Raw genomic sequence first — 140,730 nt, 5'->3', positions numbered from 1 at the left:
CTGGTACTGAAGTTACCAGTAGTTCTGCTTTTCAGAAAATGTGATGTATATTAATGGTATAATATAATTAGTATTATGTAATGTATGAGTGTGAATTCAGCTGGATGCCAAGCGACTAAGCATATTTTCTTCCTAGGAAAATAGGCAAAAACATTTGAAACCTTGCCCACACTTAAAGAAATAGAAAATGGGAGAAACAGGAAAATATGTCCCAGGAAATAAATAAGGATGAATGAACGACAGCTGGTGCGTAGGTGTGAGCAGACAGACCAATCACACTTCATCATTCATCAAGTCGGTGCAAAATATCTGCAATTGCTTCAGAAGGCCAGTGAGAATGTCGGAGCTGAAGCCGAGGCTTCCTACTTCATCTTCCACGCCAGCAGACGCACTCAGGCTGACTTAGGAATCGCCGTTGTCATGGTGCCGTTACTCGATTCCAGGCGTCCAACACATTGGACGAGAAAATGCGATGCGAATGGGCTTGTGGGATTGGCATGAGCGCGTGACTGACCAGAAAACTCAAACTCCTTCGGACTGCAGTTAAAAAAGTATTATGTTGTGGGGGGGGTGGGGGGAGGAGGAGGTGCTTCATGAAGGGAAGGATTATTATGATCACCAGCTGATCAGAATAGAAGCCAATGGGCACATTCCATGTGGCCACCGTGAACGGCGCGTCTCCACATCTAGGGGGCGCTCATCAGTCACAACGGAAGACCGCGACTTCATTTTTAAAGATGGACTCTTTTGCCATTTGACTTATGTACCTTAAAGATGGTTAGTATAACAGCTAATAATGCATTACTGTAAGTACTACTATACTTGAGGTAGACTTATTTAATGGACGCGATATCTCCTTCAGGCTAGTGAGCCCCTGAGAATTGATTATACATATTATACGAATGACATTATGGATTTGAATCGCACCTCAGACTCTGACTCGAGGCATTTTGTGGGCGACCCGTCTTCGTTAACGTGGATGGGGGGGAGAAGGGGGAGGGGGCAGGACAGAAAGGGCATCGGTCCTCCTGGGTCCCTCTGATCAGACCCAGCGCCGCGAGTCCATCCTGAGAAAATTACCCTCACCGGAGCCACGGAGCCGATCACTGCCCAGAAGCCTTTCCTTTGACCCACTGTGAATTTACCGGAACGCGGTAAAACCTTTTCCTACTGTCGGCTCCATTTGTTCTTCGTTGTCCTGCAACTCTAATCCTGTATATCATTGCTTTTCTCACTTAGATATATACAAGATGCATTTTCTAGTTACGTATTTGTATTATGTAGATAATATGGCCCAACCAGCAGACAGACATTATTACGCCTGGCTGCAGGTGGAGATGACATCATCATACACTTCTGCAATTGCACAGAGAGGCAATCTGCTGACTCCTGTCTGCCTGCGGAGTGCGTGATGACCTCAGAGGTGATGATCATGTGCACCTCTGCATCTCCTTATGTTCCTTCAGGCCCATCACCAGTCACCACCAGGGCCGCCCCACCCTTGCTAACCCCATACATGTCCCCATGTTAAACAACACTATGCAATCAAGCAAATCAAACCCCCCTCCCCCCCACGTCTCACCACATATTTGGTCCATTAATTTATTTAATTACAACACACTCATTAGGCCATATGGTGCTTGAAATGGAATATAGCAAATGCATGAGAAGATAAGCCTGCAAATGCATATTACATTCATCTTGTCTAAGGCCTGAAACCCTGTCAATAACCCCAGTATGCGGCTCTTCCTGGTCCTACTGGTTTTACTTCCACAATATTACATTGTGAACGTCGCCCTTTCATTTAGTGCAAGCTTTTACACCGGAACACTTTGGGCAGGGATTCGTACCGGATGCGGTAGCTAACTTTCCGCTCTGTCCATATGGAAAGGGCCAAGCGATGCCCGAAATAAGAAGCCAAAAATGGAAGAGATGCTATTGCTATGGCATTTCTGTAAGCTTGTAGGGTGTTGGATTGAAATTCCATCCCTGCCCCCTTCTGCAGAGTTTTTCTGAGCTGGCCTGGTGCTGCGTGAATTATGGGATGCTCTCAGCTCTTCCCCTATAATTGACAACGATTAAACGATTGTACTTCTGATCTGTGGGATTCAGCAAACTTTTTTCCAGTCGTGGGGAATAAAACGGCAAGAATTTTGAAAGAGAAAAATATGGGATCTGCAAGGTGTTTTTATGTAAATGTATATTTAAGTATATTTTAGTAGAGTTCAGAACCATGGATAGCACAATGAAATTCAATAATTATAACGACACCGTCCGCTTCAGCTCAACTCAGTTTTTTATATAGGGCTTTTCACTGTACATTGGTGTGTTCTGATATATTCCTACATCATTAATACAGAATAATTCAAAAACAAAGAAAAGGTAAGATAACGAAATGAAAGAGTAGGTCAGATGTCAAAGGAGGAGAGGAACCAAAAACGTCTGGGGTTCCAAGGTCAACCAGCTACAGTTAAGCTAAACTTAAGTAATAGGTCACTAGCCACGATTTAAAGACTGAGACCGATTCGGTATCCCGAAAATGATCTCGTGCTGTTATTTGTCTGTTGAAGTGTTTGTTGTTCCTAAGAGTAGCATCCAAAGAACAAATGATAATTCTTAACTTTAACCCGTATGCTATTTTCGGTCATTTTCTCATATTAAGCCGCTCTTTAGCCTCTTCAAAACACACGGCAGCATGGACAATTGGGATAATAAGCAGGGGGGTGTTTAAAAAAAATAGTAAAAGACAACAAAAGCAGAGGTTTTGTTTTTCATCTGCCACACGGTGGAGCACAGTCACAGCAAACTTTTCGCGTGTGTTCAGTTCACAAACTGTGGAAAACCTGGACAACTTCACGCAATACCCAGTGACTGTTAAATACTGATGTCTGACACCCTTAGAAGCAGAAAGTAACCAGTCCGTCGGGCTTGATTGATTGCAATACCGCACCCATTCCCTGCAAAAAGCACGCTCTGATTTTAAGACATTGCAAAAAATAAATCTCGGCAATCGGTTTTCTGGTGCCAGAAACAATTTGCCATGACGGCACATAACGTGAGTCTTGGCAGCTGCTCCGGTGCTGCTGATGCGTCGTGCGCCAGTGGCACCGATGCGCACCTGGAAAGCAGTTAACCCTGAGCGCCACCGGACACCTGACCGTCGCAATCTGCCTGGACTTCATTGGGACCTTCGGCTTCCTTAACAACTTTCTCGTCCTGGTCCTCTTCTGCCGCTATAGAGTGCTGCGGTCGCCGATCTCCTGGTGTGCGTTGTGGGGATGCCGTGCCAGCACGCAGGGACGGCGGCTCAGGGGAGAGTTTGGGTGTGTATGGTGCCGCTTCGCCAATCCCCTCTTAGGTGAGTTTGTATGGCAGAACATCAGTTATTCTCTTAATTAATCGGGCGTCCGATTTTATCTTTTTGATGGATATTAATCGAAATACATAGCTTTTTGTGAAGTTAATATCCCGCTCCTTTGTTGGGGACTGATAGCAACTCTGCATCTATAATGCGCTGCTCCGTTTTCAATTCGTATTGTAGTGCTATGTTATGCGTATTGTGTGCAACATCATCTATTATTAGTGAATTTTTCACTTTAATGTTTGTGTATTTTATATGTACGGAATTTGGACCTCATTTAGGGATCAAAACATAGTTTAAAATAGTACCTTCTGTTTTGAAATAATTGTATTATAATCGATAATACCAAAGGTAAACATACCGAATACATCATGCGGGCGTATCTGCTCACCGTATCGACCTGACTTTTGTTATTAAGAGAATATACACACTTGTCCATTTAGAAATCATAAATAAGACTTACGTAATACCTCCACACTGACACACTGTACAAGTCATCTGATCGTGTCGATGAGGTTGGTGACTTTTCGATAGTCTGTACGTCGCAATGCAGGGATTTCGGTGCTGTGGGGATAATTTGAATATTGGGGCATTGTCTCTCATATTTGTGTTTCATAACCTTCCAGAAGTAAGTGAGCTGGTGATACCTAGACGGACAGAAGATACTTAAATGCAATATATCTCCGTCTGTCAATAATATGGAAAGAAAAACTTAAGGAATTCCGTTTCAACAGAAATGGAAAAATCAATATTGATAATAAATTAGTATTTAGTCATTGTGATGTGTATATTACCTGCCTTCCAACAGTCCTCGATGATTGTGGAACGTGGTCATTTGTTGTGCATATTTTAGTTCGTTGGCATGTAGCGTCTGTTTAGTTAATTAGCGCAAACGACGCCACCTACGTGTCTGCAGTGACACATGTGAGACGGGCGCGGAAACCACCTGCTCTCGATCGCTCTGTGTTACATTTAGTTGCTTCGCTGATGGTTTAATCTAAAGGGAAAACAATTCAACATATTCACCCGTTTTGCAATTTAAGTTTCCTCAGTGCTACAGCAACTTTGTTCATTTGGTCGCTAACAAGTTCACGTCTTTATCTGTGTTGCCAGTCCGAATCGAAGGCAAACTGATCCTCATTCAGTTTCTGTGTTGTTTAATTTTTTAACTAGCAGCATGTAATTTTTAAAATGCTTTAAATGAGCAATAATTGGAAGGGGGAAAATGAAATATGAAAAAAACGGATCATTTTCACAACTGCAAGAATCCATCTTCGCGAGAGTTGCAAAGGACAGCAGCTGATTCTTAAAAAAAAAAAAAAAAAAAGCAATGTGGAGATTCTGCAGATGCGGCTTTCGATTTGTTTTTATTTTTATTGGTTTTAATTATCACTACTCAGATTTACCCTTTTACCCAGTTAAAGCTTGCTGTGTGGGACCATAGGTGGCTGAACTCACACCCCTAACTGTGACTAACTTAAGTTCTTGATTATGGCCCGGCAGGTAATAAATGATTTTGGCTACAGTACAATCAGGCCGCCATATGCGATGCCGCGTTGGTCAGTACCAATAAGCTATTCTCTTAGGGGGGCACCCACAGAACTCCATGCTACCTTCCTACAGAGCAGCCCTAGTCCGAAGCCTCTTTTTACTGATTTCAGGTCAGTTCTATTTTATGATATATAGTTCTCTATCCACATTGTTGTCTAAAAGTATTTCAAGTAATCTTTTATGTCAGTCTGAGGGCTGATCGAGCCTCTGTTTTTTGGTTCTTGAGTCGACTCCCCCTACAATGTGCCTTAACTGGTTCTGACTTATTAATAAACAAATGATTTAATAGTCTGATTTTAGAAGAGACATAAAGTGCATGGGCGTGTTAGTCGGCTTAGTAAGTTCAGCATGAAATTACAAACTCTTCCTCTCCTCAGATTTAAACCGGCACCCAGAACTGTCGATTAACAACAAAAGAAAGCGTTGTGCTGTTTTTTGTAATGAAAGTGGTGCTAGAATATTTCACAGTTAGACAAACTAAAAAAAAGCCTGGCAACCGACTATTTCCTGGTTTTCATTTCCATCTTATCACTGCCAGGATAACCTGAATCCTATATAGACCAATTCTCTCCAATTACACCTTAAATTAAACGAACTCCGCATATGAGCACATGCACTCTGCCACCATCTGTTTATTGGCTTTTTAAAGTCATTTAATGCCACTCGGCCCCTTTAAAAGTTGTTTTCCGTAAATGTACGACTAAGCGGGATGAAATGATTTGTTAGAAGCACAGAGCTTCTTTGTTCAGAGTCCTAAAAGCGGTTCATCCGAAAGCATGCCCTTATCACCAAGGGTCTTGTTTAGTCGGAGATTGCCAGAATTCAATACCGTTTGGTCCTTGGCCAGCAAGAAAAGGGACAGATTGAAAACTCCGAGCCCTTCCGGAAAGATCTCCTGGGAACAAAGGGCTGCAGTTATAATTTGGCAATGTTTACAGTCGGCTTTTAATATTCCGCAAGGGCTCCTTGCGGAAAGCGAGTCCCGTCACTGACTCCTTAACGGAAAGCGCCTTAGGACCGCTCGGCTGTGACGCTTTGAAGATTGTCCGCACCTTCCACTCTGGATGAGGTCGGTGATCTATAGGATCCCTTATTCCAAGAGCGATCTCAGAGTTTAAATAGGGCTAAAGCCTAATCATTCCGAGGTACCGCGACTGTCAGATTGCTTTGAGCTCACATTTAAGTTAGATGACCGAGGCACCTTTAAAAATACAGTAATCAGTTCTGTGGGCAGAGATGCCTTGTTCCAGATTCTTGTATAGATGTTCTGTTGCATGTCAAGGGAGAGCAGCGGTTTGTCACCCAACGTTTCAGCCGGGAAAGGCTTACTTAATACCCAAAGTGACATAATTAGCATTCATCCGCTGAGAACAGATCACAGATCACAGAGGTGAAAAGGCTGTGTCTGTCCCTGTAGTTTTGCTAGCCTATGTCCACTTAAAGAAGTTCCAATTAACTGTTGGCATTCAGTCCCCGTTGATCCACATTTGCTTACATCCGGGGGCGGAGCCGAGGGATGACCAGCGGTGGCCAATCACACCACACATCACAATAATAAAAAGGAAATATGCATAATTTTATTTTTTAAGTGGAACCATAGAATAGATACAGTGCGGTAACTGGCACCTGCAGCCATCCCAGTTTACAGTTTCTGCTGACGCCACTGTCCCCGTCACTGGGAGGACACTGAACTTGGTCTGCTGGTGCCCAGGAATGCTTGGGGGCTGCCTTCGTGAGACACTTTCCCCACCCACTCCTGTGTTTTGCCTGGTTGTGTATGTACTCCACCCAGAGAGCGCTTTGAACTTCATTACTTGTGATTGATTTGGCAACTTCATCATCAGCCTTCATTCTGCAGTGGGTGGACGATCATATCCAGAAAGGTCCGTTGTGTGTGTGAGTTTCTGCCTCAACTCCCTAATTAGATTACTAATTAGAGGACTGATTGGCTGAAGAGTCCTCGCACCTGGGTTTGAACAGCTGACCCCCAAAAACCTGCATACACACCAGCCCTTTGCGGATAAGACTGGCCACCCCTGCCCTACAGGCTCAGGCGAATAACCTGTGTTGCAGTGTTCAGTTACCTGCTACGCATTTTACATGACACTGTTCCCAAGTTGGCCTCAAGGTGGTGCTAATGTTGAGCGACTCGTCCCACTGGCATTGCGTCCTGCATCTCCCTGGCTGTGCTTTCCTACGAGCGCTGTTGCACCTTGACCAGCCCCGCAGAGGCCGACCCCACCAACTACCGCCAGATCGGCCTGGGGATCGTCCTTTCCTGGCCGTCATCCTGGCATGGATGCTGCCCCCTTCTGTATGGCTGGAGTGCGTACGGCCTTCAGGGCCCGGGGACCATGTGCTCTGTAAGCATGAACAGTGTCTCCCACATCGTTAGCCTCTTCGTGTGCATGCGGTCAAGCAGGTAGGTCTGAAAACAAGCCGATTGTAAAGAAAAAGAACACAGAGGGTCAATGAACATAACATTGTGGACGAAATGAGTCTTAAGTCGCACTGCTAGAACTGCACCCATAAGACTCGTGGCAATGGGTCACAAATGTGCATATAATTCCTTACACAAACTCCACACGTGCACACACAGGGCTGGATCTACCTTAGGGACCCTGAGGCAAAATTTCACTTGGGAGGCCCCCCTGCAAAGAAAACTAATCATTTCACTTCCTCTGTAATACAGTTATTTTGAGGGTCCTCAGTAACTGCCTATAGCTAGAGGCGGCCATATTTCTGCCTGCATGTAAAGATTTTAATCTCATGCATGTCCTTTATGACTTTTAACTTCATGTAATTATAAATCATAAGTATGAATATCCAATACTGTGCAAAAGTCTTGAACCGTCAAAGAAAATATTTAATGCTATTTTTCTCAGTAGTAAGTGTATATTTGCTCCGAAAAAAACCCAATTTAACATTAGAACATATGCAAATTAAAAGGGACATAATAAAAACTAACAAGAATTTCTACCCGTTCTCCAAAACGTTCCCGATATAGGTGTAGATGAACACTGCTACAGTTCCCAAGCCTCTCCTCAGGGGTGCCTCAGCCATTCCATTATATTCATTAAATTTCACCACCAACTCATTTAATTCATTTATTGAATTAGTTAGGAAAAATCAGTGAGATATTGATTAGCCATACGAGATGCGTTAGTGGTCAAGTAAAAAAATACATGGGTCTGTGTGTGTGTATGTATATATATCTACACACACACACGTACTTTGCCTGGGCGTCCTTGCGCTAACCGGACCCATGCCAGCTGCCTAGTTACCCTCTGCCAGCCCTAGCTGTACACATGAGAGGTTAAGAAACACTGCAGAAGTATTTGTTCTTTCTTACCATGGTCACCACGCCATAATATTTTCTGCCTAAAAGAACAGGCTAAATCATGTGTCTTGCTCGTACCTGGGGACAAGATGATCTCCGAGCTCCCCCGCCCCCCCCATCTCCCCTCCACCCCCATACACATTTCCCTACTGTGCACAGGCCACTGACCAGCTATCATGCACACACAACGTATGTTCTATTTGCAGACGGCAATTGAGGTCCCACTAAAAGGGCTGAACAAACCATTCGTCGCATTATAGGGAGGGAATTATTTTCGATCGTTGTGTGAAGGAAAATCAGGAAGATAAAAAAATAATGTGATCTTATGTGATTTCCAAATACTGTATAAAGTTTTCACAAATATGTATTTTGACTAGATTATTTAAAGATTAGAAGCCCCTTTTAGGCCCCCCCTGACCCAGGGCCTGGGGACAACTGACCCAGTCCCCCCCCCCCCCCCCCCCCCCCCCACATCAGTGGTTCTTCCTCGGCTTTACGACCGTAATCAAAGGTGTGTAGCGCTCTGTCTCCTAGATTCACAAATTGCCCTCTTTTCTTTACTGAATTGCACAGATTAAGAAAATAAATCGACACAGATCTTCAAACATAAATAGATCACGCAGCGTTGCGTGGCTGGGAGGGGGGGTCCTGTTCATGTTCCTTCCTCCCTCATTTATGGAACCGTGTCTCGGGGTAGATGCATCAAATGGACCAGCCCCCACGAGCCGTACCAAAGGTGCATACAAGATGGCTCAACACATTATCGACAAGCTCACGTTATTATAACTGTGATAAGCCTGAGCTAACACAGGCTAACAGAGGCCTATCTTAGGGGATATGAACTGGTCATTCATCATTTGGTTCATTCGTTACTGGTTTAACCTCCATGTTCCCAATCTATAGTTGGCATCTTGTTGTATCAGGTTTACCGAAAGTGTATTCAGTCCCGTTTGTGTCCAGTGGGTACTAGTGAGCGACCAGGTCCTGGGAGACTGCGAGTGGATTAAAAGCCTGCTGTTAAACTACAAACGTTTAGGGAAATATCTCACCTAGTTGTAGTACCAGTTCTTTGGGGTTTGGTGGAACGCTTTTCGTATGACCAGTGACATTGCTGGTGCTGGTTTAACTGGTCTGTTTGGCAAAGAAGCCATTACTTAATGAAATCCAGGTTAGTGCTCTGGTTTCCTCTGATTTTCATCTATTAAAACTGAGCCCTGAGAGCAGCTTGAGCGTCTGCACCTTTTCCCCGGTGCTGCTGTGTCAGCGGCATGCTAATGCTAATTTAGCGACGACTGGTGAGCATCTGCCCACCTGATCCAGGGCCCCTTCTGCATTCAGGATTAGGTGCTGCAGTCAGGGGCTGAGTGGCTGAGATACTTCTCCTCCAACTCGCATCGCATTTTACTTATTTATAGAGCTGAATATACAGCAAGCCCCCCCCCCCCAGTACTCAGGAGGGTGCATATGTGTCCCTCTTTCCCGCAGTGGGAAGCAGAACCGGAGTGGGTGAGGGATGCAGATGGTCTGTTTCAAGCACACTTTTTGCTGTGTAAGCACAAACGGCAGGCTCCAGCTGACCCCTAGACGTCCCACATCAGGCTGGCTGTCAGGGATAAAGTCGAGCGTTGCCTCAAACTTTATGGCAAATTCAAGAATGGAACGCCGAGCGTGACGTTAAACTCTCATGCTGCGGTATGTAGTTGCAGAGCCATATCCGGACTTCGTAATGAGGAAAGAAGTGGAGATAACGAACGGATAGATAATGAACGGACAGAAACAAACGGACAGATAATGAACTGAGGACCCCATAGGTAGAGTTTCGTGGCTTATTGGTCACACAAAATTGCTCCGCTTCCTCCCATGATTCTCTGTTCCTTGTGATGGTACAATGGTCCAACTACTGTCACAGACCCTGCCAGTCAGAGAGGGACCTGCACAGACTTCAAAATGTTGTAAAGCAAGCAGTATAACTAGTGTCTCTCACAATGGTGGGATAATTGAATCGGTAAAGGTTAAATTTCTTAGAAAAATGTGCTACCAGATAATCAATAGCCAGTGCGTCTTCCTGTAAGAAGACAACACCTGCACCAGTTGCACCAGCATGCACTGCTAATATTAAATGGCGAACAAAGTTAGGAGTAGTAAATACGGGGGGATCCACTTTCATACTCCCAAGAGCCTACGGACGCTCAGGGAACCAGGTACAACATGCAAAGAGAAGTAGATCGGTTCAAGAAAAAAACCATTATGGCAAAACTCCTGGAATCCACCCCCGATAATATCCTGCCACTTCCCAGAAGCGTCAAAGTTCACATTTCGTGGAGGGCGCCGGAAAATCTCGATTAGCCCGTTCTTTGGCATCCACTGGACAGACTATATTTCGGCCAACTTTCTTCCTTAAAATAGCTATCTGTGGCGTTTCCAAATTCACACTTTGCCATATTCAAGGTCACAATACAAACCACAGCACTCAGTCAAATAAGCAACGCAATTATTAATCCCACACAGAACCAGACTCATCAACCCTTGAAAAGTCCCCGGGGCGTTTTCTTGCCGAACGGAATGATCGTATACTCTTAGAAAGCATCCGGAGTGGTGAGAGCTGAAATCTCTGATACTCAACTGGTCAAGGGCGTCTGCCAGTAGCCTTTTAATAAATGTAATTATCTAAGATACTTGGCTGAACCCAATGTATCAACATCGTCGTCAATTCTAAGCCGAAGGAATTAATCAGAGCTGGAACCTGCATTAACTTTTGTAGCATATTTTTTGTTTAAGTTTTATTCTTCCCTTGGACTTGGAAGGACACCGCAGTGCCCCTGTCAGGAGGGTGTGCTGTGGTGTTTGCTGGACAGCCTGCTGACATCCTCAGGAGGGTTTAAGCCTGATCAGGAACAGAAGCCAGGTCATGTGTGATGGAGCCAAATCCAGGGCTGCCTTCCGTTCCCCTGATTCCGCTGCAATTGCTCGCTCTTCAATTATTTGTTGTGCTAGGGGCTGACAGCCTTCTTGGGAAGGATGAGTCAGATATGCCTCCCTGTCTGTGCCGAGCCTTTGTACCTCTTGGTATTCCCAGTTTTTTTATAGAGTCAACAGACTAAATAACATGTTTATTGTTCCGTGCAAAAATACATCGCAATTTCGACACTTAATCCCGGGGCTTTTTATTTATTTACAGAAAAAATATCCATCCAGAAACAGGCAGATCTCATCTGAGAAGAAATAATGACTTATGACAGGCCAACACCCAGCACAGAGTGAGAAATCCATAACCTGCTGTTGAATTTCTCGGTGGACCTGTTAAGGATTCACCTTCCACTGAAACATCACCCAAACAAAGAGACGACGAAAAGAACGGACCTTGTGGAGGTTGTGTCTCTGAGGAACATGTGCTGGAAGTGAGATAATCAACCCCCCCAGCAAAGAGTGCAGCTCCTTCTTCTTCCTTTGTCTTTCTGTTACTCCCCCCACCACACTCCCACCCCCAACATCAAGGTGGACAGCATGACCGCAGCCTTGAGTCGAAAGCGCCGGCAGCAGATTCTCCTGATGATGGTCGTCATGGTGATCTGCGATCTCCCCTGCTGGATGCCCTACAGCGTGGTGGCACCCTTGGCCGCCCCGGGCCCATCACCCCCGAGCTAAACCTCAGCCATCAACCCCGTCATCTATATCTTCATGCACAAGCAGGTGGGTGGGCCTGTGCAGGGGATTGTGGGAATGCCCATGTGTGCTGCCCATTTCTGTTCCGATGACATACCCAGGGAGAACGCTATGCTTTATGGGTACCACAGAAATGCAGTATGTAGGATTGTTTCCAGCAACGACAACAAAACAGCAAGTGAAGGAATGTCTCCTGGAACAACGGCGTCATATTCCTGTACAATTCCTCCCAACGGGAATCTGAAATTCAAAGCACACTGAAGCTGTTCTTGTAATTAAAAAACTGAATATTCACGAAGGAAAAAGTTCCCGAATGATTGGTGTGTCAATTTAGAATAGAAAACACCAGGAAATAAGGACACGTAACTGTGCCCTAAGACTCTAAGGCCGTAAGACGTCACTAGAAAAAAGGCTAACAGAGACCCAACTTATTTTAGTTTGAAGCAGTACTGAAGATCCTGCTGTTTCATCAATCTTCTCTAATCATGTTGCCGGAGCATCAGATTCTCAGCAAATCTTATGCTCAGATGTAATTGAGTCATTTATTATTTTTATTTCATAATATTTATGGACCAGAGTAAATGGGATTTGTGGGTTTTCCTCGCTGGGACATTAAGGATGAGGATAAGGGATGCCAGGCTTCGTCGGAAGTCCATAACGGCAGACGGGTCTTCGCAGGCAAGGTCAGCTCACGCATTTGGCCTGGAGCCTGACACACTGAGTTCCAGCCCAGCAGGGTGGGGGCTGTACGGAGACCCCCATCTCCCGGCCGCGGGGTGCTCTCCGGCAGCAGTACATCACTGGTCCAGTTTACCCAAAGTCTCTGAGCGGTTTTTTCTTCGTTTTCCATCAAGCAATGAGGCGTGTTGGCCAACTTCTCCATTCCAGCGGAAAACAGATCCAGGATTTCGCGAGGAGTGTCCCCTGCCAAATGGGGGGGGCCTTTTCCTGTATGTCACTTTCAGTCTTCAATTCCTCCCAGCCCATACTAATGGAGACTGTGAGTTGAGGCGAGTTGAAGACTAGAATTGCTGTACAGATACATGTTTCGTCGGCTCGTCCACCAGCGGGGCTTGAGAAGAAGGCAAAAGTGGGCGTGGCCCCAGCTGGTGAGTATGCCCCTCCCCCACAGCCACGGCTTACTGTCCGAGCGCCACATTGACAGCTCCGCCTCCACACCAGTGTACCATTTAATCATGTTAAATTTAACGTCTCTCCCCCATCTCTATATGTGTTAAGCAGACAGGGTGTGAAAACCCAACTGATGTTCCTTTGTCTTTATCTTATTCATATATAATTTCCTCTTATATGACAATTCAATGTTTTTTTTTTTCATTCATACACAGAATGCCCTACTGCTGTGGTTTAAAGCAACACAATAATAGTTGTGGTTGTGCAAGCAGTAAATTATGTTTCGATTTAGCAAAGGAACGAAGTGTTTGTGTCTCAGAGGAGTGTGCAGGACCGCGTAACAAATGCACCCGTAACAAATGCGTCCATTTCTGTGTACAGCATGTATTCAGCCCCTTGGAGTTTAGTGAATACGGTTCTCGTGCACAGTGACAGATCGATCAGGAACCACCCTGTCCACCCATGAAACTACTCTCTGTCCATAATGCATAAAACCTCACAGGGGTTTTTAAGGTGTCTGTGAGCTCCGCCGAGAATTTAATCTCAGACTGATATAACTGTCACCTTCCGAACAGGAGATATACACTCTCAGCGTTGGAAATATATTATAAACGGTTGTGCTTCCTGCAGAAGGCTTTGGCCAGATATGTTTAGTTTCATTCAGTGACATTTAAGAAAAATACATTTTAATATGCTCACTTTACTGTTGCATGTTTCCCTATAAATAAATAAAATATACAGTATATAATATGTACAGGCAGTCCCCGGGTTAAAAACGTCTGACTTATGGACTACTTGTACTTACTATAACTATACTCACACTACATAGACCACTTTTACACATTTACACATATTAAGTGTATTATAAAAAATATTCTGGTTTAATATAATGCTCAGTAATCGCAAATGCACACACTACTTTGTTACAGCTCAAGGTACTATACAGGACCGCATGTAGTAATAAATAAATTGTATTGTATCGTATTATTATTAAGATTATTTATGTATTATTATGTATAATGTGCATATTATTATTTTTCTGACTAATCTACAAGTTCAAATGAAAGACAGACTTAGGCAACAGATCTCGCCGTAACCCGGTTGCTGCTTGTATAATGGTGTGGCCAGTGAATGTAGTTTTAAATGTAATGGTTGTATAACCACTTATTATGTGCTGGAAAGGAGGGAACGGATGCTCATCGGTGTCCCTGTAAGCGGACTTTGTGCGCGACGTATCCGCTAGGAATCACCGCCGCACAATGACCACTTCAGACACCCGCATCGCTCTCGGTGTTTTTCCGCAGCGTTCATCTCTCGCGACGCCGCCAGCGTCCCTGCTTCTCTCTCATTATGCTCTCGCCCACTTATCCGTCTTCCTCCACGCAGCTGAACGTTTGCTACGCTTCACACGGCCTTGCATGTTCCACTCATTTTGCTCCATCGATCGGCTAAGCTGGTGTCCTTCCGGGGCTGAGCGACACTTCGTTTTGTCTGGTCACTGGCTGGATGTCATTTTATTTAAAAGTGACCTCAGTGGGCCCAGTATGTATTTAAGCCATTGTCAGCTTTGTGTCAATAGCACAATAAGTTACACACTGGTTCATCAAGAAGAAGAAGAGCAATTTTATGTGTGTGTGTGTGTGTGTGTGTGTGTGTGTGTGTGTTTGCGTGTGTAGACTTCAGCTTTAGCTAGGTGTTAACGGAAGCACAGGAAGTATATTGTGGTTGAATTATTGTGGAGAGACCCTCACAGGTGAGCAGCGGAACATGAGTGGATGGTTGTTACATGGAGAACTTTAGCTGAGAACGCTCGGCAAATGCGGGTCCCCAGTAGCCGGTGGTAAGCTTTCACAAGTAACGTTATTAAAATAACCCCAACCCTAACCCTACGAACCCCACCCTTTGGATGAGATCAGCCTTAACTCCCAAGGAACACATACCACAGCAACTTTGCATGACTTTCCATGAAGAAATGTAGTTGACTATGAGTATACGTGCACAGCTGGAAGTATACTAAGTACACTACGTTTTCTCAAGGGGAGCAGGAATGCATCTTCGCAGCGTCGTCGTTGTTTTGGAGATAAACTCACGACGATGCCCACTGGGGCCCCCGTAGATTCCCACGTTGCCAGCCTGCACTCGGGTGATGCTGGCTACTTGTTAAATGCCACAATGAATGGGGCTGATGTTCAGTGATCCCAATATACGACTCAACGGCAGCCCCCAAAAAAGCCCCCCACCACATCCCTGCTGACTCGCCACATCCCTGCTGAATCGCCACATCCCTGCTGACTCGCCACATCCCTGCTGAATTGCCACATCCCTGCTGACTCGCCACATCCCTGCTGAATTGCCACATCCCTGCTGACTCGCCACATCCCTGCTGAATCGCCACATCCCTGCTGACTCGCCACATCCCTGCTGAATCGCCACATCCCTGCTGACTCGCCACATCCCTGCTGAATCGCCACATCCCTGCTGACTCGCCACATCCCTGCTGAATCACCACATCCCTGCTGACTCGCCACATCCCTGCTGACTCGCCACATCCCTCCTGAATCGCCACATCCCTGCCTTTTGCCCTTGCTGAAATTCCACTCCATTCTAATTTTATTAGACATCCATCGGAAGAAATTTAAATCTTTAATTTGAAAGAACGCAATGTGTGGTTATGCTACGTGATGCTGGGAACAGAGAGCCGGCTTCATGCGCCTTTCTTTACAGATCTGCCGTCTCCCAAAATGGGTCAAAAACAGAGAGCACACCCCCAACAATTTGATTATAAAAACACTTATTAACTAAATGAAAGCGGAGTGGGGGAGCTAAGGCAAAACGATTACTCTCCCCGACAACCAACATTACCGTTGAATTGTTGAGATGTCCTGCTGTTGTTTGCTGTTCACTTGTGTTGTACTTATTCAGGAGCCAATTTTCTGAGCTCCTTGCATCATTCTGTTACTGGCCATGTGTGGCAGTGGAAAGATGCTCGGTTTGGGGCTGAGCCGGTTTCGGAGAGGAGGACACCCAGCTGAGATGCCTCTGTCGGTTCCTGCAGGCTTCCTGTGAACATCCTGCAGCTAAATTAATTTCCCTGCATGGAGCCTTTAAGCTGTTGTGGGTCTGTCAAGACAGGGAACCAGTTTCAGCATAATAATAATAATAATAATAATTTATAATACATTTTATTTAAAAGGCGCCTTTCTAGCACCCAAGGACAATAAAGCATAGAGCAGTAAAATACAGAGAATATAGACTAAAACAAGTTTCATGAAAATAATTGTAATAATAATAAAAATTAAATAAATAGAAAATTAGAGAGAAAATACTAATTTGAAAAGATGGGTTTTGAGGGCAGATTTAAAAAATGTAAGTGAGTTGATGTTTCTGATGTCTGGTGGGAGTGAGTTTCAGGGCCGTGGGGCAGAGTGACTGAAGGCTCTGTACCCCGTGGTGGTGAGACGGACAGAGGGAACAGCGAAGTGAATAGAGGATGATGATGTGAGGGTGCGGGAGGGGCAGCGATGTGAAGGAGATCATGCAGGTACGGAGGTGCCAGGCTGGGAATGGCTTTGAACGTTAACAGATGGGTTTTCAATTCAATACGAGACTTGACCTTGAAACTTGTTGTAATTTGCGATGGGTTTTTTGGGGAAGACCTAGGAGGGGGGGGAATTACAATAATCGAGCCGATAGGTAACGAGACTATGAAGAAGAATAGCAGCAGCCTGGGGGGTGAGGGAGGGGCGAAGACGGTTGATATTACGGAGATGGAAATATGCAGACCGGGTGATATTATTAATATGGGACTGAAAGGAGAGGGTGCTATGGAAGATGGCACCCAGACTCATCCTGTGGAGAAGGGAAAACGGAGCAGTTATAAATAACAAGGGAAAAACTGCTGATTTTGGATAATGTTGTTTTAGTGCCAATGAGGAGTATCTCAGTTTTATCACTGTTTAGTTTAAGAAAATCTCAAGAGAACCAAGATTTTATTTCAGCCCTACAACCGGTAAGGCAGGAGGGAGGAAGATTGGAAGTGGGCTTACAAGTGAGGTGTCATCTGCATAACAGTGAAAATTAATATTGTATTGACGGAAGATATCGCCAAGCGGAAGAAGATCAATAATGAAGAGGAGGGGGGCCCAGAGCTTGTCCCTGAGGCTTTTCGGTTTAAGTCCAGCCACTTTAACGCGAATAACAATCACCTTGCTGTTTTGTACTGCTTTTGACAGCACAGTTCCACTCGAGGTGAGAATGGGGGATGCTTCAGATGCCATAAAAAGTCATTTGAGTAAATCTCTGCTCTGAGACCGGTTGGTAGATGTCAGGCCAATTTCAGCATCCCATCTGCTGTGTGAGCTTGGATTTCATGTGAACAGGCTCATTTGTATTTAATAATTTAGCAGATGCTTTAAGGCAGGCAGTACCTGGAGCTCTTGGGGGTTACGGGCGCTGCTACGGGCCAGGGGATTTGATCTAGGGAGTTTCTGATCACAGGCACAGTCCCTCAAGCCACTGAGCCACGCATCAGCCCATTGTCAAGGTCCCAGCCAGGGAGAAAAGCTTTGTTCAGGGTCTAAAAGTATTTTTCAAACTTTCAGGGTGAGTGTCAGAGTTTTGCTTATGAATGTGTTTTAAAGGTCTGCTCGTTCTCTCATGGGATGGTGAATGCAGGTGCATAGGGGGTGAGATCTATAGATGTTTCCGGAGTCTGCTGATGTGCGACACCGGCAGCTCCAGGAGCTCCTCCGAAGGCCTGGGGAGGTCTAGTCCATGGCGCCTTACAGGGGATAAGCGGCCGAAAATAAAATGGGGGAAATCCTGGGAGGAAAGCTAAGGCCTGTTTTACTTGGGGGGGAGGGAGGGGAGGGCAGAGGGGCAACCGTCTGTGATGTCATCAAGTACAGTAGACATTTTATTGGATTCTGATCTGAAGGTAGTGCAATAGACCACTAGCTTCATTGGGGAAAGAAGATTATTTCTTGGTGATTTTTGTGACCCTGACTGTAATAAGCAGTTCGAAGATAGATAGATAGATAGATAGATAGATAGATAGATAGATAGATAGATAGATAGATAGATAGATAGATAGATAGATAGATAGATAGATAAAATATTCAGCAGTTGGATTCATATCTTAAGGGTCAATGCAAATCATCCATTTGAAGGTTTGCTGTCAACAGGTCTATTGCAAAGACTGGAATCGCACATCCCAGACATATGCAGTGATCTGCAATGATGCAGTAGCCTGAGCAACATGTGCAGACTCGGTTGGATGCCAATTTTTGTGCTATAACAGCCATGCTGGTGATCTGCAGTCATGTCAATATTCTAAATGCATGGAAATGGAAATCTGAGTGACCCATGAGACACGTAGGTAAATTTTAGGTCAGAACAACATCCAATTGTACTACATGGGCAGGGGGTTTCTTGCAATCAGCACTGTCACATAGCTGCCCATTTGAGCTTTATAAGAAGTCATCTGATGAAGTAGGGGGCGCCTGGGGGGAGCATGGGGATTTGCATTTAATTGAAGGGTTGGCTCTTCATTTCCACAAACATTTCCTTTGTCGGTACGCCTGAAGTTACTTAGAACCAATTTTACTGAAACTGCCGGAGATCTGTTTACATATAGCGAGTGTCTTTTGCAGTTTGGCGGAGAGGACTTGAATGCAATACTAATGTATCGTAAGTAGCAACATTTGAAGATTCACATTCCCAAATAGACAAGGATGCCATCAATCATGTGCAGACGCTGAAGTCAATCGCAGATGGCAGTGAACTGATTTTAAATGAATATGAGAGGCAACGTAACCACTGCAGCTCCTGTAAAAACGAATACCAAATGTTTTAGAGCATCTGTCTGAGGAAATTACCTTCTTGAAATATGAGTGTCTTTACAGTGGATGCCATACTGCCACAGTCCTTATCGTTCAAGCTAGTAGTTTTAGTCAAATTAGTTATTACTCACCAGCTGTCGTTTCATGCAGTATGTAATGTTTGTTGAGTGACATCACACAATGACATTATACTGAAGTAATAATTTACATTTTGGAACCTGGCGATGTATTTAACGTGGTCTCCGGGTAAACACATAGGGGACGTAATGTAGACCACGTGTGTCACTGTAAGATGTGCGTTTGGTGCGTTTGCTCTCGCATGAAATGGTGGGAAGGGCAGATGACGGAGAAATGTGTCATGTTTGTGTTGAGTCTAGGCAGCAAAAAATATCTAGAGCCCTCATAATCCTGATTATTCATGCTGCATCAACGCGAAAACCCATCTGCAGTCTTGCTAAGGGCCACGGCTCCTTTACAGATGGTATGACTGACAGGAGTATCATGCATCTATTACCAAGGGCACAGATGCGTGCAATATCTCACAACATAATATTGAATGTTTTGATCCATTTAAGAACAACAGATGTGTTCTCCCATTTGAATGAATCTTCATCTCTCCCTTAGCTGTGTCGGAATTGTCCTCTTTTACACGTTCCTCTTGACTTCTGCTTGCACAGGAACTTACTACAACAAGAATATCTGGTTTTAAATGTTGAGCTAATCATGTACTGTACTGTTATTATGCCTATCAAAGTGTGTCAGCTTCGCCATTTCAGAACCTCTGCTAAAATCATCCTAGTATTTGCAGAGACCGTCCAGTGCAGCCATGTATTTTTTGACTTGGCCACTAGCACACCTCATACAGCCTGTCAATCAGTCACTGACTTTTTAAACCAATATATTTAATTATTTAATTTAGCTGTTGGTGAAATTTAACAAAATCGTGGAACGGCTGAGGTGCCCCTGAGGAGAAGTTTGGGAACTGAAGTGGCATTCATCTAACCATCCAACTAGACATCAGTAACTTTTTAGAAAACAGAAGAGATTATTACTAGTTTTCATTGTGTTACTCTTAAATTTCACATGTTCTAATGTTAAAATGTGTTTTTTGTTCTAAGCCGAAAATACACTTGCTACCCAGATAAACAGCTTTAAACATTTCTTTGGACTGCCTAAGACACTGCACAGTACTGTAGTTCTACCAGGTGATGATTAAAGATTTCTCCTCAGGCTGGCGGCATGTTTCATGTTTGCTGGAGACCCTACCAGAATATCTCAGGAGAAGCCATGCTGATCAGAATGGCTAAACCAACCAGACCCAGGGTGAAGTGTCATGCTCCTACTGCGCCTGAGGTGAAGCCTGGCTGATGTTGGACACAGGAAATGTCAAAGTCTGTCGTATTGTGCAAATGACCCATTTAATCCAAACACAAGCTTTTTTTTTTTTAATCAGGCATTTTTCTGGGCAGCTCCCAGGCAGGACCCCAGTGCCACCAGAGCACATAAAGTTCCATCACAGCTCGCACTGGTGCTGCTGGCAGAGACTGCTGAGAGAAAGGATATGCAGCGAGGGCAGGGGTGAATCACTGACGGTTCTGCTTACCCAAAAAAAGATGGACCATTGGGATTTAACGCAACCTCACTTGCTGCCTGAAGGTTTGCTCTGTGGATTTACTGAAGGAGAGTGAATCCATTTCACTGACGAAATAGACTTCTGGGGATTTGCATCTCTCTTCTCTCCCGGAAGTGTGTCACTCGGTCACTGCCTCTTGCGGTGTGGCGAGACAGACCATCCATCCAGCCCGATTACGCTCCAAACTAGCAGCTCTTTGACATCCTTGGCATCCTCTCTTGGTCACACTCAAGCACGTTGTTTTTTCCACCATTAAAACACATCGCTGGTGTGTTTGGTGATCACATGTGACCAGACGGCCTCTTGGCTCTCAGTCTATTCCCATGTAAATCTTCTTAGCCCCCTTTGCCGAACTTTAATTGCAATTATGAAGGCACAGCTAATGTAAAGCATTACGGCATGCTCTCTCGGTGATGTTTGAGTGCCATCCCCCCCACCAGTATCAAGACACACATATTAACTGGCATCACTAAACTGGCCACAGAGTGTGTGCATGTGCCCTGTAATGGAAGAGCATCCTGCTTATTCCAATACAAATATAATCTCTGTGACAGATTTATTTCCACATTGGAAGTGGTCCTGCCTTAAGCAGCAAATCCTTTTTTTCGCTTATAGAAGATTATTATAGAATAAAATCCCATTTCCAGCGGCCTCAGGCTTGGTTTATAACCTCATTCCCATGTACACCTTGTCTGTAACAGGTTAGCACTGTTGCCAAAAACAATTACTGAGAAAATTTTATTGTCAAAAGAGGAAACTCCTTTTCAGCTGTGCATGGCCTCCAGATTATAGGTCGGGCTTTGAGATAAGTTAATCCTTGCATTCTTTATTCTAATCATAATTGTCACAGAATTGCCTTTATTGATTAAGATTCTGCACAACAAGGAACAAGGTTGCCTTCTTTGCACGTCGGGCCTTTATGCATTCAGCGCGTTGCCATTTGGATTTTGAAATGCACCTCCTGGATCATTATTGGAATAAATCCCTTTTGATTTTGTCTTTCTCCTTGGGTTTAATACCCACATTAAACCCTCTAGTAACAACAGTGTACTGAAGTGGAACCTGGGTTTCACACATAGAACTCTTGAATTGTATAGCTCTTGAAAACTCTGGCAATGAGTCTTTTTGCATCACCTGTCTGAGAAGTTCTGGAAGCTGTCATAACGTTCGTTTTCTACTGCGGTCCAAAAAGGCTCATCACTGCTATTCCGCGAAGCAGCAGTACATGGTAACAGATTGCAGTAATATATTTAGATGCGACACAAATTCCTCATCCAGAAAACTATATAGCTGTACTTGACAATTTTATTATAGAGGAAACAACAATGTACTTATGTTGACAAATGCTGCCCCCTTCTGGATACAATCTATTACTAGAGTGTACTCAAGTACAATGCATCAATTGTGATCCTGGTTTTCAGTCCTGGTTTTGCCTAATCCAGGTATTCCTATAAATCACAGTTAATCTCCTCAAGTGGACATACACTTTGTTCAGTGACACAAAATATATATTTTTTCATGTTTAAGTACTGAATTCATTTATTTAAACACTATTTCAACATTATATACAGTACTACCAATACTAATAATTTTGTCTACTCGTGTTAAGCCTGCTATAAACAAGATCATAATATTGTTAAAATAACAGCTGTGAATTAGTATGCAGGTTTTTGCCGCAGTTTCCTAATTAGATTACTAATTAGAGGGCTGATTGGCTGAAGAGTCCTCACACCTGGGTTTGAACAGCTGACCTAAAGGTTATCCCAAAAACCTGCATACACACCGGCCCTTTGCGGATAATTACTATCGTTGACCGAAGCACATCTCCGTTGTACTATATCCATCCATCCATCCATCCATCTATCTATCTATCTATCTATCTATCATCCAACTGCTCATCTTGGTCAGATTAATGGGACTGTTGTGTTTTTGAGATCATTTAATCTGAGGCGAAGTCTTTGAACTGATTACTTTTGAGCTCAACCTGAAAAGTGGTCTGTGATCTTTGCACGGCGCATTAGTAGATGGATGCATTTGAATTTAGCTCTTCATCTGTCTATGGACAGCTGTATTCCTTAAAGTCGGGTAAAGGGGGGGGGGGTTTAAAAAAATTAGATGAGAATAGGCTGAAAGGACTTCGATGGCTCTGAATAGCCGAATGACAGAGGGACACGGCGGAACTGCAACTGTATTTCAGCAGGGATAAATATAGAACGAAAGACAGTCGGGGAATTAAGTTACGCGTGAACCGCAAGGACAGACACACATGGTGTCAGGCTGCCACGGGTGACAGACCGCTCCTCTCGTCCACCGGTCCAAGAGCACCTTTCAACCCAAGACAAAGGTCCAACAAAGGTAAGAAGCCCGCTGCCTCCTCTCCACCTTCTGGCATGTTCCACCCCAAGTTCAACGTAATGTCTGACACATTTATCGGGAATATTCTGGAGTGAGGATGAACGTAAAAGCAGGTGGGAGTTTGCTGACAGACAGCATCCAATTAAATTGAAATCTTGGTGCTGAGAAGAGCAGCTACTCAGTGCCTGTTCATGATGTTGTATCTGCGAATGCGTTCGCCGCTCAGTTTCTCTGTAGTGGCTTTTCAACCATTTTTTTCACAGGCAATCAGATTTTCCTGTACTCACAAAAATGGGTATTATGCCAGCAGAGAAGCTCGCCGACTCTGGGCATAATCTGTGCGACGCTTCCCAGGGTTATCCCATGTCCTCGATATTAAATTGCCTCGTTGGATCATTTCATTCACGTCCTGTATTAAAATAAGCTATGGATAACTTTAATGACAATACTGCATTTCATTTCCCTTACAAATAAATGCGCAGTTTAGTATTGTTTTCGGGTGCCAGTCTACTGAATTTCAGCCCAAGTATGAATGAATGCAGATATGAAACTAAGATAAAAACGTTTTCATACATTGACATTTAAACTCTTATGAGCCTGTTGCATTAAACAGCTTCTCAGATTTGTCAGAGTTATAAATACACGATGAATCACTCTTATAGACTATGGCAGTTTCTCCACATCCCCATCCCAGGACTCACTTGCATGTGTCATAAATCTGAACTGATAATTAATGCCGTAATTCAAGTTATCAATATTGATAAATTACCACATAACTCAAATGTAATCCGTGTCCTGTGCTTCCTGAGGTAAATGCTGGATAGAAGATGGATGGATAGAACCATAATTTAAATTACTAAAACTTTTGTAACTTCTAAAACTTCTTTTTGGTTTAACAACAGCAATGCCATAATTCATGTGTGGGCAATCTTATCCAGTAAGGGCTGTTGTGTGAGTTTCCTAATTAGATTACTAATTAGAGGGCTGATTGGCTGAAGAGTTGAAGAGTTAGGTTGAACAGCTGACCTAAAGGTTATCCCGAAAACCTGCACACACACCGGCCCTTTGCGGATAATTACTGAAACCAAAGTGACAGATGAAATGATGACATCTAATAAGGTGGGAATTTCCCATGAAGATCCCAGTGTTCCCTGTCAGTATAGAAAATAACAACAAGCCCAAATCAGCCTGCATCTGTTTAGCCACTTGATGTATCTGGTTTAATCTAGATATAATCAGAGGTGGATAGTTCAGGTCCAGGAAGTACGAATCCAGGCCAAGATTTTTGTGACTTATACTCAGCAGGTTGGCCAAATCAACAACTTGGTCTGGATTTGTACTTTCTGGACCTGAACTATCCACCTCTGGATATAATCTGGAAGGATGGAGTACGGATGCACAGCAGGTCTTTTATGTGATACTGAAAACATCCATTTACTCTGCGGTCAGGGATCATGGCACGCATCTTGTGGGCTCTGGTCTTCAGCCTGCTGCTGGTCGGGAGATGGGGCCCCGCCTTGGCAGAGGAGGAGCCCGAGGAGGTCGGGGAGCCTGAGGCACCTGTAGCAGATAACAGGCAACCTTGTGCCCAGTGGATGGGCGGAGTGCCAGGCACGCCTGGGCACAGCGGGCACCCGGGAAGAGATGGCAGGGATGGGCATGATGGTGCCAATGGTGACAAAGGAGATACAGGTAAGGGATATGAATGCCAGATGGACATTTATTACCCTGCGATGGACAAAAATAAGCCTAACCTTCATATGTGCCATAGGTGAGCCTGGAGAGAAGGGCGAGCCAGGTGAGAAAGGCGCCGATGGGCCCATGGGGCTTCGTGGCTTTCCGGGCATCCCAGGGATGAAGGGTGAACGTGGGGAGAGTGCCCTCATCTACCGCTCGGCCTTCAGCGTGGGCCTCACCGGCCCTGTGCCCGCCGCCAACGTGCCCATCCGCTTCACCAAGTTCTTCCACAACGAGCAGCGGCACTACGACGATGTCAGCGGCAAGTTCCGCTGCGTCCTGCCCGGCGCCTACTTCTTCACGTACCACCTGACGGTCTACCCCAGGGACGCCAGAGTCAGCCTCTACAAGAACGACAAGACCATCATGTTCACCTACGACCAGTTCCAGGAGAACGACACGGACCAGGCCTCCGGCTCCATAGTGCTTCACTTGGATGTCGGCGACGAGGTCTGGCTGCAGGTCTACGGGGAAGAGGAGTTCACCGGGATCTATGCCGACAACACCAACGACTCCACCTTCTCGGGGTTCCTGCTCTACCCTGACATCCCAGTGGCAGATCGACGGCGTTAAACTGAAGGCGGTGCTTTGTGGGTGCCTGGGTAAGAAGGTTTTTTATCGGCCATTGGTATATATTTGGATATGACCCACGGGCACAGATGTGGGCCCTTGCAGAATTGCATCTATTGCACCTCACAAAAAAAGTGCCTTATATAACTGTCATATATTTAAGTGCCTATTTATACAAAAGAAGCGTGTAGCCTGTTTTATATCATTGATTTTTTTCATGGGAAAAAATTCTTTGAATTACCGCTGAACTAGCTGCATGCGTGGTTTGGCTTGTTGCATATTATAAATTCTTGTGACTGCTTCCAAGGCCATAGTGTATCTAAATGTATAACTTAGTGTCTTTTCCCCACTAACATGATGCCTTAGTGCCAGGAAAAAAAATTGCTAGTGGTGGTACGATTGCTTCATTCATAATCATACTCAAAGAATTAATCGACTGATGATACTTACCTGACTGTGAATCTTTCATGTACCTTGAACGTTTTATGTTTCAAAATGAATATAATAAACAATTTTATCACTGTCCCCCAGCATCATGAATAACTGAAATGAACTATATAAAATGTCCGGCTGCACAGTTCCTGTTTTAGCAATTAGTATTAAACTTATGTATCTTGAAAAATAGATGTATTTGCAAAGCATCATATTTGCAGCCAGTGTGACAAAGCAATGAAATTCCTTCATCATCCAGACCAGATGCCGTTATCCGGCACTGGCCTGACCGCGTGAGCCCGTGGCCTCTGGCACCAACGAGACACTGCTTCTCCATCTCCCCCTGACCACGTGCGCCCGCGACCTCCCGCGCCAACGAGACACTACATCTCCATCTCCCTCAACTGCATGCGCCTGCGGCCTCCCCTGCTAACGTGACACTGCTTATCCATCTCCTGAACCTCACCCAGCCCACCAGCTGCTGCCCTCATCTCCTTTATTTATAGCAAATTCCCAGTTGTCATCATCATTAAACGAAGATATAAGCCCTGGTGCTAAACCATATTCTCTCACTCCCACTGTGGTCACGTGACATACAGATGATGTCAGGAGCTTCTGCTTGCGCAGTTGACCCAGTGAACTTGTATTTTTCTAAATTCTGTATCCCGGCTTTGATAAGCGTGCCAGGGTATCTATTTGGAGTACGCCCGAAATAGGAATGGATGTAACGTAATCCCCTATGCGCCGCGATGATGGGATGCAGGAAGGTCACACCCTGGGCTCAGTGCTGGTCTCCATGTGGCACAACACGTTTCCACACCATCTGACATGGCCCCCCCAGGGCTGGTACGGAAATCCCGAGCTTGGAAAAGGGGTATCTGTCATCGCCACTCGACTAAGACTAAGAACTTCCTATGCCTGCATCTTTGGATTTATTGAGTCTAGGATTACAGTTAGTGAAACACAGCCATGGATGTCACAAAATTACAAGAATGTCTGACTGCGACCTGCGGCAAAGTGCGGTCGGACGTCCAACCCGGCTACCAAACGTCGCCTCACGAGCCTGTCAGTCACACTCTTTATTCAGAAAGCACTGAATGTTTGATTTATGCCAGTATATGGACAGTACCACAGTAGCATTGTTCGCTAGCTAATATCATGCCTCCATTAACCTGGAAACCAATACGAAGCCGGCAGAGCAGACCTTTGAGTGGGTATCAGCAAATTCATTACCTAGTTATAGCTTGGTAGTTAGTTCACTAGACAGTTAGCTACTGATGGAAACGTGTCACTAGCAGCAAAACAGCTACATACAACCACACGTATCCTACAGTAGAATCTTTGTGTTTTGAGAGGCATTAGTGCGTCTAGCAGAATCCCTGTCAACAAAATAACAAATTGGAATTGTACTAGGATACACACTAAAGATGTTTTTCTTAAGTTAGCTGGGTTGGATGTGGAATGAGGAGGAGCTGCAAACCCGCCTTCCCACGGGTAGCAGCGAGAGGGTTCTTGAAAGTTACCGAGCGCCATTGCAGTTTCCAATGTATAAGGTAGATGGCAGCAAATAAAAGATTTAAAAGGCAGTGAATAACATTACAATGCAGTTCATCCATCCACCCATTTTCTGTAACTGCTCATACAGTGAGGTTAAATTTAATATTGTCTTATAAAGAGTTTATTAAATTATATCAAATCTAAACATTATTCTTATACATTAAAACTATTTATAGTAACACACCCACCTCACACAATTTTTATTTTCTAGTATGTATAATTACCAAAATTCATATTTAATTAATCCAGAAATGATTATATTCTCTTACCATCTAACATCTTTACCTGTTTTAAGTGGTTGTTCTTGCTAAGTATGGTTTAGCAAACAATTGGTTTTAATACCTAAAACGGATGGATTACAATGTTTTGTGTTTTTTTTATTCGTATTTGTTTATTTTTGTTTCATGTAAGTACCTTACATGTTTGGGGTAGAATATGGGCCATTGTTGTGCTTTTTCTGGCATAATGGATGAGGGATAAGCTTGGACTATACATTGTCATCCCTTTACGAACAATTAAGTGTGATAGTTGTTTTACATCATAAAAGTGATAATTCAATTCATCCTTAGATAAAAACAAAGCAATTCAAAAGCAGATTTTTCTTTTTAATTGTATTAGGAATCAAATAACAGAAAAAATATACATGCTATATTGACAAAAGTACTGGGACATACCTCGCAATCATTGATTTCAGGTGTTTCATTCAGACCCATTGCCACAGGTGTATAAAAGATGGGTTAATAGATGTGGTTTCCATACAATAGCTGCGAATAACGATTTGCAGATTCTTACATAACCTATATGTCCCTCACTGGCTGCATCTCCAGCGACTTTTATATCTTTTATATCTAATGTATTGATTTTCGTGTTGGTGGCTTCCGTTGACTAACAGCGGATTTATTTGTGGCGTATCTGTAACTCTGCTACTGGGAGTTATCGCGACTTGGGGGGAAAAATAAATATGTATAGGAGTTCGCAGGTCGGCACAAATCCACTGGCTTCCTAAGCTGTGAGAGACGGACAGGATTTACGAGAAGACGTCTGTAATTACCAGATCCTCTCATATGCTTGCACATGTACACGGGGAAAGGTGATCATTAGCGCCGGAACTTTAAAGCTGCGCTGCGGGCTCCCAGTGGCGCGAGCTGTCCTTATGGCCGAAGGCGGCAGATAAATCGTACCAGTGGTGCTCGCTCTTTTTTTCTAACTACGCGTTCCAGTAGTTTACTGGTGGCATTTTTTTACATTTACAAGATTTTTTTAAACCTGCATTCTGATTATTATCTTTGGGAGGGACGGAATATTTTTTGGGGGGGGTGAGTCTCCGCAATGGTTCCACATGTGTGGAGTTTGCATGTCGTCGTGGGGTTTCCCCCAGGTACGCCGTTTTCCCCTCACAGTCCAAAATATGCTGAGGACTCGAGTTGCCAAATTGCCCGTTGGTACACATGTGTGAGCGACTGGTGTGTCTGTGTGCCCTGTGATGGGTTGGTGCCCCATCCTGGGTCATTCCCTCCATTGCACCCATTGGCTCCAGACCCCCCCATGACCCTGAATAGGATACGTGGTTACAGGAAAGGGGTGGATATTATCTTTGGTAATATTGCTTGAGTCACGCATTTTCCGTTAATGCGGAAATATAATCCCCATAACATATATTTACATGTATTTGTTCTGACCGACATTTTCTATATTTGTGCACATTTGCACAAATGCATCCCTTACGATTATTTCCGTTTTGGACGTTCTTTAAGTACCAAACCATCCGCTTTTGCTCTATGTGCGTGTGCCTCTGAAATGCCCACAACTTTATTCTTTTTGCGAGGTTATGTGCTTCCGGTGTTTTTTAAACAGCTCAGTGTCGAGATAAGTGTAAATCTGCTTCGGCTTGCTAGTTTGCAGTTGCGCGTGTGTATGCACGGCGTATGTTTAGTTAGCCTGCACTCTGCATATACATACAGGCACAAGTATACAGGCTCTTCCTGTGTATACAGTGCAGTGCTGTACTCGCGTTTGTGTGTGTGGTACAGGCTGTTCCCCTATGTGGAGAGCACTCCATGCTGCCTGCTCCATTTCAGCCTGGTCTGCTCAAGTTTCCCCCCAGGAAGGGGGGGGGGGGGGGGTCAGTCTTTCCTGAGCTGACAGACAGACCTTTAACCGGGAGCAAAAATGTCTTGTATAAAGAACCTAGACTTTTCATTTTTATCTAGCTAGCTTATCCAAAGACATGTTTCATTAGGGTTAAAGATTAGAACCTTCTGGAAGAGTGCGACTGCAGACTTTACACTCCATGTTGCGTTGATCCAGTGACCCATGAGCCGCTTGGGACGAGTTCAGATGCTGGGATGCTTTTCTGTTATCTCAGTCTTTGGTATGTGTGTGTCTTCATTGGTACAGCATGATTGTTTATGCTGAATAAATCAAATGTGTCCAATTTATCCTGCCTTCAAAAAAATGCACCTAGTGCTTTTGGACTCTGTTAACAGCACTCTGGTCCAGGAGGAGGACAAGGCGAAGTAGCGGTGGTCCGCTGACTCTCGAAAGCAGCCTTAGGAACTGCGTTTCACTGCGTACAGCTCAGCTCGCGGCAGGCCGGCAGTGCTGCGGATGCTGGAATGATCTGGACATTCTTTATAAATAGGCAGGAAAATGATTTCTCTCTCTACCGTTCTTTATTTTGAACATTAAAAGGGAAAATTTATCACATTTCAAACTGACACATGATTTTCAGGACAAAGATGGATAAGGGATCGATTTTAAGACAACAATCATGGAATTAATACCCGACACTCGGAGAGGTAAAGATAACAGAAGTTAGAAAAAATAAGCTGATTGAACCCAATTTACGTGTGTCAACCCATTGTATTTAAAACACTAAAATTATTATGGGATTAATAAATGGTAAAATTTCAGGGCAATGTAAAGATTTCACGCAGACATCTGACACATTTTGTGTCAGTGCCTACAAAGGCGTAATGAGGGAATTCAGGGAAACATTGCTTCAATCATTGTATGCATGTGGAGTCACACAGAAGGTCACTTATTTCCCCTGATGTCTTGTTCCTGGTACATTAATGAAAGCATGGAGACCTACATCTGGTGTTACTGGTGAGCGTTCTCCTTCAGGAACCCTTTGAAGGATTGGGCGAGGTGCTGCTCTGAGTAGGGTTCCCCGTGTCCACCCTGGAATGGGTCATCGTTTTGGGCTTCCTGCTTGCCTTCCCCGTGGTCAGGTTCATCCTTCTGCATGGCTTTACTGTCAGATCTGGGCTGGTACCGGCGCAGGCGACAGTTGTAGTCATACTCGGGGTCGCAGTCGGGGTGAGGCTCGATCACGTCCCCGGCGGATCTGGCGCCTGCGAAGAGGCTGGCGGGCTGGGGCGGCTTCCTGCAGTTCGGGTCGTAGGGGTGGCAGCCAGGTTCGGCGCCCAACGGGTAGCACTCCTTGTCGTAGAGCAGGTAGCAATCATAGCCCTCCTTCGTCTTCCCCCTGATGCCCAGCCGGTTCCATGGCTGCTGAAGCTGGCCCATCCAGCCGAGGGCCGAAGGGGCGGTGAGAAGACAGTATGGATCGTACTGAGGGTCACAGGCCATACTGGAGGCGGGGCCTCCATCCCCAGGGTTCCTGGCCGGCTGGGATGGAGGTGGGAAGCAGAAAGGGTCGCGGTCAGGATCGCACGTTGGGTACATGTGGTACAACCCAGACGGCGACTGAGTGTAGGACAGGAATGGACTGGCGACTGGTGTGTAGCCATAGGCGGCACGCAGGTGGTAATGCAGACACTCGACGTCGGAGGGATTGCAGATACGCAGCAGCTCTTCCTGCTGCTGGGCAGTGAGGTAGGGGTGGAGGACCGGAGAGGAGTAGTAGCCGGCAGGAGCTTTGGCAGACAGCGGGAACGCAGGCATGTAGAGCGGCAGTGCCGACTTGGCTCCGCCTGCCAGCTCCGGGTTTGCAGCCTTTGGGGCTGAGCCGCCGAACATGCAGTAAGGATCGAGATACGGGTTACATGCCGCTAACGGAGCCACCCAGGGCATCACCATCTGGGCAGTGGGTTTGCTGGTTTGCTCCCGGATGCAGTCGGGGTCGTCCGATTCGGAGCAGGCTCTGTAGATCGCCCTCAAGTGCTGCAGGTAGTGGCCGAAAGAGTGACCCCCGTCCAAACGGTGCTGGTTCTGCAGGTAGAGCTGGTAAAGGCGGTCAAAATCCTGCACCTGGGAGGGAGAAGGATGTAGCATGAGATGAACAATACGTAGCACCAATGGGGCTTGAAAATGACCCACCAGCAGAGGTGGAGATTTCAGGTCCAGAGAGTAGGAATCCCATACCAAGATTTTGTTTCAACCAACTATTTGAGTATTCTATGACTGTGACTCTTTATACTCAGCTGGTTGGTTGAAACAAAATCTTGGTCTGGATTTCTACTCTGGACCTGAAATCTTCTCCTCTGTCCACGAGGACATCATGGGGAAAACGCAGATCAACAAATCTTGATCGTCTGAAGCTCCCATATTCTATACGCTTAGTAAACAAGATGTACTCGAGAGCTATTGCAGTTACAGTCTGGACGGAGGTGGACTCACTCCCTGTTGATTCCCGGTATCCATGAAGAATTTGTACCAAGTCCAGAAGTCTGGGCTGTTGGCGCTCCTCCTGCTGCGAAGGGGATTCCCTGACACAGCTGTCCTGGAGGCCTGAGCCTCACTGGCTGCATCTCCAGCTAAGAGCCGCAGGAGAAAAATCTGCATGTACTTGAAAGTCCTGCACTGGTTCATTGCAACAGGTTAGAAAGTATCGCCTTGCAGCGACAGAGTTTCATAGCCCGAAGGCCAGGAAACGGGCCATATTTACCATCTCCATCCCTCAGATGCTTCCCGACCGGACCAGCCCAGAGGGTCTCTACAAAGACACCAATAAATCGTGGGGGGAGGGGGGTCACAGTTATCAGTAACCATATACCATATGTTTTAAGATGAGGAAAATCCCTTACCTGGCTAATTGCGTCCTACAGCAAATTAATCTTCAAGCACTACATTAAAAAGCTTTGAACATGCAGGGTTGTATGTGTATATATATGGTGACCTGCTGGGGGGGACCCATAAAAGTACAAAGCGTGGGCAAGACGCCAAACAGCAGGCTTATTTCCTGCTTTTCTAGAAAAGCAGGAGCTTAAACCTAGAAGTTTATGGTATGACGGAAAGAGAAGCTGAAAATAATAGTTTCCATGGTAACGATAGTGGCAAAAGTGCCTTAGTTTGTAACGGAGAACAATAGTTCCAAAGAGTGTCTTTACTGTTAATAGTTACATGTGCTCTGTCAAGGCTTGTGGCTGCTTCTCAGTTATTTTTTTACTTTAAAACGGCGAAAACAAAATGTGATGATCATTCTCCATTATTTGTGCTGATTATATTTAACTAGAATGTTTTGAAGAAATTTCCATTTACAAATCAGCCAGTAAATTGTTTGAACAGTGGTTTTGCTTAAGAAGGTGGGAGAGACAGCCATCGCAGCTGCTGTATAATCATCTATTGCTACATGAATTACTTGCTTGTATTGTTCAGATCCTTCAGTTACATATTTGTTCAGAGATTCTTCGACTGCAAATGATTGTTTTCACCTGGTAACAGGGAGGTAGCCAGCAGCACTCCGGTGATGACGGTCAGTCTTGATTTTGCCATTTTCAACTTTCCTGCTTCCTGCGACAATAAAAAATTAAAATAACTAGAGATTTGACAAATGAATAGGCATGGATGCTCTGCAGGACAGCGAGTCGGCTAACCTGGAGAAGAGCGTCAGGCGCTTTCCTTTCAGCACCAAGCGTGCTGTGAGGCAGCAAGCCCTGTCTCTCTGTCACGACACACGCTGTCAACATCAGCTAACAGTCTGGCATCCACAGTTGTTATGAGACACGACAAACGCTTAACCGCAGGAATAAGTTCTAAACCTTGAATCGAAGTTTTCTGTTTCAGTCGACATCTGATTGTATATGGGGAACATGTGCGGTTTAATTTTAAAAATCTTATGCTTTATTGTTTGAATTGACAAAGAAAACAAATATCCTTTCTTCATAGCCTCCACGTCTTTCACCACATCTAACTTCTGCAATTTTTGTGATTATCTGGGAAATGATTTTTTTTTTTTTTGTACTGAACTGTACTGTGTATCTTGTTGTTGGATGACTATTGAAAAAATTAGAAATAGTTTTTTTTTTTTTTTTTTACTTAAATTCAAACCAATAAATGAAGGGAAATATCTGTCTTTGGACTTTTCCCATGCATTTAACTTTTTGTAAGCAACATAGAACTTGCATCGCAGCAAAAGACAAGCATTAAATACTACACTTACCTCTGCTGGAGACTAAGTTGGAACAGTTGAACTCAAGCTGGGCAGGGAGTGTGGTGGGTCCCATCAACTTGGCCCATCTACTGAGCCTACTGAGTAGTGACTTTGGAGGCCAGCATTTTAAACAGCAGCTTGATCATTAAACACAAAAGGTGTATCACATGGTAGAAGCGCTGGGATTGGCTTTTGTGCAGCCAGCAGCCTGACCAATGGGGGTTCAGGCATTTAGGAAGCTATACCTCTGACTGGAAGAATGGTGTGGACGTCATGGGAGTGCGTGGGATGGGGAAATCATAAAAGTGGTCATTAAAAGGTGATAAATCACGTGCCACGTTTGACACGGAGCTGGAAGCATAGTGCCACATAAGCAGTTTAATGTCAGAAGCCCCAGGAGGGACATGATTGGCCTGGCTGGCGTGTGTAAACATGGATACTCCACCAAAATGGCTCTTGGGCAAGTTCTGACAAAATCACCCCTGTAACACCGATGGCAGTAATTCAGCAAGGACGCGTCCTCAAGGTTCTGATGTACTTCATTCTACAGCCACACCAACTGTGGATAAACCCAAATAAAAACTATTTCGTCACCTATGTGTGACAATGAACCGTCACGGTTTACCGTTCTTCACTTTGCCAACTGTACCATCGGATACACAATTACCTAAAACCATTTATCAAACTGATGGTGGATCTGTGGAGTTGTGTCCAGTTGTTTAAGGACATGCTAAACCTCATCTGAGAAAGTTTATTTACGTTGCTACAAACAACGCTTGACGTATTTCTGATCCGATGAGCTGAAGCTCTGCTGTTTGCCGCCCATCTTCCAGGTTGACTGCTTCTCCAGTGTTTCGGAAGGTGGAGACTCATCCTTAAAACAACTTTTGTGGCTGGTTGCCAAGATCTCACATCAATTGACGTGTCTGCCATCCCGTTTCTTATGTAGAAAAATCATTTCAGTGGGGATGTACAAATCATGCATCAGTGTCTGTGGTACGATTAGGATGAAACATTTATTTGTGACTCTATATTCTATTAATATCCTTATTAAAAAGATGCCGTATGTCGGCATTTATTAATCATTATCACTGAGGATATTATTACACTCAAAATAGATCAGGAACAGGTGTTCTGAATCCCAGAGCAAACCTACAATCTTGGCTAGAAGCAGCTTTAGACACGAACATGACCCAGTGCCATAATTTTAACACAGAGCGCACTGCCAAATGTTTGGCATTCTAAGAATCCGGGAACATCTGGCACCAGCTGGAAACCTTTACAGAATTTATTAACAACGCGAAACGGTTTGCCCAACTCAACGAAGTCCATTTCTACAGCATACAGTCACATCCTATAAAGGAGACTCCGCATGGATAACAAGGAGAGAATCACTGGATGTCATCGTCATCAAAAAGGTCTTCGAAATCTGTAGGGTGGAGTAAAAACACAAATTAATAGTTAGAGAGGCAGCAATGCCAACGGCTGAACTGCCCACCCAGCATTTCCAACATGGCTCTTGACCGAACATCCAGCATCATAGTGATCATGAGCTGTATACTGTTACAGGCAAAATCCATTAGCAATCCTGTTTGCCGCCTCTCCACCTCCTGCATGACCCTCATGGAAAAGCAGCCATTTGCTGGTACAACATATGTTTTCAAGTGTGGGCTTGAGGGGAATGGATGCAGCAGCCTGAAGCAGGGAGTCGCACTGGGCTGCAGTCTAACCAGGCCCCATAAAACAGCATGCAGTCCTGGCTACAGTTCCTCCTGCATTATAATAGCTTGTTACTTTATACTGTAAAAAACATTACACGTGTTTTGGGGGTTCACCCCCTGGGGCTAGGGAGAGGCACTGCTGTGGAAAAATATATATTATATATATAAATCTATAGCTAGTGCCATCTTAGATATACACCTCAAAAATGTAGATTCCTGGCTGGATGAGAATATGATTGTAACAAGCATAAGACGGTCAAAGATCTTTAATTTTATTCATTATGCATGATACTCTCGACTAGATGAAACATAAAACTAGCAGAGCAAAACGGTGCAGAAATGCAAATAGAATTGGAATAACTGAGTTTAGTAACACTGCAGTTCTGAGAGACCCCAAAACACTGTAACCACGCTGTCTAACGTCGCGCGGAATGTTCGGACAAACGTAATCAAAGGGCTTCATTCCGTCTGGGTGCTGAGAAGATTTTAAATGAAAACGACTGCAGGAAAAACAGAATTTGTTTGCCTCTAGCTGCTCTAACAGCGCCAGCGGTCAGCTGAGAGTCTCTTAGACTTAGTTAGAAATGTCTTTTGAATTCAAAGGGTTTTTTTGACCCTAAAAACCTTGCTTTGACAAGGTGAGGTGAAGGAGGTGGTAGAATCTCAGTGGGAACAGCTGTAAAAAAGAAAATTGGAAAAACTTTCTAATGGACAAAACAAACCCAATATGAAAAATTCTATTTTCTTTTCCCATGCATGCATGTCCAGGCACTCTGGAGAATCTGGATTTATATATATATATAACTTTTTTTTACTCTTTCACTATGTAAATATTTTAATTGTATGGTGGCATATCCACCGCCAGTGACAAAGGTTCCAGTTGGATGTTATGAAAAATGTATATAATAGAAACAGCAATAAACGGTGTTACGTTTGTTATTCTTTCGCATTGTAGTTATAAGTTTAAATACCTATTTGTTTACGAACTTTATATTCTTATCCGAGGAACATTTTTTCCCTAAAAGGTTTTAATAAGAGTTGGCATTAAAAAAAGCTAAGTACAACAGTACTAAAGGTAATTGTAAATGTCTCCTTAATGAATATATAGTACAGCAGATTAACTCTATATAAAACCCACCGTTAAAGAAGTCCGCGTGAACCGCTTTCTCGTTGGCGGCTAAATCCATTAGCAATCCTGTACTCCCCCCTGCCTGTGAAACAGAAAAGCTTTGGCTTTAAACTGGAAAATGACAAGAAACGTAAAATCCGCCCATTCCTTTACAATCGCACCCGTACTAAGTACAGTAACTGACAGAAGTGAGCATTACGGACACCAACGCCGTAACCTCAACATAAACACAATTAACAAGGTTCGTAGGCAGCTATAACATTATACCTCAATCGATGACTTTCAGGTGTGATTAATTCGTTATAAAAATCCCACTCATATACGTATATTTGACCAGTAGTTAGCTACCTACGCCAAATCGCGGCAGACATGCAATTATTCCAGAAAAACACAACAGGGTTCCGAAACTTTTTACATTAACGTTTCAAGCAATGTAAGACCTCGTCGAGATCCACGTAAGGTCCGGCGCCTTCGGGAAACATCTCGTCCACTGCGGGCTTCATCACGGTGGAGTTTGACTGATCCTTAAGCGGCATAAGTAAACGCACAATCTAAACTCAGACAACTAGCGATCGGCCACGATCCGCACTTCCGGGTGGTGGTGCTACATGAAAATATATCCGACACCGCCACAAAGCGGAACTAACATTATTCTGGTTATTATAGAAGTAAAATGGATAGTTTTCATGTGTTGTGCATCAGAGTTCTCTTTGCTAATGAAACGTTATATATAATCACAATACAAGCATAATTTGGCAATATTATGGACAAACGACACGGAAAATGCTTGAATTATTTTGAAGTTTATTCTTGGCGAGGACACATACTAAATTACGTTACTCGATTTGCAATAACTGCTTAAAATTAATACAGGATTATATTTAATTCAGGCTCATTTCTAGCACCATGCACATCAACTAATAGCTAGGGGTTTCTTTTCTGTGAAGTAATGTTAACGTTGGCATCTGGAGAGATTCATTTCATGTTATCTTTTCTAATGTTCGTGCCCTTCGCGAACTCCGTAGCCGAGGGTATCTCCAAAATGCTGGTGGGCGAAGAAAGCCCTCGCCATCTCATTTATGCGGTTGTAGTCCCCCAGGCTGCGAAAATGCTCCACGTATCTCCAGAAGTCGGTGGTGGAATACGGCCAGTAGGGCACCGCGGCGGGCTCCTCATATGGAACTGTGTGAAAAGGCAGAACAGAGCCACTTCATAGTGTAGCATGGTTACACATGGCTATTATTATTGTTGCTAAGAATCTCATACGCATGGTTCTCTTAACCTGAGAAAATGGAAAAGAGGACTTATAAATGCACAGGAAAAGCTCAAGGCATATTATTTCTGTTGCTGGTGACGTCTTTAATGACATTAGGTTTACGTAAGAAGATTACATCTTCAGTATTTTATACTCATGTTAAAACATAAATTTAACTGTTAAATTATGTAACTCAAACTTTTTTTAAATACCATTGTTGTGTTGTATGTATAACCATGCAAATTTTGTATATATCTTTTATCACACTGTTTATGGTCATTTTCCTTTAGAATGATTATATTTACCATCCTCTGGAATCACTCTGGCACCTGCGAAAAACAGGAAAGGAATCTTAAAAATGTAGCCCTTACAAAGGACTGATTCAGAGGGAGAGGAAGTACCGCCCATCAGACTCCCTGAAATGAATTAAAAAATATTAACTAATAAATGTCTCGACTAGACCAATCTGTATTAAGTCTTAAAGTGATATTTAAAAGATAAACCGTGTTCTAAGTGTAATTATCTGATTTCCGGATAAAAAACAAACCGCTATTGAATCATTATGTGTAAAAGCAAATAAAGAAATTATATATATTATATACATTATAGCAGAAAAAATTCAAAATATTTCTCAAACATGTATATAATTACACACATCTACACTGCATGGTCTAAATCTAAACAAATGTCATAGAAAAAGATTGGTGACTTACTGCCAAACTGACTGAGAGAGAAACAGATGAAAAATATCCCCCAAAAGCAAACACACTTCATCCTAAAAGTGACAAAAAGAAACATGCACATACATGCAGATATGAACCAGGCGTGTTGCAGCTGACAAAATGGTTTTTAAAGAGAGTAACTGCATAGGGTGGAGTTACCTGTCCTACTGCCTTCTGGTGGTGAGTCCAGTCTCAGTCTGAGCTGAATGAACTCTACTGTGTCAGAGCCGAAGTTTAAACTGGACCCAAAGTGACAGACAGAACCAGAGCTGTTTCACTTCACACACCCCCACCCCGATTCCACAGACAGATGTTTTAATAAATTAACCTTCATGCCAAAGTTTGACATGGCGTTAAACTTAAATCAGATGGTGTCGTGGCAAAAAAAATCTGAGCCCGCACAAAATATCAAAAAACACCACATGACCTTCCCCTTCATCTGAGAGAAATCGAAACAACCAAATGAGCGAAGGAATGTGAGAACATACAAGACGCCGATATAAAATTGTTTTTTACTTTAATGCTATTTCAGGTGGCAAATATTTGCATACAGCACTTAGAGGCATTAAGTGCACAGACATGATGCAAAATGCAAATACAGGACATGTAGTTCAAATAAACAAATTTCACATATTATACATGAAGACTTAATGAAAATATATGAAGACTTTGTTTAAAAAGATGTGAAAGAATCTGTGTATAAATAAAACCGAAAGCAAACAACTACAGATAGCAGCACATCATCTGTACACAGGAGCAGAAGTCAGCAGAGACAGAATATGGAAGAAGTGAGTGGTTCAGTGTTGGTATAATAGTTAGAGAGCACTGCATATTATCACTGTACCTTTCCATCTAGGATACAGAATATGTAATGGGGTAAACCAGAGTGGAATAAGACAGCTGTCACTCAAGGTTACAGAGCCCCAAATGATTAACCTTATCTGCCTACCTAACAAAGACAAAAAGCATTAACAATCAATATGATACTGATGGAAAAGTGCAAAACCAAGTTTTGAATCAATCCTCACAACAATGACCATGTCTTTGGGAAGCCTGATGATCCAGAGAGGAGACGGAACATTCTAGAGGAATGCTGTTTGTATGGATGCCAGGGGTCATAAAACCATCCGGTGACCCCCAGCCTTGTGCCCCATGCTATCTGGAGTTAACATACCCAGTACAGGGGCATGGGCGGGGGGGTAAGTAGTAGGAAGATGGATGGTCCTCGTCTTCCTCTCCTGTAGATCAGCCCTGGAGTTCTACTGCAGGAGATGCTAAGAGACCTTCATCTCTACTTGGCTCAGCTGGACCTGCAGAGAACATTTACACAAACCAAACATTCTCAGTAAACATAAATAAGGTATATTCAAGTAAATAATTGGTAAATTATAAATTTGTTGTTTTAGTTCTATGCAATAATTACCTATATTTTTGTTGTTGTCTGGTCCTTCCCTTCCTCCATATTTCTATGCAGATCACAGCTCCAGTAAGAACTACTACTGATATTACTGCAAACAGGATCATGGTCCATCTGCGACCTGTGATAATAAAATGGGTATGAATGTGACTAAGACCTTCTGACTGAAACTGTAACAGAGCATATTTGTATGAAGGAAAAAGGGATTTTGGCACCAATTGGTATATTTTTGTTGTCTTTTTTCACCATCTCAGAAGAATATTCATATGGTGAAGCTCTCAGGAAAGGGATTTAAATAAATAAAATTTTAGGTTCCACTTCTGAAGGACTGTCTTTCACTATAGACTATTAAATAAAGACACACTCTGGAACATACATTTAGACGTTACCTGCTGGCTGTGTGGAGCATAATTTCAGCTCCAAAGGGTCACTGGTCTCATTGCTGAATTCGTTCTGAGCCGTACATGTATAATATAAGGAGCTCGGTGCATCAGACTGGGGTATTTCAACAACAGGCCCAAGATGCACCAAGCAGCTCTCTCCACAAGGGGGCGCAGTTTTCCAAACGTACTCTACATTGGTCCCTTTATTGCTATTGCAGGCCAGAGTGACGTTGCTGCCCAGACACTCAGTAGTGATACTGGGTTTAGAAACTGGCTCTGTAGTGAGAGAAACAGATACAGACAGAGGCCATTATTACTTCATCACACCCTTGCGTTGGAGAGGGTGCCCAGCTTCAGGTACCTGCGTGTCCATATCACAGAGGCCCTGACACGGGCAGTGCTCACCAGTGCCACTGTCACAAAAGCACATCAAACTTAGGATGCGAAAGAAGTTCAGACTGGGTCTCAAGATATTCAAAGTACCATCAAACCCAGCCTGTTTGGGAACATCAGTCTAATTTGGGAGCCACACCAGGCCTGGCAGAGGAGCCCTGTGTAGGGTATGTAATCCCTAACCTGAGCTGACCTGCAGGAGGCGGTGCAGGGACAAAGCCAAGAGAATAATCAAAGATCCAACCCACCCCAACAGCACCCTTGTTACGTCTAGGTTTTGATTCGCCCAGGAAAGCTATTGTAAAGGATGAATAATTTCAAAAATGTCCAAACTAATCTTTACGGCTCTCTCTCAGAAGGTGTATGTCATATAGGTTCCAAACGAATCCGGATAAGTGCGGACTGCATGAAGGTAAAGCAAAGATTACAGGAAAAAGGTGCAGATTGGGCCTAAAGCGACACCAAAGGAAAGAACAGAACAACCAAAACACGCCGATTGCTTTGCTTTTAAAATCTTTCCTACTCCTTAAGAAATACGAAAAAAACACACAACACCTAACTACCCTATGCTTAGAAAACATAACTTACAAGAAGTGGGTGTCCGCCTGTAACGAAGCTAACAAACTACATACTGCATGATCGAGAAAAACAAATGGAAAAGATTGACTCACAAATGAGTAAAACGAAACAGTAAATGAGCGAAAAAGACTAAACGAGCCAGAGCCAGTGGAAAAAGTAATTCATCTGGAGACGCTGCAAGTGGAAACTTTAAATTCTTGAGTGGTGGGAGTTTTAGAAGCGGCGTCTCAAATCAACGAACACGCCGACGTTCACACCACCACGTTAACAAGTAAGCGGGGCGAGCAGCTCTCTTCCCCAATAAGCTCTAAATTGTCCAACTGGAGGCGTAGTTGATGAGCGTCATCTCGAGGTCCGACTTAAACCTACATAAAGCAAGAGAGGAAAAAAAAAACACTTTCCAACGCACGTAAAAACCCTGCTCTCTCTGCTGCAGACAGGGATGTACTAAGACTGACTTCTAGTATAAAAGCATTTTACCACACACATGTACGGTATCTATGTAAGTGGCATATAAAACATGACACTTGGTGAGGCTTGAAATTTGATTGTACATACTCACCAAAAACCTGTATACGAAACCTTCTGTATCGCCCCCTTTTTCCAGTAAGATAATCTACATATAGATCATAAAATCCTGAGTCTGAAAGCTGTAAGTTATCCAGCTGTACCAGGTTTTCCAGAATCTTCACTCTTCCCTCGTAGTTTACATTTATAAATGGGGACGACTGAAAGATCCATGTAACAATCAGCACAGTGGAGTTAAACTTCAACTCAACCCTGTAGCTTTGGTTCCCCCCAGTTGTGAAGGGAAACTGGAAGCTCCCTCCCACTGTAACGCTGGTGATGGAAGGAGCAGATTCTGTCGGCTGTCCCTGGCTTCCCCAGCACAGGTACACTGCAGGACAGACAGGTCAGTTACTCACACCCTGAGTCTGAAGGTGCTGAGAACATAAAGATCTGAAACATCTTCCAATGACACATCATAAGATTTAATAGTGAAATAACAGTACAATGACAAAATCTTAATATAAAGTTAATATTAATATAAAGTTACCTAACAGTAGAAGGCAGCTCTTTGCTCTAGTAATCCATGCCGATACACTGAGGTCTGGATTCTCATCTCTCATTTTGGGGGAGAGAAAAGAGCTACAACAAAGAACAATAAAAGAAGACCATTGTTTACATCTGTCAGGTACGCGGTTGGACGGGCAAGCAGGAAGCGGGGAATGACGAGGCAGGCAGGCAGGCAGGATCTTCGGGGTTTATTAAAGGGACCGGAAAGACAGGGCAGATGGCGACAAACTAACATTAGTGACAAGTCTGGGGAAGACGGACTCGGACGCGTACTAAATACACAAGGCAAGCCGAAAATAACAGGAAACAGCTGGGCATGATCAGGGAAGCACGCCTGGATGATCAGGGTACATAAGAACGTCAATACAGTGATTTTACTCCAGAAAAACAAGCATGTAGAAACTAGGTCTGTAACGAACTTTCGGTAATTCACGTATCACGCTTAAAATTCAACCATATTCAGTCGCATTGTTCAATTATAATTAACCTATTCATTATACTGGATTCACAAATTTTGCTTAAACTTAGTCCGTGTTTTCTACCAAATAAGGGAGACCGGGAATGGTTGTAACACTTTTTGCTTTACCACCTATAACTCACAAAATTTTTGAGCTAGAGCTTTTAAACTTTTATACAAAATACCCACATTTGTTTGCTACAAACGGCACTAAATCAAATCTCTGCAAGAATATCACAGACCTTGTGAGTTCATGACAAATACATGGTGTTCCTTTGTTACAACCTACCCCACCACCGGGGTAGGTTGTAACACATGCTGGGGTGAGTTGTAACAGTTAGACAAAAGAAGCAAAAACATTGACCACACCATGCTGTATGCTTCAAAAAGAGGTTTTATTGAAATAAAAGAACAAGACCACAGAACAATGTCTTTCTCTCTGTGACTGACCATAACTCAAATCCACTTTTAGTTTGACTCAGGTGCTGTGTGTGTTTTATGTTATATACTACTGCCAGTTGATATGCAAACTTTTTGACCTAAAAGAATTTGGAATAGAAAACCTGAGTACATAGACACAAAAAATGTTTCCAATTGTCTGATACCTACGCTAGTATTCAGTTCTACTCTGGCCTCCAATGGCTAACCTGTCATATGCTTACCTCACGTGGAGTCAGTCCATAATACAGGTCTGCTGCCTGAGTCAAATAGCCAGCCAGCACCTTCTCCTGCACCTCAGAGAAAACTTTGTTGCTACTGCGGTAACCTACACTTGGAAGATCACTGGACCCCTGGTCTCTCAGCTTCTGAAGTGATTTGCAGTATCTGCTCAATGTTACATGCAGTGGCGGACTGGGACAATAATTCAGGCCGGGAATTTGACTCCACTCCCAGGCCACTTCTGCTGCTGCAGTCACATTTACCAATAACTTTCACTACATCAATCACACGTTCCAAGACCTGCCTTCTCTTTCTAACCTGGTCTCGATGGACAGACATTTGATGGATCAGTCAGAAGGGTATGGATATCTGCTTTGTTGACTCTAAGAAAAAAGGCTTCAGCACTTTCTCTATGGATACTGCTACTCTCATGTTCCTGTACTCTCTGATGGGCATGTTTCCAGGCCTGCATACCTCCTTTGACAAATGCACTGTCACTGCCTAAAGGTTTTGCAAATGCAAGACATACTGAGCAGAATAGGGAGTGATTACTTTCATTGTATGTCAGCCATTTTCTGTTCGTGCCATCTTTTGAATGGAATACATCAGAAATGGCTCTTTCAGATGTTTGAATTGGGTGATACTTAAAAAAAAATCTAAATCTTTAGACTGTGGACGGGCAAAATAATCAAAAGAGATATCAAGGCTTTCACTGTCTCCTTCACCTTTCCCTGAATCATTCTCTCTCTCACTCTGCACATCTAGTTGCTCTGCAATATGAAATAAGCGGGTTCAATAATCTGTATTTATAATTGTGCAGCCATCAGTTGTATGTCCCCAAAATCACAGTCCTACTACTGATCTTATAAATCATAAAAAGCACATGTTGTTTAAAAAGTATAGCCTGCTGCCTGCATGTTTAGTTTTGCTTATCTTAAACTTTACCTGAAGGTTCCTGCTCTGACTCAAACGCTGAACTGTCCACCACCTCTAGCTCAACAGCAGGAGCATTTGCAACACTAGTGCTACTGCTGCTTCCTTCGTCACCTTTTCAAAATAAATAAATAAACAAACAAACAAACATTGTAGGCTACCTATTGTAGACTACAAATGAAAAATCAAAATAACTAATACTGTATTCTTTTCCATTCCATCTACTTGATTTATTATTTAAAACAATTTGACCCACTAACACTATTCTGTCTACTTTTTATTCATTTTTATTTATTATATAAAAAATATGCTACATGTAGACGAAACGAAACTTGACACAGCACAGCAGCACTTACATATTGTTGCTCGTTTGTTGGTTTAATTTTATCTATTGTGATTATCTAAGTGATTTGGATGAAAGTGTTCGTCTGCCAAATTATTATAAATATAATGTAAATGTAATCTTGACCGACCTGTTCCCTTACTGGCGAACATTGCTGGGTTTTTGCAGCAGCTTGCTGCGTCTGCGGCCAGGGCTTTTTTCCTTTTTACACGCTCCCTCTCTGCTCCTCCTCTGCGTTTACGCTCCATTTTTTGAACGATTTAGTCATTTACTCTCTCTCTGGATATAGGCAGATATTAGGCAGTGCGTCGCTGGCGTTGGGTCATGTGGGAGTGTAATTTTCCCTCCGCCATTGCCTGATTCGTAGATTGAGAGATCCGTCAATTAATTCGTAGTTGCACACCAGCCTATCACATGCCAGGCTGATCGTCTGCACAGCGGCAGCCGGCAGGCCAGAACGACCGTCAGGCCACCGGGAAATGTCCCGGTGCTCCCGATTGTCAGTCCGCCCCTGACTGAAATCACTTGTGACCTCATGTTACAGTCTGTTTGTTGCTGCATCTTTTCTAGGTTCCATGCTCCAGGGATCTAGTCCCAGGTTTTATGCACTTAGTCAGTCACCTGTTTTGTTTGTTTTGGCCTGGGTCACTCCTGAAGCTCACATTGGTGTTTCTGTATTAAGTGTTAAATAATACAATTTAACTTTTCCCATACCTGATAACGTCTCAGCCCTAGGCTGGGGCGTAACACCCACCAGTAAAGTGCCACCGAAGATGAGTCTCATTGATTCTGCAAAGTGCGACCTTTCTCCCTTTGTTTTTTTAGTTACCCGAGTGTCACTACGAGGCTGCGGTTAGTTTCTTTTTCGCAGCTACCATGGAATGAATAATGTTTAAGCTGCAACACGTATATAATTCATACATGTATTTCACAAATCGCCCAGAAATTAGTTTAAACGTTCTACTCATACGTTTGTATTTTGAAAAAGCCTTAAGTTATAAACAGTGAAAACGCGAAGACTCCCATCCAACAGAAGTTGCGAATAAAAAGCGAACATCAGCCTCCCGAAACTAGACTTCAGTAGGATTAAATAAATATAGGTGCTATGGAGTTAATATCGTGTTCTTAGTGAAATGAAGTGCTGTAAACATTTATGGAGCCTTCGGTTTGGCATACACAGTGCACTGTACAGTATTCGATTGACTATTTGCAGACACATGACGGGACGCTGCTTTTGAACAAAGCGTCTTTTAAATACATTAATGTAACAGGCAACAATGTAATAATCACTTTAACTCTGCTCTCCACGATCGATGAATTGAATGCGATTCTGATTTAGAAATATCCATTCAAACTACTTCATCAGAAAGACAGTCAAGCATGCATATCGTACTACTAGTTAGGCCGCTAATACTCTCTAATATCCATACCATAATTAATATTAAGTTGTCCGGTACGCTAAATACATAAGGGACTAGCAAAAAATCTATATAATGCTCCATACATAAATCAGAGTATTCATATCACTTACTTGTGCTGTGTTTCATAGAATCCAAATCCACATTTTATGAATAAACTTCCTTATATTCGTATGCTCGCGCTTATGTGTGTGATTGGTTGTAACCCGCATGTCTGTCCTGCCACATTCCACTGTGGGGTTTCCAGAGGTCCGTAACTGCAGGAAGGCGGGATTTGACATTCAACCCGCCCCTTTCGTAAGGCCAAAGCCACGCCCATGTGTAATACTTGCCGAAACGAAGATGTGTTCCCTCTAAAAGGCAAACGTTTTCTATGGATTTCATTTTTATCAAGAATTTTGGCAGCAATTTCACACATCTTTGTTGTCTTTTTTCACCATCTCAGAAGAATATTCATATGGTGAAGCTCTCAGGAAAGGGATTCAAATAAATAAAATCTTAGGTTCCACTTCTGGAACTTAGGCTCCACAAGGGGGCGCAGCTTCCCAGACGTATTCCACATTGGTCCCCTGACTGCTATTGCAGGCTAGAGTGACGTTGCTGCCTAGACACTCAGCAGTGATACTGGGTTTAGAAACTGGCTCTGCAGTGAGAGAAAAGAATACAGGCAAAGGTTATTTTTACTCCATCACACCCTTGCATTGGAGAGGCTGCCCAGCTTCAGGTACCTGCGTGTCCATATCACAGAGGCCCTGATACGGGCTGTGCTCACCAGTGCCACTGTCACAAAAGCACATCAACCTTAGGATGCGAAAGAGGTTCAGACTGGGTATCAAGATATTCAAAGTACCATCAAAACCAGCCTGTTTGGGAACATCAGCCTGATTCGAGGGCCACACCAGGCCTGACAGAGGAGTCCTGTGTAGGGTATGTAATACCTAACCTGCAGAAGGCGGTGCAGGGACAAAACCAAGAGAATTATCAAAGATCCAACCCACCCCAACAGCACCCTTGTTACATCTAGGTTTTGATTCGCCCAGGAAAGCTATTGTAAAGAATGAATAATTTCAAAAATGTCCAAACTAATCTTTACGGCTCTCTCTCAGAAGGTGTATGTCATATATGTTCCAAACGAATCCGGATAAGTGCGGACTGCATGAAGGTAAAGCAAAGATTACAGGAAAAAGGTGCAGATTGGGCCTAAAGCGACACCAAAGGAAAGAACAGAACAACCAAAACACGCCGATTGCTTTGCTTTTAAAATCTTTCCTACTCCTTAAGAAATACGAAAAACACACAACACCTAACTACCCTATGCTTAGGAAACATAACTTACAAGAAGTGGGTGTCCGCCTGTAACGAAGCTAACAAACTACATACTGCATGATCGAGAAAAACAAATGGAAAAGATTGACTCACAAACGAGTAAAACGAAACGGTAAATGAGCGAAAAAGACTAAACGTATCAGAGCCAGTGGAAAAAGTAATTCATCTGGAGACGCTGCAATTGGAAACTTTAAATTCTTGAGTGGTGGCAGTTTTCAAATCAACGAACACGCCGACGTTCACACCACCACGTTAACAAGTAAGCGGGGCGAGCAGCTCTCTTCCCCGATAAGCTCTAAATTGTCCAGCTGGAGGCGTAGTTGATGAGCGTCATCTCGAGGTCCGACTTAAACCTACATAAAGCAAGAGAGGAAAAAAAAAACACTTTCCAACGCACGTAAAAACCCTGCTCTCTCTGCTGCAGACAGGGATGTACTAAGACTGACTTCTAGTATAAAAGCATTTCACCACACACATGTACGGTATCTATGTAAGTGGCATATAAAATGTGACACTTAGTGAAGCTTGAAATTTGATTGTACATACTCACCAAGTAGTTTACATTTATAAATGGGGATGACTGAAAGATCCTTGTAACAATCAGCACCATGGAGTTAAATTTCAACTCAACCCTGTAGCTTTGGTTCCCCCCAGGTGTGAAGGAAAACTGGAAGCTCCCTCCCACTGTAACGCTGGTGATGGAAGGAGCAGATTCTGTCGGCTGTCCCTGGCTTCCCCAGCACAGGTACACTGCAGGACAGACAGGTCAGTTACTCACACCCTGAGTCTGAAGGTGCTGAGAACATAAAGATCTGAAACATCTTCCAATGACACATCGTAATATTTAATAGTGAAATAACAATACAATGACAAAATCTTAATATAAAGTTAATATTAATATAAAGTTACCTAACAGTAGAAGGCAGCACTTTGCTCTAGTAATCCATGCCGATACACTGAGGTCTGGATTCTCATCTCTCATTTTGGGGGAGAGAAAAGAGCTACAACAAAAAACATTAAAGAAGACCATTGTTAAATCTGTCAGGTACGGGGTTGGACGGGCAAGCAGGAAGCGGGGAATGACGAGGCAGGCAGGCAGGCAGGCAGGCAGGATCTTCGGGGTTTATTAAAGGGACCGGGAAGACAGGGCAGACGGCGACAAACTAACATTAGTGACAAGTCTGGGGAAGACGGACTCAGACGCGTACTAAATACACAAGGCAAGCCGAAAATAACAGGCATGATCAGGGAAGCACGCGTGGATGATCAGGGTGCATGAGAACATCAATACAGCGATTTTACTCCAGAAAAACAAGCATGTGAAACTAGGTCTGTAACGAACTTTCGGTAATTCACGTATCACGCTTAAAATTCAACCATATTCAGTCGCATTGTTCAATTATAATTATAATTTACCTATTCATTATACTGGATTCACAAATTTTGCTTAAACTTAGTCCGTGTTTTCTGCCAAATATACGAAACCGAAAGTAAACTTTGTCAGTCATTTTAATTTAATTCATGTATTACGAAATTACTGTTATAGGTAATAATTAAACCTGATAATTTGTCATTTCTTAAACAGATTAATCATGTTTTTGTCATGGTTTATTTAAATGAACATCTGAAGATCATTAACTAGTTCGGTCCAGATTGCTGTACGAGAAACCTGTTAATTCTATCATTGTGTTCAGTAATAGGACTTCAGCACATATTATTTGGATGCCTGATATTATGCTTTTGTACCACAGATGTAATTTTTACCAGCCTTGTTTTATTTTTCAGCAGCTATTATTATAGCAAACTCTTGTTGCAGAGCTAACTTGTACAGATCACTAGTTTTATGTTTTCCGATTATCACCATCAGTTGTTCAAAAACGGTAACTCTTCAAGAGGCATTTCTCCCGTCAAACAAATGTGTTGACATAGAACGCACCATTATTTGAACTTTAATTGCCAGATTTAAAATAAATTAAATATGAAGGCAAATAACATTATTCGGAACTTCTTATACTTTGGGACTAGACCAACTTGATCAACCGTATATAAATAATACACTCATGATGCACAACAGTCGTCTCTAAACCTACGAAAAACCTTTGCAAAACGCCCCTGCTAAGTACACATCCAAAGTACGGAAATATTTGGGGGTTTCTGCAAAAGATCAGTTCCATGTTGTTTGTAAAACGTGTCTTAAGTTTAAATATAGTACAGGAACTGCAAACTTTAGACTAAAACTGAAGAACTTTAATCATGATGAAGACATCAGCAGTGAACTAATGCGGCTGTAAACTGTTGATAAGTGACATTTATGAACTATCAATGAATTGAATGCGATTCTGATTTTGAAATATCCATTCAACCTATTTCGTCAGAAGCACAGTCAAGCATGCATATCATACTATTAGTATTAATATTCGGTACGCTAAATATACAAGGGACTAGCAAAAAACCTATATAACGCTCCATACATAAATGCAAGTATTCATACCATTTACTTGTGCTGCGTTTCATGGAATCCCACGTTTTATGAACATACTACTTTACGTTATTGGAATAAATCCGTTTATGTGTGCTTGGTTGGAGTTTGCGCTTTTTGTCCCGTCTTGTTCCAGTTTCTGGAGAAGCGTCTGCTAGTGCCCTCCCGCTCCCGGTCTCTGTTACTCCTGCTCGTTCCGCTGAATTTCTGACTGTTACCGGTCGCTCCCGCAGTATTCCACAAGAGGGCAGACGCAGTACTTTATTATTTGCATGATGAAGTAAGTTCCTGTGCACTGAATGTGTTATTTCAGTAGAACAAGAACAGAATAAATAAAAACACATTCAACAAAAATCTCTCAGCTGTGAAGCGCAAATACACATGTAAACTGAGGCCAAAAACTAATCAGATGTGAAAATATCTGCGCAGTTATTAAACAATAAAGAAATCTAAAAAACAAATGTGCAAATATCATACTATTATGAACAAGAGCAGCTTAAAAACAGAAGAAAACCCTGAGACACATTTCAAAGAAATACGTTCAAACTTGCTGAACATCATAACTTTAATACAATGACTCAGAACAAACACGAATATATCACACAAAATAAAGGTTAAATGAAACTGAGACGTGATACTTAAAATTGTGCAGAAAAAGCATGTTGCTGAGAGACTGGTCTCAGGCGTCTTTCTCTAAGATGCACCCACAGACATTAAATGCCCTCCCCAATGACGCACCGGATGCAGGTACACTCAGAACAAACCGGGAATGAAAGCGTTGACAGCGCAGGAAAGCGTTCTTTGTGAAATTTCCACCACAGAAGCACTTCGTCCGGGTCTGGATTGTCCGAGAGTCGGGCGCTGAGGTATTCGGCTATTTCTTCATCAACAGGCTTCGGTTCTGGTGGCGCTGCATCGTCTGCTGTGGCTGCGACCAGGTCAAAGCGCATGTTCTGGATGAGTTCTTTTGCCGTTTTCGATGAAATTTGGAATTTAAAATTTATAAACAACTTTAAATGACTTTTGTAGTTTTGACTTGATGTTTTAAAAATGTAATGATTGTTTGATTTTATATAATTTATTATTTTATTTATTTGCGCTTTTATCCATTGTTTTTATTTCTGCTTTAACTTATCTTGCAATCACGATTGTTATCAGCTGTTTCTTGTTATTCACATTGAGTCCTGTGTATTTCAGTCCGCGTTCGAGGACGTTTCTCCAGTCCTGTCAGAGAAGTTTTCACCATGTTTATGTGGTTTGCCTGCAATAAACCCCTCGTTCTGGATTTCCGTCTGTCTGACCCGGATTCCCCGCTCCCAGCTCGCTCGCCCTGCGCGCGCTCATTACGCGCGCCATCTCTCGACATTATAAAAACTGAGGCTGCAAACGTTTTTTGTCATTTGCGTCATCCTCAAAACTTTTGGCCACGGCTATACACGTCAACGTCTTTGGTTTGTGGTTTTCTTCAGTAATGACGAGGTCGAACATAAATCAGTGCATTTCTATAGTTTCCTGTACAGATGATGATTCTGCATTTTAAGCTTTAATTTTTTTTACCTTGTTTAAAGATCTATGTATTTATGACTAAACATGAAACACTGAATCATGTAACAGCATTTTTATATCACAGATGTTCACTACCGAACTACGAAGCAGTCACAAACATATGAATGTGCATTTATTTCTTCTTTAAACAGTTTAATGAAATTGGTTATGTGCTTTGATTAACAGGGTAATGATGGCGTTAGATAAAGTGGAGACCTGCTGTGACCCAAACTACTCTAAGGTCATTGGGGCCCAGTGTTATTACAGCATGCAGGTTTCGGAAGTCATGTTAATTCACACTCATTTGTTAATATTGGCGATTCTTTCTTGAGAGAGATCACCATGTGTTGATGGTTGAGGTGTTTTCTATAACATGAATTTCATATGTAGAAAGCAGGTCTACCGAACCACTGTCACGACCCTGAGCTAACAGAAAGCATCATAACCACTTAACTTTCCACTTCACCCGAGAAAAGGTCTTCAGATCTACCCACTGAGCTGAGGAATGTGAGAGAATTCAACACTTACTTCAGGTGCAGTATCACAGATTACCGATTTGACAAAAATTGATATAAATTTTTTTTTAATTACAAAATCGTATAAAAACAAATAAAAAATTAACATATAAACATAAAAAATCCCGCATGACGTCACATGAACTTTAAGCTGGACAATGAGGCAGTCAGCGTATGATATGGAGAAACTGAATGGACCAAGACTGGTAAAGCAGTTAGATACACCTGTTCAAGTGATATATGGAACAAATAATGGGATAAATGTGGAAAAAAAATAAGATGGCTGTGACTCGATGACGGTGGAAGAAACAGCCGTCAACATGTCAATGATCCCTCAGCCACAGCAGAAAGGCGTCTGAAGGTGCGTAAAGGACCGATAACGGAGTGTAAAGATGAGAAAACGCTGAAATGTATGGAAGTAGCACCAATATTCTGCTGTAGTGATGATGGGGAAGACTTAGTGTTCATATGCTGGCACCTTTGAACGTTGGTGTTAGAGAAGAATTTGAATACAGTGGGACTTTGTTACACAAACTTAATTAGTTCCTGAAGGCTGGTCGAGTTGTGATTTGGTCGAGTTCCAAGTCGCAATTCCCCATAAGGAATAATGTAAATTAATTTAATCTTTTCCAGATCCACAAACAATTGCCTCTTTAACCTTATCTGCCTACCTAACCAATGATAAAAAGCATTAGCAATCAATATAAAACTGATGGAAAAGTGGAAAACCAAGTTTTAAATCAATCTTCACAACAATGACCATGTCTTTGGGAAGCCTGGTGATCCACAGAGGAGACAGAACATTCTGGAGGAATGCTGTGTGTATGGATGCCAGGGGTCATAAAACCATCTGGTGACCCCCACCCTTGTGCCCCATGCTATCTGGGGTTAACATACCCAGTACAGGAGCATAGGGGGGGTAAGTAGTAGGAAGATGGATGGTCCTCGTCTTCCTCTCCTGTAGATCAGCCCTGGAGTTCTACTGCAGGAGATGCTAAGAGACCTTCATCTCTACTTGGCTCAGCTGGACCTGCAGAGAACATTTACACAAACCAAACAAATATTCTCAGTAAACTTATAAACAGGGTATATTAAAGAAAATGATTGGTAAATTATAAATTTGTTGTTTTAATTCTATGTAATAATTACCTATATTTTGATGTTGTCTGGTTCTTCCCTTCCTCCATATTACTATGGAGATCACAGCTCCAGTAAGAACTACTACTGATATTACTGCACACAGGATCATGGTCCATCTGTGACCTGTGATAATGAAATGGGTATGAATGTGACTAAGACCTTCTGACTGAAACTGTAACAGAGCATATTTGTATGAAGGAAAAATTTTCCTCCTCCTTGGAAGAGTTCTGTGTGTGAATTAGTTTCCTTCAATTGTCTGGTGACACTCAACATTATGATTTATTTTAAAATCAGCTTCATGCTTCACTTATGTCCAGAAATGAACAGTGTTCCCTCTAAAAGGCACAAGTATTCTACGGCTTTCACTTTAATCAAAAAAGGATTTTGGCACGAATTGGTATATTTTTGTTGTTTTTTTCACCATCTCAGAAGAATATTCAAATGGTGAAGCTCTCAGGAAAGGGAATTAAATAAATAAAATCGTAGTTTCCACTTCTGGGCTGTCTTTCACTATAGACTATTAAATAAAGACACACTCTGGAACAAACATTTAGATGTTACCTCCTGGCTGTGTGAAGCATAATTTCAGCTCCAAAGGGTCACTGGTCTCATTGCTGAACTCGTTCTGAGCCGTACATGTATAATATAAGGAGCTCGGTGCATCAGACTGGGCTATTTCAACAACAGGACCAAGATGCACTAAGCAGCTCTGTCCACAAGGGGGGGCAGTTTCCCAGACGTACTCTACATTGGTCCCCTGACTGCTATTGCAGGCCAGAGTGACGTTGCTGCCCAGACAATCAGCAGTGATACTGGGTTTAGAAACTGGCTCTGTAGTGAGAGAAACAGATACAGACAAAGGCCATTATTACTCCATCACACCCTTGCACTGGAGAGGGTCCCCAGCCTCAGATACCAAATAATTTAAGATCCAACCCACCCCAACAGCACCCTGTTCTCTCTGCTGTGGACAGGGATGTACAAAGACTAACACTGAGTGACAGACTTAGACCAAGAACTTTTCCTGATATAAACTGTAAACACAGAAAATACAGTCACTGTTTGTCTTTTTCCTTTTGAGCACAATCCAGGAAGAAGCATTTCACTACATACATGTACGGTGTCTGTATACAGCGCCCTCCACAATTATTGGCATCCCCTTGTAAAGCTTTGTGAAAAGGATTAGAAAAAAATCTACCTTTCAGTGAAGTAGCTTCATCTCACACTGAAAAAAATTTGAAAAATCCAACCTTTCTCTGAAATAAATTTATTCAAAGAAAAAACAAATCCTTCATTAAGAAATAATTATTTTTAATAAAAACACATGTGCCACAATTATTGGCACCCCAGCTTTTAATACTTTGTACAACCTTCCTTTGCCAGTAAAACAGCACTGAGTCTCCTATAACATTTTACAAGGTTGGAGAATACAGAGCAGGGCATCTGAGACCATTCCTCTTTGCTGAATCTCTCCAGATCACCCTGGGTCCCCAGCCCTCTCTTGTACACTCTCCTCTTCAACTCATCCCACAGGGTTTCAGTGGGGTTCAGGTCAGGGGACTGAGATGGCCATGGCAGAAGCTTGATTCTGTGATCAGCTAACTATTTTTGTGTTGATTTGGACATGTGCTTAGGATCAGTGTCCTGCTGGAAGACCCAGTATTGACCCAGGATGGCCCAGTTTTAGTTTCCTGGCACAGGCAGCAAAATTTTCATTTAAAATATTTCATGAAGTCCATAATGCCATGTACCATAACAAGGTTTCCAGGGCCTTTGTAGGAAAAAGTCTCACATCTCAGAACCTCCACCATATTTTAGTTGGGATGTTCTTTTTCCTACAGCCATCTTTCTTTTTACACCAAACCTACCTTGAATGTTTATTACCAAAAAGCTCCACTTTTTTGTTTCATCAGACTATTGAATTTTGGTTCCAGTCAAAGTTGTAATAGTCTTTCGCAAACTCCAGCTGTTTACGTTTGTGGTTAGCTGACAAAAAAAACTTTTTTTTCTGGCATACTATGCAAATAATCTGTTAAAATGAACAGTGGCGTCTGACGTGTTTTTTCGGAGACGTGGTAACCCCGAGATTTTACTTTGTCTTGTAATTCACCACCAGAGATCCTTGGGGATTTCTTGCCTCTCACAATCTTCAACACTGTATGTGGGTGGAAAATAAACTTGGCTCCTCTTCCAGGCAGGTTTGGAAAAGTTCCAGTTGTCCATTTTGTATTATTTCCCTGATAGTAGAAATGGGCATTTCCAGGCGAGTAGATATTTTTTCATACCCATTCCATGACTTATGAAGGTCAGCACACTTCTCCCTCATTTGGTCTGTGTTCTCTTTTCTTTGCCATGTTGATGGGTGACTAAGGGAATTTGGCCTCTATGTCACGTCATGTGTGTATCCCAGTTAATCTGGAAGTCATGGATGACAGCTTGAAGGTTCCTTTTCACTCCAATCAACTCAAAGATGTACAATTTACAGGGGAAACATGCTTCAGTTACATTGTGTTCACTGTAATTTCCAGGGCTGCCAATAATCGTGGCAGATGCCTTTTTGCTAAAAATAATTATTTCTTAATGAAGGATTTGTTTTTTCTTTGAATAAATTTATTTCAAAGAAAGGTTGGATTTTTCACATTTTTTTCCAGTGTGAGATGAAGCTACTTCACTGAAAGGTAGATTTTTTTCTAACACTTTCTACAAATCTTTACAAGGGGTGCCGATAATTGTGGAGGGCGCTGTAAGTGGCAAATAAAACATGACACTTGGTGAAGCTTGAAACTTGATTGTACATACTCACCAAAAACCTGTATACGAAATCTTCTGCATTGCCCGTTTTTTCCTGTAAGATAATCTACATATAGATCATAAAAACCTGAATCTGAAAGCTGTAAGTTATCCAGCTGTATCAGGTTTTCCAGAATCTTCACTCTTCCCTCGTAGTTTACATTTATGAATGGGGGCGACAGAAAGATCCATGTAGCAATCAGCACAGTGGAGTTAAACTTCAACTCAACCCTGTAGCTTTGCTTCCCATCAGGTGTGAAGGGAAACTGGAAGTTCCCTCCCACTGTAACGCTGGTGATGTAAGGAGCAGATTCTGTCGGTTGTCCCTGGCTTCCCCAGCACAGGTACACTGCAGGACAGACAGGTCAGTTACTCACACCCTGAGTCTGAAGGTGCTGAGAACATAAAGATCTGAAACATCTTCCAATGACACATCGTAAGATTTAATAGAGAAATAACAGTACAATGACAAAATCTTAATATAAAGTTAATATTAATATAAAGTTACCTAATAGTAGAAGGCAGCTGTTTGCTCTAGTAATCCATGCTGATACACTGAGGTCTGGATTCTCATCTCTCATTTTTGGGGGTAGAGAAAAGAGCTACAACAAAGAACATTTAGAAGAACATTGTTTACATCAATACAGCGATTTTATTCCAGAATAATAAGGGTGTGAAACTAGATCTGTAACGAACATCCGAACTTTCGGTGATTCACATATTACGCTTAAAATATGAGCATATTCAGTCGAAGTGTTCAATTATAATTTATATTCATTATACAGGATTTACAAATTTTGCTTAAACTTAGTCTGTGTTTTCTGCCAAATATATAAATGTATGAAACCTGTCAAACAAATGCATTGACATAGAACACGTCATTATTTGAACTTTAATTGCCAGATCTTACATAAAGTAAATATGAAGGCAAATAACATTATTTGGAACTTGCTATATTTTGGGACTAGACCAACTGTTTATAAATAATACACTCATGATGCACAATTGTCGTCTGTAAACCTACGAAAAACCTTTGCGTAACGTCCCTGCTAAGTACACATCCAAAGGACGGAAATATTTGGGAGTTTCTGCAAAAGATCAGTTCCATGTTTGCAAAACGTGCCTTAAGAAGTTTAAATATAGTGCAGGAACCGCTAACTTTAGACTAAAACCGAAGAACTTTAATCATGATGAAGACATCAGCAGTGAACTAATGCAGCTGTAAACTGTTGATATGACATTTATGAAGTGAAACACTGAAGAAAAACGACATTTAGTAATCTGTTATCGGAATAGTTGGTAATTCTGAATTTCCAAATAATAGAGACGCATTACATACAAGTTTTTACAATTTTATAATTTTAACGTATTTTTAATTATTCCAAAACGTAAAGAATAGTACAAACATTTGTATGGGTAGCTTTGTCCAAACATTTGACTGATATCGTATATTTGTTTAAGATTTGTACTTGAGTAGTAACTGAGTGACTAAATCACTTGTGCCCACATGCTACAGTCTGTTTGTTGCTGCATCTTTTCTAGGTTCCATGCTCCAGGAATCCAGTCCCAGGTTTTATGCACTTAGTCAGTCACCTGTTTCGTTTGTTTTGGCCTGGGTCACTCCTGAAGCTCACACTGGTGTTTCTGTATTAAGTGTTAAATACACTTTGCTGAACTTCCGAGCTTTGCCGTTTTGGTTATATGCGTCCCCTTATTTGCTTTCGTCCCTTTTCCCCCTTTCCCATACCTGATAACGTCTCAGCCTTAGACTGGGGCGTAACACCCACCAGTAAAGTGCCACCGAAGATGAGTCTCATTGATCCTGCAAAGTACGACCTTTCTCCCTTTGTTCTTTGAGTTACCCGAGGTTCACTACGAGGCTGCGGTTAGTTTCTTATTCGTAGCTACCACAGAATGAATAAAATGTTTAAGCTGCAACGCGTACTTTTTCCATACATGTATTTCACAACTCACTCCGAAATTACATTTTAAACCTTCTACTCATACGTTTGTATTTTGAAAATAATTCTTAACTGTGCAGCACGTGCCGCCTACGGAAGCTGAGGATAAGAAGCGAAAGTCAGACTCCAGTCTCACCTCCCGCCCGAAACGAGGCTTCAGTTGGATGAAATAAATATAGGTGCTGCAGAATTATTACCATTTTCTTAACTTCTGCTTCCCGTGTCACCCGCACGTGCAATTCGGGTAAACAGGTTTGGAACAAAGCGTCTGCTAAATATATTAATGTACCATGCTATAATGTAATAATCACTTATTTTAACTCCAAGATCAATGAATTGAATGCGATTCCGATTTAGAAATATCCATTCAAACTACTTCATCAGAAGCACAGTCAGCCATGCATATCATACTACTAGTTCGGCCGCAAATACTCTCTTATATTCATACCATAATTAATATTAAATTGTCCGGTACGCTAAATACATAAGGGACTAGCAAAAAATCTATATAACGCTCCATACTGTACATAAATGAGAGCATTCATGCCACTTACTTATGCTGAGTTTCATAGAATCCAAATCCACATTTTATGAATAAACTTCCCTATATTCGAATGCCCACGCTTATGTGTGTGATCGGTTGTAATTCGCGTGTCTGTCCTGCCACATTCCACTGGCAGGATTCCAGAGAGGTGTGTAACTGTAGTCTGGCGGGAACTGATATCCCACCAACCAACCCGGCCAACATCCAACCCGCCCCTTTCGTAACGCCAAAGCCACGCCCATGTGTAATGCTCGCCGAAACGAAGAATTATAGCGCACGTTATGTCAGTAAGTTAAAAATCTTTAGTTTGTATCCCACTATAATTCCAGAGCTTTTTGTCATTTTGTTCTCAGTGTTTCTGCTAGATAAACTGCTCACTCACAGTTTTGCCTAAGAACACAGCTATGAATAAAGAATGGAACCAAAACATCCTCTGAAAGCAACTTCTCCCAACCATCCAAGAGCAGTTTGGTGACACAATGCCCTTTCCAGCGTGGTGGAGCAGCATGTGTTAGGGCAAAAGTGATAATTAAGTGGCTTGGGGAACAAAAAGAAGTTCTTTACCTAGTTATAGTTTGGTAGGCCTAGTTAGTTGCCTAGACGGTCAGTTAACTGATAGAAACGTATGACTAGCAATAAAACTACATACACCCACACATGAGCCGGAGTAGAATATTTATCTATTTATTGAGGAGCACCAGCAGCTTCTCACTGACGTTGTTCTTCCTCAGCACTCTCAGGAAATGCAGACGCTGCTGTGCTTTCTTGATGGCAGCTGTGGTGTTTTCAGTCGAGGAGAGGTCAGGAGACTGAGGTGCGCAGGAAGGTAATGGTGTGGACCCTCTCCACGCAGTCGCGCTTGATGTGGAGGGGAAGTGATTCACCTGTTTCACCTGTTTCCTTCCGGAAGGTGCTACAGGGCCGTTAGGACCAAGACCAATAAAATCCTTTTTTGAAAAAAATTAAATCCGTAGAATACCTGTGCATTTTAGAGGGAACACTGTTCTTTTCTGCACATAAGTGAAACATAAAACTGATTTTAAAATACGGATATCATAATGTTGGGTGTCATTCGACAATTGAAGGAAACTAATTCACACACTAATTCACACACTAATTCACTCTTCCAAGGAAAAAGAGAATTTTTCCTTCACACAAATGTGTTGCAGTTTCAGTCAGAAGGTCTTAGTCACATTCATACCGATTTTGTTATCACAGGTCGCAGAAGGACCATGATCCTGTTTGCAGTAATATCAGTAGTAGTTCTTACTGGAGCTGTGAGCTGCATAGAAATATGGAGGAAGGGAAGAACCAGACAACAAAAAAATATGGGTCATCATTGCATAGAACTAATAGAGAACAAATCATTGATTTATTTTACCAATCATTTACTTTAATATACCTTGTTTATAAGTTTACCCACTTCAGACAGCAACATATATATATATATATCCATCCATCCATTTTCCAAACCGCTTATCCTATTGGGTTGCGGGGGGTCCGGAGCCTATCCCGGAATCAATGGGCACGAGGCAGGGAACAACCCAGGATGGGGGGCCAGCCCATCGCAGGGCACACTCACACACCATTCACTCACACATGCACACCTACGGGCAATTCAGCAACTCCAATTAGCCTCAGCATGTTTTTTGGACTGTGGGGGGAAACCGGAGTACCCGGAGGAAACCCCACGACGACACGGGGAGAACATGCAAACTCCGCACACATGTGACCCAGGCGGAGACTCGAACCCGCGTCCCAGCGGTGTGAGGCGACAGTGCTAACCACTGCACCACCATGCCGCCCCCATAAGCATCATAGGATATGCTTATGTATAACGTGTACTCATGTATAAGGTGTATGCTTACATATAATGTATGCTTATGCATAAGGTATATGCTTATGTACAAGGTGTGCTTACGTATAAGGTATATGCTTATGTATAACGTGTACTCATGTATAAGGTGTATGCTTACATATAATGTATACTTATGTATAAGATATATGTTTACGTATAAGGTGTATTTATGTATAAGGTATATGCTTATGTACAAGGTGTGCTTATGTATAAGGTGTATTTATGTATAAGGCATATGCTTATGTACAAGGTGTGCTTGCTTCTCAAGGGGATTTATACAGCCTGGGGAAATATCCTTCAGCAAAATCCATTTCCTATTACAAACCTGTCTGAGAAAATTTTGACAAAAGAATTAACTAAAATTAAATTAAAATTAATCCTGAGTTCCACTGACTAAATCTTAACTAAAACAAAACAAAAAAAGTCAAAAATGTGATTTTAATCCACCTATAATTTTCAGTAAGTAATTAATTCTTGCTAAAATTAACACTGGTTATGAGGTTCATTAACACATTGTTTTAACCCAGGCTTTTTCAATCAAGTAGACATTTAGAAAGAATAGAATCTTCATTCCCACGCAGGCGAGGTCAGGGGAAAGTTTACTGATCCCATGGGGAGATTCTAGTATAAGTCGAACTTTCTACATAATGACTAAATTACAGCCTGCATATGTTTTCTTTTAAAACAAAGATAAAAAAGGCATTTTATTTGAACTGTTTATTTTATTCACCAAAGAACTGTTAGCTTTACCACCTGCAGCCGTGCCTGGTTTGCACGACGTGCCTGAGACCTCCTTCCGGAGGTTTCCACATGGGCGGTGCAAGCTCTCCTGCAGCATTGACCACATTGACCACATTAACTATCTATCTGCGCCAGCTTTGTCTTTGTCTGTAGGGTCTAAATTCACAGCCGTTCAAAGCACGTGTCACTGAAAGTTTGTTCACTCGAGATGTTAAACCATGTTTTCTCAGAAAAGCAGTTTTTATTTTAAAAATGCAGCAACAAAACTGTGCAGCTTTAATTCTGTAGGTCAATAATGCATCATGGAAACCCGTGAAAGCTAAACCACTGCTTCTGTTCAGGTCATAATAAGCTGAATCTAGCAGGTATCATTTATCCCAGTGTGTTAAGATGCTCTGATTCCATTGTCCATTTTAGCCGTGGTTCATATGTTGTGCCTAACTGAGATATGTTGTCTTCTGTACTGTGAACGGCTGTTTTACATAAGACATGTGCAGGGGTGAATTCAGTCACCTCCAGAGATCAATTATCTTTAAACTGCATTTGAGGAAAATCGCAACTCCTGTATGTACACAGGTTCTATTGTAGGGGCTGGTGACAGGAATTCATCTGTAACTGGGGCTGGTGACAGGAATTCATCTGTAACTGTGACTGGTGACAGGAATCCATCTGTAACTGTGACTGATGACAGGAATCCATCTGTAACTGGCTCCGGTGTATCTGCTGGGGATAATTGGTTAAAGTATATTTTTAGAAAAGCCTGTTGAATAAGATAATTGATATTTAGCAGACATTTTTATACAAAGTCACTGAGAAAACAAGATCAGACAGTCCCTGACACAAATGGGGGGTTAAGGATCTTGCTCAGAAGCCCAATGGGGAAATCACTCTACTGATCCTGGGATTTTGAACCAACAACCTTCTGATCACAAGCACAGTATGGGATTCCCATTTGTGCCAAAACATGTTAAAAGCACATTGTCAAAGTTGACTGAATGTTTAACAAAACATTTGTCTGTGTCTTCAACTTTGAAATGTTGTACTTCAGCTGTGACAAAACTATTATGGCAATGAGGTTATTTATGCTGATTGATCACCTGACTAAACATTTGTTTGTATCAGTTCAGCTTTACACTGTACTGTCGTTTGAGCACTCCCTGTTGTTTGACTGTTGTGTTGCATGTCAACACGTCGTCATTATGTGTCATTCTCCTCGACGTTTGACTTTAATAACATGTATTATTCACCCTGTCATTGACATACCAAGTACAACTGGACTGCAGCATGATTGGTGCATTGGAGAAGAATACAGCAGGACAACATGCAGAACAACACGGAGAACAATACAGCAGGACAACATGCAGAACAACACGGAGAACAATACAGCAGGACAACATGCAGAACAATACGGAGAACAATACAGAGAACAATACAGCAGAACAACATGCAGAACAACACGGAGAACAATACAGCAGGACAACATGCAGAACAACACAAACAACACAGAGAACAATACAGCAGGACAACATGCAGAACAACACAAACAACACGGAGAACAATACATCAAGACGAAATTCATGACAACACATCAGGACAGGACCATGGAGGATGGCAGATCATGTTGCTGTGTTCAGTTTAAAGTTGAAAACACACAGACAAATGTTCAGCCGACATGGACAGTGTGCATATTGACATATTTTGGGCAGAAATGGAACCCCAAAGCGCAGTGTCACTACCTGCTGAGCCACACAGCATCCCTGCATTAGTGCTGATATTTACCTATATTTGATCCTCTTCTTCTCCTCCTCTGTATGTAGATCACAGCTCCAGCGAGAAGCAATGTTGGTATTACAATCAATAGGGCTACGATCCAGTTAAAACCTGTCATAAAGAATAATAAATGTGACTTCAGTACTTCTCACTGAAGCAGTAACGCTCAAACTATGTATTTGGTTTGACACATTGTCTTACTTTTAGTTGATATGGTTGCAGTCAATGCATTAATTTTTCATGTATGTTTGTATTCTGCTCTATTTAATCACATTTTAACATTTCATTGTCTCACATTTTCAATCATATCACTAGATTTTTGTTTTCCAGACAATCACTCCAATGTCTTTTCCATTTCAGATAAATATTCATGCTATAATGTTCTCCGGAAAAGATTTCAATTAATAATACATACTATTCTCCACTTCATAAGGACAATCTTTTACTGTCCATTATTATATACATGCACACACTGGGACTTTGGTTTATACATCACCTGCTGGCTCTATGGGGCATAAATTCAGCTCCAAAGGGTCACTGGTCTCATTGCTGACCGCATTCCAAGCCGTACATGTATAGTATAAGGAGCTCGATGTATTAGAGAAGGCTATCTCTACGACAGGACCAAGATGCAGTAAGCAGCTCTCTCCACAAGGGGGCGCACTTTCCCAGACGTACTCCACATTGGACCCCTGCTTGCTATTGCAGGTCAGGGTGACGTTGCTGCCCAGACACTCAGTAGTGATACTGGGTTTAGAGACTGGCTCTGTAGTGAGAGAAAAGAATACAGACAAAGGGTATTATATACGCTCATTATTAAATGACGTACAACTTGTGTTACAATATAGTTACAGTATAGTATTTGAGGTGTAGCAATATCATATCACAGTTTAGAAAGATTAAATGAACTGGAAAATGTTGAGGTTTACCAGCCATGAAAGGAATCAAAACTGAAGAAAAGATAAATGCATCACAATGATCGCAACAACATTACAGCTTAGATATGCATGCCTTTAGCACTGATTTATAAGAAATAAGTGAAGCTAAATGTGTATGCAAAAGAATGCAACAATAATCTATACCTCCATTGCTGCCTGCATTATGATCATAACTCACATCCCCCTTTGTACTGTGCACACTCACCAGAAACCTGAAGGATGAACCTTCCTGATTGACTTGTTGATTGTGTAAGGTAACCTATATCCAGACGATAAAAACCTGAGTCTGAAAGCTGTAAGTTATCCAGCTGTATCAGGTTTTCCAGAATCTTCACTCTTCCCTCATAGTTTACATTTATAAATGGGGGCGACTGAAAGATCCATGTAACAATCAGCACAGTGGAGTTAAATTTCAAGTCAGCCCTGTAGCTTTGGTTCCCCCCAGTTGTGAAGGGAAACTGGAAGTTCCCTCCCACTGGAACGTTAGTGATGGAAGGAGCAGATTCTGTCGGCTGTGCCTGGCTTCCCCAGCACAGGTACACTGCAGGACAGACAGGTCAGTTACTCACACCCTGAGTCTGAAGGTCTGTGCACAGATTAATGCCATCTTACCTTCACCCCCTAATCCAATAATAAACCACGTCACCTTTTTGTTTTACCATCTAATGTATGTAATGTAATTGAGAAAATAATTCAGTGTTTAAAATAAACTAAACTCCTCAAGTGAAAATGTAGATGTTACGTGTTATTTTTTCAGATTAGGCAGCATAACGTAAAAAAACCTTAATGCAAATTTACAATTTACCTATTAGTAGAAGATGTGGATTTTTAGTTCTCATCTTTTGTGGACAAAACAATACAGTCCAATATCACCTATATAAATACATAAATAAGCAAGAGCATCATAAGAAAATGAAGGTGCATAATGGATAACTTTTATATAGCAGTGATATTTAAATTGATAATATTTTTCTTTAAGTGACGGTCAGTCAGGCTCAGTCGGCGATACTGTTATCTCACCTTCGCTCCGGGAGTCGCGAGTTTCCTCTGATGTTTGATTGAAGACAAGCGGTTCGTGAAATTGTCGTTTTGAATTGTATTGTTATGAAAACTGCATGAGGAATATACAATTCATTTTAAATTAATCTCACTCCGTACTCCTATTAATATTGACGTGTCAGTCACATTCCGTTAATTTTCGGCCTTATGTCGTTATTTGTACTAGATAAATGGCCCTGATCCAGGGTCGTAGAAACGGGATGGACGGGGGAGGTACCTCCCAACATTTAATTTGGTCCAATAAGTAAACCTTTGTACTGTATTTAAATTATAAAGTTGTGCCCCCCCCCCCCCACCACCACCTTGGGAATAGCTTCAACAGCCCCATGCAGGTAAATTGGTCCGTACGGCTCTGTGTGAGAATATCACTGACGCGTGTGTTTGCTTACCAGGGGCGATAGTCTTGCAGGTGAATAAAGTGTGAACTTGGTTATTCACAGCTGCCAAAAACCCAACGTTTGAAACTTTTGCTTGATTGACAAGCGCATATTTCAACCTCTACTTGAGGACGTACAACGGCGAAGCAATAAAAGAAGAGAAACATGCACTTTAAGTTTGCGATTGTTCCGCGACTGTTGGTTACTTTCGGTTTGAATCGAAGCTGGAGACAGAAGGACTTGTGGAAAACGTTCACTGAAATAAAACCTAAATGAAATCAACTGAATGAAAGTGAAGTGTACGGTCTTGCTGGACATATCAAATGTTGTTTAATACTCGTCCTGGGCCATAACCATGCGTGTTAAAAGCAGGTAACCGGAGAAAAATAGAACTATCATATCGATTATAATTGTTAAATCCGTTTGCTCAAGCAGTCTATTCAAAGCAGACCAGGACCATTCGTAACATTGCGATTTTTGCTGAAAACAAATGTAAAAAAAAAAAATTAAAATCACATGCCAAGTTCGTTGAACCCCACATCATAATGTAAATATGAAGTTAGGAGGGACGCGGCTATGAAAAATAATTGTAGACCTACTTATAATTAATAATATGTTTTTATGTATTATCTTTTTATATCATATTAACACCGGATAAGTCTATTTGTTCTTGTTTTGTACAATTTATGTAACTATTTTTCCATTTGCGTTTTGTTTACCCTGTAGCGTAAATCTCTTGTTGGCGGTGAATGACCATGATGAGTTACCTGTAATTATTTTTTATTTATATTTATAACATTCTTTGTGTGGGCCCATTTATATTTTCACCGTATTAATATGTAAAATACTTCGTGATTTGGAGATGCAAGTTTGTGAAGCGGTTTACGATGCTCATGTCTTGTTTCTTGCTAATACGGTGCAATTTAAACCAAAGTTTACGTGCCGCACAGTACCAACATTATCGCATTTCTGTCGCAGTCCTATTGTAGCCGTTTTTATTATTTGTTTTCCAAATTTCCTAGTTCCACTCCACGGCTTGCTAGACTACCCCAGAATGTCCATACTTCATAAAGTCACTCAACATTTAGGTCTTGTATTGCAAACCTGCTTACAATTTCCTCCATAAATCGTTTTCGCATCTTTTACATTTACGCGAATTAAAAAATATTCTTCTATTAGCCCTAGCATTCTCACGTTGTGTAGCCAGGTATTTCAACAAACATCTACCGTAGTGAAATGATATAGCATCCAAAATCTAAAAATCCTTATATTTATTAAATGTTACAAACGTGGTATTGGAAATGTCGTCTTTTGGCTGTATATCAAATGGCATTTAAATGTTTATCGTTTGTTAAATACTAAACAAAGGATTAAAAATACTAACCTTCACTTTGAACAGCTCCCAGATCGTTTGCGCGGATTTCTGCCTACTCTTCTTGATTTACGCCAATGCTTATGATGATGCTGCTACAACTCATCATAGACCTAAGTTGTTACAAAGTTGTTAAAAACTTACATTTCTTAAGAATGCGCCGACTCATTTGCACCGCGTAAGGTGGGACTTTAAACCCCACATAACATGTGTAGCAGTCTTAGGCAAGATGTCATGGTAAGTGTATCTTCTGGCAATCTATCCTTTGAATGACTGTGCATAGCTAAGGTGAGCATGCTTTGGTTTTCAAAAAAGGGGACACTGGGGGCGGGAAGGTACGGGGGGACAACCACAGTGGGGGGAGTTCGCACGCGCCTGGAGGGGTTCAAACACGGGGTATCAGTGTTATGTAGAAAGTTGGCAAATGCCCCCAAAACTATGTTAATGAACTTAAATACATAACAAGACTAAAAACGAATGTCTCAATAGCCGGTATGGCCCAGTCCATCGATATAACTATATGCTTATTTCATGTTCTTTACAAATAAAATTTAAAAAATAGTTTAAGCTTTTACTAATCCTTGTGAAACATTGTTTCTTTTTATGGCCATAGAAAAAAAATAAAATACCTTGTCATGAAAAGTCCACTATTTCGCTAGACTTCCTGAAGTCTTTCTGATGTCCCTGACGATTGAATCTTTCCCAGCAATCATTGGTTGCCCATAAAATAGGCAGGAGACATAGCCTATGATTGATATCGTGTGGTCAGTACTGATCCAAGCCGATGTGGAGCCCTAGGCGAGCATCACCGCCGACGACCCCCGTTCGAGTCAAAGAGAAACTGGCTGGCAAGTTGGCGCCCCCTCAGAAGTTGGCGCCCCCCTCATAAGTTGGCGCCCCCTCAGAAGTTGGCGCCCTAGGTGGCCGCCTATGTCGCCTATAGGATTGAGCAGAGGCCCCTTCAGTGACTGAACTGACATGTGATTCCTTTCCTTTTATTCACTGGCTTTGCATCAGTGGACTCGGAATCAGGGAAGGTCTTTTTTATCAAGGCAAACGTGCCATCTACACGTCTGTGGCTATTCTGAGGCACAGCGGAGTGATTCGTCACTCCACAGAACACAAAACGTAAATCACCAATAATTCCACTTAAACACGGTCAAAGCTCATGTGGGACCCAATAGACAAGTTTTACTGCCGGTGCCCCCCCCCCCCCCCCCCCCCCCATACAACAGCAACAACAACATATGTGACCCATCACCACGAAATGAGTCTTATGGGTGTATTTCTACCAGTGCAACTTCAGACTCATTTCGTGGTGACGGGTCACATTTGTAGTTGTATAGCGATGTTTACACTGGGCCCAAAATGACAGACAGAACCAGAGCTATTTTATTTCATTACCCCCCAAATCGGTTCCACGCAGACAGGTTTATATTAGATTTACTTTACAAAGGGCAGCTTAACTTAAATGCATTTCCTGACAGGAGTACATTCATACCTCAGTGTATTGACTGAGCCTCCACCTGTATTACCAACTCATTACGTTTGTGGTTTACTTCATAATAAGAAAAGTATGACTTCGATGAATACATTACTATAGTTTCCTGTAAAGAAGATAACAATTTTGCATTTAAGGTTTTTTTTTTTTTTTTAAAGTTTGTTCACTAATCTGAATATTTATATAGGAACACTGCAGTTTGTGTGAAACTCTGCTGAATTGTTATGTTATAGTAGGGTTTGCCTCAGTCGCCCAATAATCACAAAACCATTAGAAAATCCATGGATGTTACATTAGCCAGTTCAATGAGGTTCTTCTTGCGCTTTGATTAACAGGGTAATGATGGCGTTAGATAAAGTGGAGACCTGCTGTAACCCAAACTACTCTAAGGTCATTGGGGCCCAGTGTTATTACAGCATGCAGGTTTCAGGTCTGCACAAAGGGAACGGAAACCATTGTAACTTAGACTCTTACGGCTTTTTGTTAATGCTGGTGATGGTTGCTTCTAAGGAGAAGATGATGCGTAGATGGTTGTGGTGTTTTTGTAGCTTGAACTTCACATGCGGAAAGCAGGTCTACAGAACCACTGTCGACCTTGACCCCACAAAAAGCATCGAATGTGCGACCACATAACTTTCCACTTCATCTGCGATAATGTATTCAAAACAACCCAGAGCAATGTGTGAACATGCAAGACTTGCGGACTTAATTGGTGGCATTTCAGGTGGCAGTTGTCTGCATGCAGCTGTAAGGTGCAAGTGCACAGGTGCAACGTGCTCATACAGTGCATGTGCTCCAACTAAACAAATTTCAGGGGGTATTATAAATGGTGATTGGATCAACATAAAGACATATTGAACACATGAAGGAAATTATTTTAAAATGTGTTCTGTTGCAGGAGATGCTGGCCTAGCTGGACCTGCAGAGAACATTTACACAAACCAAACATTCTCAGTAAACTTAAAGTAAATAAATGTTTGATTTGTTCTGTTTTAGTTCTATGTAATAATTGCCCATATTTAGTTGTCTGGTCCTTCTCTTCCTCCATCTTTGTATGCAGATCAAAGCTAAAGTAAAAAGTACTATTGATATTACTGCACACAGGGTTATAGTCCATGTACGACCTGTGATGATAAAATGGGTATGAATGTGACCAAGACCTCCTGACTGAAACTGTAACACTGAGCACATATTTCCTTGAAGGAAACGCTGGACATGTTTTCTTACTCTTTGAGTACTTATGTGTGAATCAGGTTCCCCCACTTATGGGATGACACTGTTGCACTTTTCAAGCACCACTATACTTTAGATATTTTAAATCACCCATTTTATGTTTATTACCTGCCCAGAGAAAAAAATAGATAACCTGCGTTTTTCTTAAAGGTCTATGTGGCAGTTTAGTCTTAAGGCCTGTCTTGCACTGTCTACTATGAAATAAAAACAAACGTAGATATATTTATATAGATCTGACCTGGGCATAACCTCACCTCCAAAGGGTCACTGGCGTCATTGCTGACCTCATTCCAAGTTGTACTTGTATAATAAAATCTAAAGACAACAGGATAACAGAAGCAGCTGATTTCATGAGGGGGGGCACCTTAGAAGAAAATAGCCCCTGATAGCTCCGGAAGTCGCCTGTGAGGATTCAGCACCTCCATGACACGTGACTCTGGCAACCCTCACAATATTTTGTTTAATTTTCATTTGTCTGTTAAACGCCACTGTGAGCTGATTCTCATAAAAGCTCCACTGCATACATTTGTACTCACACATGCTACCATATATATATATATAAGCTGTTATATATATAAGCTCTGTATGTGGCTTGTGATGCGTATGACTGTGTATGCCTGTGTATGACTGTGTATGACTGTGCATGCCTGTGTATGCCTGTGTATGACTGTGTATGACTGTGTATGCCTGTGTATGCCGGTCCTGCATTTCATGTGGTCTTCACACATCACAATGCACTGTAGAACGTTGCTTGCAAATACAGCAGCGACTTTTTTTCCGACACTTTATTGATGATCTTCATGACACACAGACACACATGTAGGTGAGACCAAGCTTGTCAGCGAAGGGCAGCCGCCTGCAGCAGCGCCCACAGAGCTGGGGGTTAAGGACCGAGCTCAAGGGGCTACAATCCATTCTGCAGAAGTCGGGCTCGAACCGGCGGCCGTCCGGACACAGAGCTTTAACCCACTGAGCCACACTGTCCCCGATGTGATTGTAATTGTGTTATTTTTCCACTTCATTTTAAATTATTATTTTAAAATTTTCTATGCATCTTGCACCAAGGAGGTTTTAGGTTAAAGGTCACAAGAATGGTGCAGTGAACAACTTTTATAACACATGCTTGTTAAACAAGTAGACATTCAAAAATGTAGTAGAACAGAATAATATCCCTTTTGTCACATGACCAATATCAGGGGAAAGTTTTGTTCGTACGGCTACTACAGAAAGTGACAAAAGAGGATAAAATAAAGAAACAGGATATAAATTCTACATTACAGAGAATAAACGCAAATACATACAACATCGGACATCTGCATTTTAAATGTGATACAGACACACAATACAGCACAGCACACAATGAGAAACCGGTCTCTAGCTTTTCTAAAACATTAGGTTAAGATCATTTTTTGACCCCAGGGAAGATTCGAATACAATTCAAACATTATAAATAAGGACAAATTTACAACCTGCAAATATTTTCATGTAACACAGGTATAAAAAGGCTTTTGATTTCAACTTCTTATATTCACAAAGGCACTGTTACCTTTACCACCTGCAGCCGTGCCTGGTTTGCACAGCGTGCCTGAGACCTCCTTCCGGAGGTTTCCACGTGGGCGATGCAAGCTCTCCTGCAGCATTGGCCACATTGACCATCTATCTGTGCAGCTTAACACATTGCAGCAGCTTTGCCTTTGCCTGTAGGGTCTAAATTCACAGCCGTTCCAAGCACGTGTCACTGAAACATACAGCTCAGCCCACAGTTTGTTCTTTGAAATGTTAAACCACCTTTTCTCAGAAAGGTCATTTTTATTTTTAAGCTCAGCACGACAGAGACAGAACTGCAGCTTTAATGCTGTAGATCTATAGTGTGTCGTGGAATAACATGACTGTAAATATATACAATATATATATATTAATACTCTATATTTAGGCCATAAAAATCTTTATATACTAACTGTTTCTAGATGTGTTAAGATGATCTGATTCCAGTTTTCTTTATAGCCTTGGTTTGTATGTGTGTCCAGCTGAAATATGTCACAGTTTTCTGTACTATTAATTGCTGTTTTACATACGACGTGCAGGAGTGAAGTCAGTCGCCCCCAGAGACAAACTGTCTATAAACTGCACATGAGGAAACTCGCCCCTCCTGTATGTACATGGGGGCTGGTGACAGAAATCCATCCTCTGCTGTATTTGCTGGGGATTATTGCACAAATGATAAGTTTCAGGTGAATTTTTAATTAATTAAGTCTGCAGAATAAGATTAAATAAGAATTTATTAGGGTTATTGATGATATTTACCTATATTTGATCCTCTTTTGCTTTTCTGTATGTAGATCACAGCTCCAGTGAGATATAATGCAGGTGTTACCATCCATAGGGCTACGATCCAGTTAAAACCTGTCATAAAGAGTAATAAATGTGACTTCAGTCCTTCTAACTGAAACCATAACAATGCGTAATCAGACTATGTATTTGGTTTGACACATTGTCTTATTTTTTGTTCATGTATGTTTATATTCTACTCTATTTAATCACATTTTAACATTTAATTGTGTCACATTTTCAATCATATCACTAGATTTTTGTTTTCCAGACAAACACTCCAATGTCTTTTCCATTTCAGATAAATATTCATACTATAATGTTCTCTGGAAAATATTTCAATTAATAATACATACTATTCTCCACTTCATAAGGACAATCTTTTACTGTCCATTATTACATAAATGCTCACACTGGGACTTTGGTTTATACATCACCTGCTGGCTCTATGGGGCATAAATTCAGCTCCAAAGGGTCACTGGTCTCATTGCTGACCGCATTCCAAGCCGTACATGTATAGTATAAGGAGCTCGATGTATTAGAGAAGGCTATCACTACGACAGGACCAAGATGCAGTAAGCAGCTCTCTCCACAAGGGGGCGCACTTTCCCAGACGTACTCTACATTGGTCCCCTGCTTGCTATTGCAGGTCAGGGTGACGTTGCTGCCCAGACACTCAGTAGTGATACTGGGTTTAGACACTGGCTCTGTTGTGAAAGAAAAGTATACAGACAAAGGCTATTATTTACGCCCATTATTAAATGAGGTACAACTTGTGTTGCAATATAGCTACAGTATAGTATTTGAGGTGTAGCAATATCATATCACAGTTTAGAAAGATTAAATGAACTGGAAAATGTTGAGGTTTACCAGCCATGAAAGGAATCAAAACTGAAGAAAAGATAAATGCATCACAATGATTGCAACAACATTACAGCTTAGATATGCATGCCTTTAGCACTGATTTATAAGAAATAAGTGAAGCTAAATGTGTATGCAAAAGAATGCAACAATAATCTATACCTCCATTGCTGCCTGCATTATGATCATAACTCACATCCCCCTTTGTACTGTGCACACTCACCAGAAACCTGAAGGATGAACCTTCCTGATTGACTTGTTGATTGTGTAAGGTAACCTATATCCAGACGATAAAAACCTGAGTCTGAAAGCTGTAAGTTATCCAGCTGTATCAGGTTTTCCAGAATCTTCACTCTTCCCTCGTAGTTTACATTTATAAATGGGGGCGACTGAAAGATCCATGTAACAATCAGCACAGTGGAGTTAAAGCTCAACTCAACCCTGTAGCTTTGGTTCCCACCAGTTGTGAAGGGAAACTGGAAGCTCCCCCCCACTGTAACGCTGGTGATGGAAGGAGCAGATTCTGTCGGCTGTCCCTGGCTTCCCCAGCACAGGTACACTGCAGGACAGACAGGTCAGTTACTCACACCCTGAGTCTGAAGAAGGTCTGTGTACAGATTAATGCCATCTTACATTCACCCCCTAATCCAATAATATTCACATTTTTGTAGTATTTTTTATTTTATTTTACCATTTAGGTCTATACATGTAATATAGACCTAAATGAGAAGATAATTCAATGTTTAAAATAAACTATACATTATACGTTATTGTTTTCAAATGATAAACAATAATAAAAAACTTTTTAATGTAAAAGTACGATTAATTACCTATGAGTAGAAGACGTGGATTTTCAGTTCTCATCTTTTGTGGATAAATGAATACAGTAAAGAACAATATCACCTATATGATTACATGAATATGCAGAAACATCATAAGCAAAATATTCATTAAAGTGCATAATGAATAACTTCCGTATAACAGTGCTGATACTTTGGTCTCAGTGACGGTCAGTCGGTCTCAGTCGGCGGTACTGATTTATCTCACCTTCGCTCCGTGAGTCGCGGGTTTCCTCTGATGTCTGATTGAAGACAAGCGGTTCGTGAAATTGTCGTTTTGAATTGTATTGTTATGAAAACTGCATGAGGAATACACAATTCATTTTTAATTAATCCCACTCTGTACTCCTGTTAATATGGACGTGTCAGTCACATTCCGTTAATTTTCGACTTTACGCCTATCTTATTCGTACTTTATATACAGCATAAAACTTTTTTTTGTCAGTGAAGGACCAAAATGAGCAGGACAGGAATTTTACCCGTAATTTTTTTTATCTATATTCAGCTGCATTCCTGATGTATTTCTATTTTAATATTTGAAATACATCGTGCTGGAAGAGCAAATTTGGAGATGCAAGTTTGCGAAGCGGTTTACGATGCTGACGATGTGCGTCTTGCTCCATTACTCCAATAAAGCGCCATTGAAACGAACGTTTCCTTGTGCGTTAACAACATTACCTTTTGTATTTACCATTGTTTAATTTCATAGTTTCACCGCAATAGCCTACATTCATAGACCTTGTTAGATGCATCCAGAGCTCCCACCGAAGTACTTCACGAAATCAGTCAACATTTATTTTAAATATGCTTAGAATGTAAGTGCTATAGGCCTAATGTAGTTTTATCAGTTTTACATTTAGGTTGAGGCACATTTAAATACCCTTCCAATATCATTCTCACAATGTTAGGCAACTACGGAAGTGAAATAAAAATCCTTGAATTTATTAAATGATATAAAATTTGGTAGTCCAAATGTCATCTTTTGATCAAAAATACTAACCTTCACTTTGAACAGCTCTCAGATCGTTTGCGCTGGATTTCTGAATGCTCTCGAATCTTCGTGTGTTGGTATCAGTCGTCAGAATGCTGCCTACGCTACTGATCATATACCTGCGTTTCAAAAAAAGAATGAAAAATCTACCGTCATTAAGAATGACGCAACACTTTTGCGCCACATAAGGTGGGACTTAAAACCGCACGTAACAGGCCTATCTGCGCGGGTCTGCTCCTGGGTGGGGGTTCAAATGGAACAACAAAAGTTGACGAATGTCCCCAAAAGTATGTTAATGAACTTTAATACATAAGGAGACTGATAACAAATACCTCAATAGCCAAATATTATTTTCAATATCACTCCTTCATCATGATCAAAATGAGTTACACTCTTACTACTTTTTTAATTAGTTTGTTTCATGGCCATAGAATAAAATGATAGGTTAAAAAAAATCAATATAGACACTTTTCAGTCCCTTTAGATCGAATCTTTCTGAACAATCATTGATTGCTTATAAAAAAGGCATGAAAGTCTTTGCAAGACATCTGTTGGATATTGTGTGAACATAGAGGCTCCTTCAATGGCAGGACAGACACAGGTGCTAACAATCGCTTCTGTCTTAATACGAGCTCTTCAATATGTTCTGGATGTCTCGGAATCATCGGAACGCTTTTTTAATCAAGGTAGATGTGAAATCTATAAAACTGTAGCTGTTGTGATGCTTAGTGGCGCAAAAAAATGCAAACATTCTGCGAGAAGCTGTGGTAGCATCTTGTTTTACCAGAGGCCTGTATCACGAAGCTGGATTTTTATGTCAGCCAGATAACTTGTCAGATTTAAGGCATTCTGCATTAAATGTATAGGTGAACTAAGATAAAATCTATTTCATGTTTTATACCATTAATCCAACAACTTATCTACCTAACCAACAAATCTCACTCTGTCACACAGGCCCATGGTCTGATAAAGTAATGTAGCTGACAGTCTCCATCAGCTGCAGTTATGAGTTTTGTTGAACTTATGTAGGCTTGTATTAGCACTACAAATGAATAATTTGCGGCCGGCAAAGGCAACACCAACCGCGTCTTTCAAAGAATGCAGCCACTGAATTGGGTCCCAGCGATCGTAAGCAGAGCCAGTCAACTCTACAGGCGACATACACAGCCGCCTATGGCATCATTTAACTGATGGGGTGCCGACTCAGCAAACTGTGAAACTGGACAGTGGAATTTGTCGGAAGGAAGGAACCGCCGACGGTGAAGCTTGACGGCTAAGCAGGTCATGCAGGCTTTATCCCACGGATACAGATCTAACCAAAATCAAGGGGATCTTTTCTGTAAATTATCTGTGAATTCACATCTGCATTTGTGCATTTTTATGCCGAATTGGTGTACGGGCGCTACGGTTATCATACAAGTTGCATGGTCCGGCTCAGATCATGTTTCCTTAGAGCAGAATCTGGAGGTGGCAACCGAAAGGGGGTGGTCAAAGATGACATTTTGTCGGGGGAGGGGGGCAGAATTTCTAGCTAAGTCCTCGGCAGATTGTAATGGAAAAATGAAACTAAACATGATTTTTAATAAACACGAGATGAACAAGACATTATATCTAAATGTTGTGTAACTTATATGTGAATTTAACTTAAATATGATCTGTTTTATTTTGTGCAGAAAGAGTTGGGTGACAACCTTAGCTTTTCCTCTTAGGATGCCTGCCCATTTCACTATGCTCCGCCCGCCCCCCCAAAAAAAATAAAAAAAATAAATATATATATATATAACCATGCGATAAAGTCCAGTAAAATCATTACACAGTTAAAAAAACAAAACACGTTAATCAGTAAGGTATTCATCTTTGGCAAAGGTATTTTAATTCACAGAATCCACGTCACAGCCCTGCTGATGGGTTAAGATCATCTTGCTGACGTCGATGTTATTGTTAGTGAAAAGGTCTTTGGCTCTCAGGACGATGTCCGCCGGCAACGAGCGCGTGCGGCCCAGGATCCAGGCGAAGTCCACGTGGAAGAGGCTCAAGATGTCAGTGCAGGAGTAAACTACCGCCGACTGCTCGTAGTCCGTAGACAGCACCCAGTACGGGGTATAAGGTATTACTGCGCCACAGAAGAATGAGAAATAGACGGAGTGCCATCTTAGGTAAATTTATCCAAGCAAAAAAATTGTTATTGTTGTGTTGTGTTATAGATCATAATGAGCAATGTATGTAAAAACGTCATGAATACAAAATATACATAACGAAAAATGGAACCTAAGCACGAGCTTACACTTACAGTAAGAGAAGGTGATTCCCATCTTCGCTGGCTCCTTGATGTCCTGAACCACCGCTGTCCCTTCGATCGTTCTGAATTCTCCCTTTCTGGGACAGAAATGCTAGCTCAGAATCAGTAGTACAAAGACACCTTCATACATGTACTGAACTGTATTTACTGGAGTCCGAATGTCTGTACGGATCTGACACAGCGCGGGTCGTTAGAAACAGATCCTTAGTGTATCGACAACTCACAGTATTTCCGAGTTAAATACTTTTATGCTCCCATCGTCTCTTATTGAATAATTCGCCTCGATGCACTGTCCTTTTTCAAACTGCGCCGGCAGCTTAGCGATTTCGTACCACTTCCCAAGATACTGTGAAATAAAATAAACAGGCAATCAAGAAAAACATAAGAACTGTAGCACAACTAATAAGATGTTGAGTCCTGACAAGCAGGAACTGTACCTTTTGCAGGTTGAATTTCGGCTGAACTGGTGGATCCGGGCAGCCTCCCCAGTGAGCTATCTGGGCGCTGATCATAGTCAAAAGCAGTGGGAGGACGAGGGCAAAACCCGCTTTCATTTCCACCTAAAAGCATCCAGAAAGAGGTGTCGTCAAAGCCCGTGGGCAAACGGACAGCATGTAACAGAACAACAGAATTTCGTAAAACAATCTACCGCTATAGCCGCGATTACACTGCAACGCAGAACCACGACACTGGCTTGACAATGCGGTACCGGATCGTGAGCGCCTCGCGTTCTGGGAAAGATGCTTGCTGCGTGTTTCCAACGACTTGTACGACGGTTTTATAAGAGTCAATGGTTTTTAAGGTTAGGGTCTCCAAGACGCACATGAATGAGAGCCATTGTCAGGCCACCGGTGGTTATTCCTAACATAAAGCGAACTATTTAAGAAATTGGTGTCATGAGGGACATTTCCAGATACATGTGACTAAAAAATGTGTCTGTCCTTTGCAGGACAGTTAAAAATGATCGCTTTAGATTCTTACTCAGCCAATTCTTCGGGATTATTCTACTGCTTTTACGTTTGATTAAAATGCTTGTCGTGGTTTGATGGTTTTATCTCTTGCTGAAAGTAATTTTATAGTTCTTTAGGCTGTCTTCCAAGCAATTAGTTTGTGGCTTTCCACACCAAAAATGTATTTTCTTTTATTTTATGCCATGAAGGTTTACCATGACTTTTAGAAGATCGTATCCCCCCCCCCCCCCCCCCCCGTGAGGCACCAGTTCCTCCGAACGCTGTTTTTCTTTATGGTATCAATAGATGGCGCAATAAACTAATACCTTTTCAAATCATTTTATCTCGTTTGGGTGGGGGGTGGGAGGGAACACCCTGGACGGGATGCCCATTTATGAAAGGCAGGAACACTCCCCCGTTTTTTGCATTCGCAAAAACAAAAAAAAAACGGTTACTTTTGCTATTTGGTTTTTATTTTTAATTCTTTCGGCCTCTGAAAAACGTAGATCCTGCATGGAGGGTTAGGGTTGAGGTATCCCCTGAGCCCACACAACAATGGATTACATCACATTCTGTGATTATGCTATTAATAGCCCCTGTTTTATTCCGAATTAGACTGTGGGGGAAGAAAGAAAGGTATGTTGCTGGTGCGTTATAACTTCCAACCTCCCACTCCGAGGTTGCATTAAACCCTCCACTCTGGGGTGGAATGTATCGTTCATAAGATTAAAGATTAAAATCGACTGTACATGAAATTTATTTGGTAACACCCATACAATGAAGTCTGAAAACACTTTCTCTGTGCCTCTGCCGCTGGTTACTTTTGACATTAAGTTTTCTCAACGGTGAGTATTCGGTGCCGGTACATTCAAGCCACCTAAAGGTTAGAGATGCAGGCTACCGCGAACGCGTCGTAAATAACGTTACCGCATGAATGACGACTGTTCGTTAAATGATAAGAAAAGCTAAACGAGCGGTGGAAACACGTAGGCTGCGTATCGCCAACACCACGCATTTATGTGTCAAGTATTGTATCTGTTAACTTTATTTTTAAGCAGAACGTTTAACGTGTTATTTTCTGCGGTTGTACGAGATCACAGATACGAAAAAGTGTAATAGAGACTAATAAGCACGTTCTGATTAATTTTGCGAAGAACCCTCAACGCAAATCCACCGAACAGTAAAGAACGGACTTTAATCAACTTCTGTAATTACGTTTAAGAGTGATTAGGTGGCCAGATTACGAGATCCAGCCTGGGAGTTTTGCCAAGACACTCGAATTAATGTTACTTCTCGCGATAAGTGACTTGGGATCCGTAATGCCCAATTGTGTTGGCATCCAGTTTAACGTCAATGAACAATATCTCGTGCAAAAGTAGCCTATTTGATGCCAACTATTAGGTGCAGTGCTTGGCATCTCACCCACTTATTTCAAGCAAATGTTTATTTTTATGGTTTGGTCAGTTGTTTACTATAGAATTCTATTCCTCCATCTTCTGTAATCTTCATCCATTTTCTGTAAGTGTTTCAATCACGGTTGTGGGGGTCCAGAGTCTAATGTGGAGGCTATGGGTGCAAGGCAGGGAACAGCCCAGGCAGCGACGCCAGCCCATCGCAGGGCACACATGATTCATACCAAGCACACCTACGGGCAAACTGGTAACTCCAGTTACCCTCTGCGTGTTTTTGGACTGTGGGGGGAAACCGGAGTACCCAGAGGAATCCCCACGATAACACTGGGAGAACATGCAAACCCCACACATGGCATCAATGCAGAGACTCGAACCCCGGTCCCAGAGGCAACAGTGCTAACCACTGTGCCGCACCAGAATAGAACTCTAAGCGAATGTATATTTTCATGTACTGGTCAATTGCTTGCCACCTCAAATAAGCAAAATCTATACCATCCAAACAGGAAATTAAATATAATCGTATATCCAGTAAACACATGCTTACTACTGTGTTTTTCCTCATCATTCAGGTGGAAAATGGCATCCTTTCAGCGTTGATCATTTCACACACAGGCTAATTCTGTAGGTTAACAGGTGAATATATTTGTACAGGTGAGGCTGGGGGAGAGACAGTCAGTGCATTATAAATGAAACAGAGTTTTGTGTGAGCTCACACCGAGGCCCCTTTGATGTATGCTTTGCTTTGATTGATGTGGACAAGTGTGGTCGCCACACTATCAGATATCTTGTTTTGTCAGCATACTTGTGGCCAGTAACAGGAAATGACCCCCCTCCCCTACCAACATCCAATTCTCCAAATAATAAAGAACCGATAAAAAACTACCTAGTTGCTCACTTTATGCTGGACTCATGCTCCGAATATCCATCCATCCATTTTCCAAACCGCTTATCCTACTGGGTCGCGGGGGGTCCGGAGCCTATCCCGGAAGCAATGGGCACGAGGCAGGGAACAACCCAGGATGGGGGGGCCAGCCCATCGCAGGGCACACTCACACACCAGTCACTCACACACGCACACCTACGGGCAATTTAGTGACTCCAATTAGCCTCAGCATGTTTTTGGACTGTGGGGGGAAACCGGAGTACCTGAAGGAAACCCCACGACGACATGGGGAGAACATGCAAACTCCACACACACGTGACCCAGGCGGGTCCCAGAGGTGTGAGGCGACAGTGCTAACCACTGCACCACCATGCCGGCCCTAATATCCACAGTGTAAAAAATCTGCTTTGTTCTGCACAGCAGGCCGTGAGCGCCTGGTTAGCACAAACTGTCGGATTAGGAATTCTGAGAAGATGATCCTGCCCACACGTCCAGGAGGATTTCTAACGGACCTCTCGGCAGCCGGGTTTCTGAGCTACAGCCGACCGAAGGCCCTGGCCACGCGAGCGGCAGGAAAATAAGAGCGGAAAGTGGAAAGATTTCCAAACCAACGCGCCATGAGAATCAGGATCCATGCCGATGGTGCGGGAATCCGACTCAGGGGCTCCTTTTGCCACCGGTGAAGGAAGCAGAGTATTTAGGTGTCTTACCGCTGCCTTAAGCGCTAACAAGGGATTATTGAGGTAAACGATGAAAGAGGCTTAGCTTCCATGCTTAAGCAAAACTCCTGCAATTACATCCCAGCCAGTCGGACGGGAGATCGCTGTGATGTCAGGACAGGGAGGGCTTAGTGTCAGTGATAAAGCCAGCTAATAACGATAAAATGAATCTGTATTTAAGGGTCTTTTTTAAGCTGCAGTCGCTAACTGGCACGAGCGCAAGCAGGCGTGGTTTTCGAGCTGTCAAACCAATACTTCTTCAGATTTCAAAGCGAAAGTATTTCAGTATTAGCGAGCAACCAGTGTCATCGCTGGAGAAGGATACTCCGCAGGCCGGATCCCTGCTTGAGCTGTTTATTATTTCCTCACTATCGCCAGCCCCAGTTTACCTATATTTCTGCCAACATCAGGTGAGTGTTTTTTGGTTTAACTAAACCACCGACTGTCCTTTGGCTGATCTTTTTTGTTTTGGTGATGAAGCCCCTGTTTCGCTTCTCTTACTTTCTTCTGTTTTCTGCATCATCTCTCTCGCTCTCTCTGTCATGCTGAACAGGAGATAGTATCTGTCACCCAGGCTGCTGGTTAAAAAAAACTGCCTGTCGAGCTGCAGGCTACTTCCGCTGCCGTGGAACTGCGTGTTTCACCTCTTTCTGTCACTAAGAGCTGCTTATTACACGTGTTACTAAGACGATGTAGACCTAACATTGCATGATGAACAAAAATAAATCCCCAGCTTGCCTGTGTTTTTAATACAAATATTTATTTTATTCCAGTTATTATTTATTCATTAATATGTATTTATTTATAGAACTTATAATTCACAGACTTCATGGGCTATAAGACTGTTAGGGTTTGACATATTCGGTACAATGGAGGGTTTATGATTTAGTTGGTTATATAAGTTTGACTGGTGTACAAGAGCTGGCAATTATCTTATTGTTGTCAGCAATTTTATTTAATCCCATTAGGATAATAAATTTATCGAGCAGCAAATCCAAAAATCCAGGCCCTGTTCTTAGATGTGCCTCAGTCTTCACAGTGTCCAACTTTTTAGATTCATCTAATTGTGGGATTCATTCTTTAAAAACGTGTTATTTTTTTGGGATATTTAACCGCTTTTTATGAGAAGGGGACCGTTTTTCAGATAGCGTTGTGATTTATTAACCTCTGTCTAGTTCACGTTATGTCCTGGTTCACAGGGGTGTTGCTAGTGATTTTGGGCCCCCAACTCAGACCAAACCAATTATTTTCCTATTTGTTTTGGGCCCCCCATCATTCAGGGGCCCTTGGAATCATCCTGAGCTACCCCCTTTGTGTCACCCCTGCTGCAAGTCATCAGGACTTATTAGCACGTAGCTCTTGGAGTAGGGTAGATGGTTCACATCCAGACCAGCATTCGTAAGTGTACATTCTCCTTCCCGCACTGTCGAGCATGGGGGAATCCTTGAGATCACGTAAGCCTGGCTTTCTCTGCCAGATTAATCAGCAGACATGTGCTGTTGCCCCGCCCACTGCCTGCATGGGTTACCTTACCTCCATCAGAATTTCTCTTTTTTTTTTTGTCTAGGTTGGGGGCCAAAAATAAAGTTTGCGTGCACCAAACAGTTAGGAAACTAGCTATTCATCTCTACTGCCATCGCCACGGCAATCGCAGTTATATGAACAAACAAATTAGCAGGCTAACAAATGCATGAAGCTAATGGGCTAATCAGGACCTTAATTACCTCCAGGCTATACCTGCTAAATGGCTCCATGTGACAGGAAATGCTGTAGACCATTCAGTCTGATACAGGGATCCAGTGACAATGCTGCAGTAGATGCCTGGGCTATATCTTTTAATAAACCATTTGGGTCCGAGATTTATCCAAAGTGTTTTTAGGTCATCTAGGGGGACTAATGGAGGTTAATAGGATTAGCACTTGGGGTGCACTGTTCTGGATGCTTACAGGCAAGGTTTGCTGAGGGTAAAACGCTCAGTGCCCAGAATTAGTCTATCACAACCCTCTAAAGTGCTGCATAGCCAGGACTTAGCTAATAGGATTTTGGGGGAAGAGCATGCACAGATATGGGGCTGGGGGTGGCGGTCAACGGGACTACACGTAGGGTCAACAGATGTCCCTGGCAGACGCAGACTTGAGGATAGAATTAGGAGACCCAGATTAGACGGGATTTCGGAGGGAACTGCAGGGCAGCAGAAAGCTGAAACGACAAGCCACGCACGAGCCAGGATCGCTCGATTTACCATAAGTTGTCAGCATCAAAATAGCCTTTAATTAACGTCCTCGCAAGCAAACACACTCACAGTTTGCCCCCCCCTTAGCAACAAGCAGGTCACATGACCAGCATGTTTACTGCCAGCAGTCACAATTGGGTAACAGGTTAGCCACTCATTGTGTAAACGGTAGCCCAGCCAGCATCTGAGCTGATTCCAGTTTTGCGGCTGCTTGCCGAACGATAAACAGTGCTAAGTATGATGTCACTGGCCATAACGTATCCTAATCGTCTAATTCTTTAGCAGGAGCAGGACGCTAACTGTGGATAACATCCAAAACCGGTGTTTAATCTCATCACTTCGATTAGTAACACTGTCCTGCATGCCACCCTCTTTTAATGATGGATCTTTGTGCAAAACGTGAATTTTGTGAAGAATTATAGGATTTCACTGGTCTGAAATGTGGTTTTGTTGAGGTGTGCCATGTAATTGCATAGAAATTGACTCATGCAGAGTGATGCAGGGAGATGGATTCCCCATCAGCATACCACACACCACTGGGTAAATGCTCATTTCACAGGTGGCGCTAATGTAACTTGTTTGTTTCATGTTTCGTACGAAATCTACCACTCCCAATTTCGACACGTGAAATTCTCCATCACTCAAAACCACACCATTGTCTTGTATCTGAGAGGCCTTGTATGTAAATCTTGTTATTTTTAAATGACGGCGATCCTATGAGAACGACTCTATCACTGATTTCAACTTCGATAAACACCCAGGAAAGGTGTGAGTTACCAACCACAGACTAAATACGCACGGGCCCAGGACCAGAGGGCTGGGGTCTCACTGACCCGGGAGCGCTCACCACGCCCACACAGGCACCTTAGGTGTGACATGGTGATATCTGGGTCACCTTAACCTGAGGTGAGGTTGTCGCTGTGGTCCTTCGCCAAACGCAGCCGCCGGCGCTCACTTTTTCCACAGAAGACGCTTCGAGGACTTCGAACCTGGGACTTTCCGCCCCCGGGGCCTCCGGGTTCCTGTGTGGGAAGGTGCAACTTGTTTCATCTCTGCAAACCCCTGTGTCGAACCCTAGATGCTGCATGCCAAATGGTTTTTATTGATCTTCTCTCTTCTTCTCTACTCAACTGCTCTCCTCCCCGTATTCCTCCCTCTCCTGGTGATCTCTGGTTGATTTTGTACCTTTACTCCCCCAGAGTACTTCAGACATAGAGGAACAGAGGAGGAAGAGTACCAAACAACGTTGTTAGATCAAAAGGTATGGTGGCATCCACATCTGAGCGAACTCCTACTTCCCTCATACCTCATACTCAATAGTGTATTGTTAACACTTTATTATAAGACGCGTCGCCGCTGCTATAATGATTTGTATAGCAACATCTGGTCTTCATCTTACCACTACCTGCAATGCCCAAGACATTTTAGCGGCACAGAAAACCGGGACATGCTAAATTAATCCCGTTCTCCCTGATGAACACAGCGTACTTAAAAGCACTTTTTTGGAGGGTTGAAATGCACGTCTGTGGAGTGAAACTTTATCGATGTGGGTTACGGCGCTGCACAAGGTGATTTCCAAGAGACCCCCGCGCTGTGAAAACCTCATCGAATAGATAACAGGACGCCTGCTGCAAACATTACGCATACCTGAAACCTGTCCGTTTTTTCTATCAAACCGCAAGACATTGTTTTCGCTTCTATTATGGTTTTAAAAATATCTGTAGGCTCTTTCTGCAGCGTGAAAGTTACCAGTTTTCTTTTTCTTTTTTACACAAGTGCAAAAACACTCGCTCACACTTGCTCACTTCACCACGTGTGAGGTTTTGCCCTGCCTGACAGCAGATAGACGTGTTTTCTGCCTTATGAACAATTTCGCGCAAATAATGTTTTCCTCGGAATGTACTTTACTATAACCATTCATGGTGGGTTTTTATTACGAATCAGTGACAGTCATTATTATAATTTGTTAAACTGATCGTTTACAATCTATGACGATATTGTAGAATCATTGCAATTCCAGTCAATGAAAAGGGAGCACGAGTGTTTCACAACAGTGGGGGAAAAACATATAATGTATCTCCTTACATTGTCATTATTCTGTGAGCAGATAGTATCAATGTCATTAAGTCGCTTATAAACTTTAATACAACTTGTTAGAAAAACTCCGTTTACTGAAAACGTTCAGGTGACGTTCCGGGTGACGGTAGGGCGCCACCTGTCAGCTAGAGGGTGTCATGACCCCACGGGAGCACCTGAGGAAGATGACTGGGCTGGGGGAGCCAGGCACTCTGGACGAGAAGCAGTGGTACCGGGTGGTCAACGGCATGTCCGGGGGGGGTAAGGGCTGTTTGTCTGCCTATCATCCATCCATCCATCCATCCATCCATCCATCCATCCATCCATCCATCCATCCATCCATCCATTTATGAAATACGGTGTTATTCATGCAATGCAGTCACATTGTACAGTTTTCCACAAATATGTCACTCTGATTTCTTGTTTAGACCGTTTCCACAAGCTTGAGTATTTTTTTCTGTTGTTATCTTTGCTTTTCGCCAACTGAAGTGACTGGACCGCCCGCCGCCCCGCGTTGAGTCCGTCACAAAAATGTACCTACGTTTGGGTTTTGCCTGCTTCCAGCACAGAATTATAGCCACATATATAAATGTAAATTACAATAATAGTATTAATATTACATTTATTTCAGACCCAAGTAGCATATGTATTTAGGGGGGCCACAGGGGGGGGGGCATGCATGTTGTCATGGGAGCACTCCGCCCAAACCACCCAAAACTGTCCCTGCAACAGCTGGTGTAGCTATGGATATAAAAATGAGGGAGTTCAATAGCAACATCCAGTGGTTGAAACTCATGAGTTGCACTCGTGCCCCCTGCGTGCCCTTCAGGCCCGCCACCAGCAGGGGGTGCCAGCTATGCAGGAAGGCCAAGGGCATCCATTTGCTGTGACACACCACGCCCTGTCTCTTACCTGTCCCGCAGAGCTGCGGCAGAGGCAGGAGCTGATCATGAGAAATCAGATGGTCATGACACCCCAGCATCTTACCCAGCAGCGTCTGCAGGCCCCCCCAGGGCAGTTCGAGCCCCGTTTCATGGACAGGTAAGTTCACCCCTAAAGCGGAGCAGCTCTCTGCCTTAGAGATTTACACATTAATTCCACTACTTCGATACCACCCACATTTGGTATAAATTCCCTATTTATTTGCTTGTTCGCAAACCTAAAATAAAATGAGAGAAAATGTTTACACCTCTACGAACCAACATTCCACGTCGGGCTGAAAATCTGCTCCCTCCCTGCTATGTCCCGATGGTCGAATCCCCCTCCCATAGTAATGGATGTGAGACAAGGCTGTAGCTTGTGTACAGGAAGCAGACAGTGTGGGCTGGAGACAGAATCCAGTTACGCTTCTGCATTCATGCTTCCTGTCAGATGCCATCGCACCTTCATACCTTTCTGATTCACTACTGAGTGTGTGTGTGTGTGTGTGTGTGTGTGGGGGGGGTTATATGTAATATTCATTACTATGTATCACAGTTCTCTGAGTTGTCTTCCTGATTCTCTGCAGGGAGCTGGTGCCCTCTACAGAGATGGTACCTTCTGAGGCCAGGCAGCTCCACATGCGGGCCAGCCTGGGCCCATCTCTACCCCCACACTCTAGCGTTGTGCCGGCAAGGTCATTCCCCGGAACAGGTGGGCATGACGGACCCGCACACCTAATCACAATTACATACCACCCTGCCAGGCATCCGCGTTTGATACAGATGACATCATCTCAGAGAATCAACATGCTATTAGTTACCTGCTGGGACTACAGCCTTTAATATGATAATCTATTGCTATCTCTCGTCTGCTCCTTTTTATGTGTGTGTGTTTGTGCATGTAAGGCCTGTCAGCGGGGTATGGTTTTCTACCTTCGGAACCCTTGGAAACAGTTGCCCGGCGACAGGAGATGATTCACAAGCAGAATATAGCCAGGTATCAGGCTTGGATATGTTCACACACATATGGTTACTTTATAAGTGACAGAATATGATAGGTGTCCAAATAATGAGGCACATCTGTTTCCTGACCATTCCCAGTATTCCCGCTGTTTCTATTACAATAGCATGTTTCTTTCCACTTAACTGTTTCTTGGTAACATCGGCTAATGTCTGTTGTCATCTCCAGTATCAGCCTGTCCTGTTTCACTAAGCTGCATCTAATAATGCTATAACATGTCATCGTTTCATATCAAGAATGGAGATGAATGCCATCCTGCATCAGAAAGAGCTGGAAACTGCCCACCAGAAAGGGCTTATGGGTATGGAGCCCCCCATGATTTACCAGGGGATTCCCCCAAACGCCATGGCCTTTCGCGGACGTCAGCGGATTCCCGAGGGTCACCTCCCCAGTGATGTCTTTGTCCATCGCACCACACTGGAGGACTTGCAGGCCAACAGTCTGCTGATGTCTGCTAGCCCATATCCGCCAATCAGCACGCTGCAGAGGGAAAGAGGGAGGAGGAGCAGCAGGAGGGCAGCAAATCACAAGATGATGGACGCAAACGCTACTGGAGCCAAGGGCCAATCGGATGACAAGGGCGTGGACCAAAGTCCAGGGGGATCAGCGGAGGAAAAGGAGGGTGAATCAAAAGGGGAGCCAGAGAATGAGTCAGTGAGCAAACCAGACCACGTGAAAATAAACACAGAACTGGCCTCTGGCAGTGGAAGGAACCACAAAGAGTGTAAAGAAGGCCCACGCAAGAACTGCATCATTACTCAGGAGGGCTGTGCAGACACTACGGACTCCCGAACCAGCACTAACGAGAAGGACGACCCCAGCACCGGCTCAGTTTTCCATGAGAAGTTTGTCTACCCTTCCCCCTCTTACATATTTCCATTATCAAGCAACGGATTTCTACCCCCTGGTGAGTCGACAGGACCCCTCAAAACTCGCAACTTACCTGATACCGCGTGAACTCGATATAACTAATTATCTCTCCCATTTAGACATAAATGTCCCACTGCAAGCATAATCCTGGCTAATTTAATAAGCGCTAATCTAACATGGCATCCTGCCTGAGGTCTTCCGCTACATTGTGCCTTGTTATGCACTCACCATGACCCTGCATAGCAGTATTTCCCAATCTGGTCCTTGGGGAATGATCAACATTTTTCCTTTTCTTAATCAGGACCTCATAGTTTTCTCAACAGTGAGGTAATGTCGTCAGTTGAGGATCTTCGAAAGTGGACAGTGGATGATGTTTACAGTTTCATCAACAACATACCCAGCTGCTCAGAATATGCTCAGGTTTGTGCTTGAGTCAACCTTTATGGCTGCAAACAAAAAAAGGTCTTTACCATGCGTTTCCCAGCCAGGGAATTTTCACAGTAACATAGTTGTTCTCCACAGACATTTAAGGACCACATGATTGACGGAGAGACACTGCCACTACTCACAGAGGACCACCTCTTAGATACCATGGGCTTGAAGCTTGGACCTGCCCTTAAGATACGATCTCAGGTTTGAGCAGAAAGTCATTTTAAACATCTCTGGGACTCTGGAGCAGAGAAAACCCCACTGCTCAAATGTGATTATCCATAGCTATACCCCATAAAGTATTATATAATTATATTAATCCATACAGCTGAAAACAGAATGCTTATTTTTTTCCCATGAACTGCACTTTTTTTATCCACCCCCATCTGCAGGTGTCTCGCCGGTTGGGCAGTATGTTTTATGCCATGAACCTGCCGCTCACTGCTGGCGCCGCCCTGCAACACACTTCAGAGAAGACAGGAGATCAGTCCGCTGAGATCAGTCCCCTGCTGAACTGCAACAGCATGGACATGCTGGGAAGCCCCTGCCCCAGGGACCTGGAGAGTGTCAAGCCCCAGGAGTCCATGCTGGGGCCAGAAAATCCCCCTCCCCCTGTTTTGAATGAGAATGTCTAAAGCCATAAGGAGTCAACAGGACAAAAAAAAAGAACCACTAAGAAACACACCAGTGTCCCTTTGTGTTATATTCCACTTTATTATTAAGCTCCACCTCAAGTCAATAGTTCAATAAAACTGATGCAAATTCAGTTGTAATATGTTATGTTGGCAATACAGCTCCAAACATGAGTTCATGTATTAATATAAAATGGTGGAGTGTGGTCAACCGCCAGCAGGCTTCTGCTGCATAAAGTGAAAGTTACTGAAAAACTTAGAAGCAGTATTTTTCCATTTGAGGATGAAAGCACCGACTGACTTTGTGTGTGCTGGATGGATTGTTTGTAACATGACTTCTCTGTAATTGTTTGTAAATAGTCTCCTAGGACTGTTCTGTACCTTTATCATGAAGTAATCTCGATTTCTATGTTTTTGAGTAGTAAATATGGTCAGTCAGTTCATTCAATTACAATAGGGATGTAGCCAATTACAATAGGGATGTAATGTAATTGCTAATTACCTGAAAACATAGGGTCATAAAAACGGATTCAATGGCTTAATTAGAATAGAATAGTCCTAATATTTTTGTAACTTTAAAGAACCTAAATATCTATAATGTAAATATGGGTGTAGTCGTTTTTAAGGTACTGCCATAAGTTAAGAATTCGAAAGAAATAATTTTGGCAATCTAAAGTATTAATCCATTCTTTTGTAACATGTGTGCTTATGGGATACGGTTTCCTATGGTATTTTTGGTCACGTCGTCCAGTAGTGGAGAATATAATCGCATATGGTACGGTAACGGTACATTAATAATATGGCAAAAAACAAGGCCGGTAAATCTTATTGGCGACCGCCTAGGGCGCCAAATCCCGAGAGGGCGCCGATTTGCCATCCAGTTTCTCTTTGCCCCCGACGTGGGACGCCAGCGGTGATGCTCACATAGGCCGCAACATTGGCTAGGACCTGTCCCAACGATAACAGCTCTCCCCATCCAGGGCGTACCCTGTACGTCATGGGACAGGCGCATTCTTGCAATGAATCCGCACTTATGGAAAATACGGATAATACGGAAAGAACTATTTTATAATAATTACAGCTTTATGCACCTCGTTGATCAGAATTAAACACTTGTATATACGTTTATATACATAATAATAAAAGGTAACACTCAAGATAGTAAAGTCAATGCAAAATTTCTGTTATTATTATAACGCGTATTTGATTCGCTACCCCAGTAGTGTAATAGGGTGTAGTTTTGTGACGTCATGTTATCGTCCTCAGTCTCTTCTCGCGTTGTTTTCACGTCACACTGACACGGAGCTGGATCAACATGGCGGAGCGCAGGAGGCACAAGAAACGAATCCAGGTATTCGAAGGAAAAGTCGTCGAGGCGGCTCGGCTGCGTTTCTGTCCTGTGCGAGGCCGGCGTCGCGCCGGTCTGAAGAGCGCCCACGCTGCGCTCCGCCGCTGTTAACGCTGCATGAATTTCTCGGAAGAGGCGAGCGACGGATGTTGAGAGGACGGGCAGTGCTCGATGGGCTGGTCGGAACGTTTTTTCACCTGCAGGAAGTGGATAGCTAGCTGGCTACGGACTAGCTGGCTTTTATGTGAACTTCAGAAGTTATCCTCTCACGTTAAACAGTAACTTCGTAAACTTACGTCGAGAAGTACCTCATAGTTGTGGTTTTGAGGTGACAGTTCTGTCGCGGGGGTGTCTGTCTACCTAAACAGCTGCTACTGCTGGTGGGCAGAACTTGCATTTCTCCCCATAACTTGCCGGTATCGTGAAGCGCGATGAAATATTGTATTATCTGTTCTATTTAGAGAATGTAGTGACAGTAAGCTGGTTCCCCAGTACCTTGTGTTACCCATGTAGAACAGCGTAAGTGTTGCAGTAAAGCCCCAGACAGTAGTGATAAACTGATTTTAATGACGCGTGTGGATCTTCCCGTACACCCGTCCATCAGTTTCACAGACCGCTGGTCCAGGTGGTAGAGGCGGCGCTCCCTTTCCCTCGCTATCACCCGGTGCTTTCGGCTGGTTAATCTCCAGCCTGCATGAGTGTCTCTCCGCCAGAACCTCCAGAAAATATGTGGCTGAACCCTAATTTGCAGGTTTCACATATTACAGTGGATGTACTTTTTCGTTAGTTATATATCTAAAACTATAATCAATGTCAAATCTAAACATCAGCATCTTTGTATGTAGTGCAGTCGATAAATACAAGGGTGAAACGCTCTTCCACGCCCCTCTGCTTTTTGAATTTTGTTTTTTAGAAGATGGTGACTCTACCCTTATTTGAATGTTTGCGAATTTTGCTTATTTAAAAGGCGTCTTGATGTTTTCATGCTCAAAGACGATGGCTTGACAACTACCGGTTCGTTCTAACGAGAAAGCGCTCAGACTGTCTTGTATTATGTATGCGGCGTGTGTGATCAGACGAAATGTCTGGACCAGGCTGACTCCTCAATAGATCTGACATGCTATTTAGCAGGGATCATCCAACTTTAACCAACCGATGCTGACAGGAGTTACAGATCGTCTAAAACGGAGATGAGCACTGCGAGCTCGATTTAAAAGCGACCCTGTAGCCTGGGACTGTGTAGTCGCGTTTTAGGTGCACCCTAATGACAGCATTTTGCGAATACATTTAGCGTATTTTGAAGTATTTAATGATTGCCTTCCATTGAGAGACATTGAATTTTTGGTTATACGTGATATTTGTGGCATAAAGATCTGGTATATATTCTTAAAGAGTGGCTAGCGTTAGTCATAAATTACAACGTTATGTGTTTTTAAAATCGTTTGCAGTGCAGACATACTGTTGAAATACAGCTACTTACAACAGACATTTACTGCAAAGTAAGTTGAATGGTTATTACGCAATTCGGCACTGTGTAACTAATGTGCATGGTGCTGACTTCTCCAGCTGAGAAGCTGACAGGTAGACAAATGCAGAAACACAATAAGGAAAACATGGCCGTTCTTTTCCGGGGGGGCAGTGAACAATGAGCCTTCAGTCATTCTTGGTGACATTCTGGCCCAGGCAGGAAGATCATACTGTGTACTGCTGAACTTCTGCCTCCTTTTTTGCCACTGTTTGTGTCATTTCATCAACATTAGGCAGTATCAGGAAGCTGTAGCTTTCGTCATAATGCATTAGCAAGGCTGATGTGTCCAAGCAGCTTGGAATAAGGAACAGGGTGATGTTTACTGGTGCTGCTGACTGTCGCCAGCTTTGCAGTTGATCCATGTGACCGTGTGTTGTCAAATAACAGCGGTCCAATGTTCAGAAATGCCTGAAGCTAATGTGCAAACCGTCGTGTGCCAAGTTCTGTGTGTATCTCACAGGAAGCCACGTAACGATGTTTGGCAGACCCAGAAGTTCCAGCAAGTCATCTTGACCTGACTTGCTTTAGTAAATCATTCAGCTAAAAGCTACGCTTTGGATAAAGTTGTCAGGAAAAAAGCAAGATAAAGTCGCCAGTTTGAGACAAATGTTCTACCCATTGACTTAGAAAGGAAAACTAGTGGGAAAACAAGTTCTCAGTTGTGTGATTTTGTTGCTTTCTTACGAGTCAGATAAGACAGGGTTTGAAAAGTGCTTTTGCATACATACTATATTTGGTCATTCAAATGTGGTGATAAGTAGGACCAGATCTAAATAAGAGGGTTTATGGCGCAGCTGTACAGGAGACATGTAAACATTTCTCATTTTCTGTAGTATTAGTTAGATTTTTCGAATGCAGCTTTGCTGTTTGACCTCCATGCAAGGTGAGGTGGCCACTCAAGTGGTGCTATGGTGGTTTCTCTTCTCTTGTTGGATATGAGTCTCATGACTGACTGTGGTGAACAGACGCTGAACTGATGTGATGGGAGAGGTGTGGCAAGGCCGTTGCTGTAAGTGTCACGGGCCGTTTCTGATCGGCTCACTGGGGACAGCGAGAAATGAAACTCGGTTTCAGGGTTGAAAAGACACACAGGCGAGGAACAAGGCCCCCTTTTGATAGATGAATGGATGGTAGCTCCACCACCCAACACACACATATTCTTTTACAAAGATCACTTTAAGTCATTTATATAAATACATCATAAATAAATTTTTCATTTGATGGAATGATGTTTGAATGGCACCAAAACGCTGCACAGACACTGCATGTTTTGTCAGACGTCAGGTTATGTAGCTATCGCTAAATAGTCCATCCTGTCTATCACCACTTTACAACCATACCTGTTTACTGGAGTCCATTCTTACGGTTTACATTTTTCGCAGTGTTTTACTGCCTCTGAGTTTTTGGACGTGCAGTGCTTGTCTTTGCGGCTAGTTGTAGCGTTTTTTAAGTGTCGTGATTAATTGTGTGAATCATTTTTGAAGTGCAGTGCTTCCGTGCATATTTTATTTCTGTGTGATTGGTATATTGTGAGGGTGTGTGTGTGTGTGTGTGGGGGAGTCAAAGCTTTAACAGGACACATTCTTTGAGGTCCTCATTATCCTTCAGTGCTTTCGGTAGACGGGTTTAGTCTTGCACAGGATCGACCCCTCGGCAGCAGTGTTTTCATGGAAACTGCTGCCAGGTCCTGGGGCGATTAGACCTTGAAGCATTAATTCCTGGGTATGCGTGTCTGTCCCCCTGCAGGAGGTCGGTGAGCCCACCAAGGATGAGAAGGCGGTGGCCAAGTATCTGCGCTTTAACTGCCCCACCAAGTCCACCAACATGATGGGACACCGGGTGGAGTACTTCATCGGTGCGTGGTCCGGCCCGCCTGGCTCTCGTTTTCCGCTTGCTGTGATGTCGTGTGGCATTTTGGCATCGCTTAAATAGCACTTCCGTAACTCTGCACCGTGTGTTTCGCTCAGCTAGTGTCCTGTCCAGATTCAAGCCTCCGTTTGGGCAGTATGTTTTTTGTGGACTGGTGTGACTCAGCGGGTTACGGCTCTGCCTGTGATCAGGAGACCGCCGGTTCGAGCCTTGGCTTCTGCCGAATAGTCATCGTTGGGCCCTTGGGCAAGGCCCTAAACCCCCAAAATGCTCCAAGGGGTGAATAAATGGCCTGACCCCAAACTTCATTCTCAACTCTCTTTGCTTGTGCCTCAAAGGAGATAAGATGGGACATGTCAGAAGAAGCATTCCAATGTACCAGTACTGGTATATGTGCAAATGGTAAATAAATGATAACTTTGTTTGTTTGATTCAGGCCTGTAAGGAGAGGGTCTGTGCTTTGTTTTGTACCCAAACCGTATGGTTCTAAGTTCAATTCCCGCTTTCCCTTTTGTTGAACGTGGGCCGGGTTCATTCCTGAATCAACTATGGGATAAAGGCGAACGAGATGCTGTGACAATGAAGATTAAGAGCAGTTTTCTCCAGCTGTTCAGTGCTGAGGTTCTTTGATAGGAAAAGAGCAAACATCTCCCCCCCCCCCCTAATTTTGGTGTGACCCACAGCCTCCAAAGCAGTGGACTGTCTCTTGGACTCCAAGTGGGCCAAAGCCAAGAAAGGCGAAGACGCCATCTTCACCACCAGGGAGTCTGTGGTCGACTACTGCAACAGGTGGGCTCGCCCCTCTGGCTAACGCCCCCCACAGGCGAGTCACCTGTGTGTCTCCTGCGTGGAATGTAAAAAAAAAAACCCATCCTGCCCACGAACAGCGAATGCATATATACAAATGCGGGTTAAAGGGTTAGAGGGGTGACTCTTGCTTCTCTGTTGCCTAGTAACACGAAAAGCACCAAAGCACGGCGATTTTTAAATCGCTAAGAGCACTTAGCCAGCTGCTGTGTATATGAATAGCAGGGAGTTTCAATGGAGTCAGGCAGTCGAAAAACAGGAAGGGTCTGTGGTGAAAACGCTACGGTACGAAGCTTTATATATTGTAAGAGATTAGAATCAGCGGCACCACATCTGCATTTGTTTGTGATGCGCTTCACTGTTTGCCGCACTGTGTGCAGCTTGTCGATGCAGAAAAAAAATGAAGACACCGGCTGGTTGTGTGTAGAAAGGGGAGCTTCCGTCGCATTACTAGAAGCTTGGCTTTTCTGAAAGGCACCGGTGCAGTCGTTTAGTTTAGTTTGTTCTTGCCAGGCGGCAGGACTTAAATAGACTGGAAACTGACTAAAAACCTCACTGATTTTTCACCGCAGGCTCCTGAAGAAGCAGTTTTTCCACCGGGCCCTGAAGGTGATGAAGAAGAAGCCAGAGAAAGATACCAAGAAGGAGAAGGAAAAAGAGAGGGATAAGGAGAAGGAGAGAGAGAAGGTCAAGATCGACAGCGGAAAGGAGGAGGATAAAAGGGGCAAAAAGGAGAAGAAGAAAGAGACTGAGGTGGCAGAGTCGAAAAAGGAGAAAACGGTACGTAGTGTTGGTCTGATTCATCCTGGTTTGCAGAAGATTGTCATGATTATCTGTAGGTACATCCTGCCTTGTGTCGCTTGGGATACGCCACTCAAACCAGGGTAAGTGGATGGATGGATGGATGAGAGAGCGGAGGGAGGTAAGGAGCGTTTGCTGATGACAGCGCGTTGTCACACCCACCACATGACAAACTACCTCAGGGATGAGAGCCTGAGTGCAGCTGTGCGGCACCAAACTACTTTGTGGCTGCAGTGCCCATCCTGCCACCAGCACCCATATTTTCCTGTAAATTGGAGGACCTGATTGCAGGGCTGGATGTAGATTAACGTCACACTCAGGATGAAACAACTGCAGGTTAAAGGCTTAGCTCAGGTGCCCAACAGAGTAGGATCACTCCTGGCATTCATGGGATTCAAACCAGCAACCTTCCAATTGCTGGCATGGATCTGTAGCCTCAGAGATGACACTTTGCACATAGATGGATGGACTGATGGTTAATATGTTGCTTGAAGTGGAGATATGCATTGTAAACCTGCAAGCAAGGGCACAGTACTTTTTTTTTTTAATGTAGCTTCCTCATTAACCCTTTGTGCTGGCGGCTGCGGGGTTAGAGTGACACCTGCTGGTGAGATGCGTCCTCCGTGCACCAGGAGAGGGCCCAGCTCACGTGTCCTTTTGTCCGTCCGTGTAGGAGGAGAGCCCTGGGACTCCCAAGAAGAAGAAGGACACAAAGAAGAAGTTCAAGCTGGAGCCGCATGAGGACCAAGTGTTCTTGGACGGGAACGAGGTCAGTGAGGCATATTTGGGGTGCAGATTTGGGTCCCGTCAGTTGCTGATGCCGCAACTGCTCCTGTACATGTTTAGCCATCAGGAGAAACTCACCACAGTGGATCAGAAAATCTTACCAATACATTTCACTATTTAGCAGCTAAGTTATGGCTGATGTTGTACATCCCGTTTAGTGGGTGGTTGCCCTGTAAATCTAATTTAAATTTGCCTGTCGGCAAATCTAGAGCAGAGCCAGTCATGCATCCGGATACATTTGTTAAAGTAAATACATCTACAGTAAATTATTGCACATTGATATGACCAACACAAGCCAATTATATTTTATTCATCATAATATTTTCAAATATTACAGGTCGTGTAGCAGTTACATTAACTGAGAACACAAAAGTCAGATGAGGTTTGGAGAATTACAGCTGTTTTTGGGGAGGGGGGGGTGGCTGAGAGAGGTTTGAGCTAAATTCACAGTTGAATCCGTTACCGTGTTTATTCCAAGTCCTAATCATTTGTTTGGTTCTTTGCTTGTCTTCTGTCCTGCTTACAGGTATATGTTTGGATTTATGACCCAGTACATTTCAAGACGTTTGCTATGGGACTCATTCTAGGTGAGTGTTTTCAGACAAGGAATTTGAACTGTTTAAATTTTGTCACACTCTGATCCACAGAATAATGCTATAAATACCGTTTAACTGAAGTCTTTCTATTGGAAAATCCGCATCGTGAGTCCGTTCTCTCTCTCGTGCAGTGATCGCCGTCATCGCGGCCACCCTCTTCCCGCTCTGGCCCACAGAGATGCGCGTTGCTGTGTATTACCTGAGTGTGGCGGCCGGCTGCTTCGTCGCCAGCATCCTTCTGCTGGCCGTGGGTAGGTGTCCCATCCAGGGATGCTCTCACTGCACGTGGTGTTCAAACTGTCACCCCGGTTGGGTGAAAATTGATGCGCCTAAGGTGAAGTGTTTAATGCGACATTTGGTGTGACGGGTGATGCGCCTAAGGTATAGTGTTTGTTGCGACATTTGGTGTGACGGGTGATGCGCCTAAGGTGAAGTGTTTAATGCGACATTTGGTGTGACGGGTGATGCGCCTAAGGTGAAATGTTTAATGGGACATTTGGTGTGACGGGTGTTGCGCCTAAGGTGAAGTGTTTCATGCGACATTTGGTGTGACGGGTGATGCGCCTAAGGTGAAGTGTTTAATGCGACATTTGGTGTGACGGGTGATGCGCCTAAGGTGAAGTGTTTAATGCGACATTTGGTGTGACGGGTGATGCGCCTAAGGTGAAGTGTTTAATGCGACATTTGGTGTGTCCTGCATGTTCACACGTGACATTGGCTGTTGTATAGTCACAGCTTTAGCGTCTATATTTTCTGTATTTTAATAATTGTACATCTTCATAGCTGTTAATACCCACCTCTGTCCTCAGCTCGCTGCATCTTGTTCCTGATCATCTGGGTGGTCACCGGAGGGCGGCATCACTTCTGGTTCCTGCCGAACCTTACGGCAGACGTGGGCTTCATAGATTCCTTTAGGCCGCTCTACACGCACGAGTATAAGGGCCCGCGGGCCGATGGCAAGAAGGCCGCCGCGGAGAAGGCCAAGGTGGAGGCGCTGGAGCCCACGGCCAAGGAGAAATCGGACAGCGAAGAGAGGTCAGACGGCGAGAAGAAAGACGGCAACGGGGACGAGGAAGAGGAGGAGGACGACGACGGGGAGGAGACTAAGGCGGCGGGGGAGGGTTCGGGAGGCGAGGGACAGGGCGGGGACACGGACAGTGATCGGCGTGAGGACGAGGGATCGCAACACAGCAACGGCAACGACTTTGAAATGATCACCAGGGAGGAGCTGGAACAGCACACAGAGGAAGAGGAGGAAGACGAAGGAGAGTATGAGGAGGAGGAAGCGGAAGAGAGTGAGGCAAAGCCCTCGCCTGGTGAAACATAAACATCTAAAGGACTCCTGCACTCTACTAGGACTCAAACTTCTACCTTGCAGAAGAGAGGCAGTCGTTTTCGTTTCGGATGAGATCTTCCACAAAGAATGCAAATGGGGATCCTAATTGTCATTTGGGGCAAAGGCAAATTCTCTTACTAAAAATACTGAGGCTCTGAGTTTCTCTCCCATTGTATAAAAAATTTGAAAACGTTCATTCAGTTTTATTCCCTCCCCCCTGACTTCTGGGTTCAGGAACAGTTCCTGTTTTAAGAATCTGTTTTTAACCCACCTTAAGGCCATTACCTGTTAGTTGGTGGTTCTCCTTGTTGCACGGGTCGTCTTGGTTCTGTTTGAGATTTTAGGGCCGCAGATGCTGCAGGCATCAAGGACCAGGGTTACGGGGATGGGCGGGGCTATCTTTGCAGTTTGTGCTTTCGTTAACCCGTTAAATGTGTGAGCTTCACACTAAACCCGAACTACAAAAGAAACTCTCTAGGAAGGTAATTTGGGAGGACCAAAGTCTACGTGATCCCTGAGGGTGATGCGCGTTTAAGGGCGGTCATTTAACGGATCGCAGTCCTTTTTTTTCCCCCATATTGCTGACGAGCCTGCATGAATGTTTAAGATTTCCGTGTTTCCATGTTTCGTTATAGGTACACCTCTGTCTTCAGAAGACACGTGGATTGTGGGAGATTTAGAAATGTGTGCGTCTTCTAACCCCTGATCCGTGCTGCCTTTTTGTCAAGAAGGCTTTTCCGAAAGATGACTGCTCTAGACACATCGTGTTGGTTTTTTTTGGTTTTTTTACTATTTGGTTCGGCAGGCAGTGTCTGGACCTCAGTGACACATAACTGGCACAACTAATGATGACCCTTCGAAGACGAGAGAATTTGTAATGAGGCAGTGCGATTGGGTAAATTTGAATGCCTCTTTTCCCCATGACAATGTTGGAGCACACGCATAACGGCATATATATGTTAGCTTAGTGCCAAACACAGATGGTTTTTACAAGGTACAAATTGCTGTTTTCACACAGTTGAGTAATTACATTTATTGTAAGTGGAACTTGGTTTTAAAAATCACTGTTAGTTATCAATTTCTTAAACCGAAGTCGAAGGGAAAACCGAGCCGAGATCCCTAATATATCTGTGTTACAAGTGGGCAGATTTTGTGATGCAAGACTTGTGGTCTCCTCTAGGTGTCAGTGTAGCCCATCCGTGATCCGTCGCCGTTAAGTTATTGCCGGCTGTACCTGTGCAGTTTGTGAGTCTGACGCCGCAGGGTCAGTCACCCTGAGCGCGACACGACGTGAACTAACCCGCTGGCAAGTGAACCTGCTTCTGGGGATCATGCTTCGGTATCGTCCTCTTTGTACCTTTAGCCTTGTTTTTCTTGCCTACTATATTTTAAGGGACTCCTGCATCATAGTGTTAGTGATTTAAAGAAAAGGAAAAAAAAAAATGAAGGAAAAAAAAAACAAACCTGTGAGCACATCGTTTTTACGCAAGGTTCGACAGTACGTCAACGTTAATAAATCCTAACCATTTCAAGAGTCTAGAACTAGCCTGTAACCTTCCCCGTGGCTTTTACGGTAATCTCTGAATAACCATTGGTGAGTTTACTCAAGGGAATAGACAAAAAAAAATAAAAAATCATGTATGAATATAATTTGGATTTATAATTTAGTCTTGTATCTCTGTAGTTACATTCTTAAGTGTTTTTTTTTTTTTTTTTTAATATACAAGCCACCTGAACTGCATAGGTAAACTTTTAACATTTCATTCTTATCATGTTGGCTTGACGGTATGGAGTGAATCACTTTGCCAGGAACGCGTCTGGCCTCTACCACCTCGAATCCTTTCCCTCTATCATGTAGCACAGGATTTGATCGAAATACTGCACCAGAAAAGCTCCATCACAGAAACGACACGCTTGCTGCCGGGTTCGTTGTAACGCAAGACCACCGTGAAAACCCCATACGCTGGGAGATCGTCTCTCACTCATCCGCCACTAAGAAGGACCAACCAGCCTGTCGCCGTTCTGGAGTCACGGTAACAGTGCTGTTTTCTGACTATCACTCGGGCCGCTTCTTCACCTGTTCCGACCGGATAACTGCATTTTCTGTCTCCCCTGGTTACTGCTAGTCTTTCTGAGAGAAAGGTGCCAGTAACTGTACCGTAGGCATCGGCAGAGTTAGTTTTAAAATCTCAAATTGTATTTGAGTGTCGCACATTATCAGTATATTGTAAAATATAGCTGCTTATCCATGTACGAAAGGTATACACCCCAACCTTTATCCAATCCAAACTTCTGCAGCCATTTAGGTTGTCCATATTTGGATCGATATAAAATTGAGGATGGTCTTTTGAGGTTACTGGAATATAATTTAAATAATTGTCTATCTTGAAAGTATATCTGTATCTTTTCATTGCAATAAATGTATAGCAAGCAGATAGTGTGTGTTTGTTATTGATCTAGGCTAATGCTAATATTCATTAACAGGTCGAGTTGAGTGTGGAAGTGGATGTTGGAGTCGTATCTGATCGAGACTTCAGTCGCACCCAAACATCAGTGTAAACATCTCATCTTTATTATTTACCAAAGGACATGTTCATTGTAGCCAGTTTTTGTTTTGGGTTTGACTTTAACGGCAATGAACCCGGGGAACGACACTTTAAAAGGGACTGCAGTGGGCCTGCTCAGTCGGCCTCACTTGGACCTTATGAGATAGAAGTAACACTCACCAACAAGCTGATCTGGTACCTTTTTGTTCTCGGAAGACAGCTAGGTAGGCAAGCTAGTGTCGGAGTGGGGGGGGGGGGGGGCGGGGCTCAGTTCTCTGTATCGGAGTCATCCGTGACGTCCATCAGCTGGGCTTGCTTCTTGCGGACGTTCCAGTGCAGACACTCGGCCAGGCTCTCGAACCAGTCGTACACCAGATCGTGGCAGCAGATCGACGGCACGGGATAGCAGGACGTCGTTATCTTGATGCTGCAGGGGTGAGGGGTTTAAAGGACTGAGAACATGCGACAGGAAGCTGTTCCTGTGTACTAGGAACTGGGCCGGCCATTCCTATTGGCTAGGACCGGTACCGACTGTTAGTACCTGTCTCCATGCTGGATTTCTTGTCTCTTCCTGCCATCAAAGGACACCCAGGCTGTGTTTCGGGCATCTGGGGACAAAGTTATCTGCAAAAACAAAAGCCTCCATCTTTCTCTGCTACATTAATAAACCCTCAGAAGACACCAAACACACATGTTCTGTCTCACCATGAGTTCCACGCCAGCAGGTACCACAATGGGCCGGAAGGAGAGTGAGTGTGGGCAGATGGGCGTCACCATGATGGCGGGTACGTTGGGGTGGATCATGGAGGCGCCGGCCGCTGCGGCGTAGGCGGTGCTGCCAGTGGGCGTGGACACGATCACACCTGACAGGGGGCAGGGGTGGACTTACAGAGGGCCGGGGGGGGGCAGGCGCAGGCCCCTTAGCTTTTACGATTAAACCAAGTATAGTAAGTAGTCAGCTAAACCGGCCCCATTAAGAAAAATATTCAGCTACTAAAATCATTTCAGATGCTGCACCTGAAAGCAATTAAATGCAAATAAACATGGTGCATGCAATAAATAATGCAAATGTAAGGGAAACACACACACACACACACACTGTCTTATTGAAGTTTGCTGAACTGCCGCTGGCTTCAGAAAATTGACGGATCAACTTAAATAGCATTTTCACCTGACCAATAGGAGGTACAACTACATCTCCTGCAACGACACACATGCCAGCAGCCATAGCACCTGCAGATCAACCCAGGAAATCCACCTGAAGCTAAGCAGGTTTGGGCCTGGCCAGTACTTGGATGGGAGACCAACTAGGAAAGCTGGGTTGCTGCTGGAAGAGGTGTTGGTGTGGCCAGCAGGGGGAGCCCATCCAGTGGTTGGTGCGGATCCCAGTGCAGTGACAGGGACTGTGCTGTAAGAATGGTGCCAGGCCTTCGGATGAGATGACGGGGGTCTGTGAAAGACCCCTGGGCATCCCTCAAAAAGGTAGGTGCCCAATCAAATCAGGCCTCCTAAACATCCCCCATCTCTAGCTGATTAATCCCCCTTCACCAAGGTGGGGTGAGTGGATGGGGGAAGGTGGGCCGCCATCATTTTATTTGGTGGTGGCTGAAGTGGCTCATCGCATCTGTAAAGTGCTCTATGAACTTGGCCACAAGTACACAAATATGCATTCACCTTAAATAGCGATATGTGTGGCAATCCATTAATGTGACAGTGGTAAATGCGTACATATCTTATGTGCATTTGCACCAATATCACAAGAAAGTACCGTGAATTTTAACCTTTAAATGTTAATTTGTACTTCATTCGCGGTATAGAGGTTAAAATGAGGCGCAAATGCACATAAAATACATATGCATTCGCACTGTTACATTAATCGATTGCCGCACATATCGCTATTAAAGGTGAATGCGTGCTTGTGTACCGGCTATGTCCATCCCTGTAACCTTCTCTCTCACACACAATCCATTTTAACAGTCATACCATCTCCTTGCACTGAGGTGATCAGCCTGCCGTCGAGATACAGGTCCACGTTGGAGAGGTAGGAAGAGGGACCTCTGTCCACCACAACCTCATTCAGAACCTGGAAAAATGACACGATATTAAATGATCATTAGCATACCTTTAAATTATCGTCGCTATACAAAACATTCTTCATCATACATTAGTTCAGATTCCTGGGACAATAACCTCGATTAATCAATGAATCTTTATATTTACTTCGTCACCTTGAAATGTGACAATGCATCAGTGATGTGACACCATGCGATGACTTTCAAGGTCAGTGAAATTTCTACACAAACAAAACATGCCTCCATCACCATGGAGATTAAAGGCAGAAATAGCTCTGCACATTGTCTTTTGTCTTGTCATGTGGCCCAACCCAAAACCAGATCCCGGAGGCCGCGCCCAGAACAAACGTGCATTTGCTCATTCTGCTCCACTGCAAGGAAAACGACTCGCCGACATCGGCAACAGCCTTACCTGCAGCTGCAGGGTGACCTTCCCAGCGTCACTGTCCTCCCCAGCATGGGGGTTCCCCTTAGGGGATGAGGTACCGTTCTCCGCCACGTAGGACTGACGCATCTTCTGCGACGTGCCCTTCACCACCTTCACTTTCAGACGGCTGCGCAGGGTGATGGCTGCATTCCCTGTGAGGGCATGCAGACATACATTGACACACAAACACGTACACGTATGCAAAACTGCACAAGTGCAAACGCTTAAATGCATAAGCATGCACACAAGTGAGCACACAGGGAAAAGCGTTCTTACACATGCATGAAAACACTCATACACACAAACACAAGCATACATACAAGCACGTGTGCAAAAACACATTCATAAACACGTGCATGTGTATAAACATGCACACATGCATCCACAAACCTGCGCACACACACGCACATGCATCCATACTCCTGCGCATACGCACATACATCCATACAGATGCACACACACGTACATGCATCCATACTCCTGCGCATACGCACATGCATCCATACACCTGCGCACGCACAGACGCACATGCATCCATACTCCTGCGTGCGCACACGCATCCATACACCTGTGCACACACATACACTTGCACATGCACAAACACATACATACGAGCGCATAAGCATAAACATGTACACAGTAATGCACCCGCACATGCAAACATGCATTCACACACCTGCATGCATGCATTCAACCACACACATGCCCACATACAGTTGCACGGTCACAAACACACACCCACACTTGTAAACACAATTATGCACACGGATGCAGCCATGTTAAAAGTCTGCAATTCACTGATAAGAATGTACTGGTAAGATGTCTATGAAATTTAATTTATTTCCATTACATGTAAATCATTATATTAAACAATAACTAAATAAACTGACCTGCTAAGTGGGCAGATACAGCCAGGGCAGAATGTACAAAGTTGGCTTAAGCCGCCAAACCCACCACGAGCCCGGGAAGACACCCGGCATGCGAGCGGCATACCTTCAAACACCTTGGCCACCTCCGTCTTGTAGGACTCGAACCTGAACGGCATGAGGAACCCCAGCGAGCCCAGATGGAATGCCATGACAGGGGGGACACTGCCCTTCGGTAGGAGGGAGAGAGAGAAACTCGATACAGCACCACAGTTGCAAGGCTTCGCATACATGTACGTATTTAAATAGGGTAAAATAGGGTAAAGATTTTAATCCGGTCCGTATTTTCAATTTCAGTACGTATTTTGCTATAAATACTCAGTAATATAGAGTTTTACAAACATATTGCTGATAGGTATACGCTTAACAAATATGATTCATATCTCACTTTTAATGTCTTTGGTTCTTGTATTACATTTTTTTACATTATGTCCTACATTAGTGCTTAATAATTTACCTTTTATTGACTTGTAAAATAGAACTGTACTTCTGTTATTAATATGCACCACTATGTGTCGATCTAATGATGATCAAACTATTTTTAATCGTAAAGAAATGCAATTTTTTTAACTCAGACATGAGACGCTAAAACCTTTTTCAATATAAATACGATGATCGATTCTCATTTGAATGACGCAATTCTCAATAACTGTCTGCATGAGAATGAGACAGCGAGCACATACCACAAAACCACTGCACTGAGCATCGAGCAGCACACTGTTTGCTGTGCCACACCAGGTCATGTGACCACAACCACAAAGAGTGAGGCTGCGAGGTGCTTTTTGTCAGGCACGCATGCAGTCCCAGGCAACTAGCAAGATAAAGGGTCGTCAAAATGAACAGCCTCTCTGCACAGATTCTAGGTCAGCTCCGAGGTGGGGGGCAACGTCATCAAAGAGCATTCTGCTTGTACTGGAACAGAAATGCTTCACCACAGGATGAAGAGAATCACTCAGACTGGCTCCGTGTTCGTGTATTTTTGCCGCTGAAGGGGGTAAGAGAACGCAAAGCCACATCTGAAAAGAGCTTCAAGAACTCTTTGACGTACGAAAAACACAGCCTGTAGGCTTCTTTCATCATGAACCACACATGTACTGAGGACCGTGCGAGAATGCTCACCTAACCTCTCTCATCCTGATGGGTCCATACCAACTAACCCTGTCTAGGTAAACCTGCTAGACAATGACCAGCAGTGCTTCATATACCTCAATCAACCTACTTATCTGAGCATCCATGTCTTTTTTGCACTGTCCTTTTCCATGTGCTACAACTAGACCACATCTTCTGCATACGGCACCTGATCAAACTCACTACTCAAACAACACACCTGGCTTCCACAATCCCTGTCATTGGAGAATCGAGTACAGTTTGCAGACTTCCCTGCTCAAGCACATCTTAAATCGGCTAATAACCAAGTTTTGTAGGTATGTCTGAGCATGGAAATCTGCAAACTGTGCTGCATTCTGGCCCTCCAGCACCAGAACTGGGGAACCCTGCTGTCGATGGGCACTTACAGTTCAAGAAACCATAAACGAATACATGGCAACCGCTCTGAATACAAGTTATGCTTCTCAGTTATTTTGGCAGCTTCCTGAAAGTACCGCCCAGTCACCCATTAACCCTCCCCCACAGCCTCACCGACCACACTGTAACTGTAGCCTTCTGAATACAGTTATTACCTGGAACAGAGAGGATGCATACAGCAAGGTGCCGTCCCCTCCCAGGCAGATGATCAGGTCTATACAGTCTGAAATGTCATCATAGCCTGTAGGGCATTAAGAAGACGGGGTATAGCGAGAGGGATGAACATCCGTAAATGTGGAGCATGACCAAAGTTGCCACATCTGTCACATGACCTCTGCTCCAACACAACGTGCGCCACCTTCTCTGAAGATACACAGCTGGTTTCCGATGGCGTCGAAGGTCTCGTCCTGAGACAGGGTCGCGTCGTCTGCCACCTTCTTCTCGACGTAGACCACCAGCTGTTTCTCCTGAAAGCAAGCAGAGATGCAAGGTGGGATGGGGGGGGGATGGGGTCCTTACTACTGACGAGGATGTAATCGACGATATCGCACAAGTAACTCGGCGTCTGTTCCTGCTAACTGCCGATTATTAACTCTGTCAATAAAGCAGACTTACGCTGAACACAAGGCAAGTTAACAAAGATTTATGAATTGGCTTTCAGTTCAGTAGTTTCATTTCTGATGTAGTTTTAAAAAAAACAAAACATATTTCTATTATTTTTTTAACTCCTCGCATGGAAAGCCACATTTGCATTCACTGAAACGTATTAAAAACTGTTTAAAAATATTATCCAACCCTGTCCCCTAAGTGGCTCCTTGCCAAGGTATTGGTGTGTGCAATTACAATAATATATGACAAGGGTTTACCATTTGAAAATCAATTAAATCTGGCCCATTGACCGACCGTTTTCCACAGAGACTAAAAAATAAGTACTAATCAGCCCACCCCCACATGAGTCAGTTTTAATGGCAGCTGTTTAGTGAATTATATGTATATTGTTTATTCATGTTTTCATGCTTGCCAATGCAGATTAGTGGAATAATGTCACACTGTATTTTATTCTGTGGAAAATAAAAGTTCGATCTACAAGCCAGATTTAACAAATAATTATAAGCACGTCCCAGACTGGTACTTCGAGACCACTTACAAGTAGTGAATATTGGCTGATAATATCGGTATGTTAAACGATACATATATTATAGAGACCCACGTTTGTTTCGTCTTCAAAAAGACAATATGCAAGGCAAAAAAAAGAGAAATACATTCATTGCTCGAGAATCGTGAGAGAAAATCGCAGTCTTGACTCTAAGGGGGAAATAAATCATCATAGCAGCAGTCATATTTCACCTAGAATCGTGCAACCCTACTCCTCTTTTAACGTTTGTGTTGCAGATATACTGAAGCAAAAAAAAAAAACATGTAGCGTTCGATAAATAAGTCTAAAGGCCAAGGATATGCACTTCGCACAGGTGTACAGCTCCAGGCGCTCACGGCGGAGCTGAAACAGAGTCGGCGTGCATAGAGCACACCGTGAGGATGAGAAAACGAGAATGTGGGAGCTATAAATGATGAAGACAGAAGCCATGACAGGTTTGTCTGGAAAGGGTGAGCAAAAAAGGATCCCCGAAAAAACAGGGCGTGAAAGGTGTCTCATAATTTAAAATGAAAGCACATCAAGAAAACTGTTAGTCGGACTAAAACCAGATTTTAAGTACATGTAAACATGTTAGTCCGACTAAAACCACACTAAATCGAATCGACTAAGACACGAAGATAATGCGACAAGGAGTCGACTTGCTCCTTGAATGTATATGTTCCGTCGCACTGGGTGCTCCGCGCATGCTTCCGAATTGGGCTTTGACCGGGAAGTAACAGAAGCAGAGGACGTATAGTACGTGCGAAATGTACAGGGCTGAGAAACTATTCAATTTGCAATTTTAAGGGTTGTTCATTTTCGTAATAGGTCAACCAGAAAAAGCCCAAACCTAACAAGCTGAAAGGAGCCACATCGCCACTTATTGTAATAGGAGTCGATCATGCTTCAGTCAATAAATCAATTCCTCTCTCGTGCATGTATACTGGGACAAGAACAGTAGTCAGATTAAACGGCCTAGTAGAGCTATAAGCATAACTTCACTTAGCTGTGCAAACTTGTAAACGTACTGACTGACACACACAAAACATCTATCACAACAACTCGCACAGGCAAATTACACTCCAATCAAATGGAATATCGCAGGGACCTGATGGCATTTTACCTATAGTTTTAAAAGAGATGAGGGATATTCTTATCCAACCTTTAACGTTAATATTCCAGAAATCGTTATCTGCTGGTGTGGTACCTTCTGATTAGAAGCATGCTAATATAATTCCCATACTCAAAAAAGGGGATAGAAGTCACCCAGCAAACTATAGGCCAATCTTTAACTAGCATTACTGGAAAAATAATGGAAGCTATAATGTGTGTGGAGTTTAAGTTAAGGGAAGTGATGCTATGATTATATAATTCCTTGGTAAGACCCCACCTAGAATATTGTGTGCGGGTTTGGTTACCATACCTTAAGAAGGACATTGCTGCCTTGGAAAAGGTGCAACATAGGGCTAAGAGAATGATTCCTGGTCTTAGAGGAATGTCTTACGAGGAGAGGTTAGCTGAGCTGAATCTGTTTAGTCTCGAGAAAAGGAGACTGAGGGGGGACATTATCCAGGTATATAAGATTCTAACAGGTCTGGATGCTGTTCAGCCAAATGGCTACTTATATTAGTTTAAATGCTAGAACTCGTGGCCATAAGTGTAAATTAGCGGGAGAACATTTTAAAATGTATTTGAGGAAGCACTTCCTCGCACAGCGTGTAGTTAGAGTATGGAATAGTCTTCCTGATAACGTAGTGCAAGCTGAATCCTTGGGTTCCTTTAAATCAGAACTAGATAAGATTTTAACAACTTTGAGCTATTAGTCAAGTTCTCCCCAAATGAGCTTGATGGGCCGAATGGCCTCCTCTCGTTTGTAAATTTCCTATGTTCTTATGTTCTTAACAATGTCAGGGGCGGCCGGTGCTTCATAACCTGGAAGATGCCTTTGTGTACCTAATGAGTAGCCAGCTTATAGCGAGCGTAATTCTGCAGTGCCAGGGGTTATGCCATTTCAATCCTGCATGTGCACAAACAGTCTGCCAAAAGCATCCTGTCCTCCCTGCATCGCTCACTGTCATGCCAGATACTTAAATGCTCAGCAAAAGACATGAAGCTTGGGTTCGCAGTATTAAGAAGGCTACACTGCCTACTCCCCCCACCCCCAATCCCACAGAAGAAGCACAGCTCCACTCTCCCTTACTGTCAGTTAGAGTTTAAGGGACTTAATCTTTCTTTCTTTCTTTCAACAGATTCTCTAAAAACATCCTCAATGGTGCACATAACACCAATGCACGAATCTATTGTAAAACACAGGCTGATATGACTGGAACAAGGTACAGACAGATCGGCTCGACGTGTGCGTGAGACTGTGCACTCAACTCGTATCTACAGCCCTACCCCGCATGAAAGTCCACCCCGATACCTCAATCAGGAACTTGCACAGCTCCTTGAACGGTTCCAACAGGTTCTTGTCGCGAATCTTCCTGATGACCAGGACATGTTCTGGAGGCTTATTCCAGGTAAGGCGCTGGCTCGCAGGGTCCTGGATATGCCTGAGGGAGACAGAGGCAGGGGTAGCCAGTCCTCATGTTAGCCAATGCTTCTCATTCCTGTTTATACATTTTTGTCCTGACAGACAACACAGGGATCATCTCCCTCACGAATCACTTCATTTGCACTCTCGCCTTTTGGATCGCCCCTCCCCCCAAAATTCTGTGTCCTCCAAAGTACTTTAAAATAAACTTCACGGGGGGTCCAAACTCCAGGTTACTCTGCAGGTTCGATCCCCCATTTCCGCGTTTACCATTTCTCCTTCTGCCGCCCAGGGGGGTGGAAGGCAGGCATAGTGCTCAGGCGGCGGTCACCGGTTTGAAGCCAAGCCCAACGGTTTGGAGACCCGCTTCCTTACCCGGCACAGCATGGTGTCATCAGAACACCAGATTCGGGTGGGGGGGGGAAGCCAGCCAATCAAAACACACCACCCTTATCTATGAAGCCATACTTACACAATCAAAAGTTTTTCTAAGCATAGCTGCACAGTTACAAAGGGGGGATGGGAAAAAAAAGTTATTTTTCATGTTTGCATTTAGTTGCCTTACATGACTGAGGTGGGGTTGGGTAGGATGCAAGCTTTAGGTCCAAAATGTGTAGCTGGGTATGGTCCATGAAGAAAGTGTGCCCGCCTGTAATAAAATCACAGAGAAACATAGGTATGTCGCCTTTATAGGCCATATAAAAACATATATACAGTATTTTCTAAATTTTACTGACACCAGAGATGACAGAATCTGTGGCAGTTAAGCATGTAGGACAGCTTAACACAGTTCAGATCTAGTCTACCCCATGGGACTCTTAGCTCTTAATACAGTGATTAGGTAAACATGTTTGGCACTCATTAAGTGATGTGGGAGAGTCACAGTATTTACTGCGGTCGCCACGGCTACCTGCATCTATCCCATCTCTTCAGAGAGGTGCCAGCTGTCTCGGCTGTGGATGCTGGAGGATTGGCGTGTTCCGGTTGCCCCGGTAACCGCCGTCTCTCCATCCCGCAAGGCTGCCGCCCCTGATCATCTAAGCGCCTCTTGGCGTCGCGACGTCTCCTAGGCGACCTGCCCTGCCTCCCCTTCGGCCTGGGAGGTCTCACCAGTTCGGCCAGGCTGCTGTCCTTCTCGGTGGATGTAGACGGGTGTCGTGCGAGCTCTTCCGCTCCTTCCATCCAGCAAAGCAGAGAACTTACGGGAAAAGAGGATAGGAGCTTCCTGTTGAGACAGGCAGTTACCTAACATTGCGGTTAGAGCCTCACTGCATCTTTCTGACGAAAGCAGTACGCGTTTATTGCATAAAATGTTAAGAAATTATGCTTATTCAATATGACTGCACGTTTTTGTGCGAAAGTTTTTTGTAAACATTGCAGGAAAGCACCGAGAGCAAAGTAACATAAAATTAGTCTGACAAACGACGCGTATCGTTACGTTTTTCAAATACAATTCGTCCAGAGCGAGAATTACATACATGCTTCATTTTATAGGAAAAACGTAATCTGACATGGAGTGTTTTTTAAAAAATAATGTCATTCGCTCATTACAATAATCTTATTTGGCGGATTAGCCTTGAGAAAATTATTTAAATCATGCCATTACAAACAATTCACGATATTACTGTCACTGTAAAAATTAAAGTATAATGTCGCAGGCTATTAATATTTAATATATACCTTGCTAGCTACCTTTTATACAACACTTTATATTCATCGACCACCGCTACATTCAGCTAGGACAAACTACGGTGTTCGGGAAGAAGAATATGATTGGACATTGGGGAGGGAAAAAAAGATCCATACTCCAATATCATTGGCTAATAAAGGCGTATGGGCGGGCAGTTATAACAGGAAGTTGTTTTCATGACTGGTTTGGTTGCAAAACGTATCCTTTCCAATTGGAAGGGGAAAACCATTTTAGTGATTAGATTATCGTAAAAGTTCCGCAATTGCAAGTATGTTGTAGGCGCCAACATTCATTTCTAAAGCAATTTACATTTTTAAAAATCGCCTACATTTATTATGTTTCATTATGACGATTCTCGCACTCGGGTAAATTAAGTTAAACTGGGGGCAAAGGAGGTTAAAAATTAAAAGTTACGAAAAATACCTCGGTTTAGGTAATAGAGCCAGACATGCATCCCTCCATTCGTCTTGCAACCGTTTATCAAGCTTAATCGGGGTGTAATGACGTGTGCTGTTTTAAATAGATACATAAATATAATTAACACGCAACTAGTTTCCATACCCCAATTTACAGTCAACTTAAGCCGTAAAAGAATTGACTCGATAAGTCTTTAGACTTTGCCCGGTTTACAAAATAATTTAAACGTAAAATATATACATATATTTTCCTCAACACAAAACGTTCAAAATCTACATAAACCAAAACTGGACAAACTATTTTTCTTTTCTTTTGTATAAAGGCTCTTACACACCCTAACTTGGTGCAGGTAATAGTTGGGGGTGCTTGCTTGAAAGATTTAAGGCGAGCAGTCGCATTGTTAACGCGACCTGAAACCGCCTTACAGCAGCATTAGGAGTACTTCCTACACAGGGCGTGGAGCGCATTCATTTCAGGTACGTGAAAAACGACACCGTTCCCAAAATAAAAAATATATATAATACATACATATAATGATTCATACTTCCTTTCAAAACTTTGGATCTAGTCCAGGTTCGCTTAAACCCGTTTCAGGAATATATATACAACTGCGTGAAATGAAACGGGATAGAAGTTTATTTCTTAAGTTTCTGGGCGATATTTGATAATTCACTGACCGTTTTAAACGTATCTTTTAATAACATACTTCCCCAGCACTGAGTAATGTAGAAGCAATGGCGTAGGAGAGAGTTTTATATTGGGGGGGGACACACAACTTAATATAAAGTTAAAGGTATATTAATTGGAGACAATGTAAAAGCGTAAAATGCACCGTGAATCATGCGGATTTCACCTTCACCTTCTCGTCTGTACCAGCTGTGTTGTTTTACTATAACGTTTATTGTTTTATTATTCTATGAACAGAAACTATTTTTTTAAAACTGATAATATATTCATATAATAATAATCGATTTTCCTGTAGTAGATATAGTCACGGACTCAAAATGGCAGTGCGATTAAAATTCGATGGCTTTAAATTGCTGTGGATTGTAAATTACTGCTTCGGATTTAAATTACTGGAGTAATTGCTGTGGGCTTAAATTAATGAGAAATCTGTATAAAAATAATCTGCACATCTAATGTTCAACAGTAGTTTGACATGTTCATATTTTTCTGTCAGGTGCCTGAATATTTACGGCGATCTAATTCGACATTAGATGGTTAAGGTCTTTCGAAAGTGGAGTCCAAACTGAAGCTATATTTAACTGCTATAGTTGCATGACGCAAACTAAAAGGAAATTATGTATATTAATGCATAAATATAATTATCTCCCCAGGTTGAAAACCATTTGCATCTAAATTTGACTTTCTGGAGGACTGATGTTGTGGACGGTTGAGGAGCAATTTATTGCTTACAGCAGGAGCAACAGATTCAGAATATTCTGTTCCAGCTGAGAAGTAAATCTTAACTGAAACTCCATTTGAATACTGAAGCATATCCATGTTTCCTAGAAGGATCTCTGAGATGTTGACTTAGTGTGGACTTTACCTATGGATGCAGGTGGCTCATCCTGCTGAAGTTATGGAGTACATGACACCAGGTGGTACCATGCAGAATGACATATATTCCCTGGTTCTGGTTCTGAATGGGAAGTGCTTGCTTAATTGGGCTGTGGTGGGGTTGCAGAGGCGCCACATGGGGCAAAGCCTCCTCGGCTTGCTCTGCGTCTCCTTGGCCCTGGTGGACACCTTCCTGGCTGCCGGCACCTCAGCCATCTACCTCCTGGAAGACGTGTCCGTCCTCAGCCTGCGTCTAACCTCTCACCACATTTGCCTGCTGGTTCAAACCGCATGCTTCACCTATGGCCTGATGCACTGGCCCGTCTTCTTCATCATAGGCTTGGACCACTTCTGGAACCTGTCCCATCGGCCACGGCCCCTGCACTGGGCCAGGAAGCTCGGGTACGCTGTGGGTGTCGGCCTCATGTGGACTACAGCCCTGCTCTATGTCACGTTGGTCTCCCAGTTCTACTTGGAGGTCCAGGAGGAGCCGTACCTGCTGCTGAGCTCATGCCAGGTGTTCCAGAGCCCCCAAAGCACCCAGGTCTCTGTCGTGCTCCTGATAACCCTCGCATGTGCTCTCATAAACAGCGTTCCAGGGTTCCAAGCTCCGGTCTTCACGGAAATAAAGGTTCCTCCTGGCCACATTGGGTCTGTGCTGGTGGAGCCACAGTGCATGTCCCCAAGGGCCATCCTGTCTAGAAAGCAAGTGCTCGGCCTAATCCTGCATGGCTTCCTCAGCACATGGGCCCCCTACGTGCTTCTGCAGGCAGCCGTCCTGGTGCTGAGGGTGAACATTCCAGCATACATGGACCTGAACGTCCCTTGGCTCTGTTTCCTCAACAGCTTCCTGATCAGCGTGGCTTTGTGGGGCTACACCCGGGATCTGTGCCATGAGGAGAGAGTCATGTTTACAGACGGCTTCTGCCACTGGGATTTCTTTTCAGGCTTTCCAGACATAGATGGTCATCGTTCAGAGGGTCAGACCTGCGTTAATGTTTCCAGTCTCAAAGGAATCTCCGCATTGCACTAACAAGTTTGGGCATGTAACAAGTAACGAGTTTGGGCTTGGAATATGCAGTTTTTAAGTCTCAATAAAACTTAACATACAATCCAAAAAAACTTCTCTATTTAGGACAGGAAAGCTATTGCAATAACATGGGTTTCATGTTAGCCTTGGACGCTGTCAATTCAATGCTTCATCACATCTATTTTATTCAAAGCTGAGACTACACCTTCACGAAATATCACACCAGAAATGAGGAATATGATCTCACGGGGGAAAAGCCATGTCTGCTTCCTACACGGGGTAAAGAGCAATTTCACTTTGGGTATGTGGTGAATATAAAAATGTTCACTGTTGACGGTATGTAAACCTGTTTTCAATGCTTGTTCTCTTAAACCTGTTTGGTGACTTTAAAAGTATGTGAGGGGAATAAAAGATAATAATCTTTTGTTTCTATTTAAAGTTTCAGAGCAACGTTCAATCATTTGCTTAGCTTTTTAAGCATCTCTCAACACACATCCTGAGCGCTGAGTCAAGAATGAGCATAAAATGCAACATTGTCTCGAATGCAAAGGAAACCATAGCTGACATTCCCCTTCATGTCTGTAACAACTGTGTTGTTTCATTGCAACATTTGTTACTGCCTTCCTATTCAATGATCAGAACCTGACCTTTGTTTTATTAATAAACAATGTATTTTTCAGCCGAAGTTTCCTTTTGCCGATTTAGTCGGGGACTTCAGCTGACAGTACGATTAATGAAATACGATGTATTTGAATGATTGTGGATTATTACTGGAAAATCTGTGTACATGAAAATCTGCATATCTGATGTTAAACCGTAATTTGACATGCTCATGTTTTTGCATGTGGTGCTTTAAAGAACCTTACATTTAAAGCGATTTAATTTGAGATTAGATTGTTAAGATCTATTGCACTTGGAGTATTTTAGCATTTGACACTATAATGCTGAGGGACTTTTAAAAATCACGTTGAAAATGTTTTCCTGATATAGAAGCCGTAATTTGTTCATATAAACAAACCGAAGGACAATTATGCATATTAATGCATAAAAATATCACCTCCTTCAGGCTGAAAATCATTTGCATCTGAATTTGACTTTCTGAAGGACTCGTGTTGGGGTGTAGGTTCCTCCTGGCCAAATTGGGTCTGTGCTGGTGGAGCCACAGTGCATGTCCCCAAGGGCCATCCTAGTGCTCGGCCTAATTGCATGGCTTCCTCAGCACATGGGCCCCCTACGTGCTTCTGCAGGCAGCCGTCCTGGTGCTGAGGGTGAACATTCCAGCATACATGGACCTGAACGTCCCTTGGCTCTGTTTCCTCAACAGCTTCCTGATCAGCGTGGCCTTGTGGGGCTACACCCGGGATCTGGGCCATCAGGAGAGAGTCATGTTTACAGACGGCTTCTGCCACTGGGATTTTTCCTGCACTTCATTTATCTCGGAAGTCAGGGCCGAGTGAAGTTACATCCGAGTTAACCTTATTCCAGTACAACTAATCGCAGCCATTTAGAAATACCAGGGACTTGTTTCAAACAGCAGGATTTTTTTGCTTAGCCGGATAACTTGTCAGATTTAACATACACCGGTTTAAATGGCCTTTACCTTACATTTTGTCCAGACTACCTTAAATCCAGCAAGTTATCCAGCTAAGAAACCCGATTTTTTTGCAACAGGTCCCGGTTCTAGTCCGGTTAATTGCTAGCTATTTTTATCAGTGGATAACGCATTACACGGTATCTTGTTTATAAAACACCCTAGTAAAATGTCCACAGATAGTGGCTGGACAGTACTGTGTGTACGACCTATTTAATTAGCCTCAAATAAGATGTAAGTGTTAATAAACAGTACACAACTATAGCTTTCACTTCTGTTGATGAAGGGCGCAGCCATTCTAAACTCTGAGGTCGGGTTTGTGTAGATTCCTCCGACTTTCCGAGCAGGAATTCTGACTTCGAGGGATGTGTCAGCTGGAATTTACGACAAGGAACTGCAGAAATTCCGAGCTGAAACGGAACGTAGCATTTTTTTCCAGGTATCTGGATGTGCATGGTGTCGCTACAGCCCCTGCGGGCACAGGTGACCGAGAGCAGGGTGTAGCATCTGGGACAGAAGCCACCTGTCAAAACCTGGGAGTAGCAGGTCTATCGGGTCGGCGACCGCGGTGCCACGCCCAAAATTACACGCGTGGCTGGAGATGAATAATCTCGCCAACCACCACTGCTCCACCAGCATCTGTGATTTGATATAACTCACCTCATCTTGGATATTACTTACCAGCCAGTCATTGGTTGCCTGCAATCCATTAAAATACCTTCGGTTTTCAGTGTTTTTTCTTCTTGGATCTCTCTCAGACGATGCCACTCACCCCACTCTCCGGGGCTTATGCTCTAACCGTTGCAGTAACAAGTCTTGGAATTTATTGTCCTTGAAATATGCGGCTTTTAAAAACTAGTTGTTTTTTCTGTTCCTGTGGGTACCACATTATACTTTCTGATCTAGGCATGAAGGTTATTACTATAATCAAACGTCACAATAGAAATACGGAAAGTGACGTCATGGGGAAAGCCTTTAAAATGTGAATACCGTATTTTCATGTAGGGCCTCCATATCAGACTTGCTGAAATTCTGATTTACTTTATACACAGTAAGAGTAATATTTTAGAATAAACATTCAAAATTTTTATTTTTAACTTACGTAATATTGGTCTTAAATTGAGCCTTTGCGCTTGATACTCAGTTTTGTGAATTGCTTAGCATAACACAGAAGTGTTTTAAATTGGCAAATTTAGGATGAAAAACTCTTTTTGAGGGACAGGCGCTCAAACGGGGGGCATAGCCAACGGAGGGGGGGGGGGGGTCCCTTCCCAATTTTTACAAGGCGTGGGCGGGTCAAGGATTTTGCTTGATCTTTGGTACTTAGAACCTCGAAAGGGGATCACTCTTACTCGTTCGTGCAGAAATCGCTACCCCTGAAGTAGTCCTAGTCAGGGCGTACCAGGCATCCGCGTTTGCTTCAGTTTAACTGGTTTGGGCGGTTTAATTGTTTTGGTAATACCAACACTGACTGCATACGAAAGATAAGCAGTTCCTTCACGAGGCTGAAGTTTAGTTTCTTGTTCGGCAGTTTCGTATTCGTTAGATTCGTGCCACCTTAAATAACATTGGCCCAATGCATGGTCTGCCATATAGACAGCAAATTATTTTGTCAACGTCAATACGTCTGTTAGAAAGCTTAATACCATCTGATACGCCAGCTATTACACTATCATGTGCTTGAAGGTATTTCATTGTATAGCTTTTAAAATAACATGTATGATTTATACAGTACTGTATAAATTGCAAGTTTAGACGGAATTATTTAAAACCTATACGGTGAATCACTGAGAGTTCTAACGCACATGCGATATTGACAAGATAAAATGCTATCAGTAAGACCGAACATGCATTATGTCTGTTCATTGAGGTAGAGACCCTGTGAATCTAACTTCATCTTAGTAGCTCCTTCATACACGGCTTGTTCCTTTGCAGTAAGATCGACCATGAGGAGTTCAACCACAAGGACATTTGACATGGAATGACTCTAATCATGACCTATTTATTTAAATCAACAATTCCTTTGGTGTCGCTTAATGCTTACGCTAACCATGACACGGTTTGCAGTGAGACTCACCATAAACCAGGGAACATCGCTACTGGTTCTTGCATCTGGAATCTTGATCACATGGAGATAAATACGCTCTCCACTCTCCAACAGCGTTTCAGGGAAGAGTACATACATGAAAGGTCAAAGCTATTAAAGTAACACAAGGGAAAATGATCAAGTTGTCTGAAATGTATAAAATGATCAGCTGTTACTATCAAAAAATTGTTACCAAAGGAAAGATAGAGCACTGATTGCAAGTAACAAGGCTGTTCCAAACTGATATTCTTACTACATTCAAATATATGTATTTCTGCTATAGAGGTGCCACCTTTCCCCAGACCTTGATCATGTCCATCATTTAGTTTTTTAGTGATGGGCCATGGGCCCAGTATAGACAGGAGAGAGCCGCGATTGCGATTTTAGCTCTTAACTTCAAAAGCATAGCCTCACAGCTGGAATACGGATCTTTTGTTTGAGGCGGGAGACAGCAATGGCATTTCCCGAAGACGACAGCAGAGACGTATGCAAAACGCTCTACAGCTGTTTACTGCCTCTCCGGATGCAGGTAAATCAGAAAATATGGAAGACTGTCAACAGAGGAACCCAGAACACGCTGAAAAGATTCCCCGTCGTGCCGTTAGCAAGACGGATACATCACCGACAGACCAGGCCAACTGATGTATTGCTGTGTCTGCCCACCTGCAGTTGCAACTCCAACGAGTTGGCTTTCAAGTACAACTTTCCAGATCCTTGACCACTGCAGAGAAAACGTGAAATCAACTGAGAAAGTTCAGAAAATGGTGTTTCCTGAAGTATGATGACAACGTTTATCCTGGAGCCACTTTGAGAGCGGGAACATCTTTGTGATCATGGAACCCCGGAAAAGAGATTTTTCTTTGGAAGGAGAAATATACACGCAGTTATGTTTTTTTTCCTCTATTCTGCCATCTTGTGGTCATATTTTCCATTTTTCTATTTTCCACCTAGTTGACAGCTTTTCTAACCGTGGGAAAAATACATTTGCTACACTGTTACAGACCTCTACAGCAGAGTGTTAAACGTGTATATTCAACGTCGGATTAACAACGTTAGTGTTTAGGTAATGTGGTACACATATTTATAGAATGGTAAGATGCGCTTGGACATTACACGTGGTGACACATGGAAATCCTATTGGGCTGAATGATCCCATTTACCCCGGCCACCGTGTTCCGCTTCTTCACGGTGAGAGAGGTTAAGGTTCTCAGCAGTGTCAGCGGCCCACGTTTAGTGCATATGTACCTGCCATCTGTCGGCGTCCTAATCATACAGAGGTAGCCGGAAATACCATTCAGAGATTTGCCTGAAACCACGCAGTTACCTTTTTTTCGCATATGCCACACACGAGGTACATATGTGAACACAATCTGAACCTGCAGAGAATGAAATGTTATCATAGAAACATTTAGATGAAAATTCTTCCGTCATCACCGCTTTGAAAACGAGTAATTTTCAGCTTATTCCCAAACGGCGAAAACTAATATCGTCAATAAAAACGCACACAACATTTCGACACTACAGAGCTTTACTTGAATTTTATCCAAGTACATTTTCTATATTTTCCGGGTATATTTACAAGAGCTGAAAACCGGGAAGGAGAGGGAAACAAAATAACACGACATACAACTGAGGTCTTAGCTAAAGCATGTACAGATTGCATCGCTAGTAAATATCAATTATGATAAACTGTTAGAGGTGCAGCGTCGTCTGCTTATAAAACCCTTTTATATCACAACGTGAGGTAGGAGAACAGTGTCTCGTTTCATGCAATGCAAAAACAAAATGTTTCATCACATTTTATAGAATTGGCAACATTGTATGCAATGGTCACATACAGACACTGCGTTTCGTGTTTTAGAATAGTAAATATATATATTTTTTTTAAGTTTACAAAGCCATAAAGAGTAATAGATTGTTTTCTCTTAAATCTTGTGTGGCAACTATAATGACGACAAACAGCCTGAGCCCGAGTAAGCAGATATTCATCCATGTGTCAAACGACAATAGTAAAATATAGCATGTACAAAATAATTCATACGCGAAAGAAGGCTTCGCGTAGGGCGACTGTTAAGGGTTTAGTACCAACACCCTTTGATCAAACTGCGACACGCAGAGCGTCGCAAATGTGACATTTTCAAATGTTTCATAAATTACATAAAAAAAAATCGAGTGCTGGCACCGTACTATTTTTAGTCGGCGTAAAAAGTCTGCTTACAGTGGCAGGCCTGAACTGTACTGAATGCGGTCATTAAACATGTAATTAAATATGTACACAATTCACAGCCATGTATTTTCTCATAACACTGCTGTAATGCAAGGGCTTGAGAGGGTTGGAGCGGGAACCGATCGTAGACCGTTCCATGAATATCAAAAGCGGGAAAATCTTTCCTGTTTGCATTTATGCCGTTTACAGACAAAGTAATATATAGCGTATCTTGTGTATAAAATGCTATTTACTATTCGACCAGTACATAAAAGTCAGAAATAAGAATGCAAATATCCTACACTACGTAAAAATAAAAAAACAGCACTTAACTAACTGGTACAGAGGTAATTGTCGAGAGGGTATCTAATACTGATTAATCTTAAATGTTGTAAACAAAATGTAGTAATTTTACAGTATTCACATAATAGACTTTCCCCTCATAACATAATTTCGTATAATAATTGCAAGTGACTCCACAAAATGGTTCGTTTTGGTAACGTCTCTCTAAGATGCGAGGGAGCCAACGGACTTCCAGAGTCAGGCGGTCGCACCACTGGGTGTCGCTGTTTAAGCCAGTGCGGCGCTGCTGTTCACTCCACGTGCAGTGCGGGTAATTCCAGCAGGCGCGGAGGGCGCTAACGCACCGATACACTAATAGAGCATTCCGTGTCTTGCTTTACATTTTAGAAAGACCCACTCCTCAGCATAGCTATTTGGAAAAAAGAGATAAATGAACTTTTTTTTTTTTTATAACTTCTTGAAACAAGCTCTCGTGTGAACCCCATAAAGTAACATATACAAATACATTAGTTACCGGTACGTGCAAAGCTCGTTTGTAAGTTTTAATATTAAAAGGAGACGTACTGAATGTCTGCGGGGTAGTGTACAAAATAGGTAAGTCGAATGCCTCTCTCACACATTCAGTCTGCAGTATCGTCTACTGAGCCGTCATCTACTTTAATAAAAATTTTCTAAGTAAAAAATGCATCCAAGCAACATTCTTTTGCTAATCCATGCAAAAACACCTCCCACACAAACGATTCACCTTTCAGAGGTTTGCAAAACCACAAAACAAACAAAAATGTAATGAATGACTTTATGAAAAGCAAAATATTTAGACTTCGTAGCCCTGTGACGTTTCCTATCTATATAACCTTTTCAAAGATAATTTGTAATAACAGTTTAAATATATTAGACTACTGTATATACAAAGTGAATATAAATCTTTTAGTTAATACATTAAATAATTTTAGTATAATTTTAAGAAAAGTTCAAACATCAGAACAACTCCATAGCACACGCTTGCATCATTGTTGAAATGTACTGAAGATTGCGGAAATGATTATCGGCTGCTGCGTTTAGTCTATGAGGAAAAGGCAGGGATCTAGTGTTTGGGGATAAGTTACAAAAAAGTATAGTGTGAACAGCAGGATTGAGACTAGGGAGGTGGTAGGGGGGGGGATCTGTGTAATGGAATGGTTAGTTTTTTACATGCATTTGCAGTGTGTGCTGAGCACGTCTGCTAACTTGTTGCGGTCTGGCTTTCGGCATCTTTCGACACCTGACACTGCGACGCCGCACCTTCCCACTCGTCTGTCCGCACCCAGCGCTTGCGTGCTGCTCGATGTAAACCTGCCAGCTGCTGGCTGTCTGGGGTGCAGGGAGACGGGGGCTCCGAGCACATGCAAGCCCTCCTCATCATCACCTCACACGCCTGCAGCGCAAGTCACCTGGTGGAGGACCACTCCCCCTAATTGAGCGACGCGCTTCCGAACGCCAGAACTGTCCAGTAAGCAGAGACACCTCACCCGGGGACTGGGACCACACTTCAGCCAAGTCGTTCCATTCCTGATGCACATTTTTCATAACAGGATGAAATAACAACACGCACGGACCGCACCGGTGCCACTACGGAGCCCAACAATCGGGGCCTCAGAACTGATAGGTCTGTCCGGCCCAGGCCGCGCGTTCCAGTGGGTGTGTCACCAACTCATTCCCGGTACGACTTGGCACGTCCAACAAAGCCCAGGGCCCCAGAGGACGTCATGTCAAGGCGCCAGTCTGCGGCATCTCAGCTCCCTGGACACAAATGTGGGCCACCGTGGGCTTCCAGCTGCTTACTGCCCGCAGATCATGTTTCCGCCCCCCAGCCAGACTGCTCTGGGATCTCATGTCACATACATGCTGCTTTTCACCTCAATCTCACAGATCCACTCCTGTGCTGTGGGGGGGGGGGGGGAACTAGGAAAGCTCTGCAAGCAAAATAAACACCCGCATAATCATTCTGATCACAGCAGTGAATTAGCTCGTTGGGGGAATCACTGACGGCTCATGTACTCGCTCTCTCCGTAATGTTCAAAAGCCAAAATTACTCCGGAAACACAGAAAGGCCTTCGAGAGACTTCAAGCTTAACAAGACAGTCCGACTTTCATGAAAGTGTGAGAAAAATTGCACCTGTAAAACAAGGAGACTAGCATCCAACAACATATCTCCCATCTTAGGCTGACATCGCCACCACTTGGCTGACAAGAGCCCGGTTAAGTCTTTGATGAGAATCCCACTATGACCCAGTGGATCCCTCCTACTGGTAAAAAAAAAACAAAAAAAACACAAGGGAAAGAAAAAGCGTGTTGATATCAGACTGCCTATGTGGACTTTGATCACATTCCTAGGTACTGCATGGACCGGAGGGTGCACTTCTTCCGGAACCTGCTGGGACATGCAACCTTCCACAGAGCCACCCGCTTCCTTTTGTTCAGTCTCGCCATCACACATTTTCTTCGCCATACCGATTTCCATAATTATGTACGATTTTATATCAGTTTCTCCTTTTACTTTTACAAAAAAAAAAAAATAGAAATAAAAAAAACATCCATGCTTTGCAGTTCTGCTGCCGCTGGTTTAGAGTCTGTATGTACACGGGGTGGGCGGGCGGGAAGAAGCGAAGGTCGCCAAAGCTCTTGGTGTTCAGCCAGGTGTCACAGAATCAGAACCAGGAATCCTGGAGGCTGGGAGGGGGGGGGCACGTGGGTCCACCAAAAGCCCCTCCTTCGAGTACTTTGAGAAGTGAACAAAAACACTGACAGCAGGGTTGGGGGGGGGGCTTAAATACTGCTGTGGGAGGACAGGATGAGTAAAAAGGAGTCCCACATTTATGCCGATAAGAGGAAGGAACCGGGAGGCAGAAGTAAGAGTGAAATGACTGGCGTTTGTGTCCCTCCTCGTCGCCGTCTAGCTCTGCCTGGGGGTTACCTCCTTGGCAGGGGGGTCCGCCGGCTTCAGGGGGGCGGCGGACTCGGCCATCTGCTGCCGGAGCTGGGTGATGACGCACTCGAGTGCCTCCCGCGCCTCCCTCTCCCGCTGTAGCGCCTCCTGCAGCTCCTGGCGGTCCGCCTCCGCCCGCTCCAGCCTTTGCTGCAGCTCCAGCAGCTGCGGGGGGGAAGGCAGAGTTGGGGGGGGGGCACCGTTAGTGCCAGCGAGTTAAACACAAACTGAACAGGAGGAATTCAAGCTTGGGGGGGGGGGGCTTCCCTGTAATACTGCTGTGTTTTTATACAAACTTTTGCTACACAATATCGACTCTTCTCTATGACATAAATTTGCGGTAAAATAAATTATTACAATGACCTCATGGCACAACAATAAGACTGATGGGGTTTCCTACTTTTTACCAATGGACAAATTTCACTGCGGTGCCACAAGAGGGTGCTGCTGTCCATCTATCTTTGCTCTGTGTTTTACAGGCTCTGAACGGCACCATTTCACAGCCCGTTTGAATCTTCTTTCTAGATTCTAGGACTAAGGAATTCATCACACTATACATGAAAACTTATACTTGGGACACCGTGCTGAGGGTTGCTCACAACACCGGCCGCAGTGATTATTATTAATTATCATTATCTTTTTAAAATAATAGTACAATCGTTGAGCTGCGCCCCCTGGCTGCGGTACTCATACCTGTGCTGCGTAGCGGGCCTCCTGCTGGCCCTGTGTGCTGAGTTCACACGCGCAGGGCTGCTGCCTCAGCCTCTCCAGCCGCTGCTCCAGATGCCGCTGCTCCTGCCGCGCCTCTCCCATGCGGCGGGCGTGCTCGCTGTGCGCAGCCTCCAGCTCGCTCTGCAGCTCGTAGCGCTCGGCGGACAGCTCGCGCAGCCGGGCCACCTCACCCCCGCGCAACGCCTCCAGCTCCTGAGACGTACAGGGGGGGGGAGCAGAAGCCCGTCAAGCGCGCGCGGATGCTCCTTATTAGCGAGAACCGCTCGTTAGCACGAACCACCCTGAACGGTCAATTACGAGGCTACAGGCTGCACATGCGGCACGCAGACAAGGCCGAGAGCTTCAGCCACCGCCTGACCAAGCGTCAGGACGGCTACAGCGCCCGACATGAGCCTGCGTTTCGGACGTGGCGCAATCACTCTGCGGTTCCGGCATTTGAGAAACGACCATCCCGTTTTCACGCACCGGTGTCTAAATTTTACATAGAACAGTGTCGTGAAGATAAAGGACTTCTGCGGGTGAGAACTCCCTGCTAATGAGAGAGGTCAGTCGGGAATGGCCGGGCTCATTATAGCTTGACAGGAGAGTCACAAGGGCAGAAATATCAGCTCAGAGCAACCATGGTGTGCAGGGATGATTCTCTAAACACACGGCTCATGAACTCGAAGCGGTTCTAGAGACAAAAAAGTGGCCCAACCCAACACTAATAAGGTGCTATGTCCGTCCCAGCTGGTACTAATAAAGTGACTACTGAATACAGGACAGATGCATGCTGCGCCCCCTTGAGGATGGGCCCTTTGTTTCCAGTGCCAACAGAGCAACACCCTAAATCCTATTAAAACCAACGGTTTATGCTGGCACAAAATACATTTAAAAGGCATAAATAAGCTTCAACAAGAGAACTGAATTTCCCTTCTATTTAAAAGCGACCCTCCCTGCCCCCCACCCTGTCTGATACCCAGAGTCACCCACCAGCTCCAGTTGCCTCTGCTTCTGGAGGGTGGAGTTCAGCTTCTCCTGCTGCCGGGTGTACATCTGTATGATCTCCACCACGATCCTGTCCTTGTCGTCCTCCACGCCGCCATCCTTGCCCGGCGCGGGCGTTTCCGGGGCGACCGGCTGGGGTCCGTTCCTGCCCTCGTGCTCGGCGGCGCCGTGAGATTTCCGCGCCTCGCCGGAGCCCGGGGCTGGAGCTTCTGCGGTCACATCAGAGGACGGCGGGTCAAGCGAGAGCACGGCCGGTGTGGTGGGGGCACAGACAGGTACAGACACACACACACACGCCGCAGAGCCGGTCTGTGACTAACCCCGAGAGCCCTGTGGGTGTCCTCAGGTTCTCACACTGCGGCGCAGACTTTGCATTGGAAAGCACAGACACGCAAGTGTGAACAAGACCAGACGCGTTCAGCCAACGGCACCAAGACTGGGAGGACGTCTTCAAAGCTGCACTTATGTCATCGCCACATAATTACCAACAATATTTCAGCAACCTGTGGTTGTTTTTAATAACTTTGGGGGGGGGGGGGGGGAGTCATTGTTATTTATGCCAATAAAACCATATTCAGAGACACTGTTTATTTTTTTAGGTATTATGCTCTATCATTATGTTCAATGACATATACTTTATATGACTATTTATACAAGGCACAAATTCATACCTTATGTCAATAAACCAAAATGCACTTGTTTCGCAATCAAAATTTACAATAATTGGCACTGACGTAACATTAAAGGTATTTTCGGATTCCTGTCCAGCCCTATACCAGTCATAGTGTCACAGTGCGCCCAATGATTACTGCACAGAGATTATCCAACATGAATTAACAGACTAAACGGTAAAAATTACACCCAACGCAGACACGCAGACACGCAAACCTTCATGCAAATCGCCCCCTCCGGCTGCCCGAACACACCAAAATGCACCAGACGCACAGGCCAACTGTCACTCGGCAACCAAAATGCAATATATGGGGGGGGGGGCCTAAAATCCTAGCTGAGATGCGTTTTTTTTTTTAGCCACGAGAGTGGGCTTTCACAGCAGGTCTGCTTTCCCAGCATGCCGTGCGTGGAGAGAGCACTGGAGACCGGAGGCTGGCACTCCCCCGCCCACTGACTCAGAGCTGTCTGCCTCCGTCACACGTACGCGGGCCGACTCACGGGCAACTGCGCACGCCTGCGTGTGCGGGGGAGGGGCGGGGGGGGGGGAAGACGGAGTGGGCGGACAGGAGGAAGAGATACGGAGAGCGAGAGAGAGGAAGGCAGACAGAATGACGGGAAGAGGGAAGAGATATGTGGGGGGGGCGGGGAATGGGAGATAAGAGAGAAGGAGAGAGAAGGAGAGAGAGAGAGTGGGAGGAAGAGAGGAAGAAGCAGAGCAAAGGGAACACAGGGAAGAGGAGGCGTCTGTGGAGCAGAGTCAGCAGGGGGTGAAAGGGCAGCCATGGGGGGAGCTGCAACCCCCCCACACCCACCCACCCTCCCTACACTCCACAAATCCCACGCCGGCCCCCGTCAAGCGCCTCACTGCGCAGACATGGTACATTCCTCTCCCCCTCCCCTCTCTCAGGCACACACAGCTCCCCCGCTCTTTAAACTTGGATCTCCATTAATCATTAGCAGCAGCGAGCGAAGGGGGCGGGGGGCTTCGGACTGGAAGGGGGATGGGGGCGGGGGGCTGGGCAGCCATGCGCTCGTACTGACCTGCGCCGGGTGGGGGCCGCGCCTCTCCGTAGTGGTGTTTGAGCAGGGCCCCTACCCCGTCGGCGACAAGCTCCCCCTCCTTCCTCAAGGGGTGGGGGTGGGCGAGGGACACATTGGGGGCCACCACTTTATCGTAGGTGTACAGGTAGTAACTGCGGCACACGGATGGGGGGGAGGACAGAGAGACACGGCTGTGAATAACGCAGACAGAGACTCAGACGGCCTTTAAGTAAGAGAATAAAGCACAACTCTTTACTCAATAAGCTGAGCATTAATAATTAATGACTCATAGCTCCGGCCTATTATCACCATTATTACAGGCTCGGCAGACGGCAGGGCCACGGGCAGCTCCCCCCACAAGCATGGTTATGAGCCGCTTCATCATTAGCATGTCGGTTAACGACTGTCAGCGCCGTCCAAACGTGGTCATTAAAAGTCGGGCGCGTCCGTCTGTCGTTTAGTCTGCGCCACGTTTATTAAAAACAGGAAGCGGGAGGCTGGACGCCGTCAGTCTGGCTGTCAGGACTGAAGCTTCGAGTAAATATACACGTCAGTCAGGGTAAAGGTGCCTCCTGCTGCATTCTGGGACATGGAGTACCTGGGCTGAACGATGGGTGTGTGACAAGGCTCCTCCTTGATGCTGGGGTACAAGTGGTTGAACACCAGGGCGGGCTGGGTTTTAATCTGCAACGGACACCATCACCAGTTTAGATGACAGGAAATCGAAGAACAGCCTGCTGTGTTACTCTCAGACAGGGTACAGAAGATGAGCTGGTTCAGTACCTATCTGGGTTTACTAGTGACTAGAGTCATCTGTAATCACTGCGACACAATCAAACCACAGAGAGAAGCTCTATAAACATATCAGGGTATGTTCTGATGTGTGGGGTGGGGTGGGGTGGGGTGGGGGGGCAGCAGAGACAGGGACGGGTCATGAGCTGGAAGACCGAAGCAAGAGATCACCCCGGATGCGAGTCAACGGCCCCTGTTTGCGAGCCCAGATGTCCCCATCAGGGGCGGAGTGGGAGGGCTGTTACCTTCCCAGCAGGGTCGGCGTGTGGCAGCTTGCCGCTGGGGGGGCAGAGGTCAGAGGTCGCTCTCCTCACCTGACCATCCTCCTCCGGAGCCTTCTGGAAAAGAGCAGGAAACAATGGCTGCAGGGGGAACTGCCTCTTCAAGACAACACCACCCCCCCCCCCAAAGACCCCTGGCTCATTTACATCTGTCAACACAAAGAGGGGCACTTCAGCAACAGTGGGGCGGCTGATGGGGGGCGATTCCGTACCCATCTCTGCTCATCGCCCCCATCATAAGGGGCATGAACTTGCCATACCATGACTGGCATATGCAACCCGACTGTGTTCCTGGAGATTTATACAGCTTGCAAGAACACAGACACACACACACAGACACACACACACACACACACAGACACAGACACAGACACAGACACACACCCCAGCCTGAGTGCCTGCCGCTGTTAGCATGCAGCTACCCCTGCCCCCAAACATGCTCCAGGCCCCATCCCTCCTCCTCGGAGGCTGAAAGATGGCCGCCTTTTTTTTCCCCCTTTCCAGTGGAACAAAACCGCCATTGTGAGCCACCGCCTCTCATCAGACAGGTAGCGCAGGCGGCTGGCTGCGGCATTTAGGCACGGACAGGCTGCGGGAGGGCCGGACCCCGCGGCAGCGCTGGCTACCGTGGCTTAAAGCTCCTCACTTCAAAATATAAACCCAGACAGCGCTGCTCCTGAAATACACCAACGGCTAGCGGGCTGGGACTTCCTGTCGCGCCTCAAACCAGCAATATCCCACCCAAGCATTACCCTTCGGTCCTCGTGTAACCACTGTAATTTAATACCGAAAGGCAGTCTGATAGTCTACATAACCTTGGCATCTGCATTAATTATTTTGCAGAGGTGACAAAAGAATGCAGTGAATCTCAGATGTACTGCGCGTGTGGGGGAGGATGGGGGCGGTGCTCTACGGCTTGGGGGGGGGGGGGGGGGGGCTGCACTCTGCGGTGGCGGAGTCGCAGCACGGAAACAACCCGCAATGCCAAGAACAGGAATGCCAAAGCAACCTTGTAATAGGACATAAATTCCCAGCTCAGGCTCCCAGTGAGAATGCATCAGGACTGTGCCATCCCAGTTTGACCAGTAGGGGGTCGTGCAAGAGGTGGGAACATTTGCCTGGCACAGAGTCTCCAAAGGGCTCTATGCCCTTGCAATGCGGTGTGACACACCGAGGCGGGATGATTCTGGTGGGGGTGGGGGGGGGTGGGTGAGGATGCAAAGGCTCGGTTCTCGAATCGACAGCAGATCCGAGCAGCACTAATGGGGCGATTTCAGTGACGACTGAATGGCAGCTGTTCAACTGTCATTTTGACCCCCACGCCCCCCCAGAGCCCACCAACCGGAACACTCGGATGGCGAGTACCACTCGCTGCCATGACGACGCAGACAGGACTGGCACTGCACGCGTCACGGCGCCTGCCGGCCCGCGTTTGCGTGTCACCCAACACTGAGCCCAGCTTGCAGCTCAGACGCGGATTACAGGATGGCAAGGCACACTCCCACAGGCTCGCATGCTCCTGCCAGTCTAGAGCTGCATTTCTGAAGCTCGCCCATCCTCGGCGCCCGCCAAAAGCTTCCCCTGCCGCTCGTAATCCCGCCGCAGTCTGCCGCAGCTCCCCATCTCATACGCCCCCCCCGCCAACGCCACCTCAGAGGCAAGCTGCCCTCCCCCTCTCTCCTCCCCTACGCTACAGGGGTCCCACCTGCCGAGTCTGCCTCCCTCCCATGGACAGATTATTCGGCTGCTCACCACGCGCGGTCCACACGCACCCCGGGGGTGCCCTTCCACTGAAACGCCTACGCGCTGAACTTCGGCGCTCTAACAGCTGAGGACGGATCGATTTCCTTATCGATGTGTGCGGTGGCTGACAGTCAATGGAGCACAGTGACGGGGCCCCCAGTGGGTGGCACCGCAGCCCACTACTCCAGTGTTGTGCCTGGAGGCTGGAGACCGACGCGGAACTTGGGGGGGAATGAAACCGACGGGGGCCTGACCCAGCCTTCCTGGTGGGCAGATGCTTCCTCCACTCTCACAGATTAACCCCCCCTCCCCCGACCCAGTGGAAGCTCTGCTTGTCTTCTGTCAGCCAAACTGAGATTAAGGTGCTTCACTTTCACCGGCTATCCTGTGGTTTACACGGGAGGGAGCCGGGTGTCGTCACGCCGATCCGTCCTTCATGCCCCCCCTCCCTCCCTCCCACAGGCCCATCTGAGAATGCGTTTCTGCCGCATTCGCTCTAGTCAGTGCAAAAGGTATCTGGGGCAGTGCTGGGGTGGTAGGCAGCGTCCTCACAGCTGAGCGAGGAACCTGTCCGTGGGAGGGGAGGAGGTCTGTGGAAGAAAAAAATTGGGAGAGACCAAAAAGAAGAGACGTCCTTCCCCTGCTTCCATGATTGCCCCGAGGAGAGTTCCCTGTCTGCGTCTGGAATGTTACCCCACCCCCGCCAATCAACTGTGGGGTTTCTGTGCAAGGGAGGGAGGGTGTAAACCCCCGCCATGCCCCCGATTCATACGGGTCGGCATTCAGGCTACACAGCACACCGAGGGGCCCCAAAAACCCGGAGCTCAACACAGAGCACTGTAGCTGAGTGAGCAAACACCCCCCCCTTTTCTGCTAAGTGGTCACGCCCAGTCTGTCCTGTCCCACATCCTACCCCTCGGCGGACTTCCTGCAGCCGAGCCCAGGGAGCGTGCAGACTATTCGCTTGGTTTTGGCAGGACTGTGAAGGGCAGCCGGCCATACTGCCTCCCATGCGGCTATAGCAGTCGGCCTGGCTCTGCACAAACAACCATCTCCATACCCTCACTAGTATTACACGCAGAGACTATGTGGTTAAGGATTGAGCTAAGGTGGGAAGGGGGGGTGCAATTTTTTCACTTCTTCCTCTCTCGGACTGACACATGGAAAGAAAAAAAAAAGGAAAAGAACGAGACAGGGAAACACACAGCCGCACACATCTGCTCTTGACCATATTTGGTCACAGGCCTTCCGTCTAGACGCCTATCGCTAGTGTCTCAGGGAAGCAGACGGCCGTCTGAGTGCTTGAAAGCTTGCCCCCCCCAGACCGCAGCGAGGCGCTCCTGATCTCTCTGTAACTGGCTGGATTTGACCAAAGTCTGTACATCTCACAAACATGTGTTTTGGGGGGACGTTATGCCTGTCTGTTCATCATGAGGTTTCAGATAAGAGGCCCCTTTTTTGCAAAAGCAAAGACCTCAGCCCATCAGATTCTTGTGCTTCTTCCTCCTACGCAGTGCCAGAGAAGCTTGGATGAAAATGACTACAGGGTACAAGCAGCCACGTCGACCACATTCACAGGCTTCCCTCCCGTTCCGGCTCCCAACTTTACTGGCTGTATGACCTTCACGCCCATTGAGAATTAGACTGTAACTACCAATGCATGTGGTCATGTCGGGATCGACACCAAGGGGACCTGTCACTGAAAATGGCACTGGTTTAATTTCTGTCTCAAGTGCTCTGAACTCAGACACTAATCGCCAGTGGGTGGGGGTGGAGTCTCGCAAGTGCAGACAATTTACGGCCCCGCCCCTCCCCCACACAAGTCTCACCTGAGCACCAACCGTAGACTAATTAGCATTGACGTTCCTTGTCAGCCCACAGTTGTGCCAATGACCCAATCATGACTTGTCCATTCCCACGTGATCCATCTTAGAACTACACTGCAGGAAAAGTAGGTGGAGCAAAGGGACAGAGATGGCGACTAAGCTTGGCTGAGGCACGCGAGGTACCCGGTACACCCACAGCCTTGTTTGCGAGCGGTTTGTGTGGACTGCCGGCGAGAGGACAGCTGGCCCAAGCTGAACCCCCGTCTCAACCAGACTTTGTCCCTGGGGAAGCCAACGAACACAGCTGCTCCTGCGTGTGTGTGTGTTTGTCCCTCTAAGTGCAGCCCAGGTCTTTGGTCTGACAGAAAGAAAAGCACTACCCCTCCCCCTCCAAATGACACAAACACAATAACTAATCAGCATGGACAGGCCCCTCCAGTTCAGCAAACCCACTACCCCAAACCCCTACGAGCCAACCAAACCGCAAAACACTCCTGCACCAGCTTGGATTTCTGCAACAATCAGGTTATCCTCTACCTAGCTAGTCTCCTTTGCCAATTTCATTTTGGCTAACAAGAGCCAGTGATGCTACATGAAGGACGCACAGAAGGTTGAGGCAGTTTCCGAGCCGGCCCACTGGCATGGAGATGAGGGAGCGCAGGGGGGAGAGGGGTCGCCAAAGTGCGGGTCACATGACCCCGGCCCACGGTTTCCGGCACTGGTTGAGAGAAGCGCCTCAGCGTACATGGCATCCCAGACGGCTGGGGCTTCTCAGACGTCAGCATGGCTGACGGGAGGCCCCGGCTAGGGAGATTTCCAGGAGGCTTTGGCCTGTGTGCCGACAGGGCGGGTGGGGGGTGGGGTAACTGGAGCAGAACTGGCGCAGTCAAGGCAGAGGGTGTCAAGAGGGAGACGGCAAGGAGGTCGGATAGAGGTCTCTGTGGGGCCCGCAGCTGTCAGCCCTCCACACTGCAGCCTGGGTCCCTGCGGATAGTACGGGGGGTGGGGGGGCGCTGTTTAGCCAGGCCTCTCCTACTCTGCTAAGGCTAAACGATCACTGGCCTCAAAAGGGGGGTGGGTGGCAGAGGAGGGAGGTTGCTGCTCTGCTGGGAGGGAGATAAAGCCAGACATCTAAAGAGCACTCCCCCCCGGATCACCCTCCCCATTCCTTTTCCTCATGAGCACAGAATGAAATGGCGTACCTCGGCACGAGGGGCACCATGACTCATGCTAATGGGGAGGGGTAGCTATTAAGCAACGTTCCCCCCCCCCCCCCCAACTGGACTTCTCATTGCACACTCATGGGCACGTCTAAAAAAATGGCAGCAGCAAAGGTGGTGCAGAAAAACTCGACGCGGCTGGTGTTCCGCACCCCGCTGGCCTCTGCTTGCCGGCCGCGGAGCTGCACTCACCAGTTCAGCCGCCAGGGTAAGTCAGTCATGAAATGAGTTTCCCCTTTTATGACGCCTCTGAAGGACTGTGCTAACGGCCCATGACCAAGGGTGCCGGGGGGAGGGGGGAGTGCTACACCAAGGCACAAAGGCTATGTAAAAGCCCCACCGCCCCCTCTGAACTGGGCCAGACAGCAATCCAGAGGGGCCTTTCTTTGTAGTCAGCATGGCCTGCAGCCTGTGCTTTCTGGGGGCTCCCGTGGGGGTGCTTGTGTGCAGAAGTTAACATAACTTCTCAAAGGAGCACCTGTCCTGGATGTGACGGCTCATGAGTGTAACTGTGGACAGACGCATGGCCTCTCCGCCAAACCTTAGCATCGGGGACCGATTCAATGCCGCTGGCCTCCCCAAAAACAGCAGGAGGATCCCAAAAGACAACAGGCACAATGGGAGACTCGATTTTCACACCCCCTGGTCACTGGTTTCTCTCTAGCCTTTCAACCGAAACCAAAATGTCTTACCCTTTGAAACATCAGCTGGCGCCAAAAGTTGTTTTGCTGTGTTTATGTATGAGTAACCATATAAAAAGTAAATGTTTGCACACTTTAAAAAACTGTGAGTGGGGAGGAAAGGCAGAAAAAAAGTAGTTGGTATGGATTCAGTCAACTCTGTGCCTGAAAAACAACCGCTTTAAGGCTTTTTACCTTCTCTGGAAATATTTGGGCAAAATCTTTTTTTTTTTAATATGGAAAGGAAAGAAGTAATACAAAAGCTGACAGCAGGGCTGAGAAGGGGTGCAAGACACTGCCAGACAGAGACGTGTCAGGGTCTGGAGCTAGCAGCTCTTTATGCAGCGTGAGAGTAACTGGTTCGCAGGTTGCCATGGTTAGTGCGTGGGAGCCATGTGCACGTACGTACGTGTGTGTGTGTGTGTGTGTGTGTGTGTGTGTGTGTGTGTACTCTCTGAAAGCCCAGTCTGACATGAAAGGCAGTAATGGGGGTATCCAAATACGAGCGCCTTGCCTTAGACCAAGGTACAGTTACTAAGAGGTATGGCCCTAGGAGGAGGGGCTGAAATGGGGTTTGACTGCTAGACGAGAATTCAGACGAGACGCCAGACAGCGTTTCCGGCACATATTTACAGTTTCAGTGTGGTGAAGCTGGCGGGGAGGGGGTGTGGGGGGGGGGGGTCGAGGAGCTCCCCACACCTGCACTGTGCACGTCTACATTTTCCAAGACGTCCTTGAGATGCAGAGATTCTCTCAAGTCTCACTGAAACCAACTCTCCTTAGGGCGCAAACAGCAGCCCACCTGGCAGCACTTCCACCTGCAACCTTCTCCCCACACGTCGCGTCTCACACGACAAGCCGACATTTGTGATCTGGGGAGCCTGATAGACGAGGGAAAAGACTTTGGTGTTGGGGCTATTTTAAGAGTACTAGTGGGGAGGGGGGGAGGTTGTGAAGACACCGCAGTCATGAGATGAGGCAGAAACCCGATCCGGAGGCATTTTATATCCCAGTCTCGCACCGACTCTCAGCGCTGACAAACGAAGCAGGAATCAGGGCGCATTCCCCTGAACGTCCCAGACTTCACACGCCCGCTCTGAGGCCACGAATCCTTCTGGAAGCTCAATATAAAAAGCCATGATGTTGCCTTTCGCAACACGTCACATCACCCTTAGCATTTCTGTATCTTTTATTTTACAGACTTCCACATTTATCCAAGGAACGGCAGACTCCTTTCTTGGCCCAACACGGACTTTTCCGCAATCTGGACCCCGCAAGGTTTTGTACCAGGGAACAAAATTTGTTCGTTCCCCACTGGCCTTTGGCCTTTTGGACCAGCTGGACGGTCTTCCAGACAAAACAAAGGGCTGAGCACCTGGCGAGCCCCTAGCTTGCTTCTCTCCTTGTCTGGGTCAGTTGGAGTTTAACAAAACAAACAGGGGCGATAAAACTGAGAGAAGCCTCACAGCAGGGCCTACCCCCCCAGCCATGAAAAACAACCCCCCACCACAGCAAAAGTCCTGACACACCCAGACCAGAGTGGCTGGTCTAGGACGCAAGTTTAAAAAGCCACGTCACAAACAAAACCGTCTGGATGTCCACCCCCTGCTAGACGCTGAGGTGCAGACTCTCACTAACCTATAGAGATGAGAACGTTTAATCTTACCTTGTCCAGCACCGTCTTCAGCGGGTAGTGGAACCTCTCCTTCATCTCATCCAACAACTGCTTGAGGGAGGCCTCCTCCGCGGTGCCCAGGTACTTTCGGGCCAGCTGCAGGTAGTAAGGCCACTTTGCAGAGTCGAATCCCCAGTGGCAGGTCCTCTTGTCGGGCGACTTGTGTGAGTGCAGCACAAACTTCTCCGGGGAGAACATCAGCTGGCACTCTATACACTGGATGCATGGCGCCTCAGGCTGGGTGTAGAATTGGGGCACGAACAGGCCCTGGCCCTTGCCCAAGCACTGGTGCTCCACCTGGAAGCTAGTCCCGCCCTCTTTCAGGAGGCCCTGGGTGGGTTCTGCCGCGAGGGCGCGGCCGGGACGCAGCAGGGCGTTGCAGAGGCGCTGGGCGTCAGTCAGGGTTATGAGGCCACAGGATGGTGCGTTGAACGGCAGAATCCCCAGCACCTTAAGCACGTGTAGCTGCTCGGCGTTGCAGCGGGAGCAGTAGACATAGAGCTCGTCGCACACTGCATTGATCTGCTGCAGCGAAAAGTCGCGCAGTACCGAGTTGAGCACTTGGGGGAGGCAAAGGCGCTTTTCTCCCCCCACCACGAAACAGGAGATGGACTCGCCCTCCAGCAGTGAGTGTGTAAGTTCCGTGGAGCTGTCGCATGGCACCAGCAATGGGCCGCCCCCCAGCACGGGCGGCGAGGTCAGCGACGAGAGTGACCCTGGGGAGCTGGCGTGCTCCTGAGTGCCACGGGCAGAGAAGGCAGCGGGCCCACCCAGCGAGCTCTGACTGCTGAGCGTGAACTGGGCCAGCGTGTGTTTGAGTCCCGGGCTCAGGTCCAGAGCCTTGGCTCCACTAGCCACAAGCAACTGCCGCCTCCCTCCCCCATTGCCTGCCACGTCCGAGTCACCGTGACACTCCTCTATGTGCTCCCGCTTGACCTTGGGTGTTGATTCCAGGCTTCTCCTCTTCAGATTAATCTCTGCCATCACTCTCTTCTTAATGGGTGCATCCTCTAGCCTCTCCCTGTACAACCTTTTCATACTGCCCTTGAATGAGGTCAAGTCTTTGAAAGCGGTTTTCAGACTAGTCTGAGTGCTCGCCATTGCTGTATTCCTAGCTCCGCGCGCCTTCGGTATTTAAGTCCCGCTGAGAGGCTTCCGAGCTCCGTTTTCCCACAAGTCCCTTTAAACGTCACACGTCTTCAGATGTCCGGATGCATGCATGACTGCGACGGATGGGGGTGTGGCCTATTGACAGCGTGATTCCTGGGGAGGGCAAACAGATTGAGAAGACAAGATGTGAGAATGTCACAAACGTGACAACTCTCATCCTGGGCTTAGGTTTCAACGCCTCACTTACTCACACCAACACTATGAACAGCATCATCCACGAGTATAACAGGTATGCGGCATCTTTTAGATAAGACGAGCAACTACACACCAAAGAACCACAATTCAAGCAGTTGGTAAAATTTAAATACTTTATATTTAAAAAATGGGAGGTGGTCTAGATCAGTCCCCGATGGTGAAAGGCGGAGTTCAACGGTTTCTATCAAAACACTCTGGTCCTTCTTGAACCAAGCAAAACAAGCTGTACATAAATTACTTAATAACAATACAGCTGAAAGGCAATCCATCAACAAAAAACTATAATTAAATCAAGTAACTTTTTTTTAATCAATTTAATAACAAATAAGTAACAGTGCGCGGTGACACATAACATACCCCTTTGATCACATGAGTGCAAGAAGTGAATCAACCATGTTTTATTAATGGGTGGGTGGCAGTATAACAGAACAGGTTGCACCCACAAGGTAGTCTAGCGTTGACTTTTCAGACAAAAATCTAATCAGAGTATACGTGGAAAGCAATTTCAACCAGACAGTAAACACATTGATAACTGACTTATTTACACGATACCACAAACGAAGACGGCACCATATATCATATCACACACACACACACATCTATATATTATATATACACACACACACACATCTATATATTATATATACACACACACACACACACACACACACACACACACACACACATATATATATTATATATATACACACACACATATATATATAAAATACACACGCGCGCGCGCGCACACACACACACACACACACACACATTAGTGTATATATACATAGTATATATATATCTCCAGTCTCTATGAGAATCCGTGGGGCAAAATGACACGAAATATACGCCGATCGCAAACAAAAAAGAAGCGGTTGGGGGAAGTGGGGTAATGAACAAGGTCACACACAGTTCATGTGGCCAGGGAGCTTTCACAATGTGAGCTGCGGCACGGTTCGGCTGGGACCAGCTACCGGCATCGACCTCCCTCGGTCTGTCGCCAGATTACCCCCCTCCCTCCTCCTCCTCCTCCTCTCATTTTCTGAACAGACCGCAATTCAAGGTTAAAAAATAAAAGACGGTTCGCTTAGTAAGCGAGCCAAACACCGCCCTTATGAGTGCTAAATTCACCGTAGCGGGTGCTGGAATAAGGCGCCGGCGCGGTATCAAGGGGGCTCCCCGGCTCGACGCGGACACGGTCCCCCAGTACAGCGCCGACGCAGAGCGACGTTTCTTTTTCGGGCTGCGTGCTCTTTTTCGCTTTCTTTTTTTTTTACGTCGCCCTGTGCCGCGTTGGTCGGGCGACATAGATTTCCACGCCAGTTTTAGCCGCGTCTGTCTATTTCGCCCGTGTCAACCGTCCCACGCCACCTCCCCACCGCGTACTCAGAGAAACCAAGGGCATCGCGCACACCTCCCCGTCCCCCGGCGCCCCCTCGGCCGAGGCTCTGCCGTCGCACGTTCGCCGCCGAGGCGAAGCGCCCTGGCTAGGCTAAGCCAGACCTACACGGGGACCTCCCGCCCGCCTGTCGCTCAGCCGAGCAGACGTCAGGGAGCCCCGCCGGTGTTCCCCTACGCCAGGCTCACCCGGTTTTTTTTTTATCGGAAGACTGCGAGACGTGCGGCTAGACACAGCTCACCGCCGCGGCGCCCGGAGCGCCCTTTAAACACGCTAGCTAACAGTAGCCAGCTGGCTAACTGGCGAGCGACCGGCACCGCGGCTGGTACCAAGGTAAACGTGCTGCCAAGAAGCCCCGTCGCCCGATATTAAAAATTTAAAAGAAAAGGGGGAGAAAACACTTTAGTAATCCAGGGCGGATTATCAGCCATAACTGTAAAACCAAAACGGTCCATAATACGTTTCAACCATTTTAATATATATTTAAAAAAAGGAGAGACTTGCCTTCTCGGACGTTGCTGCCATTCCGCTCTCTGCACGTCCCCTTCGCTCTCTGCCCGACAGTCAACAAAACGCAGCCAGAGACACCGCCGCCGTCTCGCGACGTCACGCCCCAGCCTGATTGGCTACGTCAGCCGCACTCGGATCGGGCATGTCACGGAAACTGCGGGGGTGTCCGTCCGTCTCGCAGTCTGGGCCTGCGAACCTCTGCGGCGGGGCTGGGGATGGGGGAAGAGGAGGAGGAGGGGGGGGTGGCGGCCAGCGATGGCCGTCGGAGCGCTGTCACCGGGGCGCCTGTGGCCCCCGTTTCCGGCGCGATCGTGTAGCAGTCGGGCTTGCCCGAGTATAACCGCTAGTTGACTATAGTAACCCGTAGTGGCTTGCACTGGAAACAGAGGCCATTTTAAAGGAACACCCATTACTTTCAGTTAGGGACAAAATACATTTTCCTTTCCCGCATTATTTCTTATTCCTTAACGTCGGTCTTTAGCATGACAAAACCACCCCCAAATAAATGCGTTCTAAGGATGATCAGGGACAGAATTTTGGGGATATTTTTTTACTCTACCCAAATAGTGGTTTGGTTTCCTGTAACAAAAAAAATGCTGTTCTCAGATCTAGGTTGTGCGTTCGTTATTGAAGCCCACACGTTTCCCTCAGAAGAAGCGCTCCAAATGGAAAATAAATGTTCTGACGGCGCTTATTTGAATGTAAGACAGTAAATAATGTGTAGGAAATTAAATTGTGCGGTGGATACGTAAGGGGCTTTTTAACGATGCAAATAGCCATTTTCATCCTTATTTTTATTTATCGTGTTGGCTCGGGTCCCAATAAAATTTTTAGAACCAGCGTTTGTGGACTGCTATGTGCTATTAAGGGTTATATCTTATATAGCATAATCTATCGTATGGCGTGTCAAAGCTTACCAGGACAATGGCACCCATCATCTGACAGTATAGTGCTCAGTGTTCTTAAGGTGAATCGATCCCCTTCAGAACAGTTTGTGTTGACAGGTATTTCGGCTTAACGCTGCAGGTAATACACCTAATCGCGTACGCCGACTGATGAGAGCCGTTGATGATGCACACTGATGCTGCGAGGGCTGGGTAGTACGTGTAAGCTGTGCATTTAACATTTTGTATCGCCCAGAAGTCCGCTAATTAGCATAATAAAAACTCCAGTCTTAACTCTTGCAAAACCAGAAAATCCTGCAGTGTTGCTGGAGCTAAAAGTTAAAACAAAGGTGTTCAACAATTCAAAACGTTTTGGTGAGAAAGGTGATAAAAAAATAACAACGTACGTTTGTGTTACACACCCTGTCCAAGAATATTCACATTTACTTTTCCCCTCTGAATCACTAGGGTCTTCGTGTTGCGTTGTTTTGCATTCTGAAATTCTCTTAAATAATATTTCACGTCAAATAAGTAGTACAATCATAATTTGTCGGTTTGCCGCTGTCCACTTTATGTTGATGGCACAGGGATCAGAGATGTGTTATGAAAGAAACGCGCACCGACTCTGGTAGCTATGAGCGGAACACATTGATTTTTGCAGTAAATCACTCTTGCTGTTCCCTGGGGTTAATTAATCCGTTTGTTATTATTGCTGTCAGTCGTTTGTTGAAAGCGCTCTATAAAATCGTTGATGCAAAATCATTTTTATGCAGAACAAGGGGAATAGTGGCAGACGGCCGATCAGGCATCCAACTAAATGCCGCTGGGACACCTTATGCAGATCCCCAGCCTGTCACTTTGAGAGGCTCCCGGAGTCTGCGCTAATGCACCCCCGAGAGGACAGCGCTCCGGAGACATAAATCCGTTATAATCTAAGTGTGCATTTGTGTTTGTCCTAATTTAAATCACTAGGAACGGCTCCAGTACAATATAGTTATACTCAAGTATTTGCCACTCGGGTTCTACGGCTCATGTTTCTCATGTTCTGCCGTCTGTAAATCCCAGCACGTCGGAAACAAAGAATTATGTTCACGTCGTATTTCTCTCCCCACGGGAGAGCAAGATCTTTTTCTTGCAATGAAGCCATGAACAAATAAAACAGACGGTGCGCGGTAATCCCCAATACATCCCCGCCCATGTATATCTGCCTTTCATCAAATCAACACTGTGTAATAGCGTTGCTTTTCAGGTTTGTCTGGTTTCAATTTCATTTAAAAAACATAAAGTTTACAACTATATAGAAGTCAAGGTTGCAGGCCTATTCATACTGTTGTTTACAAAGATAAAAATAAAGGAGAGACCAGTAAAGTGGAAGATTACATCCCTATTATGCGTATCAATTACAATAAAAAAATTGCTTGTACGGCAAGCAATTTAATAAATGTAAACGAGGCAGTCAGAAGTCTACATGAATCTTCAGCTACCGATTCCTTCACTAGAATAAGCGAAGCTGTAATTAATTCGCATAGTCTTAAAATATAAGCAATGTTTGCAATAAATACTAAATTTAAGTTCGTTATTGAAATTTATAAACGCATAATCCCCTTAACCACAAAATGAACGTCCCACTCAATTACCCTGTGGGCTTGTCACAAATTGCTTGCTTTGTGCGTGATATTGGCGTTAGTTTCTTTTGTACTCATCGTCTGACACTTACTACCTTGCCTGACTTGATTTAACCCTTGCAAGCTGAACCATTTGTTCCGTGCCGTTCCTCGCTGCAAGACCAGTGTTACTTCAACATAATGCATATCTTAAGATCAACTGAGAGCTAGCATTACTAAAACTGGCACCGGCTCTGTCTGATTAGTTTGAAAAGACACCCTGCAGATGATCAGCTAAAGGTAAAGAAATGACCTTTCACTTTTGGTGGATTCCACCTATTAGGTAAGGCCATCAAATCCCATATCTCAAACGCACCACAGTGTCAGAGTGACATAGGTCCATGTATTTGAAAATAAGGGGCCTTCTGCAAATTACTCGCTGTCATCTCCCAATTGCTTTATTAAGGTAATTGAGTAGCAAGTCACCACTGCGAGTGTTACCACTCTCAAGTAATGATTGATTAAAATAAATTGTGCAAAACGCAGTTCAGTTCCGCAACTCCTCCTTGTATAGCCCACAGCCAATCAATAGCACACAACGTTCACCTAAGTATGGGCTTGAAAGGTAGTT

General features: G+C 44.4%; 10 protein-coding genes, 1 long non-coding RNA gene and 1 pseudogene across 44 annotated transcripts; 5 read left to right on the top strand and 7 right to left on the bottom strand.

Annotated features, from left to right (window-relative positions):
- Positions 1-3,040: 3,040 nt before the first annotated feature.
- LOC125717040 (parapinopsin-like) lies at positions 3,041-20,292 on the top strand (annotated as a pseudogene).
- Positions 20,293-22,715: 2,423 nt separating this feature from the next.
- Positions 22,716-25,706, top strand: LOC125717039 (adiponectin-like). The gene is made up of 3 exons (XM_048989971.1): positions 22,716-22,874; positions 24,324-24,566; positions 24,646-25,706. The coding sequence occupies exons 2-3, from the start codon at positions 24,329-24,331 to the stop codon at positions 25,182-25,184; spliced, it is 777 nt and encodes a 258-aa protein (XP_048845928.1). The 5' UTR covers positions 22,716-22,874; positions 24,324-24,328; the 3' UTR covers positions 25,185-25,706.
- Positions 25,707-29,818: 4,112 nt separating this feature from the next.
- On the bottom strand, positions 29,819-34,399 carry LOC125717029 (uncharacterized). Of its 2 annotated transcripts, XM_048989962.1 has the most exons (5): positions 33,517-34,399; positions 32,789-32,867; positions 32,023-32,070; positions 31,755-31,891; positions 29,819-31,385 (listed from the first exon to the last, which is right to left on the bottom strand). In XM_048989962.1, exons 2-5 carry the CDS (start codon positions 32,847-32,849, stop codon positions 30,273-30,275), a joined length of 1,359 nt encoding a protein of 452 aa, XP_048845919.1. In that variant the 5' UTR covers positions 32,850-32,867; positions 33,517-34,399; the 3' UTR covers positions 29,819-30,272. The 2 variants fall into 2 exon arrangements, with proteins under 2 accessions (XP_048845919.1, XP_048845920.1); XM_048989963.1 differs by lacking the exons at positions 32,789-32,867; positions 33,517-34,399 and adding an exon at positions 32,162-32,247.
- Positions 34,400-34,504: 105 nt separating this feature from the next.
- Positions 34,505-36,971, bottom strand: cops9 (COP9 signalosome subunit 9). The gene is made up of 3 exons (XM_048989964.1): positions 36,798-36,971; positions 36,367-36,439; positions 34,505-34,936 (listed from the first exon to the last, which is right to left on the bottom strand). The coding sequence occupies exons 1-3, from the start codon at positions 36,891-36,893 to the stop codon at positions 34,899-34,901; spliced, it is 207 nt and encodes a 68-aa protein (XP_048845921.1). The 5' UTR covers positions 36,894-36,971; the 3' UTR covers positions 34,505-34,898.
- Positions 36,972-37,144: 173 nt separating this feature from the next.
- otos (otospiralin) lies at positions 37,145-74,272 on the bottom strand. Of its 23 annotated transcripts, XM_048989304.1 has the most exons (13): positions 66,422-66,678; positions 64,622-64,712; positions 64,407-64,474; positions 47,871-48,070; positions 43,303-46,637; positions 42,164-42,255; positions 41,669-42,004; positions 40,141-40,410; positions 39,758-39,872; positions 38,494-39,644; positions 38,326-38,387; positions 37,918-37,941; positions 37,145-37,539 (listed from the first exon to the last, which is right to left on the bottom strand). In XM_048989304.1, exons 11-13 carry the CDS (start codon positions 38,384-38,386, stop codon positions 37,352-37,354), a joined length of 273 nt encoding a protein of 90 aa, XP_048845261.1. In that variant the 5' UTR covers position 38,387; positions 38,494-39,644; positions 39,758-39,872; positions 40,141-40,410; positions 41,669-42,004; positions 42,164-42,255; positions 43,303-46,637; positions 47,871-48,070; positions 64,407-64,474; positions 64,622-64,712; positions 66,422-66,678; the 3' UTR covers positions 37,145-37,351. The 23 variants fall into 23 exon arrangements, 18 of the variants coding, with proteins under 18 accessions (XP_048845261.1, XP_048845262.1, XP_048845263.1 ...); XR_007384384.1 differs by lacking the exons at positions 37,145-37,539; positions 37,918-37,941; positions 38,326-38,387; positions 47,871-48,070 and adding an exon at positions 55,803-56,138 and having other exon boundaries at positions 38,835-39,644; XR_007384386.1 differs by lacking the exons at positions 37,145-37,539; positions 37,918-37,941; positions 38,326-38,387 and having other exon boundaries at positions 38,835-39,644; positions 46,108-46,637.
- Positions 69,882-72,691, bottom strand: LOC125716698 (uncharacterized). Its single transcript, XR_007384388.1, has 4 exons — positions 72,556-72,691; positions 71,909-72,178; positions 71,448-71,546; positions 69,882-71,342 (listed from the first exon to the last, which is right to left on the bottom strand). It is a non-coding gene; the product is annotated as an uncharacterized LOC125716698 (long non-coding RNA).
- A 1,740-nt stretch (positions 74,273-76,012) lies between the features above and the next one.
- On the bottom strand, positions 76,013-77,649 carry apoda.1 (apolipoprotein Da, duplicate 1). Of its 2 annotated transcripts, XM_048989949.1 has the most exons (5): positions 77,111-77,649; positions 76,899-77,021; positions 76,686-76,807; positions 76,453-76,538; positions 76,013-76,275 (listed from the first exon to the last, which is right to left on the bottom strand). In XM_048989949.1, the coding sequence occupies exons 2-5, from the start codon at positions 77,013-77,015 to the stop codon at positions 76,034-76,036; spliced, it is 567 nt and encodes a 188-aa protein (XP_048845906.1). In that variant the 5' UTR covers positions 77,016-77,021; positions 77,111-77,649; the 3' UTR covers positions 76,013-76,033. The 2 variants fall into 2 exon arrangements, with proteins under 2 accessions (XP_048845906.1, XP_048845907.1); XM_048989950.1 differs by lacking the exon at positions 77,111-77,649 and having other exon boundaries at positions 76,899-77,089.
- Positions 76,188-89,281, top strand: samd7 (sterile alpha motif domain containing 7). 5 transcript variants are annotated; one of them, XM_048989945.1, is made up of 10 exons: positions 76,188-76,318; positions 83,858-83,919; positions 84,844-84,995; positions 85,658-85,775; positions 86,242-86,366; positions 86,561-86,651; positions 86,912-87,582; positions 87,847-87,965; positions 88,068-88,178; positions 88,367-89,281. In XM_048989945.1, the coding sequence occupies exons 3-10, from the start codon at positions 84,893-84,895 to the stop codon at positions 88,607-88,609; spliced, it is 1,581 nt and encodes a 526-aa protein (XP_048845902.1). In that variant the 5' UTR covers positions 76,188-76,318; positions 83,858-83,919; positions 84,844-84,892; the 3' UTR covers positions 88,610-89,281. The 5 variants fall into 5 exon arrangements, with proteins under 5 accessions (XP_048845902.1, XP_048845898.1, XP_048845901.1 ...); XM_048989941.1 differs by lacking the exon at positions 76,188-76,318 and adding an exon at positions 77,967-80,835; XM_048989944.1 differs by lacking the exon at positions 76,188-76,318 and adding an exon at positions 77,967-80,835 and having other exon boundaries at positions 84,167-84,995.
- Positions 89,282-89,851: 570 nt separating this feature from the next.
- Positions 89,852-100,110, top strand: sec62 (SEC62 homolog, preprotein translocation factor). Its single transcript, XM_048989947.1, has 8 exons — positions 89,852-89,957; positions 93,229-93,337; positions 94,035-94,140; positions 94,731-94,938; positions 95,633-95,728; positions 96,272-96,332; positions 96,473-96,592; positions 97,151-100,110. The coding sequence occupies exons 1-8, from the start codon at positions 89,922-89,924 to the stop codon at positions 97,666-97,668; spliced, it is 1,254 nt and encodes a 417-aa protein (XP_048845904.1). The 5' UTR covers positions 89,852-89,921; the 3' UTR covers positions 97,669-100,110.
- Positions 100,111-100,227: 117 nt separating this feature from the next.
- Positions 100,228-118,643, bottom strand: nadkb (NAD kinase b). Of its 6 annotated transcripts, none has more exons than XM_048989935.1 (12): positions 117,206-118,643; positions 109,751-110,038; positions 109,406-109,489; positions 108,730-108,859; positions 105,531-105,639; positions 105,328-105,413; positions 103,716-103,818; positions 102,708-102,874; positions 102,207-102,306; positions 100,929-101,086; positions 100,765-100,847; positions 100,228-100,650 (listed from the first exon to the last, which is right to left on the bottom strand). In XM_048989935.1, exons 1-12 carry the CDS (start codon positions 117,238-117,240, stop codon positions 100,491-100,493), a joined length of 1,503 nt encoding a protein of 500 aa, XP_048845892.1. In that variant the 5' UTR covers positions 117,241-118,643; the 3' UTR covers positions 100,228-100,490. The 6 variants fall into 6 exon arrangements, with proteins under 6 accessions (XP_048845892.1, XP_048845893.1, XP_048845894.1 ...); XM_048989936.1 differs by lacking the exon at positions 117,206-118,643 and adding an exon at positions 110,533-110,612 and having other exon boundaries at positions 109,751-110,065; XM_048989937.1 differs by lacking the exon at positions 117,206-118,643 and adding an exon at positions 110,521-110,594 and having other exon boundaries at positions 109,751-110,065.
- Positions 111,280-114,218, top strand: gpr160 (G protein-coupled receptor 160). Its single transcript, XM_048989948.1, has 2 exons — positions 111,280-111,423; positions 112,285-114,218. The coding sequence occupies exon 2, from the start codon at positions 112,503-112,505 to the stop codon at positions 113,538-113,540; it is 1,038 nt and encodes a 345-aa protein (XP_048845905.1). The 5' UTR covers positions 111,280-111,423; positions 112,285-112,502; the 3' UTR covers positions 113,541-114,218.
- An 81-nt stretch (positions 118,644-118,724) lies between the features above and the next one.
- skila (SKI-like proto-oncogene a) lies at positions 118,725-135,599 on the bottom strand. Its single transcript, XM_048989930.1, has 7 exons — positions 134,329-135,599; positions 127,158-127,250; positions 126,719-126,804; positions 126,121-126,272; positions 124,393-124,616; positions 123,382-123,612; positions 118,725-122,853 (listed from the first exon to the last, which is right to left on the bottom strand). The coding sequence occupies exons 1-7, from the start codon at positions 135,436-135,438 to the stop codon at positions 122,656-122,658; spliced, it is 2,094 nt and encodes a 697-aa protein (XP_048845887.1). The 5' UTR covers positions 135,439-135,599; the 3' UTR covers positions 118,725-122,655.
- Between the last annotated feature and the right edge of the window lie 5,131 nt (positions 135,600-140,730).

Source organism: Brienomyrus brachyistius, chromosome 21 (genome assembly GCF_023856365.1).
Source record: "Brienomyrus brachyistius isolate T26 chromosome 21, BBRACH_0.4, whole genome shotgun sequence".
Lineage (NCBI taxonomy): Eukaryota > Metazoa > Chordata > Actinopteri > Osteoglossiformes > Mormyridae > Brienomyrus > Brienomyrus brachyistius.
This window is presented reverse-complemented; position numbering and strand designations above follow the sequence as displayed.

Excerpts from the sequence above, each read along its gene's own strand:
- LOC125717039 (XM_048989971.1), top strand. The coding sequence starts at position 24,329 with ATGGCACGCATCTTGTGGGCTCTGGTCTTCAGCCTGCTGCTGGTCGGG. Across the intron at positions 24,567-24,645 it reads TGGTGACAAAGGAGATACAG|GTGAGCCTGGAGAGAAGGGC; the intron begins GTAAGGGATATG and ends TATGTGCCATAG.
- LOC125717029 (XM_048989962.1), bottom strand. The coding sequence starts at position 32,849 with ATGGCAAAATCAAGACTGACCGTCATCACCGGAGTGCTGCTGGCTACC. Across the intron at positions 32,071-32,788 it reads GGCTACCTCCCTGTTACCAG|AGACCCTCTGGGCTGGTCCG; the intron begins GTGAAAACAATC and ends GTGTCTTTGTAG. Across the intron at positions 31,892-32,022 it reads GCATCTGAGGGATGGAGATG|CTGGAGATGCAGCCAGTGAG; the intron begins GTAAATATGGCC and ends TGCGGCTCTTAG.
- cops9 (XM_048989964.1), bottom strand. The coding sequence starts at position 36,893 with ATGCCGCTTAAGGATCAGTCAAACTCCACCGTGATGAAGCCCGCAGTG. Across the intron at positions 36,440-36,797 it reads CTTACGTGGATCTCGACGAG|GCAGGGGGGAGTACAGGATT; the intron begins GTCTTACATTGC and ends TCTGTTTCACAG. Across the intron at positions 34,937-36,366 it reads TCACGCGGACTTCTTTAACG|ATTTCGAAGACCTTTTTGAT; the intron begins GTGGGTTTTATA and ends TCCACCCTACAG.
- otos (XM_048989291.1), bottom strand. The coding sequence starts at position 64,440 with ATGAGAACTAAAAATCCACATCTTCTACTAATAG. Across the intron at positions 64,143-64,406 it reads TCCACATCTTCTACTAATAG|TGTACCTGTGCTGGGGAAGC; the intron begins GTAAATTGTAAA and ends TCTGTCCTGCAG. Across the intron at positions 63,430-63,806 it reads GTTCATCCTTCAGGTTTCTG|AGCCAGTCTCTAAACCCAGT; the intron begins GTGAGTGTGCAC and ends CTCTCACTACAG.
- apoda.1 (XM_048989949.1), bottom strand. The coding sequence starts at position 77,015 with ATGAAAGCGGGTTTTGCCCTCGTCCTCCCACTGCTTTTGACTATGATC. Across the intron at positions 76,808-76,898 it reads CGAAATTCAACCTGCAAAAG|TATCTTGGGAAGTGGTACGA; the intron begins GTACAGTTCCTG and ends TTTATTTCACAG. Across the intron at positions 76,539-76,685 it reads GTATTTAACTCGGAAATACT|AAAGGGAGAATTCAGAACGA; the intron begins GTGAGTTGTCGA and ends TTTCTGTCCCAG.
- samd7 (XM_048989945.1), top strand. The coding sequence starts at position 84,893 with ATGACCCCACGGGAGCACCTGAGGAAGATGACTGGGCTGGGGGAGCCA. Across the intron at positions 86,652-86,911 it reads CACAAGCAGAATATAGCCAG|AATGGAGATGAATGCCATCC; the intron begins GTATCAGGCTTG and ends TTTCATATCAAG. Across the intron at positions 87,583-87,846 it reads CAACGGATTTCTACCCCCTG|GACCTCATAGTTTTCTCAAC; the intron begins GTGAGTCGACAG and ends TTTCTTAATCAG.
- sec62 (XM_048989947.1), top strand. The coding sequence starts at position 89,922 with ATGGCGGAGCGCAGGAGGCACAAGAAACGAATCCAG. Across the intron at positions 94,939-95,632 it reads AGTCGAAAAAGGAGAAAACG|GAGGAGAGCCCTGGGACTCC; the intron begins GTACGTAGTGTT and ends CCGTCCGTGTAG. Across the intron at positions 95,729-96,271 it reads TGTTCTTGGACGGGAACGAG|GTATATGTTTGGATTTATGA; the intron begins GTCAGTGAGGCA and ends TCCTGCTTACAG.
- gpr160 (XM_048989948.1), top strand. The coding sequence starts at position 112,503 with ATGCAGGTGGCTCATCCTGCTGAAGTTATGGAGTACATGACACCAGGT.
- nadkb (XM_048989935.1), bottom strand. The coding sequence starts at position 117,240 with ATGCAAGAACCAGTAGCGATGTTCCCTGGTTTATG. Across the intron at positions 110,039-117,205 it reads GCGATGTTCCCTGGTTTATG|TTCTCTGCTTTGCTGGATGG; the intron begins GTGAGTCTCACT and ends TTTTCCCGTAAG. Across the intron at positions 100,848-100,928 it reads CTGCTGGCGTGGAACTCATG|ATAACTTTGTCCCCAGATGC; the intron begins GTGAGACAGAAC and ends TTGTTTTTGCAG.
- skila (XM_048989930.1), bottom strand. The coding sequence starts at position 135,438 with ATGGCGAGCACTCAGACTAGTCTGAAAACCGCTTTCAAAGACTTGACC. Across the intron at positions 126,805-127,157 it reads ACGCCGACCCTGCTGGGAAG|ATTAAAACCCAGCCCGCCCT; the intron begins GTAACAGCCCTC and ends TGTCCGTTGCAG. Across the intron at positions 124,617-126,120 it reads GCGGCCCCCACCCGGCGCAG|AAGCTCCAGCCCCGGGCTCC; the intron begins GTCAGTACGAGC and ends ATGTGACCGCAG.